This window comes from Manis pentadactyla, chromosome 14, assembly GCF_030020395.1.
Source record: "Manis pentadactyla isolate mManPen7 chromosome 14, mManPen7.hap1, whole genome shotgun sequence".
NCBI lineage: Eukaryota > Metazoa > Chordata > Mammalia > Pholidota > Manidae > Manis > Manis pentadactyla.
In genome coordinates this window covers 74,445,086-74,589,264 of record NC_080032.1, presented here as the reverse complement: position 1 = coordinate 74,589,264, position 144,179 = coordinate 74,445,086, and the positions used below count along the sequence as shown (strand labels likewise).

General features: G+C 35.7%; 1 long non-coding RNA gene across 1 annotated transcript; it reads left to right on the top strand.

Moving 5' to 3' along the window:
• Positions 1 to 25,729: 25,729 nt before the first annotated feature.
• LOC130680755 (uncharacterized) lies at positions 25,730 to 133,836 on the top strand. Its single transcript, XR_008993800.1, has 4 exons — positions 25,730 to 25,805; positions 43,794 to 43,833; positions 131,348 to 131,528; positions 133,630 to 133,836. It is a non-coding gene; the product is annotated as an uncharacterized LOC130680755 (long non-coding RNA).
• Positions 133,837 to 144,179: the final 10,343 nt, after the last annotated feature.

Below are 144,179 nucleotides of genomic sequence, written 5' to 3'. Positions count from 1 at the left end.
AAGCATGAGAAAATTCCTATGTTCATGCGATATTGTATTTAATTTTTATCATAATTTGGCATTCAGCATTCCAGATAATTCTTTGACTTTTGATAATAGCCTAAATATGCATATATTTAATTTACCTTCTATGTGCAGTTTAATATGGGAGGCCAAAGGCTTGCATTTAGCTGTTAATCATGAGCACCATACTTGAAATAAAGAAAAAAAAGTCATTGATTTACTCAAATGAAATTTGTCTTAAAATTTGGGCAACTCATAAGATCATTTTCTGATTTACAATAACTGATTTTCATTATTATTTTTTTATTTTGTTATCATTAATCTACAATTACATGAAGAACATTATGTTTACTAGGCTCTCCCCTACCCCAAGTCCCCCCACAAACCCCATTACAGTCACTGTCCATTAGCATAGTAAGATGTTGTAGAATCACTACTTGTCTTCTCTGTGTTGCACAGCCCTCCCCTTTCCCACACCCCCCACATTATACATGCTAATCATAATACCCCCTTTCTTCTTCCCCACTCTTATCCCTCCCTACCCTCGCATTCTCCCCAGTCTCCTTCCCTTTGGTAACTGTTAGTCCATTCTTGGGTTCTGTAGTTCTGCTGCTGTTTTGTTCCTTCAGTTTTTCCTTTGTTCTTATACTCCACAGATGAGTGAAATCATTTGGTATTTGTCTTTCTCTGCTTGGCTTATTTTACTGAGCATAATACCCTCTAGCTCCATCCATGTTGTTGCAAATGGTAGGATTTGTTTTCTTCTTATGGCTGAATAATATTCCATTGTGTATATGTACCACATCTTCTTTATCCATTCATCTACTGATGGACATTTAGGTTGCTTCCATTTCTTGGCTATTGTAAATATTGCTGCGATAAACATAGGAGTGCATCTGTCTTTTTCAAACTGAAGTGCTGCATTCTTAGGGTAAATTCCTAGAAGTGGATTTCCTGGGTCAAATGGTAAGTTTATTTTGAGCATTTTGAGGAACCTCCATACTGCTTTCCACAATGGTTGAACTAATTTACATTCCCACCAGCAGTGTAGGAGGGTTCCCCTTTCTCCACAACCTCACCAGCATTTGTTGTTGTTTGTCTTTTGGATGGCAGCCATCCTTACTGGTGTGAGGTGATATCTCATTGTGGTTTTAATTTGCATTTCTTTGATAACTAGCGATGTGGAGCATCTTTTCATGTGTCTGTTGGCCATCTGAATTTCTTCTTTGGAGAACTGTCTGTTCAGCTCCTCTGCCCATTTTTTAATTGGATTATTTGCTTTTTGTTTGTTGAGGTGTGTGAGCTCTTTATATATTTTGGATGTCAAGCCTTTATCAGATCTGTCATTTATGAATATATTCTCCCATACTGTAGGATACCTTTTTGTTCTATTGGTGGTGTCCTTTGCTGTGCAGAAGCTTTTCAGCTTGATATAGTCCCACTTGTTCATTTTTGCTTTTGTTTTCCTTGCCCGGGGAGATATGTTCATGAAGAAGTCGCTAATGTTTATGTCCAAGAGATTTTTGCCTATGTTTTTAATTCTCATTGTTTTTTAAGAGTTCAAATCAGTATCATCATTGTATGATGGCAATACATGGATGAATTTCATAATGTTGACTGAAAGAGGATGGAGTATGTGATTTCATTTATATAAGATTCAAAACGAAGCAAAAAAAATCTATGGTATTTCTTTTGGAATGAAGAAAGCTGGTCATGTTTGGCAAGGGCTCCAAGAGTTCCCTTGGCATCAGGAATGCTCTGTATCTTTAACTGGTAGTTGGTTATATGTCTGTGTTTTCTTTATAATGATTTATTTCACCACACACTAGTAATTTATCCACTGTTTGTGTTATACTTCAATAGCATATGCTTTACAAATTCCTAAGTAAGAAATTCATTTCTTATTCCAACGTTCCAAAAATTTCCCCCAAACACTACATCTGTATTAACTGCTTGGTCAAATGTTATGGATTCCCCTTTCTTCCCTCCATGTTTTCCTTCCTGGCTTAAACCCCTCTAATAATACTGTCAGGTATCACCCCTTATCTTTAATCACCTTTGAGGTCACACCCAGCATTCCAAGGGAAGAGATCCCTTAAGATACTGGCTCCAGGCATTAGTTTAAGGAAGCCTTTGGACTTGTTTGTGGGCCAGGTGGGAAGTAACAGTGTTCTCCTGTGATCTTTCATTTATTTGATCTTTTATTTATTTGTCATTTGATCTTTGATTGATTCAGCATCATTCTCTTCATTTTCAAGACTCAAAAAATTTTATAAAATAGATTTCATACTCATCTCCTTAATGTTTTATTTGTCGCATATCCCGGAGACAGAAAGAGATCTTATCTGTCTAGTGAATTTTAGTCTGACATGTCCTATTACTTTATAGATTGAGTATTAAAATCAGAATTCCAGTTGTTTCTTCTTCCTAGGTGTCATCTACATTTTGAGAAAAACTGCTACTTGATAAAATGGTACCTCTTCTTACGACCTTCTTGGTCTAAAATGCTGTATTTGTCATTTAGGTGAGAAATACAACTTATAAGAAAACATCCTTTTTTGCAATCAATAATGATTTCTTTATATATCTTTTAGATCTAATGATATACATAAACAATCATTAATTCAAAACAGGATTGAAAGAAATACATATATTTAGATATAATAAAACTCTTTTAAAATAGCTTTTTAGGAAGAATCTGAAAATCCTCAACTATAGTTTAAATCTACCCTAACTTTTTTTCTAAGATGATAGCAATTTAATTAAAACTTACTTGAATATAGAGAATCTTACCTTTTGGAACTGTCAATACAATCATATCAACAAGTCAGTTCTGACCATTTATTTTCTATCCATCATAATCACACTAGTTACATTATTTTACTAGTTACATTATATTACATATCTACATAATCTTTTTACATTATTAACTAGTGAATTTGCTTTTCCTGTTATTACTTATCAGAATTAATCAACAATTCCAATGAAATCCCAAGACACATCATTCCTCTTTATGAAAAACCTAATTTTGGATTCAAGTTAACTTAGTAAACACTACAACCTTTAACTGATTCTTGAATATCTACAACTCACATTGGTCCACTAAAAGTTCCAAGAACTTTTATGAAAATAACACTCGATTAATTTTAAGCATTTTAAAAATATGTCTGCCACAGAAAGCTTGTTTCATATAACATTTCTTGAAATCCTAGTTATATGCTCTACAGAATACATTTTGAGTACCTCTAATATAGATCACTGAAGAATTATCGCTTACTTCTGCTATTTCCCACACACTGTATACAGGGTGCAGGGTACGGAGTTTCATGACACTGCCTGTAACCTCATGATGCATTCTATGTTGCATCTCTTCTCTCACCTTAAGGCAAAGAAGAAAGAACCCATCTTTAAAAAGATGTGGAAAAATCTTGTATAATTCTTCACCACTCCCAGCATAATATCCAGTTTCTCTGATAACTAATATTGATGATGTTGAAATAGGAATTTTTAGTTACTAATTTTACAACATAGACAAATGTATACCTTAGATAATTTTCTAGTTTTTTTAGCAACTGTCATTGATGTTTGCATTATAATTCTGATGGGACTTCCTTCCTCCAGGGGTAAATCCAAGCTTTCCAACACATATTTAAATAAAAACATTGTAGAATTAATATATTAATTTTTTTCCTATGTTTATACTTTTACTAACATTTTTCCTAGTTGTGAATAGAAAAATGATAGAGTATGTGGGTAAGTGTTTATTTGCCAGTCAGGAAGTGCTAAAGAGAGTGGGATTAGAAGAAAAATATAAGTAGTTTAAGGCATTCTGAATAAAACAATGACCTTCATGCTGCCCAATAGAAGGGAGTTTATTCCATTATTTTTTATATTCATGTACCAATAATGCAAATGGCACTCCCTAGATTTGTGCAATCTAATGGAAATATTAACAATCTTTCAAAGAAAATATTACAAGAACTATAACAATAAATAATTCAAAGGAGATATTCATAATATTTTGGGATAGTGTCAAAGAGGAATTTCATAGAGTGAAATGGTTAAGATTATGTACCCAAATCCTGGTATTTTCTGAAAGTTACTGGCTATTAGAGGCATGTACCCTGTGCCTCATTCTTTTGACCTGAGAAATGATAATTGTAATGGTATTTAAATCATTTATTGTGGAGAAAAGAACCTCATGTGATGAATATTTTATTAATTTCAAATGCTTCCTCTGGTTTCTGGGGCTTTGAACATATCTGGAGTTGTGAGATGACCTGATAGCTATTATTCATTCATTAGCACAACAAATACATGGTGCTTATGATACGCTTTGTAAAATTCTGAGTGTTGAAAATGCTCTGTGATCCTGGTGCCAATGTCACTGCTCTCAGGTAGTTCATACTCTAGTTAGAAGTAGGTAGACAATAAATAATCTGACCATGATAATAGAATTAAGACCCAGATGGTAAGAGTGTGTCCACCATCTGAGATCTGGGAAAACAGCAACTGTAAAGAAAGACCTGATGTCAAAATGCAAAGACAGAAAGGAAGAATATGTGGGCCAGTGAAAGCACAGGGAAAAAGGATTTGGGGTGTATTTGAGAATCAGGAGGAAGTCCAGTGTAGCTGGGCACTAATGAAATGAACTTGTTAGTGAAAAAACACAGACATGGTCCTACGCTTGTAGATGTCATTGACCAACACAACATTATCAATTTATTTTGGAAGGTTCATTGATTTGAAAGAATCCCAAACTAAGTTATTGCACTGGCCTGCAGAGTATTAAAGGGTTAAAATATGGCTGGCAGGGGAATATTAGTACAGGTGTTGCTGTAACACTCAACTTCTTCAAATGTGTTTTCTCATCTTTAAGATGGGGCTAGTAATAGTTGTCCTGCTGGCTGCCTAAGGTTATTGGGAGGATCAAATCTGCTGCTATATCAACAACATTTGACAAAATAGAAACTGGTGAGCCATTGGAAATTATTGTCACACATACCTGATTTTTTTTTCTATAAGGTGGTTAACTACCACATCTAGTCTATTACTATCTCATTGAGGCCTACCCCATTATACTTTTAAAAATTAAAAAGAAACCTAGCTGTTTTCCTCCAGCTTACATGATTTTATAGTTTTTCCGTTGTGTTCACACACGTATCACCTCCCACATAAGAGTGAAAGCGAAAGTTCTTATCCATATGATTACTGCCTGGTCCTCTCTATCAAGAACATTATCTTGCATGAAGCAAGTAGTCCACAAATATTTGTTGTATGAATGAAATCAATGAAAAAAAAGGATTTAGTTTACAGACTTCTTTGTTAGAATTAACTTCATTGTAAGAATTCTGTTTTGCATTCTTAGTTCACAAATGTTGAAAGAGACAAGGAAGACAGTTGTTCTCAAGGTCAAAAGCAGATGAGGCAGAGAAGAAAGAGAAAAGGCCCAGGAGACAATCTCCTGATTCTCTTTATGTAACATCAAAGCACTTCTCTGAATTGTGGGTCTTCTCTGTCGGCTACACGTACTTATGCCTTCTTACTCTACTGATTTGTACAGGGGATAAAATTGATAAGGAGTATGAAAGCTCTTTGAAATTACCCAGCTTATACAAATACAAAGAATACTGCCATACATAAAGATAACTAAGCTAAAACAAAAAAGTATATACCTAAATAGCAAGTGTTCCACACTGAGCAGGAGCACCACATTCTTTAACAGTTCTCTGCTTAACCTAAGTTAGCCTCAGTACAATTTAACCTCATCTGTTGCTTAGGAGAAAAACAAAACACCACCACTTTCTAACTGAAACAGTGATCTTATTTTAAGAGTTGTTTAGCATATACTGTATTTCAACGCTAATGATTGGATTTTACTCCTTTAATCAAGATGGCATATTAAAAGAATGACTAGGTTTTTTTTTTATATTAAGCAAATTATATTAGTACCTCATTTGTAATTTGTGATTGTGCATGATTCTGATAGAGAAGAAATTTCATTACAAGTGGGTTGCAGAAGCAGGATGCATGTGCATTTGCTTGTCTGGATGCAAGTAAATAAATAGTAAAGCTCATTGATAACAAAGGCCATTATAATTTGAATAAGTTATATTCTCTATAGGAGAGATAAAGGGTAATGAAAGACAATGCAGAGCTAGTGTGTTATTACTTCATCAAACACCTCAGCCTCAAGCTGATAAAACTAGCTTGTATTGCTCCCCGAAGACGTTAACGACAATGTTGCTGCCAACCGTTTGCAGTGATTTCTAAAATCATTAATATCACTATTTAAATGAGTTTGTAATGCAGTATAATACAGGGTAGAGCCAGAGGTGAAACTGCTACATATACTTTTATAAAACCATAAAAATTGAGTTATAGTAAATGATAAAATGTATTGTATTCAACCTGGATAGATACAGTGAAAAGATGATTTCCCAGTGAACCTAACAGTGGACCTTAATGACATATTAATTACCTTATTTATAAAAACTCAGAACTCCATGTTAACATTATTTGCTGAAATCCTATTGACCAAATTTTAAAATAAGTCCTTTCTTTGGTAAGTACTGATTACACTGACTCCTTACAGATTTTGTTCATAGTTCTTGTCTTTATTTCTCTTTAATATATCAATTCATTGTGTATAATCTTCCTTGACCATAGATTCACAGTTATTTCTGAAACAAATAATCTCCAGGTTATTCCAAACATGGTGGAAAGGCTGATTTTGCATTTTGTTTTGTTTTAACATAGTGTCTGTTTAATAAGGAGGTATAACTTCACCAACATTTATTTACATATGACATAAACTATACAAAAAGTTTTCAGTGTGCATAAATAAGTGAAGAAATAGTGATAGGACATCCTAGTTTTAAGCAGATATTCAATATGAGACATATTATGTTGAATGTTGAAGCTGGTAGATAGTGTTTTGAAAATTGTTATTTTAACTTCCCAAACTGATATTCAGCAAAGTCCCAAACTTTGGTGTCATGATAGCTTTTCATACCCGATTTGTGTTCTGTTGATTCCTAACTGTCACTGTTGTAACTCAACAATATACATCATTTTAAAGAGACCACTTTTAGAGTAGGTATAAAATACTAATTTTTTAAAAAATATGAGGGTTGTGGATGAGAAAAATCAGTAAGACAGCTACAAGATAGAATATTCTTTCAGAAGAGAAATTTTTACTGACATTTCACTAAAGAATAATTAGGACCATACAAATAGAGCTGTTTAACTTTTTATATGTGCCTATATAAAATAAAAACTGATTACAAGAGTTAGAACATTCCAGATATCTTGAAAAGCACATAGACCTTATCAGATACTTACCAACACTTATTTTATCAACTCACTTTTTTTTTTTTTTTTGAGAGGGCATCTCTCATATTTATTGATCAAATGGTTGTTAACAGTTAACAACAATAAAATTCTGTACAGGGGACTCAATGCACAATCATTAATCCACCCCAAGCCTAATTCTCAACAGTCTCCAATCTTCTGAAGCACAACGAACAAGTTCTTACACGGTGAACAAATTGTTACATAGTGAATAAGTTCTTACATGGTGAACAGTACAAGGGCAGTCATCACAGAAACTTTCGGTTTTGATCATGCATTATGAACTACAAACAATCAGGTCAGATATGAATATTCATTTGATTTTTATACTTGATTTATATGTGAACCCCACATTTCTCCCTTATTATTATTATTATTATTATTATTAATAAAATGCTGAAGTGGTAGGTAGATGCAAGATAAAGGTAGAAAACATAGTTTAGTGCTGTAAGAAAGCAGATGATCAGGTGTGTGCCTATAGGCTAAGTATTAATCCAAGCTAGACAAGGGCAACAAAACATCCACGGATGCAGAAGATTTCTCTCAAAACAGGGGGGGTGAGGTTCTAAGCCTCACCTCTGTTGATCACCAATTTCTCACCTGATGGCCCTCCTGCGACTGTGCCTGTCTTAGGTTGTTCCTCCCTTGAGGAATCTTACCCATCTCTGGCTAACCAGTCATCTTCTGGGGCCATACAGGGAGATGTAAAGTTGGTAACTGAGAGAGAAGCCATATTGTTTGAAAAGGTTAGCTATTTACTTCTGTGCAGATTTATGCCCTGTGGGTTTTATGCCCAGCATTTGTCTTGAGGTATCGTTACCACTTGGAAGAATTATGATACTCGGTAAATTCGATATGAGGTACGAATTCTATTTAAAGGTTGTAATTAGGAAGGAAGAAGAAAAGCTATAGAAGTAGCAGATGGACGAAAACATGGAAAGATTGGTTGTTTCTTTGACATATCTTCTTGTAGAGTAACTTCAGCATGTATAGGTTTTAAACTACTAATTAAATTGTGCACACACATTAACATAATAGGAGTATAGTTACATAACCAAAGCAGACCTACAATTACCAGCCATCTCCAGTGAAACCAAGAAAACCAGTTAGGCACCCTAAGCATTTGTGAAAACTTATCTATGATATGATGCATATTGTCTAACTGAATTTGAATAGTTTGAGAAAAATCAGACAATTTAAAACAACACATTCGGAGGCGGAGCCAACATGGCGGCGTGAGTAGGACAGTGGGAATCTCCTCCCAAAAACATATATACTTTTGAAAATACAACAAACACAACTAGCCCTAAAAGAGAGACCAGAAGACGCAGGACAGTGGCCAGACTGCAGCTACACCAGCGAGAACCCAGCGACAGGTGAAAGGGGTGAGATACAAGCCCCGGCCCGGCGGGACCCGAGCGCCCCTCCCCCCAGCTCCCGGCGGGAGAACAATAGGCAGAGCGGGAGGGAGACGGAGCCCAGGGCTGCCGAACACCCAGCCCCAGCCATCCGGGCCAGAGCGCAGACACAGTATATGCCCAGGGGGCCCTGGATACTGGGAGAACAGGGGGTAAGACCTCAGAGCGGGTGCTGAAGCTGATGACCCTGTGACAAAGAAAAGCGGGGGCTTTTTGAAAGTCTTAAAGGGACAGGGACTTAACAGCTTGACGGAAACAACCCAGGTCACAGTACAGCAGCTGGAAACTACAGGGAAAACCGGGTGCACTAACCCCCTGGGCAACAGCTCTGAGACCCCTCACGGAAGCAAACAGTCAAGCAGCCCCCCCATCCATCACCCCACCGGGCGCTGCGAAAGCAGAGAAGCAGCCTGAGACAAATTCCGCCCACAGAAAGGGAAATTTCTCCCTCCCGGCCAGGCAAGACACAAAGACCCACTCTACACGCAATTACCCAACACAAGCCACTAGGGGTCGCAGTTGCCCCAGTAAAGAAAGGCCAGTAGTAAGTGAAAATTTTGGCCCTCCCAGCTGACAGTCAATAGCACCTGTCAACATGAAAAGGCAAAAAAATATGATTCAGACAAGACTAACCCAGACAGCTTCGGCATCTGCTACATCTTCCCCTGAGAAGGAATCTGGGGAGATAGATTTAGCCAGTCTACCTGAAAAAGAATTCAAAACAAAAGTCATAACCATGCTGATGGACTTGCAGAGAAATATGCAAGAACTAAGGAAGGAGAATTCAGAAATAAAACAAGCTCTGGAAGGACTTCAAAACAGAATGGACGAGATGCAAGAGACCAGTAATGGACTAGAAAACAGAGAACAGGAACGCAGAGAAGCTGATGCAGAGACAGATAAAAGGATCTCCAGGAATGAAAGAATTTTAAGAGAGCTGAGTGATCAATATAAAAGAAATAATATAAGAATTATAGGCATTCCAGAAGAAGTAGAGAGAGAAAAGGGGATAGAAAATGTCTTTGAAGAAATAATTGCTGAAAATTTCCCCAAACTAGGGGAAGAAATGGCCTCTCAGACCACAGAGGTACACAGAACTCCCATGACAAGGGATCCAAGGAGGGCAACACCAAGACACATAATAATTAAACTGGCAAAGATCAAAGACAAGGACAAAGTATTACAAGCAGCCAGAGAGAAAAAAAAGGTTACCTACAAAGGAAAACCCATCAGGCTATCATCAGACTTCTCAACAGAAACCCTACAGGCCAGAAGAGAATGGCATGATATACTTAATGCAATGAAACAGAAGGGCCTCGAACCAAGACTACTGTATCCAGCACGAATATCATTTAAATATGAAGGAGGGATTAAACAATTCCCAGACAAGCAAAAGTTGAGGGAATTTGCCTCCCACAAACCACCTCTACAGGGCATCCTACAGGGACTGCTCTAGATGAGAGCACTCCTAAAAAGAGCACACAACAAAAAACCCACTATATGAAGAAGGGAGGAGGAGGAATAAGAAGGGAGAGAAATAAAGAATCATCAGATTGTGTTTATAATAGCTCAACAAGCGAGTTAAGTTAGACAGTAAGACAGTAAAGAAGCTAACCCTAAACCTTTGGTAACCACAAACTTAAAGCCTGCAATGGCAATAAATTCATACCTTTCAATAATCACCCTAAATGTAAATGGACTGAATGCACCAATCAAAAGACACAGAGTAATAGAATGGATAAAAAAGCAAGATCCATCCATATGCTGCTTACAAGAGACTCACCTCAAACCCAAAGACGCGCACAGACTTAAAGTCAAGGGATGGAAAAAGATATTTCAAGCAAACAACAGAGAGAAGAAAGCAGGTGTTGCAATTCTGGTATCAGACAAAACAGACTTCAAAATAAAGAAAGTAACAAAAGACAAAGAAGGACATTACATAATGATAAAGGGCTCAGTCCATCAAGAGGATATAACCATTATAAATATATATGCACCCAATACAGGAGCACCAACATACCTGAAACAAATATTAACAGAACTAAAGGAGGAAATAGAATGCAATGCATTCATTCTAGGAGACTTCAACACACCACTCACTCCAAAGGACAGATCCACCAGACAGAAAATAAGTAAGGACACAGAGGCACTGAACAACACACTAGAACAGATGGACCTAATAGACATCTACAGAACTCTACATCCAAAAGCAACAGGATACACGTTCTTCTCAAGTGCACATGGAACATTCTCCAGAATAGACCACATACTAGGAAACAAAAAGAGCCTCAGTAAATTCCAAAAGATTGAAATCCTACCAACCAACTTTTCAGACCACAAAGGCATTAAACTAGAAATAAACTGTTCAAAGAAAGCAAAAAGGCTCACAAACACATGGAGGCTAAACAACACGCTCCTAAATAATCATTGGATCAATGACCAAATCAAAATGGAGATCCAGCAATATATGGAAACAAATGACAACAACAACACTAAGCCCCAACTTCTGTGGGACGCAGCAAAAGCAGTCTTAAGAGGAAAGTATATAGCACTCCAAGCATATTTAAAAAAGGAAGAGCAATCCCAAATGAACGGTCTAATGTCCCAACTATCAAAATTGGAAAAAGAAGAACAAATGAGGCCTAAGGTCAGCAGAAGGAGGGACATAATAAAGATCAGAGAAGAAATAAATAAAATTGAGAAGAATAAAACAATAGCAAAAATCAATGAAACCAAGAGCTGGTTCTTCGAGAAAATAAACAAAATAGATAAGCCTCTAGCCAGACTTATTAAGAGGAAAAGAGAGTCAACACAAATCAACAGTATCAGAAATGAGAAAGGAAAAATCACAACAGATCCCGCAGAAATACAAAGAATTATTAGAGACTACTATGAAAACCTATATGCTAACAAGCTGGGAAACCTAGGAGAAATGGACAACTTCCTAGAAAAATACAACCTTCCAAGACTGACCCAAAAAGAAACAGAAAATCTAAACAGACCAATTACCAGCAACGAAATTGAAGCGGTAATCAAAAAACTACCAAAGAACAAAACCCCCGGGCCAGATGGATTTACCTCGGAATTTTATCAGACATACAGGGAAGACATAATACCCATTCTCCTTAAAGTTTTCCAAGAAATAGAAGAGGAGGGGATACTCCCAAACTCATTCTATGAAGCTAACATCACCCTAATACCAAAACCAGGCAAAGACACCACCAACAAAGAAAACTACAGACCAATATCCCTGATGAACGTAGACGCAAAAATACTCAACAAAATTTTAGCAAACCGAATTCAAAAATACATCAAAACCATCGTACACCATGACCAAGTGGGATTCATCCCAGGGATGCAAGGATGGCACAACATTCGAAAGTCCATCAATATCATCCACCACATCAACAAAAAGAAAGACAAAAACCACATGATCATCTCCATAGATGCTGAAAAAGCATTTGACAAAGTTCAACATCCATTCATGATAAAAACTCTCCGCAAAATGGGAATAGAGGGCAAGTACCTCAACATAATAAAGGCCATCTATGAAAAACCCACAGCCAACATTATATTGAATAGCGAGAAGCTGAAAGCATTTCCGCTGAGATCGGGAACTAGACAGGGATGCCCACTCTCTCCACTGTTATTTAACATTGTACTAGAGGTCCTAGCCACGGCAATCAGACAAAACAAAAAAATACAAGGAATCCAGATTGGCAAAGAAGAAGTTAAACTGTCACTATTTGCAGATGACATGATACTGTACATAAAAAACCCTAAAGACTCCACCCCAGAACTACTAGAACTGATATCGGAATACAGCAAAGTTGCAGGATACAAAATCAACACACAGAAATCTGTGGCTTTCCTATATACCAACAATGAACCAACAGAAAGAGAAATCAGGAAAAAAACTCCATTCACAATTGCATCAAAAAAAATAAAATACCTAGGAATAAACCTAACCAAAGAAGTGAAAGACTTATATTCTGAAAACTACAAGTCACTCTTAAAAGAAATTAAAGGGGACACTAACAGATGGAAACGCATCCCATGCTCCTGGCTAGGAAGAATTAATATCGTCAAAATGGCCATCCTGCCCAAAGCAATATACAGATTTGATGCAATCCCTATGAAACTACCAGCAACATTCTTCAATGAACTGGATCAAATAATTCAAAAATTCATATGGAACCACCAAAGACCCCGAATAGCCAAAGCAATCCTGAGAAAGAAGAATAAAGTAGGGGGGATCTCACTCCCCAACTTCAAGCTCTATTATAAAGCCATAGTAATCAAGACAATTTGGTACTGGCACAAGAACAGAGCCACAGACCAATGGAACAGACTAGAGAATCCAGACATTAACTCAGACATATATGGTCAATTAATATTTGATAAAGGAGCCATGGACATACAATGGCGAAATGACAGTCTCTTCAACAGATGGTGCTGGCAAAACTGGACAGCTACATGTAGGAGAATGAAACTGGACCATCGTCTAACCCCATATACAAAAGTAAACTCAAAATGGATCAAAGACCTGAATGTAAGCCATGAAACCATTAAACTCTTGGAAGAAAACATAGGCACAAACCTCTTAGACATAAACATGAGTGACCTCTTCTTGAACATATCTCCCCGGGCAAGGAAAACAACAGCAAAAATGGACAAGTGGGACTATATTAAGCTGAAAAGCTTCTGTACAGCAAAAGACACCATCAATAGAACAAAAAGAAACCCTACAGTATGGGAGAATATCTTTGAAAATGACACATCCGATAAAGGCTTGACGTCCAGAATATATAAAGAGCTCACAAGCCTCAACAAACAAAAAACAAATAACCCAATTAAAAAATGGGCAAAGGAACTGAACAGACGGTTCTCCAAAAAAGAAATACAGATGGCCAACAGACACATGAAAAGATGCTCCACATCGCTAATTATCAGAGAAATGCAAATTAAAACTACAATGAGGTATCACCTCACACCAGTAAGGATGGCTGCCATCCAAAAGACAAACAACAACAAATGTTGGCGAGGCTGTGGAGAAAGGGGAACTCTCGTACACTGCTGGTGGGAATGTAAGTTAGTTCAACCATTGTGGAAAGCAGTATGGAGGTACATCAAAATGCTCAAAACAGACTTACCATTTGACCCAGGAATTGCACTCCTAGGAATTTACCCTAAGAATGCAGCAATCAAGTATGAGAAAGATCAGTGCACCCCTATGTTTATCGCAGCACTATTTACAATAGCCAAGAATTGGAAGCAACCTAAATGTCCATCGATAGATGAATGGATAAAGAAGATGTGGTACATATACACAATGGAATACTACTCAGCCATAAGAAAAGGGCAAATCCAACCATTTGCAGCAACATGGATGGAACTGGAGGGTATTTTGCTCAGTGAAACAAGCCAAGCAGAGAAAGAGAAATACCAAATGATTTCACTCATCTGTGGAATATAAGAACAAAAGAAAAACTGAAGGAACAAAACAGCAGCAGAATCACAGAACTCAAGAATGGACTAACAGGTACCAAAGGGAAAGGGACTGGGGAGGATGGGTGGGTAGGGAGGGATAAGGGGGGGAGAAGTAGGGGGGTATTAAGATTAAAGCAACACATTCCTGGGAACTGTTCACATCCCATATGTTCTTTTAACAGAAGATAGTCTATAGTCTCAAGATTTTGGAGCACTGCAACTTGCACTTCTCCTAATTCTTGGTTGAGTTCCAACAGTATAGATCCAGTCAAATTTGTTGTTTTACTGTATGCACAGGCCAGCTTAGATATCTCCTCCTTCATTCCAATGGCAATTCCAGGAACCAGTGGGATGAATGCAGCTACAATTGCAACAGCACCAGGATCTTTGTTGACATTTTTTGATGATCATCTTCTGGAATGACTCTTCCAGAGTATGTTGATTTTGGAACTTCTTCTTCATATCGTATCTTATTTCATTTTCTGGGTAGCCAAATTGGACTTTGATCCTCTGTATAAACACAAACAGACCCTTTGCCCACACTTTGATATACCCTTTATACCATTGTGTAGAACTCATTGGAGGTCACCACACAGGAACTGCTTTTTTTTTTAAGAGAAAGAAATATTATCAGAAAAATTTACTTCCATCGCTGATCATCTGACACCCTTTAAATGATCAAAATTAAGGATATTTAAAGCATGCATTAATCATTGATTTACAGTTAGTTTTATCCTATCAGGGAGTAATCCCCCTTTCTTTTCTTATCTTTTTGGTATTATTAATCTACAATTACATGAAGAATATTATGTTTACTTGGCACTCCCCTATATCAGGTCTACCCCACAAACCCCTTTGCAGTCACTGTCCATCAGCATAGCAAAATGCTGTAGAATCACTACTTGTCTTCTCTGTGTTGTACAGCCCTCCCCTTTCTCCCACCCCCCCTTTATGCATGCTAATCTCAATACCCCCCTTCATCTTCCCCCCTCTAACCCCTCCCTACCTACCCATCCTCCCCAGTCCCTTTCCCTTTGGTACCTGTTAGTCCCTTCTTGGGTTCTGTGATTCTGCTGCTGTTTCCTTCTTTCACTTTTTCCTTTGTTCTTATACTCCACAGATGAGTGAAATCATTTGGTATTTCTCTTTCTCCGCTTGGCTTATTTCACTGAGCATAATACCCTCTAGCTCCATCCATGTTGCTGCAAATGGTAGGATTTGTTTTCTTCTTATGGCTGAATAATATTCCATTGTGTATATGTACCACATTTTCTTTATCCATTCATCTATCGATGGACATTTAGGTTGCTTCCAATTCTTGGCTATTGTAAATAGTGCTGCGATAAACATAGGGGTGCACTGATCTTTCTCATACTTGATTGCTGCATTCTTAGGGTAAATTCCTAGGAGTGCAATTCCTGGGTCAAATGGTAAGTTTATTTTGAGCATTTTGAGGAATCTCCATACTGCTTTCCACAATGGTTGAACTAACTTACATTCCCACCAGCAGTGTAGGAGGGTTCCCCTTTCTCCACAGCCTCGCCAACATTTGTTGTTGTTTGTCTTTTGGATGGTAGCCATCCTTACTGGTGTGAGGTGATATCTCATTGTAGTTTTAATTTGCATTTCTCTGATAATTAGCGATGTGGAACATCTTTTCATGTGTCTGTTGGCCATCTGTATTTCTTTTTTGGAGAACTGTCTGTTCAGTTCCTCTGCCCAGGTTTTAAGTGGATTGTTTGTTTTCTGTTTGTTGAGGTGGGTGAGCTCTTTATATATTTTGGAAGTCAAGCCTTTATCGGATCTGTCATATTCAAATATATTCTCCCATACTGTAGGGTTCCTTTTTGTTCTTTTGATGGTGTCTTTTGCTGTACAGAAGCTTTCCAGCTTAATATAGTCCCACTTATTCATTTTTGCTGTTGTTTTCCTTGCCCAGGGAATATGTTCAAGAAGAGGTTACCCATGTTTATGTCTAAAAGGATTTGCCTATGTTTTTTTCTAAGAGTTTTATGGTTTCATGACTTACATTCAGGTCTTTGATCCATTTTGAATTTACTTTTGTGTATGGGGTTAGACAATGGTCCAGTTTCATTCTCCTACATGTAGCTGTCCAGTTTTGCCAGCACCATCTGTTGAAGAGACTGTCATTTCGCCATTGTATGTTCATGGCTCTTTTATCAAATGTTAATTGACCATATATGTTTGGGTTAATGTCTAGAGTCTCTAGTCTGGTCCACTGGTCTGTGGCTCTGTTCTTGTGCCAGTACCAAATTGTCTTGATTACTATGGCTTTGTAGTAGAGCTTGAAGTTGGGGAGTGAGATCCCCCCTACTTTATTCTTCTTTCTCAGGATTTCTTTGGCTATTCATGGTCTTTGGTGTTTCCATATGAATTTTTGAATTATTTGTTCTAGTTCATTGAAGGATGTTGCTGGTAATTTGATAGGGATTGCATCAAATCTGTATATTGCTTTGAGCAGGATGGCCATTTTGACGCTATTAATTCTTCCTAGCCACGAGCATGGGATGAGTTTCCATCTGTTAGTGTCCCCTTTAATTTCCCTTAAGAGTGACTTGTAGTTTTCAGGGTAAAGGTCTTTCACTTCTTTGTTTAGGTTTATTCCTAGGTATTTTATTCTTTTTGATGCAATTGTGAATGGAATTGTTTTCCTGATTTCTCTTTCTATTGGTTCATTGTTAGTGTATAGGAAAGCTACAGATTTCTGTGTGTTAATTTTGTATCCTGCAACCTTGCTGTATTCCGATATCAGTTCTAGTAGTTTTGGGGTGGAGTCTTTAGGGATTTTTATGTATGATATCATATCATCTGCAAATAGTGACAGTTTAACTTCTTCTTTACCAATCTGGATTCCTTGTATTTCTTTGTTTTGTCAGATTGCTGTGGCTAGGACCTCCAGTACTGTGTTAAATAGCAGTGGGGAAAGTGGACATCCCTGTCTAGTTCCTGATCTCAGAGGAAAAGCTTTCAGCTTCTCGCTGTTCAGTATAATGTTGGCTGTGGTTTTATGATATATGGCCTTTATTATCTTGATGTACTTGCCCTCTATTCCCATTTTGCTGAGAGTTTTTGTCATGAATAGATGTTGAATTTTGTCAAATGCTTTTTCAGCATCTATGGAGATGATCATGTGGTTTTTGTCTTTCTTTTTGTTGATGTGGTGGATGATGTTGATGGATTTTCGAATGTTGTACCATCCTTGCATCCCTGGGATGAATCCCACTTGGTCTGGTATATCATCCTTTTGATATACTGTTGAATTCGGTTTGCTAATATTTTATTGAGTGTTTTTGCATCTACATTCATCAGGTATATTGGTCTGTAATTTTCTCTTTTGGTGGGGTCTTTGCCTGGTTTTGGTATTAGGGTGATGTTGGCTTCATAGAATGAGTATGGGAGTATTCCGTCCTCTTCTATTTTTTGGAAAACTTTAAGGAGAATGGGTGTTATGTCTTCTCTGTGTGTCTGATAAAATTCCGAGGTAAATCCGTCCGGCCCAGGGGTTTTATTCTTGGGTAGTTTTTTGATTACTGTTTCAATTTCTTTGCTCATAATTGGTTTGTTTAACGTTTGTGTTTCTTCCTTGGTCAGTCTTGGAAGGTTGTATTTTTCTAGGAAGTTGTCCATTTCTTCTAGGTTTTCCAGCTTGTTGGCATATAGGTTTTCATAGTAGTCTTTAATAATTCTTTGTATTTCTGTGGAGTCTGTCGTGATTTTTCCGTTCTCATTTCTGATTCTGTTGATTTGTGTTGATTCTCTTTTTCTCTTAATAAGTTTGGCTAGAGGCTTATCAATTTCGTTTATTTTCTCAAAGAACCAGCTCTTGGTTTCATTGATTTTTTCTATTGTTTTATTCTTCTCAATTTTGTTTATTTATTCTCTTATCTTTATTATGTCCCTCCTTCTGCTGACTTAAGGCCTCATTTGTTCTTCTTTTTCCAGTTTCGATAATTGTGATGTTAGACTATTCATTTGGGTTTGTTATTCCTTCTTCAAGTGTGCCTGGATCGCTATATACTTTCCTCTTAAGACTGCTTTCGCTGCTTCCCACAGAAGTTGGGGGTTTGTGTTGTTGTTGTCATTTGTTTCTATATATTCCTTGAGCTCTATTTTGATTTGTTCGTTGATCCATTGATTATTGAGGAGCATGTTGTTAAGGCTCCATGTGTTTGTGAGCCTTTTTGTTTTCTTTGTAGAATTTATTTCTAGTTTTATACCTTTGTGGTCTGAAAAATTGGTTCGTAGTATTTCAGTATTTTGGAATTTACTGAGGCTCTTTTTGTGGGCTAGTATGTGGTCTATTCTGGAGAATGTTCCATGTGCACTTGAGAAGAATGTATATCCTGTTGCTTTTGGATGTAGAGTTCTATAGATGTCTATTAGCTCCATCTCTTCTACTGTGTTGTTCAGTGCCTCTGTGTCCTCACTTATTTTCTGCCCGGTGGATCTATCCTTTGGGGTGAGTGGTGTGTTGAAGTCTCCTAAAATGAATGCATTGGAGTCTATTTCCCACTTTAGTTTTTTTAGTATTGGTTTTACATATGCTGGTGCTCCTGTGTTGGGTGCATATATATTTAGAATGGTTATATCCTCTTGTTGAACTGAGCCCTTTATCATTATGTAGTGTCCTTCTTTATCTCTTGTTACTTTCTTTTTTTTCAAGTCTATTTTGTCTGATATTAGTACTGCAACCCCTGCTTTCTTCTCGCTGTTGTTTGCCTGAAATATATTTTTCCATCCTTTGACTTTTATTCTGTGCATTTCTTTGGGTTTGAGGTGAGTCTCTTGTAAGCCGCGTATAGATGGGTCTTGCTTTTTTATCCATTCTATTACTCTGTGTCTTTTGATTGGTGCATTCAGTCCATTTACATTTAGGGTGACTATTGAGAGATATGTACTTACTGCCATTGCAGGCTTTAAATTCGTGGTTACCGAAGGTTCAGGGTTAGCCTCTTTAGTATCTTACTGCCTAACTTAGCTTGCTTATTGAGCTGTTATATACACTGTCTGGAGATTCTTTTCTTCTCTCCCTTCTTATTCCTCCTCCTCCTTTCTTCATATGTTAGGTGTTTTGTTCTGTGCTCTTTTTAGGAGTGCTCCCATCTAGAGCAGTCCCTGTAAGATGCCCTGTAGAGGTGGTTTGTGGGAAGCAAATTCCCTCAACTTTTGCTTGTCTGGCAATTGTTTAATCCCACCATCATATTTAAATGATAGTCGTGCTGGATACAGTATCCTTGGTTCAAGGCCCTTCTCTTTCATTGCATTAAATATATCATGTCATTCTCTTCTGGCCTGTAGGGTTTCTGTCGAGAAGTCTGACGATAGCCTGATGGGTTTTCCTTTATAGGTGACCTTTTTCTCTCTAGCTGCCTTTAAAACTCTTTCCTTGTTCTTCATACTTGCCATTTTAATTATTATTTGTCTTGGTGTTGTCCTCCTTGGATCTTTTCTGTTGGGTGTTGTGTGTATTTCCGTGGTCTGTTCAATTATTTCCTCCCTCAGTTTGGGGAAGTTTTCAGCAATTATTTCTTCAAAGACACTTTCTATCCCTTTTCTTCTCTCTTCTTCTTCTGTTACCCCTATAGTACGGATATTGTTCCTTTTGGATTGGTCACACAGTTCTCTTAGTATTGTTTCATTCCTGTAGATCCTTTTCTCTCTCTCTATGTCAGCTTCTATGTGCTCCTGTTCTCTGGTTTCTATTCCTTCAATGGCCTCTTGCATCCTATCCATTCTGCTTATAAATCCCTCCAGGGTTTGTTTTACTTCTGTAATGTCCTTCCTGGCATCTGTGATCTCCCTCCAGACTTCATCCCATTGCTCTTGCATTTTTCTCTGCATCTCCATCAGCATGTTCATGATTTTTATTTTGAATTATTTGTCAGGAAGACTGGTTAGGTCTGTCTCCTTCTCTGGTGTTGTCTCTGTGATCTTTGTCTGCCTGTAGCGTTGCCTTTTCATAGTGATAGGAATAGTCTGCAGAGCTGGGACGAGTGACGGCTGGAAGGACTTCCTTTGTTGTTGGTTTGTGGCCCTCCTCTCCTGGGAGAACAGCGACCTCTAGTGGCTTGTGCTGCGCAGCTGCGCGCAGACAGGGTTTCTGCTTCCTGCCCGGCTGCTATGGAGTTAATCTCCGCTGTTGCTGTGGCCGTGGCCTGGCTCGGGCCGCTCCTCCAAAATGGTGGAGCCCCATTGAAGGGGGAGCGGCCTGGAGGCTATTTATCTCCGTAAGGGGCCTCCGAGCTCCCTGCTGCCCGGGGGGTTAGAGTGCCCAGAGATCCCTGGATTCCGTGCCTCTGGACTAAGTGTCCCACCCTGCCCCTTTAAGACTTCCAAAAAGCACTTGCCAAACCAAGACAACAACAGCAACAACAAAAAAAAAAAATTAAAGAAATAATTAAAAAAAAAACGCACTATTTTCTTTGTCCTCAGGCATTGCCTCAGACACCCGCTCACCAGTCTTGCTGCCCTGTTTCCATAGTATTGGGGTCCCTGTCCCTTTAAGACTTCCAAAAAGCCCTCGCCAAAAAAAAAAGAGAGAGAAAAAAAATGGCTGCTCCAGTTTCTTTGTTCTCCTGCATCGGCCTAAGGGACCCACTCACTGTTCTTGCTGCCCTGTTTCCCTAGTATCCAGGGCCCCCCTGCGCACACACTGTGTCTGCGCTCTGGTCCGGATGGCTGGGGCTGGGTGTTCAGCAGTCCTGGGCTCCCTCTCCCTCCCGCTCTGCCTGCTCTTCTCCCGCCAGTAGCTGGGGGGAGGGGCACTCGGGTCCCTCCAGGCTGCAGCTTGTTTCTTACCCTCTTTGCTAGGCGCTGGGCTCTTGCAGGTGTGGATGTGGTCTGGATGTTGTCCTGTGTCCTATGGTCTCTATTTTAGGAAGAGTTGTCTTTGTTATATTTTCATAGATATATGTGGTTTTGGGAGGAGATTTCCGCTGCTCTACTCACGCCGCCATCTTGGCTCCCTCCTCTATCACCTCATTTTTTGTTTTTGTTATTTTGTCAATTGCTTTCATTGCATGTAAAAAAATATTAAATTTCTTATCCCAGAAAAACATGTGTCCTTGTATAGGTTGCTCTTGGATGTAATTCTTTGTCCATACACAAAGTAATCTGCTAAGTAGTAGCATTTGGGTAATATGTCACCTCACTGAGTGGACACTCAGTTATTTGTCTTACCTCTGTTTGCTTCTTGACTTGCTTCTAGCCTGGCTTTGTGTTCAGGAGCAGCTTACCAACCCCTCACTTGCCAGTGCCATCCACAAACGATCTCTTCTTTTCAACTTTCCCAGCAATGGTTCCCTGACCCATAAGTAGTCTTTGATTTTGTTTTTACCTGTGTTTTAATCTAATTACCTATTGCAACCTCAGTTCATTTATCTTGTCCTCAACCTTTAGCATCACTGGTGAAGTGTTGACTGGATTCCAGCCCTCATTTGTGGGCTCTGACACTGACTGGCTGGCCAGTTCATACGTGGACATCACTGCAGAACTGGACAGCAAGCACCCCCTCCCACACGTGTCCGGTGCAAACAGGCTCCTTATTACCCTTTGCCTCTCTCTAGGCTCACCCTTCACAGCACAGACATCGAAATTGTCCGTATTTGTGTATGAGAAACTACCACAGTTTTCTTACAATAACTTCCACACACATTTCATGCTTTTTCTATTTTATGCTATTCTTTTATCAGAGAAGAAATCCTACAGTTTTCTCCATTTCTATACCTTTACTTACTCACATTTATTCTCCTGCAGAGCATTTGTGTCCGGTTGTGACCTCCTTGATTTTCTCCACCATTCTCAATCGATGGTTATTTCATCTCCTAAATACTACCTGAAATAATTTCTTTTCTACAGCCTGTTTACCACTGCCGCTGGTTAGGTCCTTATGTCTCACTGGGTTATGTCAGGGCCTCCTTACTAGTTCACCTGGCCTCAGCCTTACTCCTTTGAATGTCACCTTCCAACTAGGTGTCAGATCAGTGTTTCTAAATGCTTTATCTGATCTTATCAATATCTTCTTTAACATCTTTCGAAGGCTGTTATTTGCAGGAAAAAAAATCAGGAAATAGTCTTAAATGACAGTGATCTTACAATTTTTTTTTCCAAATTAGGACACATATGAGTGAAAGGGAATGCTATTTCTAATCAAGCAAAAACCTGGTCAAATGGAAATGCATGGATGGTTGCCCAAGTTACGAGGTATCTGACTTTTGTTCCCAGTCCCAATGTTTCTGATCCCAATCCCAACATTTTACGTTGAAGTTCTGTATTTATCTCTATGTTTCACGTCTCAAAGTCCTTTATGCTGTCTCATGGGTCTGGACTATGCCCTGTTGCCCATCCTTCACCCAGTTAATGCTTAATGATGGCTTCTTAACACTCAATTTAGGTGTCATCTCCTCTAGAAAGTTTTTCTTGACCTCTCAGGGTATGGTGTCAAATAATATCTTATATGTATGTCTTCCAGGGTACTTATTACATTACTATGCAATTATTTTTCTTTTCTACATAACTTTGAGCTTACCATCTCCCTAGGGAAGAGACTTCATTTTTCATTTCTGAAAGCTTAGAATAACAACTTAGTAGTAGTAGTAATAGTATTTATGGATGGATGTGAAAATATACATACATACATATATATATGTGTATGTATATATATATTCACACATAAATACATATGTATAGTAATTATATAGACGTGAAAAGGATACCACACTTAAAGTCAGTAAATTTATAGTTTATCAGAGAGACAGATAGATAATAATGTATGCATTAATAGAGAACACATTCTGAAGAAATCAAGGAAGGTTTAAGAAAATAAGTGGAATCTGAGGTTTACCTTGAGGTTGAGTAAGAGTTTTATAGGTGGAATACACAAAGAAAGTATCGGTCTGTGTGTCCTACACTCAAGAGAAGAAGAGGACCTCTAATTACTCAACAGAATCAACTGAATCAACCCTGGTCATCAGTGAGTTTATACCGTTTAGCTTTTATTCTAGGTCAAATTTCTGAAGATTACTGAATAAGAATGCCCTCTTCTCCCCCAAGAACAATTTGTTTTAAAAAAAGGTAATTGTCAAACATTTCAATGGGAGGAATTATTGCTTCATAAAATATTTGTTGGAACTTGTGAATTTCAGATGTACTCCATTTCCTCTTCCAAGAGATAGGGAAAAGAGAGGAGTTGTAGGGAGTGGGTACAATTTTTTCCCCATATGTCTTTCTGTATCCGTCACAGAGAAACACATACATACTCAAGTTCTTGCAGATTAAAACCAAACTTAGCTTGTCAGTATACCAGATGGAAGTCTGGTCTGTGCATAATTATTCACATGTCTGAAACAACTTAAAATTGTATGGTACAAATAGAATATTAAGCGTGTGTTCAGGTATCTGATATATGGAACATGTTTTTGTTTTTCTCTGTGTTATACATTTTTATGGATCAGTTCAAATCATACACCACTGGCACTTTAAAAAACAGATCCTAATTGTTATTTCTTTTCAAACTGTAAGAATTATATATTATAAATAAAATGAGAGCAAAAATTTTATCAATTTACAGAACTTTTTCTGTAAATTTTAGAAATGTACAGAATTACAGAATAGAAAAGACACAGACTCGGTTTTAAATGTGCTAAAAGAAAGAAATTCACCACCATCTATAAAACCCTTGACATTCATGACATGTACAACTCTTGAAATAGAACATACACACAAAAATGTCTATCCAAAAATAATGCCCTGAACTTTTGACATGAACTGGCATAAACATGACATTTTATAAACATTATGGAAAAGTCAGTAGAAATACTTCTGATGCATAAATATTTTGGTAATCTAGCTTTTGAGAATTGGTCTGCATCCAAATAAGATGCACGTATTTCTATTTATTTTTTATCATAGCAAAAAATCAGAATTTGGGGAATAGATGGTCACAAAAGATTTTTAAAAATTTATTTATCAATTACCTTTTTAATTACATGAAAATAAGCTGTTTCTTATTTTCAGAAATTATCCCAGCTCTTCTGTTAGTTGCTGGAAGAATACATATGCAAGGCTGCTGGTTATTGCATCGAAGAAGCAAATAAAATTGTAGAGATTTTGTATCTTTTTGTAAGACCAAGTTAACCAGCTAAGACAATGGCTTCAATAAAAATAAAGAGTCATCTGTTTGCTTATGCTATTACTTAACAATTGGTTGGTGTTATGATTGCAAAGTGATTGAATAGTGTAAGTATTATGTAAGCACATCATGTTTCATAGATCTGGACTCACACAATTCAGACTTCAGATATAGTATCTTCCAGATTTGCTGAGCATGGATGTTAATTAAAAAACAGTTTACTGGGCAAAAGATTTAACCAGACATTTCATCAAAGATATATGGATGGCAATAAGCACATAAAAGATGCTGAGCATCATTAGTCATTAGGAGAGAGCAAATTAAAGATATTTTATATGAGATATCACTACATACCTATTGTAATGTCTAAAAGGAAAAATAATTGCCATCTCAAGAGCTTGCAACTATGTAGAGAAACTGCAACTCTTTCACATGGTTGATAGAATATAAATTTGTACAACTGCTTTGGAAAACAGTTTGATGATTTCTTAAAGCATTAAACATACACCTGCAGTAAGATGTGGATTTTTCACTGCTAGGTATTTACTTAAAGAAATGAAAATACAGATATATACAAATACTTGTACACAAAGGCTCATAGGTGCTTTATTTGTCATAGCCATAAACCGAAAACAACTCAAATGGTCATTATAACAGGTGAGTGAATTTTTTTTAAATGTGGTACACCACATAATGGATTACTTATCCAGTAATAATTTAAACAAAGAACTATTTATATATACTGAATAGCAAAATAACTGAATAAAGTAAGCCATGAATATGAATATATATTGCATGATTCCATTAATGCAAAATTTTAGAAAATTAAAACTAGGCTGTAGTGAGGGAAAGCAGATCTGTGGGTTTTGCAGATGGAGGGGTGTAGGAAGGAATGGGAAGTAAGATGGGAGAATTACAATGGGGCAACTTTAGGCATGGTGGGCGGTTTTATTATCTTGACAGTGGTAGTAGTTGCAAGGGTGTATTCATATGTCAAAACTTATCCAAATATACACCTTAAATAGACCCAGTTTATTATTGTCACTTGCAGAGAGACATGGATCAAAGGAATTGAAATAAAACAACACTCATCAGAGACTGGGCAATCCACGCGACCTTTCTCTCTTTTATTGTCCTTTCACATTTGACTATGAACAGATGAGGGTGCTGGCATATTAATGGGGTAATAACAAATTTGGTGACATGATAGAACTCCTACTGTAAATATTAAGGGATCCAAAGACATCCTCTATTTGCAAGGGTGGAAATGTGGCTGACAGTGAGGAACCTTCAGATGATTTGACTCCTATTTTCTGCCAACACTGGATTGTCTTCAGAAGACTCAGAAGTGAAGTGTTTCAACAAAAAGAATGTCCGTAACTTTGTAACAGGTATTAATTGTATTTCTTATAAATAATCATTAGATAAACAAATATGTTTTGCAGTTGAAGATTTACAATTATTTAGGCAATCTGTACAAAAAAAATTCCTTTGCTTGATTTGCCAGAATAAAAGAATAAAATTCTGTTCTGCTTTCACAGTAGAATTCTTGCTTTATGTAGAGGTCACTTAGAAAAGTGATTTTAACCTTTATAATCTGACAGGGTGGATTGTTGAAACAAAGAGCAAAGAAAATATGTTACCCAAATGTAATTTTTAGGTCTATATATTGCTGTAGGCCATGTTAATAAGCTGCACATGATACAACATGTGAATGTGTTTTCCTTGATAGATATTTTAAGAATTTTCTCAAAGCACAATCATATTTTTTTTATACAAATTGATTGGCATATAAGGTAACACCATCTCTTCCATTCATATTTCATTATGAACTAGCTTTTCAGATTTGTGTTTAAGGCTTTTACCTATTTAATCAGTATGGGGTTAAATATCTAAATAATTTGTTTTTTGTTGTTACGGTCTTTGTTTACTGTATTCTCAATTTTTCATCGGGATGCTTTGGGTGACAAATACACAGAGCTCAAGGATAGTTAAAGCGTAAGACTGAGATTCATAAATCTAACATCTATCCTTTTCTTTGTCACAACTGACGGTGACCTTGAAGAAACCATTTAATCTCCTTGTGCCTCCTGCACTTCACTGAAAACTTGGATAATGGTACTTATCTCACTGGATAAGAGGGAGATGTTAATGTTTGTAAAACCCTGGAGATCTTTAGATAAAGTAAACTAGTACAGAATTACGAACATAATCACTATTGTTATATTCTTCTAATCATTTCAAGATATAGACAGATAGATGTAAATGGATCATTACAAATACTTTATCCATGTTATTTTATTTAAATTAGTCACTGGAAACTGTAATAGCTGTAGAAGGATGATTTTCATGTTATATATATCAATTGCTCCATTAAAATCAATAAATTTCCATTTTACCTGCCATTCCTTAACATGAGATTCTCTTATACAATAAATACACTTTTATAGACTATACCTTAGCACCTGCCTTACAGAGATCTAGAGAATCACAGGTCTGAATTGCCCTTATTGCTCAATTTCTGGCAGTTACAAATTAAACAAATATTAATTATTGGAATATATAAACGGCCAGACTCTTTGCACCATACACTTTATATTTTCTCCAGTCATCCATTAATTTTATTCAGATAACATCAGCTATTTCAAAAAGGAAGAAGGACTATTAAGAAAAGTGCTTCAGGGGGAGGGGCAGAAGATGGCGGCGTGAGTAGAGCAGCGGAAATCTCCTCCCAAAACAACATATATCTATGAAAATATAACAAAGACAACCCATCCTAGAATAAAGACCAGAGGACACAGGACAATATCCAGACCACATCCGCACCTGAGAGAACCCAGCACCTCGTGGAGGGGGTAAGATACAAGCCCCGGCCCCGCGGGAGCCGAGCGCCCCTCCCCCCAGCTCCCGGCGGGAGAAGAGCAGGCAGAGCGGGAGGGAGACGGAGCACAGGGCTGCCGAACACCCAGCCCCCACCATCCAGGCCAGAGTGCAGGGCGCTCGATACTGGGAAAACAGGGCAGCAAGAACAGTGAGCGGGCACTGGAGGCTGGGCGACAGAGGGCATAAGAAAAGCGCGCGACCATTTTTTTTTTGCTTTTTTGCTGTTTTGTTTTGGCGAGCGCTTTTTGGAAGTCTTAAATGGATAGGGACCCCAATACTAGGGAAACAGGGCAGAAAGACCGGTGAGCAGAGGCCTGAGGCTGGCACTGCAGAATAAAGAAAAACGAACGACCACCTTTTTTTTTTTTTTTTTTTTAATTAAAAACTTTTTTTTTTTTTTTAATTAAAAAAAATTTTTTTTTCTTTTTTTTTTGGTGGGCATTGTTTTGTTTTGGCGGGTGCTTTTTGGAAGTCTTAAAGGGGCAGGGCGGGTCACGTAATCCAGAGGTAGGGAATCCGGGATCTCTGGGCACCCTAACCCCTGGGCTGCAGGGAGCAGGGAGGCACCTTACGGAGATAAATAGCCTCCCAGCAGCTCCTGCTCCAACGCGACTCCACCATTTTGGAGTAGCTGCCCGAGCCAGGCCACGCCCACAGCAACAGCGGAGATTAACTCCATAGCAGCCGGGCAGGAAGCAGAAACCCTGTCTGCGCGCAGCTGCGCAGCACAAGCCACTAGAGGCCGCTGTTCTCCCAGGAGAGGAGGGCCACAAACCAACAAGAAATGAAGTCCTTCCAGCCGTCACTCGTCCCAGTTCTGCAGACTATTCCTATCACCATGAAAAGGCAAAGCTACAGGCAGACAAAGATCACAGAGACAACACCAGAGAAGGAGACAGACCTAACCAGTCTTCCTGACAAAGAATTCAAAATAAGAATCATAAACATGCTGACAGAGATGCAGAGAAATACGCAAGAGAAATGGGATGAAGTCCGGAAGGAGATCACAGATGCCAGAAAGGAGATCGCAGAAATGAAACAAACTCTGGAAGGGTTTATAAGCAGAATGGATAGAATGCAAGAGGCCATTGATGGAATTGAAATCAGAGAACAGGAACGCATAGAAGCTGACATAGAGAGAGACAAAAGGATCTCTAGGAATGAAACAATATTAAGAGAACTGTGTGACCAATCCAAAAGGAACAATATCCGTATTATAGGGGTCCCAGAAGAAGAAGAGAGAGGAAAAGAGATGGAAAGTATCTTAGAAGAAATAATTGCTGAAAACTTCCCCACACTGGGGGAGGAAGTAATCGAACAGACCACGGAAATACACAGAACCCCCAACAGAAAGGATCCAAGAAGGGCAACACCAAGACACATAATAATTAAAATGGCAAAGATCAAGGACAAGGAAAGAGTGTTAAAGGCAGCTAGAGAGAAAAAGGTCACCTATAAAGGGAAACCCATCAGGCTAACGTCAGATTTCTCAACAGAAACCCTACACGCCAGAAGAGAATGGCATGATATATTTAATACAATGAAACAGAAGGGCCTTGAACCAAGGATACTGTATCCAGCACGACTATCATTCAAATATGACGGTGGGATTAAACAATTCCCAGACAAACAAAAGCTGAGGGAATTTGCTTCCCACAAACCACCTCTACAGAACATCTTACAGGGACTGCTCTAGATGGGAGCACTCCTAGAAAGAGCACAGCACAAAACACCCAACATATGAAGAATTGAGGAGGAGGAACAAGAAGGGAGAGAAGAAAAGAATCTCCAGATAGTGTATATAACAGCTCAATAAGCGAGCTAAGTTAGGCAGTAAGATACTAAAGAGGCTAACCTTGAACCTTTGGTAACCACGAATTTAAAGCCTGCAATGGCAATAAGTACATATCTTTCAATAGTCACCCTAAATGTTAATGGGTTGAATGCACCAATCAAAAGACACAGAGAAACAGAATGGATAAAAAAGCAAGACCCATCTATATGCTGCTTACAAGAAACTCACCTCAAACCCAAAGACATATACAGACTAAAAGTCAAGGGATGGAAAAACATATTTCAAGCAAACAACAGTGAGAAGAAAGCAGGGGTTGCAGTACTAATATCAGACAAAATAGACTTCAAAACAAAGAAAGTAACAAGAGATAAAGAAGGACACTACATAATGATAAAGGGCTCAGTCAAACAAGAGGATATAACCATTCTAAATATATATGCACCCAACACAGGAGCACCAGCATATGTGAAACAAATACTAACAGAACTAAAGGGGGAAATAGACTGCAATGCATTCATTCTAAGAGACTTCAACACACCACTCACCCCAAAGGATAGATCCACTGGGCAGAAAATAAGTGAGGACACAGTGGCACTGAACAACACAGTAGAGCAGATGGACCTAATAGACATCTACAGAACTCTACATCCAAAGGAAGCGGGATATACATTCTTCTCAAGTGCACATGGAACATTCTCCAGAATAGACCACATACTAGGCCACAAAAAGAGCCTCAGAAAATTCCAAAAGATTGAAATCCTACAAACCAACTTTTCAGACCACAAACGCATAAAACTAGAAATAAACTGTACAAAGAAAGCAAAGAGGCTCACAAACACATGGAGCCTTAACAACACGCTCCTAAATAATCAATGGATCAATGACCAAATCAAAATGGAGATCCAGCAATATATGGAAACAAATGACAACAACAACACTAAGCCCCAACTTCTGTGGGACACAGCAAAAGCAGTCTTAAGAGGAAAGTATATAGCAATCCAAGCATATTTAAAAAAGGAAGAGCAATCCCAAATGAATGGTCTAATGTCACAACTATCGAAATTGGAAAAAGAAGAACAGATGAGGCCTAAGGTCAGCAGAAGGAGAGACATAATAAAGATCAGAGAAGAAATAAATAAAATTGAGAAGAATAAAACAATAGCAAAAATCAATGAAACCAAGAGCTGGTTCTTCGAGAAAATAAACAAAATAGATAAGCCTCTAGCCAGACTTATTAAGAAGAAAAGAGAGTCAACACAAATCAACAGTATCAGAAACGAGAAAGGAAAAATCACGACGGACCCCACGGAAATGCAAAGAATTAATGGAGAATACTATGAAAACCTATATGCTAACAAGCTGGGAAACCTAGGAGAAATGGACAACTTCCTAGAAAAATACAACCTTCCAAGATTGACCCAGGAAGAAACAGAAAATCTAAACAGACCAATTACCAGCAACGAAATTGAAGCGGTAATCAAAAAACTACCAAAGAACAAAACCCCCGGGCCAGATGGATTTACCTCGGAATTTTATCAGACATACAGTGAAGACATAATACCCATTCTCCTTAAAGTTTTCCAAAAAATAGAGGAGGAGGGGATACTTCCAAACTCATTCTATGAAGCTAACATCACCCTAATACCAAAACCAGGCAAAGACACCACCAAAAAAGAAAACTACAGACCAATATCCCTGATGAACGTAGATGCAAAAATACTCAACAAAATATTAGCAAATCGAATTCAAAAATACATCAAAAGGATCATACACCATGACCAAGTGGGATTCATCCCAGGGATGCAAGGATGGTACAACATTCGAAATTCCATCAACATCATCCACCACATAAACAAAAAGAAAGACAAAAACCACATGATCATCTCCATAGATGCTGAAAAAGCATTTGACAAAGTTCAACATCCATTCATGTTAAAAACTCTCAGCAAAATGGGAACAGAGGGCAAGTACCTCAACATAATAAAGGCCATCTATGATAAACCCACAGCCAACATTATATTGAATAGCGAGAAGCTGAAAGCATTTCCTCTGAGATCGGGAACTAGACAGGGATGCCCACTCTCTCCACTGTTATTTAACATAGTACTGGAGGTCCTAGCCATGGCAATCAGACAAAATAAAGAAATACAAGGAATCCAGATTGGTAAAGAAGAAGTTAAACTGTCACTATTTGCAGATGACATAATACTGTACATAAAAAACCCTAAAGACTCCACACCAAAACTACTAGAACTGATATCGGAATACAGCAAAGTTGCAGGATACAAAATCAACACACAGAAATCTGTGGCTTTCCTATACACTAACAATGAACCAACAGAAAGAGAAATCAGGAAAACAACTCCATTCACAATTGCATCAAAAAAAATAAAATACCTAGGAATAAACCTAACCAAAGAAGTGAAAGACTTATACTCTGAAAACTACAAGTCACTCTTAAGAGAAATTAAAGGGGACACTAACAGATGGAAACTCATCCCATGCTTGTGGCTAGGAAGAATTAATATCGTCAAAATGGCCATCCTGCCCAAAGCAATATACAGATTTGATGCAATCCCTATGACACTACCAGCAACATTCTTCAATGAACTGGAACAAATAATTCAAAAATTCATATGGAAACACCAAAGACCCTGAATAGCCAAAGCAATCCTGAGAAAGAAGAATAAAGTAGGGGGGATCTCACTCCCCAACTTCAAGCTCTACTATAAAGCCATAGTAATCAAGACAATTTGGTACTGGCACAAGAGCAGAGCCACAGACCAATGGAACAGACTAGAGAATCCAGACATTAATCCAGACATATATGGTCAATTAATACTTGATAAAGGAGCCATGGACATACAATGGCGAAATGACAGTCTCTTCAACAGGTGGTGCTGGCAAAACTGGACAGCTACATGTAGGAGAATGAAACTGGACCATTGTCTAACCCCATATACAAAAGTAAACTCAAAATGGATCAAAGACCTGAATGTAAGCCATGAAACCATTAAACTCTTGGAAGAAAACATAGGCGAAAACCTCTTAGACATAAACATGAGTGACCTCTTCTTGAACATATCTCCCCGGGCAAGGAAAACAACAGCAAAAATGAACAAGTGGGACTATATTAAGCTGACAAGCTTCTGTACAGCAAAAGACACCATCAATAGAACAAGAAGGATCCCTACAGTATGGGAGAATATATTTGAAAATGACACATCCGATAAAGGCTTGACGTCCAGAATATATAAGGAACTGACACGCCTCAACAAACAAAAAACAAATAACCCAATTAAAAAATGGGCAGAGGAACTGAACAGACAGTTCTCCAAAAAAGAAATACAGATGGCCAACAGACACATGAAAAGATGCTCCACATCGCTAATTATCAGAGAAATGCAAATTAAAACTACAATGAGGTATCACCTCACACCAGTAAGGATGGCTGCCATCCAAAAGACAAACAACAACAAATGTTGGCGAGGCTGTGGAGAAAGGGGAACCCTCCTACACTGCTGGTGGGAATGTAAACTAGTTCAACCATTGTGGAAAGCAGTATGGAGGTATATCAAAATGCTCAAAACAGACTACCATTTGACCCAGGCATTTCACTCCTAGGAATTTACCCTAAGAACGCAGCAATCAAGTTTGAGAAAGACAGATGCACCCCTATGTTTATTGCAGCACTATTTACAATAGCCAAGAATTGGAAGCAACCTAAATGTCCATCAATAGATGAATGGATAAAGAAGTGGTACATATACACAATGGAATACTACTCAGCCATAAGAAAAGGGCAAATCCAATCATTTGCAGCAACATGGATGGAGCTGGAGGGTATTATGCTCAGTGAAACAAGCCAAGCGGAGAAAGAGAAATACCAAATGATTTCACTTATCTGTGGAATATAAGAACAAAGGAAAAACTGAAGGAACAAAACAGCAGCAGAATCACAGAACTCAAGAATGGACTAACAGGTACCAAAGGGAAAGGGACTGGGGAGGATGGGTGGGTAGGGAGGAATAAGGGGGGGAGAAGTAGGGGGGTATTAAGATTAACATACATGGGGGGGTAGGAGAAAAGGGAGGGCTGTACAACACAGAGAAGGCAAGTAGTGATTCTACAACATTTTGCTATGCTGATGGACAGTGACTGTAAAGGGGTTTATAGGGGAGACCTGGTATAGGGGAGAGCCTAGTAAACATAATATTCATCATGTAAGTGTAGATTAGTGATACCAAAAACAAAGCAAAAAAAAAAAAAAAAAAAGGGCAGTTCCTGTGTGGTAACCTCCAACGAGTTCTACACAAGGGTATAAAGGGCATTTAAAAGTGTAGGCAAAGGGTCTGTTTGTGTTTATACAGAGGATCAAAGCCTAATTGGGCTACCCCGAAAATGAACTAAGATACGATATGAAAAAGAACTTCCAACATCTGCACTCTCTGGAAGACTCATGCCAGAAGATGATCATCAAAAAACCCCAACAAAGATCCACGCACTGCTACAGCAGTAGATGCACTCATCCCACCAGTTCCTGGACTTGCCATGGGAATGAGGAAGGAGATATCTAAGCTGGCCTGTGCATACAGTAAAACAACAAATTTGACTGAATCTATACTGTTGGAACTCAACCAAGAATTTGGAGAAGTGCAAATTGTAGCGCTCCAAAGTCTTACAACTACAGACTATTTACTGTTAAAAGAACATATGGCATGTGAACAGTCCCCAGGAATGGGTTGTTTTAATTTGTCTGATTTCTCTCAGACTGTTCAAGTTCAGTTGGACAATATCCACCATATCATAGATAAGTTTTCACAAATGCCTAAGGTGCCTTAATGGTTTTCTTGGTTTCACTGGAGATGGCTGGTAATTACAGATATGCTTTGGTTATGTAACTATACTCCTATTATGTTAATGTGTGTGCGCAATTTAAGTAGTAGCTTAAAACCTATATATGCTGAAGCTACTCTACAAGAAGATATGTCAAAGAAATAATCAATCTTCCCATGTCTTCCGTCTGCTACTTCTATAGCTTTTCTTCTTCCTTCGTAATTACAACCCTTAAATAGAATTCGTGCCTCATATCAAATTTACCAAGTATCATAACTCCTCCAAGTGGTAAAGATACCTCAAGACAAATGCTGGGCATAGAAGCCACAGGGCATAAATAGGCAAAGAAGTAAAAAGCTAACCTTTTCAAACAATAAGGCTTCCCTCTCACTTACCAAATTCACATTTCCCTGTATGGCCCCGGAAGATGACTGGTTAGCCAGAGACGGGTAAGATTCCTCAAGGGAGGAACAACCTAAGACAGGCACAGTCGCAGGGGGGCCATCAGGTGAGAAATTGGGGATCAACAGAGGTGAGGCTTAGAACCTCACCCCCCCTGTTCTGAGAGAAATCTTCTGCATACGTGGATGTTTTGTTGCCCTGGTCTGGCTTGGATTAACACATAGTCTACAGGCACACACCTGATCATCTACATTTGCTCTCTTACAACACTAAACTATGTTTTCTACCTTTATCTTGTATCTGCCTACCACTTCAGCATTTTATTAAAAATAATAATAATAAAGAGAGAAATGTGGTATCCACATATAAATCAAGTATAAAAACCAAATGAGTATTCATATTTGAACTGACTGTTTATAGTTCATAATGCATGAGCAAAACCGAAAGTTTCTGTGATGACTGCCCTTGTACTGTTCACTATGTAACTTATTCATTATGTAAGAATTTGTTCTACATGTAAGAACTTGTTTGTTATGCCTCAGAAGATTGGAGACTGACGAAAATTGGGCTTGGGGTGGATTAATGATTGTGCATTGAGCATTGACTCCCCTATACAGAATTTTGTTGTCGTTAGCAACCATTTGATCAATAAATATGAGAGATGCCCTCACAAAAAAAAAAAAAAAAAAAAAGAAAGGACAGACTTCCAATGGTAAAATAAATAAGTAACCGGGATGTAATGTATAGCATAAGGAATATAGTCAAGATATTGTAACAGCTTGGTAGGGTGATAGCTGGAACCTAGAATTATGTATATAAATGTTCTACCACTGTGTTGTACACTTGAAACTAATGTAATGTAATACTGTGCGTCAACTACCCTTCAATAAAAAATAATTACTTAAAAAAAAAAAAAAAAAGAAAAGTGCTTCAGCAGACTGATGATAAACTGGACAGTTTCTTACTCAAGGATCCTGTACTACAATGAAATACACAATTGCCTCTAATATAGACCCTGAGAAGATGTGATGATCAAACTAAAAATGAAAAAAGCATAAGAGTGTCTAATTCTGACTGGGGAATCTGAGAAATCTTCATGACAAAGAAGTAAATTTAATATAGGTCTAGAAGGATAGGTGCTTAGGATGGCTTTTTGGAAAGTAGGGCTTCAAAAGTGGTCTTTCCAGGCAGATATAGCAATTTGAACGGTAGTGTCAATGGGGATGGTTGTATTCAATTACTATAAGTTTACAAAATAGTCATGTGAAAAGATACTAAATATCATTTTTCATTGTGGAAATACTTATATTCTTAAACAGCATTGAGACATCCTACATCTGTTGGAAAACAAAAAAATCAGAAAATAAGCACTGCAAATTAATGGTGAGGATGCAGAGCGAGAGGAACTCATAATCATTGCTGGTGGGAACACAGAAAAGTTCAGAAACTTGAGAAGAAATTTTGGCATATGGTCCAGCAATTGCACTCTTAGGTGTTTGCCCAGTTTAGCTGAAAACTGGTATCTCCATAAAACAGCATGCCAATTGTGATACTGTGGTCCACAGTAAGAAATATATATTTGGTGTTTGGCCCCTTTTCTGGCAGAGTGTTCCTAAAACTCTTGGAATTTCTCAAGCTACGAGAATGATAAAGGTTTGTTGTGTGAATGAGGTGACTTTTGAAAAGCACTTAGGAAATCTAAGGATGGGTGATTTTTGCCAGAACTAAAAATGTAATTAAAGAGTTGGAACTCACCTTTGGGGAGGGGAGAGATGTTGGAGGTTGAATCAATCACCAGTGGCCAAATGATTTAACCAATAGTGCCTATGTAAGGAAACCTTTGTAAAACCCCAAATGGATGGAGTCTGTAGAGCTGGGTTGGTGAACCTCTGGAGATTTGGGAAAAGTGAAGTGTTAGATGAGGTCATGGAAGCCCCACTCTTTACTCATACCTTGTCCTGTTATGTTTTCCCATTTGATTGTGTGTACAGAAAAAAGAGCTTTATACTAAAATTCAGAAACTTTTTTGGTCATAGTAGAATCCTGCCAAGTAGAAACATTTCTGCTAAGTTTGTCATTAGGTTTACAAATTCACAGCAAATTAAGGTCATGAGTGAGGCCGAGTTTTTTCCCTTGATAGTTAAATTTAGTATTGAGTTTATTATGAGACCAGAACGTTGAAAGCAATAAGGACAGGAATACAGGCAAATCCGAAAGTATTATCAACAGAATGAAATGGTTCGATAACCTTCATCCTTTAAGGAGAAAGATAACTAATTTACACATCTCAGAATCTGTATATATTTGGGTTTTAAACCTAAAAGAATGGCAAAGTGCCAGCCTAATCATTACAGATGTTTCAATATTTCAAACAGGTCCAAGAAAAAAAATACAAACCATTAAATTTAAGACCAAACTCCAGTTATTTCTATAATGTATATATGTAAAATATAATTGTTTTATTCATTTAAGTGATGTTATTCCCCAGTCCTAAGGCTTCTTCAATGAGGTTATGTCCTTGTTTTGCTTCATGGGTAAAGCTGTTTGTCTGTCATGAAGTCTGTATACTAATTTATGAAACTAAGCTTTAAAAAAATTAAAGTCACCATTTCCCATCTCTGAGATTAACCACACTAAATAAAAAAAGAGGACATTACCAAAAGTTAATTGATATTCCATGAATCTTCAATACCAGAATACAAAGGTTTCTTTTTTTTCAAAATATAATCAGAAGATTTTAGTCCACTTGCAAATCTGACACTGAGCTAAATTGAAAGTGTTACTTCTTTCCCACTGGATTCTAAAGTCAACAATGCCTTGATTTCATTTGCAAAAGTTCAGTATGCTTATTAAAACAGAGTTGTCGATAGTAAAAAATTTGTTTTCAGCTTCCAAAATATTTTTCTTACTACATACACTGCATTTTTTGAGAGATGGACTATAATAAATAGGCTGAAAGTAAGCCAAACAAAGAAATATGTGGCCGACGTAAATATACATTCTACATAAATAGCAGCCAATTTACTTAACCAGGAAATAGCAATAAAAATGAATTCTCATTGAAATCCTATACTGGAATGTTATTTATTACTTACTACTAAAAAGCATGTAAATCAGCAGTGTTTACATTTGTACAGCAGAATAGAAAGATAAAGATACTGAAATTTCAGAAATTAGAAGCAAAGTTTATTTCCCATACTATAGTGAAAATAGCTAAATCTATACATACAACATATTTCATTTTTAGAGTGGTAGAGAGTGGCATACTTCATAATAATCTCTTCTGTCTCTAAAGGAAAGGGTGACAGTATTTGTGAATTCAGAATAACATCTTTTAGAGTACCTTCCCTTGAGAAGAGGTTTTAAGATTTTTTTTCTAGTTGAATGCTAATCCTCTTAAAATCATAGCAGACACAATCAGTTTTTCAATTGCCCTTTATAACTGTCAAACTAGATAAGATTACATATTTGTTGGTTCTCCAAAGTGTGATGTCATAAAATCCCATTTGCTTCAGCAAGAATCATTATTTATCTTTTTTGACAGTGTTTCACATGATCAGTAAGAGAATCATGGGATTAGTTAAAAGGACATTTAGAAATAATATCCTTCAGTTTTAGTAGGAAATCTTGAAAATACAAGAACCAGGCTAAAAATATACATTTTTAAAGATAATATGATTAGAGTTTATTTTAACCATAAAGATTTTTAAAGTACAATCAGAAATACTAACTTTTTATATTCATGTATAAGACATGGACATTTTTCATCATGGTTATTATACATAGTTCCATTTAATTTATCTCAAAGTTTTTGAGTTAAATATTACATTTTGTTTAAAGCCTGTACATGTTACATGTATCCCATTGTAAGAGTGTATCACAGTATATTAATTAATTAATTCTGTTTGTCAACTTTGGCCCATTTTGGTCTTTTACAAACAATGCTGTTATAGACGTTCTTGTATATTCATTCTGATGCATACCTGAGAAATTTTATCCAGTATATACCACTAGTAGTGGGAATGCTGGGTCACAGGATAGGTGTGTTTTAATATCAACTGATAATGTCACTTTACAAAGTTGTAGTATTACTAAATACCTAATCATATTAAGTTTAACACTATTAGAATATAAACAATTTCCAGTTCCTCCACATTATTGCTAACACTTAGTATTGTTAAACTTTATCAAATTCTCAATTTTGTCAGTTTATAACAGCAACATGTATTCATCATACTAATTTGCATTTTCCTGAATACTAATGAGAGTTAATGTTAAGGAACTTTTCATATATTACTCGGCCATTTGGTTAGCCTCATTTGTGAGGTTTTTGTGAAATTATTTCACCCATATTTCTATTGGGTTTCTTATGAGTTGATTTATAAGTGTTTTTTATATATTTGAGAAAAAAATCTTTATTATACCAATTATTTGTGTTGGAAATATTTTTTCATTCTATACAATCCTTTTCACTGTCTTAATTCAGTCTTTTTCTTTCTTCTTTTTTATTGAGGTAAAATTCATGTTTAACATTGTGTGAGTTTCAGGTCTACCGCATTGTAATTCAGCATCTGTATACCCTACAAAGTGATCACCACCGAAAGTCCAGTTACCAGCTATTGCCATACAATTAACCCCCTCCACCCATTTTACCCACCCTCTTAATTCAGTACTTTAAAAAACAATTTTATCTTAAATGAATTTATAGATCTATTATTGTATTTTTAGTTTATGCCACATTTAAGAAGTTCTTTGCTCCATTGCTGTGACTTCATCTGTCTCAAGAACCTATGCCCACAGGAGTGCACACTGACAGCCAGGCCCCCCAGCTGCCTGGCAGATTAAGTCTGGCCCCAAACCCTGCCACCAGCCTGTACTGCTGGGTTCACCTGCAGCTGTACCCTTCAGCTGTGCCCCAGCAGGCCCCTGGTTTAATTCCACTGTTATGCACCTGTGGCAAGACTATGCATACACATTCACACACAATGGAATATTACTCAGCTATGAAGAAGGAGATCCTGTGATTTGAGACAACATGGATGAACCTTGAGGGCATTATGATTAATGAACTATGTCCCAAAAAGCAACACAAATACTGTGTGATACCAATTATATGTGGAATCTAAAAATGTCAAGCTTATAGAAATGAGTAGAGTAATAGCTACCAAAAGCCAGGCAGTGGGGGAAATGGAAGGGTGTTTATCACAAGGTATAGACTTTCAGCTGTAAGAATAAGAAGTTCCAGAGATCTATTGCACATCATGGTTACTGCAGTTAACCATACTGTATTATATATTTGAAAGTTGCTATGGAATCTTAGATGTTCTCACCATAACAACAACAATAATTTGGGAATTATGTGAGAGGAGGACTATGTAAACTAATTCAATTGTGGTTAACATTTCACAATGTATATGTGTATCAAACCATCACATTGTACCTTAAACTTACAGAGTGTTAAGTGTCACTTATATGTCAATACAGCTGGATTAATTAAATAAGTAAGTAGGTGAATATATAAATAAGTAAATAAAGAGTTCTTCCCTAATCTGGGTGCATAAACTTATTGAATCATCTGAAATAGTTTTTGTATTTGCTTGGTAATAGTGGCTCCAAATTTATTTTATTTTTCCAGTGCAAATTTAACTGGTCAGGCTGCTCATTGAAATATTTTATCCTTCTCCACTGATAAACTATTTTGCTCTGTGGTATATTAAATGTCTGTATATTCCTGGGTTATTTCAGAAGGAATGCTATAAGCAGGTCATCCATGCTTCCCTCCAACAATAGACTGATTGTAGAATGCCGGTATCTGAGGACTCCAAAGTCCACATGCATTGATTAGGTGGAAGAAAAGCAGAGGAAATTTAATATAATGATTAGGAACATTGGCTCTGAAGTCAGTTTGATTGGCCTCAAATTCTGCCTCTATCGACAGCTACTTATGAGCTCTTGGACAAAAGCTACTTAAGCTTCTTACATTTCAATTTCTCCTCATTGGAATAAGGATAGTAAGAGTAATATATTCGCTAACATTTATTGACATCTCTTTATATGTCACATATGATGTTTGAAATAATATGTTGTAAGTCTTCTAATTATTACAACACAGAAAACTGAGCTAGAGGCAGGTGATGTGACCTTCTGGTGGATATTCATTCAATAAGTGTAGTCGCTGGGATTCCTGATCAGACAGTCTGACTCCGGAATCTACATGTCTAACCATGAAGGAAAAACTAAAGTTTGTCCTTATGGAAGCTACTAAAATGGGGAATCGTTTGTTACTGTATCATCATCTACCAAAATCTGATTCACACTTCAGTCTTCTGCTAATATTTTCTATCTCAGTGAATAACATTATCATATTTTTAATTGCATAATCTAGTATTCTAGAAATCATCTTTTTCTACCTCCTTCTTTCCCTTCCTCCATATCTATTCCATCACCCCATCCTATTCCTATTAATGTTGATTAAGTTAGAACCATCTTCTCTGCTACTCTACTGACACTCCTCCAGACAAAATCACCATCACGCTGTATACTACTGAGAGCTGTTCTTAACAGTTCATCCTGTGTGTACTATGTTTGACTTTTGTAATCTCTGACCTCACCCCCAAAATCAGAGTGATCTTTAAGAAGTGCAAATATCATCATGGCAGATGTTATCTGACAATAGCATTCTGGTCTATATTTAGGTTGGAGAATCATGTATATATTGTAGAACACTGCGAATGCAATTGTTAATGTTGGTAGAAAAAAGGTGAAATTCTAAAGGTAACCTTGGTTGTGAGAAGAGTATTGACATTAAAACTGAGTTTAACTTCCTCTTTGGCCACCAACTAGCTATGTGACCCTGGAAAAATCACTAACTCCCTCCAGTTTGCTTATTATTAAGTGTGTACTTAAATGAGTTAATTTCTAAAATACAATATTACCTTGAAATTTTCTGATTATATTTTAAAATAACTTCAAGAGAATAGCATAACTTTGTTCTTATAAGGAAACACAGGTTTGTAACTGTGTTTTACACAAGTGAACTGATCATTCGATTTATGGAGTTAAGAATACCATATGTGCTTAATGAATATAAGCATATTGTCTGAATGGCAATTTCAAAAAGATGTTGAGAAGCCAAATGAATGTTCTCAAAACCAGAATCTCAAGAACATCTTTCAACTGAAGTAAGACTAGAAATTCGAAGTTGCTCAGTATTTTTTAACAAATCACTCACTGAACATTCACCACTCTCCTTTTATCCATTCTTTTGTTCCTTCCTGACATTGACAGGGTAATTTTTTTCCCCCTCTCTCTCCTTCAAATAAATGGTGGTGACAACAAAAATGTGGATATTTTTAGATCTGATTTAGAGGACAGCAGTCTGTTGGATATTTGCTTTTGACCCTATCTCCAATAAAATTAAATTGATGTCATTGACAAGTAGTAGTATTTGACAGATGCATTTATCAAGATGGTGAGAAATTATTGTGGTTGGCTCATGGGAATGTAAGTAGATGTGATGGGATGAAACCAAGCCACTGACAATCACAGCCTGGATATCAGGACAAACACCATAACAGTGCTCCGACCTCTTTGGGGAAATTGCAGAAGATTTTTTTCGGTACATTCAAAACTTTTATCTGGCAACTGAAGTGGAGTGGTGAAATCAGACTTGTGAATTCTCCTTCATATTGGCTGCTTCTCAACTGAAAGAGACTTATAAATAAGAAACTAATTTTCTACAAAGAAAACTTGGTATTGTCTTTGATGACTTTTAAGCTTATTTTACTCTGCCAACAATTTTGCTTATTATCTTTATATAACTTTATCTAACTTTCCATCATTATGATAGGTATAGAAACTATGAAAACAAATAAGGTATGGTCCTTGTTAAAAAGCTCACATTCGAGCAAAGGATTAATCATACAGCAATATAGTCAATATATATATATAAGAGCAGATGTTATTAGAACTCAGAAAAAATAATTGATTAAGGGGTGAAGAGATGCAAGTGGTATAAAAGAAACCTTCAAAGAAGGGACAAATGAACTGTGATGTAAAGGATGACAGAAAACGAGTTAAATCTAAGTAGAATAGTGTGAGCAAAAGCAGGAGATGTGTACAGTTGGACATAATATGGTAAAATCACATTTGTGCTTGGCTCCTTTGTGTTAGATTCGATTGGCTTATTAGAATGTACACTAGTATGAGAAATGTTTTATTCACTACCACATCTCCAGCACCTAGAACAGTGCTATTCCCTTGCTGGCATTTGATAACCCTATTTTCTAAAAGTAATGCCTTTCTTCTTTAGTGGGTTTTGAAATTTTTATTTAAATATAGAAGTATTTTACATGTAATTTAACAGATTTAAAAAATACATTTAGATTTGCATTCCTCAGTACCTTGGAGGACTCTGAAGAGTTCAGCATGCCAAACTCTGCTAATGTATGGCACATAGGAAATAGAATGTGAATAATGTGAAAGCTTATATACAAGTAAATGTGATATTGCATGACATGTCATAGACTCTACTGTCATATCTCAGTATATGTCAACTTTGTTTCAATTCTTCTAAACACTGATTTCATCTTTAAGTAACATCTATTCTTAAAAGTACAAATAATACTAAATTTAGTTTTTTTCTAAGTCTGAGGTAACTATTACATAGTTTAGTATACTTGGAATCTTTTGAAGCACCTGGTTTCAGATGATCAAAAAGTGAAACTACACTATGTTACCACTCTGATTTTCTTATAATTAGAACAAATGCTCAGCAATATAAATTAATGAACTCTACTTTTTATTTCACTGATTAGAGTATTTTAAACCTTTTAATTGATACTTTTAAAAACATTCTTTCATTTTAGGTTTTTGTAAAAATGGGTGTTTGTCTAAATTTTATCCATTTGGACTATTTAAAATGTTTTTAAAGCTCATTTCTTCACTTAAATAAAAGAAAAAAGCATCACTTCAAGTTCAAAAGAATTTATTTCTTATAGCTCATAAGACTTTCCAGCTTTTATTCACATCTGGACACTAATATTGGAGACAGAAAGCAAATCATCCAAAAGACAATTATTTCCATTTCAGTTGGAGAGCAAAAAAGCCCAAGATATGTGATCTGAGAAAATCAGAAATACTCTGCTCCCAAACACTAGATTCTGTGTAAGGGGCACATGGACCTTCTTGGCTAAGGTGGTTTTCTTTGAAGTTACAAGCTCGAAGTGTAGCTGGAGTTACTAGGTATTTTGAATACATTGAGTTGATGTCATAATATATTTTGGTGTTAGATTAATAAACTTTATGAAGAATAAGGAGAAAACTTTTCCTCTTACTCTTTTAATCAGAGGGCAGATAATTACTTACTTCTGAATAGGTTATTTTTTAAAAATAGAAAAAAAAAGAAATATGAAGATGTTTGTGTTCTTCACAAAAATAGAGATATCTCTTCTCTTTTCTACAGAAGCAGAAGGACTGAACACGGGATGGAGGATGGTTATAAGGTAAATTTAATCTTTTTTTTCAGTAACATCAATAGTGCCTATAGCTGAGACTGAGGAATATGGTTGGTCTGAATAATAAGTAATCTAGTCCTTTTTGCCAAAAGCCTTAGATTTGAGGAACAATTACCTAACTGCTTAAAAACAAACAAACAAACAAACCAAAGGAGTCCTCTAAACTACCAACTAATATAAAGAGCAAACTTATAAAGGATATTTGGAAGGCTGTCTTATTTTATTGTATGTCAACTTTGTTTCAATTCTTCTAAACACTGATTTCATCTTTAAGTAACATCTATTCTTAAAAGTACAAATAATACTAAATTCAGTTTTTTTCTAAGTCTGTGGTAACTATTACATAGTTTAGTATACTTGAAATCTTTTGAAGCACCTGGTTTCAGATGATCAAAGAGTGAAACTACACTATGCTACCACTCCGATTTTCTAATAACTAGAATATGCCAATTTGAATCAGGCATTTTAAAAGTTATTTAAACATATTCAGAATTGCATTTAAATCTATGCTACAGGACCCTGACTAGAGTGACTTAAATAAGTAACCAATCAATGGTAACAAGAAGTTCCTGACATCAGCCAATACTGTGCTTCCTGTACTGAAAGATCTAGAGGTATTTCACCTTTCTGGTCTGCTAAAATAAAATAATAAAAAAAAATCTTTTAAAGCTAAATCTTTCCAGTTTTATTGAGAAATAATTGACTTGTATCACTGTGTAAGTTTAAGGTGTGTGGCATGATGATTTGATATACATATATTGTGAAATGTTTACCATGAAAGGTTCAATGAAAATCCACTTCTTATATATATTACAGTAAAAAAGAAAAAGAAAAAAATATTCTTATGAAAAGAACTCAGGATTTACTCTCTTAATTTTCATATGGATCCTATGGCAGTATTCTCTATAGTTGTATTGTATGTGATATCCTTAGTGCTTATTTATCTTATAAATCATTTATCTTATTCTTGTAGCTTATGAAGGAAGTTCACACCCATTGGCCACCTTCCTCCAGTTCCCCTCCCCTCACCTGGCCTGCTGACTTTAATATGGGGCTATCTTTTTTATGTTCATAGCAAGATGTCGACTGAAGTTCTGGGCTACACTCATGTTTTATATAAAAATAAAATGAGGGCCTGAGCAAAGGGTAAGTACATGTCAGTTGAATCTCTCACTTTTGATCAGGACAGAAAGCGGTGGATTTTCATAGTTGGAAGGGTATCTGGGAAGGCAAGTGTCTACAGTCATAAGTACTGTTATCCCCCCCCAGCACTGGAATTCTGCTAGTTAGGAAGAAAGAGAAGGTAGGTATTAGATGAGCAATTGGCACCGTCTCCTAATTTGTCTTTAAAAATTTTGGTTGTCTAATGTTGCTAATCAAGTTATTGTAATGAATAATGTATTTAGCAAAAATAAACAGTGGGGCCTGAATAAACAGCACGATTAAATCTCTGGGGGAAAAGACTTTACCTCATTGTTCAGACCATGGTATTATCCAAAAAATATAATAAAGTTCTGGTGTCTGTAAATCAATCTTATAGTTTTACTTTTTAAGACAGTTAAAACTGGATTATAGAAGAACTCCCCTAATGATTATAATTGTTTACCGTTCTGGCCAATCAAACACACAAAAGATAAATAAGAGCTATGGCTACTGGGCAAAGTTTCTATTAGCATGTTTGTGATTGCTTTTCTAGAATACTTAAGATAGTCAACTGAAATATGCTTATAGAATAATATGGCTAGATTAAGGTACAAAATTTTGATGTTTTTTCCGTATACTAAAATAATCAGAGAGAAAGTATAATGGAGAAAGCCCTTTGTAATAAAAATGTAAAATAAGTAGAAAATGAGAAATAATCTTAACAAAAATTAATGGGAACTTAACAAATGCATACACTTAAGTTTATAGATATATGAGAAGTCTTGGAAAATGGAGCAAGATATTTTGTTGTTCCTAAACTGAAAGACTAAAGACTGGATTTTTACAAAATGTTGATGCTTCCAGAATTATATCAGATATTTAATGTAACTTTAACATACTCCAATTTGAAAACTTACTTGTTAAGTATTTATCTGAAAGTGTATCTATTAAGTATGAGCATAAGAACAGCTATGATAATTTTGAAAAGAGTTAGAGAAATGACTGTAGCCACCTAGGGCTTAATACTCTTTTATAATGTACTATATAAAAGTGTAGGTAGGTAAAATCTATAACTATCATAAGTTGCTGTTAAATTGGACCTAATATTATCAACTTAATATGTGATAAGTAAAGCATCATGAATCAAAGGGCAAATGCCAGCCATTCAATATTATTGAATTTAAAAAATAGCTTTAACAAATACTGCAAGAGATACTCACTGAGAGATAATCCTTTAGTTAATAAAGGAGCATATAGTTAATACAGAGCATAAAACTGTGGGAAGTGGGCCAAAGAAAAACATGTTAATGTGTCTGAGATTTGAGCTCCCATTTGTTATGTAGATGACTATGTACATATGTATGTTATGTAGAAGGACTATGTGCCCTTCTACTGGCGCTCCTTTTAATTTTTTTTCACAAAACATAAACTATTTAATTCTGATTTTTAAAAAGGAAAATAATTTACTGTATTGAAACAGCCCATTCATCATACAAAGTGTTTGATTCTGTCACTTCAAGTGCTTGTTAAATCCCTTCCAGCTGCTACAATCAAGGACCAGGTACTTCTAAGGTCTGGCACTTTTTGAGCTCCATTACACCTTTAAGTATGATTCTTCAATCCAATTCTAGCCTTCATAATAATCAAGTGCCCACTCCAGTTAACTTCAAGGCAACTGGGAACTTAGAATTCTCCATATGTGTCTGTATCTGATTTTCAATCAGACCTCTTCATCCACAACCTGAAAGGTACTGAATATCTATGAAGTAGTATAGTAACAATCTCACTTAAAGCAGTGTCAAGAGTAGCATCACTGAAATAAAACTTTGGCAAGGAAACTAATCTATAAAAGGGAGACTTCTCCAAACCAACAAGGAAGTAAGTTAGTGATAGAACTGAAGAGTAATGTATTCTATCATCGCACCTACATGAATCCATTGATTAAATAATTTAGCATCAAAGTGGAGTTCAATGTCATTTAAATTACAGCAAAAAGAAGGAATTCTATGTTTAATAATCTACATTGAAGAAAGTTTACACACAGACCTTATCTATATATAATGGTGGATTTGTTCAACAAGTATTTATTAAACATCTATTGGGAGCATTGGTGACATGTGTATGTATACAATAAAATGTAATTCAAAAAAATTATAAAGTAGCAAAAGAGAACTCAGCGACCTTTAAATGCCTAGCTCAATCATTCACTTCTTTTCTTTTTTTCTTTTAAAAATTTTATAATAGCTTTATTGAGATGTATTCACATGCCAAAATATTCACCCTATTCAGTTGAACAATTCAGTGGTTTTCAGCATATTAACAGAGTTGTGCACCCATCAGGCCTATTTAATTTCAGCACATTTTCATCATTCCATTTGTTATTAAAGTTGTTTCCTGTTTCTTCCCAATCCTCCCAGCTATGGAAAACCACTAATTTACCTTCTGTCTTTCTGTCACATAAATGGAACTATATCATGCAAGCCTTTCAAGTGCTTCTTTTACTTAGTATAATTTTTTGAAGGTTTATCTTTTACTCTTTTTGATGAATAGCATTCCATTGTATCAGTAAACCGTATTTTGTTTATCCTTTGGTTAGTTAATAGCCATTTTGGTTGTTTCCACTTTTTGGCTACCATGAATTATCTGCTGTGAACATTCACATACAAGTTTTTGTGTTGGACATATGTTGTCGTTTATCTTGGATTTGCTGTCTTATTTAGCATGTCCACTAACATTATATTTTACTGGCAGCCAACATTCTTCCACGGCTAGCTGAGTGTTTTTAGTGCTGTTACTAGTCTGATAAATTAATTCATTGTCCAATTCTGATGGCTGCTTTCTGGGTAAAATTAATATTTGCTGTATTTCTTCCCCTACCCAGGCTTTAGTGAGATATAATTAATATATAGAATTGTGTAAGTTTAAGGTGCACAATGTATTGATACGTTTATACATTGCAAAATGATTACCGACTTAACATTAGCTAAAACCTATGTGTGATGGAGGTTTTACATCACGTAGTTCACATTAGTTTTTTGTGAAAGAGCATTGAAGATTTACTCTGTTAAAAACTTTTAAGCATATAATATATTATTGTTAACTATGATCACACTGCTGTGTATTAGAACCCCAGAACTTACTTATATTCTAACTGGAAGCTTGTATCTGTGCCTTTTCCCTAATGCTTCACCATCTTCCCCACCATCTTCCAGTCCCTGGCAACTACCATTCAACTTTCTCTTTCTTTGATTTTGGCGTATTTTAGATTTTACATATTAAGTGATATCATGCAGTATTTGTCTTTATCTGTCTGACTTCTGTCACTTAGGCATTATGCCCCACAAGCTCCATTCATGTTGTCACAAGAGACAGGATTTCTTTTTCTTTTATGGCTGAATAATATTCCGTTGTATACCTGTGGACCACTTCTTCATCCACTCATCATTGAAGGTTACTTAGGTTGTTTCCACATCATGGTTGTTTAATTGATACAATTTGGAAGTAGAATCCACAGGATTCCCTATGGATGAACATAGGATATGAAAGAGATAATTGAAGATGTTGCAGACTTATTAAACAAAGAAAATCTACAGAAGAAATAGCAAAGGAAAAGGGAAATGAGTCCTTTTTTGTGAGTGTTAAATTTGAAATGTGTCGTGACACCTGGTAAAATCATTGAGGGAGTGCATCTTCATAAGCATGAAGTCCGAAGACAGAGCCTAAGTCATTTCAAAACAAGTCGAAATGAGGGGAGCAATCAGCAAAGGAGACTAAGAAAGAACAATCAGTAGGGTAGGATGAAAATTAGATGAGAATGCAGTCCCAAAAACTGGGTAAAGAAAATCTTTCAGGAAACATAGTTATAACTAGTGCCAAATGCTGATAATCTGCCAATTCTGAATTATGAGATTTAACCATTGTTTTGAAATAAGACTCATCAATGTCCATAGAGATACTTTTATCAGAGAGAGAGTGTGAAAACTTGATTGGAGTGGATTTAGGAAAGAAAAGAATAAAATAATGGGAAACAGTAAGCCTAGACTGCTCTTGAAGAATTTTGCCAATAAAAAGGTGTGTATAAGAGGAGGAAGTGGAGCTAAAGAACACTTTTTAAAACTACACTTTTTAATTTAGAATAGCATTAGATTTATAATACAGACGGTACCTCTGTATCCCACACCAAGTTTCTCATATTATTAATACTTCACATTAATGTGATACATTTGTCACAATCAATGAACTAACATTATTACTAATTAACATCTATATGCTAGTTAGATCCCTTAATTTTTACCTAAGTTCCTTTTTCAGTTCCAGAATCCTAGCTAAGAGGGAATATTATATTTAGTTACCTTATATCCTTGGGCTACTCTTGGCTGTAACTGTTTCTCAGACTTTTTTATTTAGGATAAACTTGGTCTACAGTTTTCCTATTTTATAATGTATTTATCTGGTTTCTTTTTTTTTTAAATTTTATTTTGGTATCATTAATCTACAATTACATGAAGGACATTATATTTACTAGGCTCCCCCCTTCACCAAGTCCCCCCCACATCCCCGTTCACAGTCACTGTCCATCAACATAGTAAGATGCTGTAAAATCACTACTTGTCACCAAGATCACAGTCACTGTCCTTCAACATGGTAAGATGCTGTAGAATCACTACTTATCTTCTCTGTGTTGTGCAGCCCTCCCCGTGCCCCCCCCACTATATATGCTAATCGTAATGCCCCCTTTTTTTCCTGCCCTTATTCCTCCCTTCCCACCCATCCTCCCCAGTCCCTTTCCCTTTGGTAACTATTAGTCCATTCTTGGGTTCTGTGCTTCTGCTGCTGTTTTGTTCATTCAGTTTTCTTTTGTTCTTATACTCCACAGATGAGTGAAATCATTTGGTACTTGTCTTTCTCCGCCTGGCTTATTTCACAGAGCATAATACCCTCTAGCTCCATCCATGTTGTTGTGAATGGTAGGATTTGTTTTTTTCTTATGGCTGAGTAATATTCCATTGTGTATATGTACCACCTCTTCTTTATCCATTCATCTACTGATGGACACTTAGGTTGCTCCCGTATCTTGGCTATTGTAAATAGTGCAGCGATAAACATAGGGGTGCATCTGTCTTTTTCAAACTGGGCTGCTGCATTCTTAGGGTAAATTCCTAGAAGTGGAATTCCTGAGTCAAATAGTATTTCTATTTTGAGCATTTTGAGGAACCTCCATACTGCTTTCCACAATGGTTGAACTAGTTTACATTCCCACCAGCAGTGTAGGAGGGTTCCCCTTTCTCCACAACCTCACCAAAATTTGTTGTTTGTCTTTTGGATGGTAGCCATCCTTACTGGTGTGAGATGATATCTCATTGTGGTTTTAATTTGCATTTCTGTGATGACAAGCAACGTGGAGCATCTTTTCATGTGTCTGTTGGCCATCTGAATTTCTTCTTTAGAGAACTGTCTATTCAGCTCCTCTGCCCATTTTTTAATTGGATTATTTGCTTTTTTTTTGTTGAGGTGTGTGAGCTCTTTATATATTTTGGATGTCAAGCCTTTATCGGATCTGTCATTTACGAATATATTCTCCCATACTGTAGGATACCTTTTTGTTCTATTGATGGTGTCCTTTGCTGTACAGAAGCTTTTCAGCTTGATATAGTCCCACTTTCATTTTTGCATTTGTTTCCCTTGCCCGGGGAGATATGTTCAAGAAGAGGTCACTCATGTTTATGTCTAAGAGATTTTTGCCTATGTTTTCTTCTAAGAGTTTTATGGTTTCATGACTTACATTCAAGTCTTTGATCCATTTTGAATTTACTTTTGTGTATGGGGTTAGACAGTGATCCAGTTTCATTCTCTTACATGTAGCTGTCCAGTTTTGCCAGCACCATCTGTTGAAGAGACTGTCACTTCCCCATTGTATGTCCATGGCCCCTTTATCAAATACTAGTTGACCATATATGTTTGGGTTAATGTTTGGAGTCTCTATTCTGTTCCATTGGTCTGTGGCTCTGTTCTTGTGCCAGTACCAAATTGTCTTGATTACTGTGGCTTTGTAGTAGAGCTTGAAGTTGGGGAGTGAGATCCCCCCCCACTTTATTCTTCCTTCTCAGAATTGCTTTAGCTATTTGGGGTCTTTGGTGTTTCCATATGAATTTTTGAACTATTTGTTCCAGTTCATTGAAGAATGCTGTTGGTAGTTTGATAGGGATTGCATCAAATCTGTATATTGCTTTGGGCAGGATGTCCATTTTGAAGATATTAATTCTTCCTAGCCAGGAGCATGGGATGAGTTTCCATTTGTTAGTGACCTCTTTAATTTCTCTTAAGAGTGTCTTGTAGTTTTCAGGGTATAGTTCTTTCACTACCTTGGTTTGGTTTATTCCTAGGTATTTTACTCTTTTTGATGCTATTGTGAATGGAATTGTCTTCCTGATTTCTCTTTCTATTAGTTTATTGTTAGTGTATAGGAAAGCCACAGATTTCTGTGTGTTAATTTTGTGTCCTGCAACTTTGCTGAATTCCAATATTAGCTCTAGTAGTTTTGGAGTGGAGTCTTTAGGGTTTTTTATGTACAATATCATGTCATCTGCAAATAGTGACAGTTTAACTTCTTCTGTACCAATCTGTATTCCTTGTATTTCTTTGTTTTGTCTAATTGCCGTGTCTAGGATCTCCAGTACTATGTTGAATAACAGTGGGGATAGTGGGCATCCCTGTCTTGTTCCCGATCGCAGAGGAAAAGCTTTCAGCTTCTCTCTGTACAGTATGACGTTGGCTGTGGGTTTCTCATATGTGGCCTTTATTATGTTGAGGTACTTGCCCTCTATACCCATTTTTTTGAGAGTTTTTATCATGAATGGATGTTGAATTTTATTGAATGCTTTTTCAGCGTCTATGGAGATGATCATGTGGTTTTTGTCTTTCTTTCTGTTGATGTGGTGGATGATGTTGATGGATTTTCGAATGTTTTACCATCCTTGCATCCCTGGGATGAATCCCCCTTGGTCATGGTGTATGGTGCTTTTGATGTATTTTTGAATTCGGTTTGCTAATATTTTGTTGAATATTTTTGCATCTACATTCATCGGGGATACTGGTCTGTAGTTTTCTTTTTTGGTGGGTCTTTGCCTGGTTTTGGTATTAGGGTGATGTTGGCTTCATAGAATGAGTATGGGAGTATTCCCTCCTCTTCTATTTTTTGGAAAACTTTAAGGAGAATGGGTATTATGTCTTCTCTGTATGTCTGATAAAATTCTGAGGTAAATCTGTCTGGCCTGGGGTTTTTTTCCTTGGGTAGTTTTTTGATTACTGCTTCAATTTCTTTGCTGGTAGTTGGTTTGTTTATATTTTGTGTTTCTTCCTTGATCAGTCTTGGAAGGTTGTATTTTTCTAGGAAGTTGTCCATTTCTTCTAGGTTTTCCAGCTTGTTAGCATATAGGTTTTCATAGTAGTCTTTAATAATTCTTTGTATTTCTGTGAAGTCTGTCGTGATTTTTCCGTTCTCATTTCTGATTCTGTTGATTTGTGTTGATTCTCTTTTCCTCTTAATAAGTTTGGCTAGAGGCTTATCTATTTTGTTTATTTTCTCAAAGAACCAGGTCTTGATTTCATTGATTTTTTTCTACTGTTTTATTCCTCTCAATTTTATTTATTTCTCCTCTGATCTTTATTATATCCCTCCTTCTGCTGATCTTAGTCCTCATTTGTTCTTCTTTTTCCAATTTCTATATGTAATCCACTCTTGATAGTAGACCTCTGTTGGTATGGTGGCAATGTGTGGGGAAGGATTATTATCCTACAGTTCTCCTGTCAGGTCTCTCTTTGCGTGGATCTGTGGATCTGGGCTCTAACTTTCGTCACTGTTTCTGCAATGGTAAAGATTGTTTACCCCTTGTCCTCTATACCCTTATCTGGCTGCAGAGTTTCCAGTCTATTTCTGTGACACCCTCGTTCATTCTGACTATGTTTTGTTTTTGTTTTTTCCTTGCAGTTGAGGCAGGCATGCCAAAGGGACCTGGAGTGGGATGAAGGAGCTTCTCCCCAAATGGGGTAAAGTTCTAGCAAACTTGTCCCCTAGAGAATAGGCCTCTTTTATGAAGAAACTTGTAGGCAAATTTAACAATGACTAATCTTCTCTCCCTGCAAATCCATGAGGAAAAATTATCACAATCTTCACCATAAGAGACTGGTGAGTTTCCTAAACATGAAGTTCATGAATGTCTTGGGGCCCCCTAAGATTAAAATCCCCAATTATTTCTCATTCTTACGTTTGTCTATGCTTAGTGTAACTCCAGGGGTGGGGGGGAAATCCCAGGGCAAAATACCTCTAAAACCAAAATCAGTCAAAGGGAGAAATAAAGTTAAGAAACCTGTTTATTTACAAGCAGTCGTCCCATCTCTCTCTTGACCAGGCTGCAGCAGCAGAAGGAAGCTCCACCCAAGCTCTCCGGTCCACATAAACCCTCCCACACCCTTGTAATAACCTACTTATATGTAGATGGACCACTCTCTCTATCCCTTGAGGCACCTATTGATATGCAGATACACTAAAGCCAGGCGAGATATTCTGGAAATAGTGCAATTTTACCCAGGCTAAGTCTCAAGCAATTTATCAAAATTGCCATTTAAGTGTTCCATTAAGTGTTAAGTCATTGATTTTTAGTTTGTCCACCAACAAATACAAACGATTGTCAGCAAAGCTTCAGAAGTCAGGAGACAGGCATGGAAGAGGTTCTCCATCTCAGCTCTCTGAAGGAACCATACTAAGCAAAAAGACATCTTTATCTCAGAACTTTAGCCTCCAGAACTTTGAGAGAATACATTTCTGTTGTTTAAGACACATAGTTTGTGCTATTTTGTTAGAGCAGCCCTAAGAAACTAATATATACATGAAATAGGAGAGAAAGTAGCATACATGGGCCAGAGTTTGTGAGAGGATCAGACGGAGGAAGCTTGTGGAAGTTGTCTTCTAATAATTTTTAAAAAAATAATTAGGAATCAAGGTCACAAGTTTGGAGATATTGAAGCAAGTAAAGGGTACAGAATAGACATCTGTGAGAGTGAGGGTAGGAAGAGACATGGGAAATGTGGTTGACAGCCAACTTGGTGTTAGGAGTTTGAGATTATAGTGAGGTTTTAATAACACATAGGAAAATGTGACTCAATATAGGGAGATTACAGTGGTGATAGCAGTGATAGGGTAGATTTCAGAGACACATAAAGGCATAATTAATATTATCCGGTGATTAGAAGTAGTGTATGAATGAGAATATGGAATCAAGAATGCTAACTGGATGGCTAACATGATCAAGTTACTAACTGAGAAGCAAACACAGAAGAAAAAAAGACTTTTGGTTTTAATCATATTTTTTCATTTTAAAATTTTACTACCCACCACTAATAGAATCAACAGTATTTCACTGTTTAATTCCCCCCTCCCCCACCAATTATGGTTTAAGTAAGTAATTTGTGGAGATAAATATGAAGAGATTTTTATACATGAGATTTTTTGGTTTATTCTTCAGACCCTCACAAACTTCTTTGAGGGACTACCTTTTGGAATTAAAATTCTTATAATTAACTTCAACACAAAGTTTTAAGCCAAGCATTTGTCACTTAATAAAGTGAAATGTACATTTTTTTCCAGAAATATCCATGTTTGTTTAATTAAAAAAAAACTTTGGAAAATTATAATAAAGCAAAGTAGCATAAGAGTTAAGCCATAAAATCTTTAATTGCTAAAACTCTAATGCCCAATTGTTTATCAAGTGCTTCCCATTACTTCAAAAATAGCTATTTAAAAGTTTAGAGGTCTTAATTACTTCAACATGCTATTGAAAATTGGGTGTGCCATTGGATTTCTACTAAATTCCTAGATGATATTATTTTATGTGTAAATAATCATCAGTTCTGTCTAATAGTACTTCTGTGGTGATAGAAATATTCTTTATCTTCAGTGTCCAAGCCTCTTGCCTCCTGAAGCTATTGAGCAGTTAAAATGAAGTCACTATACTTATGAAATGAATTTTAAGTTTTAATCTTAATTTAAACAGTCACATATGGTTAATGGCTATTATATTAACCAGTGCTTATGTATATCTAAATCTAGATAACTTGGAAAATTCCCTTGTTGCATGTTTTTATTTCTTAATATTATCCAACTCAGTGGTTTAAATGATTCACTGAGCTTGGAGGGAGAAAGAATTATGAATAAGTATTTTAAGCTTATACATAAGATTTATTTTAATGAGAAAGACTCTTTGTTAAAAAGTATATTTTTTTTAGGAATGTGGAAATAAGAATTTTCTTAAAGCTTTACCCATGTAGGTACAGGAAAATTATAAAAAAGTAAAAGATTATAGTGGGAAAACATAATCATAAAAAATTTTAAATGTCACAATATTTTATTTGGTGGAATTGAAGGAATCACAGTGAAAAACTTAACAATATAAAAAATACATCAGGCACATCTATGTGATTTAGAAAGGCAGTTTTTTTAGATCAGTATTAGAATATATTTCTAATATGTACATATAGTAGATATTGAAGCATCTCTCCTATAAATAGTCTTTTTTAGGATCAGAATAAAAGTTACATTTCCTAATGCTGGATTCTGTTTATTTCATATATTCAATCTCTATAACTAAATTAGTAATGACAAAATAAAATGATATTCTGAGACATAGAATGTGTTTTATTATTTACAGTGACTTCAAATTTAGTTTTCATGCAATTTGCACAGTCTTGCAAATTTTCTTCAGGAAACACTTGATAATAGGGTGTGGAAAGACAGGAATATTTGATAGTATATGTTAAAATCATGAGTATTTGGAAAGAAATGTATTATTACTACTCTAAAGAGAGGTAGAAGAAAGAATACCTTGGGGCCTGGATTCCAATAAATAAGTAAATGCAGAAAGTCTTTTCGTAAGTCAGAAGTATCAAATATTTTGAAATTTTCACTATTAAAGAATTCTACAAAAGTAACATATACTCTGCTTACTTTAATTATAATGCAAAGGTGATGCATATAGTGAACATACCAGGAAGACAGACTTCAGAATTGACAGGTTTGGATCATGTTCCTTAGATGGCCAAAGGATGGTGCTGCTATGTAGCTGACTCTCTGTTCTTCAGTGATCAATTGTCTTTCACAGTTCAATTCAGTTAATATTTCTATCCTAAAAATTAAGTAACTTTATAATCTCAGAGTAAATGTCAAAATTATTTTTACTTCAGAGCAATTAAACTTTTGTTATCATTATCATTAAACTGTAATGCTATTCATTGTGACCATTATACAGAGGTAGACTTTTCTCATTTTAATTTTCTAATTTTAATTTTGTAGTTTATCATATCTATACATGCACATACTTTTAAAAAGTCAAATATTTCCATAAGCTTTACATAGGAAAACATTTTTAAAACTCCCTTACAATCAACAGCCCCAAAACTCTGCTCCTCAGAGGAACTCTTCACACAAGATTTATTCCTGTATTTTGTTAGTATCTTATACTCCAAATAACATAAATATTCTATTACTTCTTGATTTTTCCATTGTTAGCTCTATCTATTGAGCTCCTACTTCAGGTTTTCTATTTATCCCCCTTCATGCACATGTCTTTCTCTACTTTTCCAGCACAGTTGTATCCATAGGTTTTGTTAAATAGATAATATTGTTTATTTTATGATTATGCAAACATTATTCACAATTGAGCTGTGTAGTATACTATGATTACATTTAATGTCTGTACAACTTTATGTTTTCTAGAATATAGTCTATTATGGTTTGTTACTACTGAGTACCTATCACTGTAGATATTTTTAGTTTATCCCCAAACCCTACTGGTATGTTATTTTCCTTTATTCCCAAACCCTACTAGCATCAATTTCTTCTCAGCATACTATCTGTAAACAATACAATATTAACATAGTTACTATGCCAGACATTAGATCTCCAGAACTTATGCATCCTACATAATTGAAACGTTTCACCCTCTTATTGAGGGAGGTTATCTAGAGAATGTGACCACCAGTGACCTGGGAGCCACCAGGCAATGGAAGTCTCCTTATGTATTCCCCTGTGGCATTCTGCTTGCCTTCCACCCACTAGGAGCTTCCCCAAAGACAAAAGCTTGAAATAGCAATGAGGCCTCTGTGGATGGTGTATGAGACTGAACCCAGTTAAGACCTCTGTATAAACTGTTAAGATTCTGGCAGGTGGTCTGGACATCCACTAGTCTTGTGGCTGCCCCAGGCAAGCCCGTATATAAGTTCCCTTGCTGATTAAACTTGCCACCACCAATCTAGAGTGGCCTGCCTCCTTCTTTGGTCCTCCCTTGCCCTTTCTGTAGGGGGACCAGTATGGGAACCAACGACTGATGAGGCAGCCGGAAGACTGAACACATTTGCCTTGGGGAAAAGGCATCCGCAGGGGGAATCCCAAAGTGGCCGGTGATCTCTGAGGAGGGGTGGCCCATTTGCAGATGCTGGTGAACCACCACATGATTAGGAGCTTCTCCCATGAATGCCAGCTGCTTTAACTTATTTCTTGAGGAACTTCTCATGGAGGGACGCCTGTGGCTGCTGTGGTGGGCTGGCCTCCTCTGTGAGCAGTTCCACTGGCCACTGCCCAGTTAGAGGCCACAGCTTAAGTTAGACAGTTGTAAGAAGAGATGAAGTTATAGAAAGCTGTGTGGTTGGTGTCCACTCTTCTGCTAGTTTCAGGGCTGGCAGGTGGGGTGAGAGAACAGGACCACTAGTTGGAGACCTTAGTGTGTCACTTTGCAAAAGGAGGGTGCAAACTGCTACTAATTAAGTTCTGAGCATTTGTGACAAAACCTTTTTGTAATGTTAAGAGGTAGAATCCCTGGCAAAGTGAAGAGGGTCCGAGAAGGCTGTTATGATGGACAGTAAGATGTACTAAGTGCCCTGTTCCACCTGCCCCAGTACAATCTATACTTGACCCTGGAAATCTATAGAGGAGGTATAATAAATCCTTAGGGAGTTTGGTAAGAAACAGGGCCCTGTCATTGAAGGCCCTAATCGGCCACATTTACAGCAAGAATGAAAGATTTTCCTCTATGCTCCCAGGACCTGGTATGGAACACTGACATCCATGCTGAGCCCAGTTGTGGGACAATATATTTATGATGTTGGGTGATTCATTGCTGATCCTGGGGAGACTGAAAAATCCTGGGAATGGGTACCAGCAACGAGAAAGACCTGAGAGAGAGAGAGAGAGAGCTGGAAAAGCCAAAAGGTGATCACAACAGGACTATGGCTATCAGAGTCCAGTGAAAGTAAACTGAAAGTAAATGGTTTGACTTCATTGCTGCTTGGACACATAGGCCAACAACCCAATGCTCTCCTGGTTGGCTTGTGGAAAACCTTAAAACCTGAACAATTTTTCAGACCTGCGCCATCTGCCCTTCGCATTCCTCCTGCACACCTTGCTCCAGCAGAGCCTTATGGATAACACTGCCTCTTATGCCTCAGGTACAGGATGCAGGCCAAGACTGTCTCCACGTGAGGTCCATTAGAGGCGATTGGCGGTCTCATGCTGAGCTTACTATATTCTGGTCCCCCAGAAATAAACAAAAGGTGAAGGCTCTGGTTGGCACTGGAGCTGAATGAGCTCTATAACATGGTAACCCTCAGAAGTTTTTGACCCCCTCAACACCATCCATAGTTGCAGAGGATAAATGGTTTTGGTTACAGATTGTCCCTTTGATGTTGCAAATTGGGTGTTCTCCCCTGGAGAACATGAGGATTTTCTCTCTTTCATACCAGATTACATACTGGGCATTGATACCTAATAAGGCCAAACTCTGTTAACTACTCTTCATGAGTTTTGCCTCCAGTCTAGAGTAATCAACCCAGTGCTGAGGAGAAATGCCAATTGGGAACCGTAAGTCCGCTGCCCTCATGAAGAGTGATACTATGAAACAATATAAATTGCCTGAGAGTCATAAAGAGACAACAGAAACTATGCAAGAACTGCACTGAGTGGGTATCATACGCCCTGCCCACAGTGCTTACAATAGCCTAGCACCGCCAGCACAAAAGCCAGATGGCTCAGGAAGATGACGGTGGAGTCCTGAGAGTTGAACGAGGTAGTGCCCCCATCCAGCAGCTGCTCCCAGCATGGCCACCATCTCAGATCCCTTGGCCAAGGCCCTAGGAGGGCACCGTGCTAGACTGGATGTAGCAAATGCCTTGCTTGGTATACCCCTGGGTATTGAGTCACAACATCACTTTGCCTTCACATGGAAGGGAGAGCAGTGGACCTTCCAAGGCCTTTCCCAGGGCCACCTCTACACCCCACCCTATGTCATGGGATGGCAGCCCAGGACCTGTCCTTGTTCTCCTTGCCACCTCAGTGAAAAGGGCCCATTATCTTGACAGTGAATTGTTAATATATGAAGACTTGTGCTGGACACCCTCAACCTTTGCTGGAACATTTGTGAGTGACAGGATGGATGGTGAACCCACAGCAAATTCAAAGCTCAGGCACTGCCATAAGGTTTTGGGCTGTTTGGTTGGTTAAGGCAGGTGTCCCAGAAGCTGTGATTGATAAGGTGCAAGCTTATCCTAAGGTAAATATGTGTAAGAGGTGCAAGCCTTTGTAGGGATTTGGGGGTTTGAAAGACTTTTATTCCCCACCTGGCACAGTGCCTCCATCCTTTATACTGCCTAGTAAAGAAGGAGCACATGTAGGACTGGGGATCAGAGCAGCAAGCTGCTTTAGACAAGGTAAAAATTTTAGTGAAGCATATTAAAGCTCCAGGCATCTCTCAAACAGGGCTATAGTTGGAGTTAGAGGCGTCTGTGACTCCAGAAGGCTTGGGCACTATGACAGATACAACAGAAGGGAAGAGTGCCCTTAGGATTTTTGTCCCAGGTCTGAAAGGAGACAGAAACCCAACATACCTCCACAGAGTAATAGCTCCTAGCAGTATACATAGCACACCTCCAGCCTCTACACAAATAAGACCTTCCCTTCCTTTCAATGTTGAGATATTCCATTGACCCCTCTCTGCCATGCTCAAGCTCCCACTTTGACTAAGTGGCATGCCTGTTTGCAGCAGAGAAGCACCCTGACCACCAGTTCACTACCTCACTGTCTCTAGAAATGTGGGTCCCACCACCAGGCCCTATAGAATATCTAGATCCTCCAAATGCCCCCACCTCTGTGCCTGTCGTGATCCCTGTGGCCTATAGAGAGGAAGTGGGGGAAGTTCCCTCTGATTGCTGGTATGCAGGTAGATCTAGTCATGGCAATTCATCTACGGGGAGTGCAGTTGCTATTCAGCCCAACACTGATACCATCTGGATGGAAACAGAAAGGAACCGCAGTGGCCAGTGGGCTGAACTCAGAGTGGTTTGGTTGATGATCACTCGCTCATTATAAAATGGCACTATTTAACTCCAGTAATATTTTGTTCTCTCAGATACACCGGTCTGTGCTCTTTCCACCCATCCTCTGATTAGGGCTAGCATATATGTCTTTTCTCTTTCTTTATTTTTAATTTACTTATATTTTAATATTTAAAATATATTTCTTATGAGGAATATATAGTCCAGTCTTGCTTTTTAAAATTTTTAATCCAATCAGATAGTCTTTGATTTTTAATTCCTGCATTCATTCTATTTACACTTACTGCTATTACATATATAGTTGCATATGTTATCTACCCTTTGGCCATTAGTTTTTAATTTATCTCATCTCTTATTTGATTCTCTTTTCTCCTTTTCTATCTTTTGTATTAATGGAACATTTTTTAGGAATCCATTTTATTTCCTTTGTTCACTTATTTCCCATGATTTTTGTTGTATTATTGATTGCTTTGGGTGGGGGGTAGTATACATCTTTAACATATCACAATCTGTCTTCAATAATACCATACCACTTCTGGTAAAGTGCAAGGACTTTATATAAGTATTCTTCCAATTCTCCTCTGAGTGCCTTTTTTTCAATTGAACTGCTGCTGACCTTATGTGATCACATTTCTGGTGTTCAATTCAGAGATCAAATTGGTTCTTGGCCTCCTTTGACTGCTAAGTCAATTGCTTTGGACTACTTTGGAATTTATTTGTCTAAGATTTTGTCACTCATACTTCCTATACCGTTCATTTTGTTCTTTAGTTATTTTGTCCCTTTCCATATTTATGACCAGTATTGTAATGGGGCTTTGGGAAGGGAAATGGTACATGTATCTGTTTAACCAACAAAAGCCCCCATTTCGTTGTAATGATATATTATGTTTTTGTTCAGACATACTGCCTTGTAGAACAATTTTATGCCCCATATATTGGTTTGATATGATGCTTACACTTAAGTATTCTTCCTTACTCTCAGTGCATTTCCATTGCCAGACTCTGTACAAACTCTACTGTTTTTTAGACTGAGAACCAAAATTCATTACCAAATCTTTGGTATTTATCTTATATTTTCTTTATTTCACAGAAACCTGTCTTTCCCTTGACCTTGTTCACTTCCCAAGCAAGCATGCATAGTGAATGTGGCTCTTTCTTCATATATTCATATACTGTCATAGGTAATCAAATGCTGGCTCACAGTTTTCGTCTGTACTCATTTATCATTGGTAGTGAGGAAAATGCACATTGATATTAGGGTTAATTTCTGGCTATGATATTTACCTAAAAGGTCTTGTGATAGATTGTTTACATTAACTTCAATTAATGGCCTTTATTCAAATATTCTTTGCTATGTGACTTTGATGCTCCTTCCATAAAGAGTGAAGTCTACTTTTCTCTTATATTTATAGTGCATTTGTGACTTGCTTTGGCCAACATGCTGTGGGGGATATGAGAGTGTGTCAATTTCTAACCTGGTCTCAAGAGACCTTTTCTCAGAACTACTCTGCCATTAAAATAAATGCAGCAAACGACATAGACCCCAAGGACCAGAGATGAATTATCTCAGGATGGGACCAGCCAATCCCCAGGTTACTAGCCAGCTGGTTATACATAGGTGAACCTAGGCTACAAATACACAGAGTAGGGGAGGATGACATATAACCAGTATAGACTACTTCTCTTGCAGTAACATTCATTCTTGCCATTCACTCAAATGAAGAAATTCTCATTTATAATGCAGAGGAGCCCTAAACTTCCATCAGACTCATTATTATGGGATGATGTCAGATAATTTTATTCTTATTCAGAACCTAAATGTTAATACCTATCATCATCATTTTTCATACTAGTTGGCATGCAAAAGGAGGCGAACAAATAATTTAAAAGGATAAGTATAATTTCTATAGTCCCTGAGTCTCTCTGGCCAAGAGGTCAATATTAAAAACCATAATTTTCTTTTACCATCATCTACTTCATATTCTCCTTATCCCCGACCATCTGGGTCATTGACTACTCCAACAGAATGTGAGTCTTAAGCTATTCTGTCTTTATTAGGTTGTCCTGCTTTTCATTTTCTGTTATTGATGAACTTGAGAGTTCTAAGAGGTACCCCAGGGAATTCCCTAGGTTTCAGATACAGCATTCTTCCCACTGTGTAACCAGCACCCCACTGTTCTCTAGTAATGGAGACACTATTCCAGTCAGTACACTAACCTTCTTCATGCCTGCTGATTCCAGAAGATGTAAAACCCAAAATGCCCATAAGCGATCTCACATTCCATGAATGTGCTTCCTGGTAAAAGCATTTCTCCCTTCTAACTAGATCCTCAAAACCTGTTGTATTATTCTGCTATTGCTCCGATAACCATGCATAATGGAGAACCCCTGACTCTCTTTAGATTAAAACAAACATGCTTTTTTTTTTTACACTGATGATTCTTTATCCTGTATATTATATTTAGGTCTGTTTCATATGTCTTCCCTGTAAATAGCAGCTAACCACAGCATGCACTTCTCACAGTGTTTGGCGTAAGACACATAAACGCAGTAGAGGCACATTTTGTACCAGGCCCAGTTAAAACAGACTTATTGATTACTAAATAAGTAGATCAGAATAACAGATTTCAAACCTAAATGGTTATGCCTCATTCTTCATGGTGAATAGTGCAAGATGCTACAAATTGTCACTCACTTCAGAGAAACATCTCGATATTCCAAAATCACTGGATACCTAAAACTTCACCAGTGAAGCAGACCTCAAATGTATGTGAATTTTTTTTTCTTACCTTCTAAATGAATATGTGTCACATGATTATGGCATCTAGGATACTTAGGGCTTCTGGCTCATAAAATAATATAGTGTCATCAATGTAATGTTTAAGAATGGTGTTACATGGGGCAACAGCAGGTATTGCAGGTTGTATTATGATAGAATTCAGTAGATTTGACCCAACCTTAAGAAATAAAGGTATACGGCTGTCCCTGCTAGGTAAAGAGAAACTACTTCTGATTCTTGTATCTATTTAGATTAAAAAGGAAAGAATTTGCAGAGGCAACATGTGTATATTAAATGTCAGGGCTGTGTCAACTTGACGTGTGTTTGGGTTATTAGTGTAGTGGTGGGAAGGAGTTAACTTTCAAGGGATTACTCTTCATTTGTTTTGATTCTTCCTATTCCTACAAATTTAGCTTTCTAACATAGGTTAGAGAACAAATGGAAGGTTTCTGCTAGTTGCCAAATATTTTTACTTTAGCTATACTCTTAGGTACTAGAGAAATAGCCATCAGATCCACTGTGAATTAGACTTGCAGTATAATTTCATCTGTCACCTAACTTCCTAAGCAGAAATACTGATGATTAAATCATGGTGATGTTTGCATTGCAAAAGAATTAATGTTATTTCAGATTGAGCACTTAACCTCACAAAGTTCTAGGTATTTCCATTTCAGCAGTGTACAAACACCCTTGGGTACACATTCTCTGGTAATGATGTGGACCTCTGTGGCAGGTCGTTTACTCAAAGTGAACTAGCTGTTCCTTACAAATAAAAGGCTCGAGGTGCATGAACTGGCTTAAGTCTGGAATGCAGTGAGAATCTGCAGTTTTCAGACACAGGATATATTTTTTAAATATGTAAATCAATCAACACCAGAATGACCACCAATCTCTTTCATGTATGGGTATTTCATGATCAATTAACTACGGCTACAGGTCCTATGGTTAACATACTTCCGATGCCACTTTTGCCCTTCAGCCTATTGTAATCATATCCATCTTGTCTCTGATCATTGGTAACATCACTCGCCCCTCAAGCTTCTATAACTTTGTTATCCCATTATTTGCATTGCATTTGGGAAACCAAATAAATATAATCTATCTTGGCCATATCCAGGTTACACTGGGAAGCTACCAAAGAGCTTTATAAAAAATGCTGGTACTCTACCATAAAAGTTTTCTTTAATGCCTTTGTAAATGAAATATATTCAGGCCCCTTCAGGTGTGTACACTTAAGAGATGGCAGAGAAAACTGCATACAATAGATCCACTCCAGTATTCTCATATCCTTCACAGGGTGAAAGACAGTTTTTATAATCTTAACTGCACTGACATGAGGCCACTCTTGAATCTAGGCATCAAGGAATCTACCAAACTCTTAGACCATTATAAGTATGTAGGCTATCACATCAAGTTCCAAATTCCAAGTATATATACCAACAGTGAAACATTGATTACCATATAATATCAGATTTTGTTTTCTTTGATCTAATAACTATAGAGTCAATTTTAACCCATACTTCTTTTGGTAAGATCTTGCATATATGTTGGTATGTATTCTGTTTCCCCTTAGAAAACATATTGCAATTTTCCCTTTGTGACATGCTGGATTTAACTCTGGAGGAGATGAGGAGTGATGAGGTTGCATCGTTTGGAAAAGAGACATTATCTTGGCAGATACCTGCTTCGGTGGAAGTCATTGAAAGGCATTTAAGCTAAGTAAGATACTTTTGTGGGTTCAGGTTACCAGTGTATGCCCAAATGTCCCCAGCTCAATTCTCAGGTACTTGCTTTTTCCCAATTACTTCCCTTACTGTAGCATAAGAAGAGACTTGAAGTGTTTATGCATTTAAATTGGCATAACTGTGCCAATTACAATCCAAACAATCGGTTTCTGGTCTGATATTTAGTGCTGTGAGCCTTATAACTATAATAGAAAAGATAATTTTTTAAAAAAACATTCAGGTTCTCTTCTCTAGTGTTAAGTTGGCTGTAGAAGTTTCAAAGATTATTTTTCACACTTTCTAGCACTTTCTGGTGCTGGTAGCCTGTCCTATATTTTTTAATGGCATCACGGTTGCCAAAGCAATGATTATAAGAGCCACAAGGTCACCCAAGGACTTGCACTACATTGGTAATCTGTCCTAAACTGCTACCAGTGATAACCCAGATAATCGTGATGAAGTGCATGCTATAGATTGTGAGGGGCTCATTTTCCCCTGACTAGGAGGTCACAGTTTCATCAAATATGGGCAGTCCAGATCCATAACTCCATGTTGGGGGCTTTCTAGGATCACTCCTGGTATCAACTGCAATATCTGTAGGTATTGCTAATGTACAGAATCCACTCAGATAAAGAGACCTTAATGAATGTATTCCACATACTGTGTGCATATTTAACTAAACAAGCATAGGTGTTTGAGATTCTCAGGCACTAGCAACTTGAAGGAATGGTTATCTTTCCAGAAGTTAAAAGGCAAGGGGAAGGGTATAGTCTTATTGGAGCCATACAATTGGGTCATCTGATAGAGATTGTTACAGAAAGATTCAACTATTATCAGAGCATGGTGTCAAAGAAAGGGAGTGGAAAGAATTACCTTGATGTCTTTGCTTCTGTCCATTGATCAGTGTGTGGTTTCCATTGGATAGGTACAACTAGAAGCCAGATTACAAAAGATTCCAGTGATCCAGTAATAAGGTCAGTCTCCTGGCATAGTGAAAAGCAGAAATTGTTACAGATGGATTGTAGGGAGATATGGAAACAATAGAGAATAATCCACTTAAGAGTTAAACCAAATGCTTACAATGCAAGAACAAGAATGTGACATCCAGAAAATTGTTGATGAAAAAATGTTCCATGGATGAAAAGTATCATGTCTAAAAGCTGGGCATTAAGACATTGCACACTTGTGAAACTGAAAGAAAATTGGTATGGCTGAGGTGTGAAGTAGGAGGTGGTGAGAGACAGAACAAGGATAGCAGCATCTTAGGTGATGTACCATCTTCTAAACCAACTTCAAAAATTTAGACTTTTTATCCAGGAACAATAGAAAGATACTCCATGGTTTTAAGCATGGGTCTGACAAGGTCACTTTCTTTTAATAAAGGATATTTTACCTACACTGGAGAAAATAGATTGGAAAAATAAATGTAAGATGAATAACAGAATAATTATAGTGTATTAGGTGATAAAAAATGTAGCTATTGGAATGGAGTTGAGACACGGAGAGATATTTAGAAAGTGTAAACAGTAGGACTTGGAAATAGATACACAGAAGAGAGAAGGAAGAGAGAGAATTATGCCACTGTAGCTGATTTCCAGCCTATACCCCCAATTAAAATATTTTTAAAAATCTTGAAATGTACCCACACATTAGCAGTTGCAAGAACTTTCTACCTAGATATCACCCTGATTTCTGAAACTCAGCATGTTCTAATCGAGCTCATTCTTTCTGCTTCCACCTGTTTTCCACATTTCCTGTATTATTTTAATGGTACCAGCGTGCTCCAGATTTCTCATCCTTGAAATCTTGGACTCATCTTTTATTTCCTCCTTTTTCTTCATTCATCATTATACGCAATCAAATGCAAGACAAATCTTGACCAATCTAACTTTTTTAAACTGTTGCATCTGTCCCTTCTTTTCTCTACGCATCTTGACTGTCTTTAATATAATTTAGACCATCATTTCTTCTCAAACAGACAGTTGCAGTGTCCTCCTAACTGGTCTGATTAGATTTTCATTCCAATACATTATGTAAAATCAATGTCCCAATACATAATATGGGCTATGTCATTCCCCTGATACAAAATTATCAAAATCACTATTTATTAACTGGTTTAAATCCAGATTTGCTATCTTTCTATGCATTACATTTTCATTCTCTTCTTTTTCATTCATATTTGTTAAAAATTCTCTTTAAAATCATGACATTTGTTTTTTAACTGATGTAAAAACATTTTTGTTATAATTCACTTGCTAACTATGTCCAGTCTTTTATTTTAAAACTGTCTAATCAGTTGTGAGTATGAAACAATGACCTCTAGTCAGAAATACTGACTTTCTAAATAATATGCTTTGACACCAACATTTCTCTGTCGTAAGAGCATGGATATTAAGCCATCTGGACCTTACAGTTAGTTAAATTGGTAAAAAACTACTTTAAAAGATTGATTCTGTATTGCATCTCCAGACAGAATTTTTCTCAGTGCTTCCTAACAGTAATAGCTTCTTTAAGATAACATTATTATAAACATGAAGGAATTAACCATAATTGTTTAGTGAGAAAACATCTGACTTCCTGGAAATGAGATTTTTATATCTGTAAATGGGGATAATAGCACTTGCCCTACATACTTGACAGAATTGTTTTGAGGTCCAAAGAGATTTAAGAATGTAGATGATTTAAAAATACAAATACATTATACAGCGATCCCATATCTGTAACTTCAAAAACCTCAGACACATATAAACACAAGAAAACTGCATGTTTTAATGGAAATACTACTATTAATAGGAATCTTTTCTGGAATTACTAACTAGGATGTTGGTCATGTTTAAATAATACTTAAACTCATGGAGTCATCCCCAGCTCTGACTCTGGGTTCCTGAGACTCTTGTAAATTCCTAAGTAACAAGAACAGTAGGAACATCTTCTGTTGTAATGATACGATTCTGGATGGGCTTACAGAAGGTTCCAGGATGGCTCCTGGATGAGGGCTGGCCACTGGTAAGACCAAGCCATGATTAGATGCTTGGAATTTTCAGGTCCTTCTCCCCTTTTTCTTGAGAAGGGAGAAGGGCTAAAAATAGAGTTAATGACAGATCATGCCTATGTGATGGAGCCAGTATTAAAGTCTAAATAGTAGGGGTTTGGAGAACTTCCGGGTCAGCAAACATGTGCAGGTACTGGGAGGGTGGCACACTATAACTGTACATGGATATCACAGAACCCTCCCAAGATCTCACCCTATGTGTCTCATTATCTGACTGGTCACCTGTTTCTTTTATATCCTTTAATTAACTGGTTAATGTAAGTGTTTCTCTGAGCTCTGTGAGCCACTCTAGCAAACGCAATCAAACCTGAAGAAGGGATCATGGGAACCTCAGATTTATAGGATCATTCAGAAGCACAAGTGACAACCCGTACGTAAGACTGTCATCAGAGTGGGGTGGGAGAAGTCTCATGGGACTGAGCAGTTAAACTGTGGGATGTGATGCTACCTCCTGGCAGACGGTGTCAGAACTCAGTTCAGTTGTAGGACACCCAGCTGGTGTAGCAGAGAATTTCTTGGTGTGGGAAAAAATAACATATATATCTGGTGTCTGAAGTGTTGTGAGTGTGTTAATAGTGTGAGAGTAAAGAAGAAACACATAGAAACATAGAAGGAGAAAGATTTAGGGTTTTCCAACATAATCCTATAAAGAAAGGTTACATAAAGGAGCATCATAAAAATCTAAAGGAGAACCTAACCCTTTCTGGGAAAGGCTAGAAAAGCTTCACAGAAGAGATGATGCTTGAGTAAAGTTCTAAAGAATCAAGGATATAAGTTTGAATAGGAAATTCTGGGCAGAAAGAGAGCAAATACAAAATTTGAGAACATGAAAACATTCAGCCTATTCAAGTGACCCACAAAGAAACTGGAATTTAGTGAAGAGAGAATGATCCCAAAGAGGACTGCTAAACAAATACATTAATATTAGGCTCATGAATGCTTACAGTAGAATATACAACAGTTGAAAAGCAAAATTCAACTCAGTAAATTCTGAAGATACCATTAGTTTTACTCAGTGATCCCTGAATCGGGCTGCTTCCCATCGAGCAGATACAAAGGAGTTCCAAAGAGATGTACAAGATGAAGGGCTTATAAGAAGAAAGGAACAGGAATAAGGAAGTTACACTACCAACAAGTGGCCTGGTTGTGGGAAGGTCACTGTCCTTTAGATGACGGCAGGGGTCTGTCAGGCAGATGACCTCACATGTACCGACCAGATGATGTGTGATCAACTGGTTTAAGATTTCATTTCTGGGACTCACAGAAAATCACTCTTTGGTGATGTGGGATTTAGCCTAAGTAACTCCATTTTGAGCCTGTTACCTTGTTTTTAACACTACCCATCTATCACCTTTCACTACTAATATAAAGATAAGGAAATCATGTCTATGAAGTTACAAATAAAGCTGGGTAGAATGGCTAATTTTTGAATGATAGCATGAACTCAAGATTTTTAAAATATGTATTGTGTTTATAAGAAGAACAATGTGTCTAATATATGCTTATATAATACTGTTAAGTCTAAGTGAAATTTATTCTAAATTCCTAAGCTGATTGAAATAAAGCTTTCGAATAATACATCTTAGAAAAAAAATGTGTGTTTAATTGGAAGGTTGTGTTTTTTTCATTTGGAAAGGACTTATTATTAATGTTTTTGTTTTTATTTTTTGCTTGATATGGAAACATTTTTTTTCAAATATTCGTATGTCAACATGTCTACAAATATCTCTGTGTTTAAAAGGTTTATTTGTTGTTCATGTGTTTTGTTATGTTCATTTTGCATTGCTTTTCATTAGAATGTTTCGGGGTGATGCGGCTGTAGTCAAGGTCTTTATTCATTTTGTTCTATTCAGGATAACCTCTTACTTTAGCAGTGATAATTCTGCGGACCTTACTCATTTCTCCAGCACTCTTTCAGGGAAGTATGAATGTTTATTGTTTTCCACTGCTGTTACTCCTCTGATGTGAAGGCCACCTGTCACTGAAAAGAGTTACCACGCTCCAGTGAGGCAGATAGGATGTTTTTAAATATATTCTAAGATTTATTTAATAGGTTTGACCTTTCCAGAAATTGTCCTTATCCATCATTATAGTATATGATCAATCATTTCATACTTCATCATCTATAAAACAAGAATTAGCAATAGGGAAAAGAGTTTATATTCTATTTTTCTCTAGAGATATATATCAAAACAGTCTGGACAGCTCTGCTAATTAATGATGGGAAGCTCAAAAATGTAGACCAATATGACCATCCTTAATGATCAGGGTCTTGACTGAACTTTCTCTGAATCTACATTTTACTTTAGATTTCAGGGACAGAAAGAGTAGGTCCAGTCAGTTACTTTTCTTCAGCTTATTCCTGTGTGATTGGCCTATTTTAATATATCTGTCTTGAATTCTGAGTTCCTTACTTGTTTTTCCCAAAATTGTGGTTAGTTTAAAATTCAGGTAGTATTTGTTGACTCACTTCTATGCATGACCAGATGTTATCTAAAGCTTTAGTTTCAAGGTTGACATGATTATTGTGGCTGTCACTACAGTCACACTCCAAACAATGGGCAGACTTTGGAGGTGGTCTGCTTAGTAATGCTGCCTTTGTTAGTAAGATGAACAATTTGAATATGTTATTTCCAACTTGAGAAATCTACCCAAATTGGCCTTTTGTAAATTACTAAAAAAAAAAAAAGAAAACAAACAAAAAATTCCCATATTCTCAAACCTGTAAGGATACTTCTTGAGTAAGATCTGGTTTCACATTTCCAATATAATGTTAACAAGGTCAATTGAGATAAACAGTGTTGTTTTTTCTTTCAGGCAGTGTACGGGCTCACTAAACACTAGTTCGATTAATAAATGTCAAAAGGAAGTCTAAGATACTTTATTATAGTTCACTTTTATTCTGAATTTAAACTATTGGAGGAGCAGGAGATGGAGAAACAAAAATGACAGCTTTGTCTTTGAAATTTAAAAAAAACACTCAAAGCTAAAAGCAAACCATCTTCTTTACTATTCTCTATTATAAAATCAAATTTAGCAAGGGTGGCTACAGAGCTAGAGACAGCTTGGATCTATTCTATCTGGGTTATTGAAGAAATATGCAAAGGTGGGATTTCTAATATTATTTTTAAAAAATAACATACACATTTTTAGCCATGTAGGTCACTCAAATTCAAATTCAAGGACAGAAACAATCTTCCACTCAATGATAGGCATAGCCTACATATGATCATAAAATTATATCTTAAAAGCAGAATAGACCCCATTGTCCTAAGCCTCTGGTAATAAAATTTTACAGTATTTTTATAACTGCCATGTTTTATATAATAAAAATTTCATATGATAATAGCAGTAATTATGATGCTCTTATCCATCTACTTACTTAAGCTAAACATTCATTTTGCATCTTCATTTGTATAACTCAATAGGCTAAAGATTTTTAATATCCAGTAAAGATCACAATAACTTTCATGTTCTATGGCTACTTTGATTGATATTGAGATTATCTCTATAATATGATGAAGATGAAATATTTGGAGGAAAACTAGAAGCAACAATAGCAAGAACTAGAATAAAAACGTACTCATCCAGATGTTTTCCCTACATGATAACAAATATTTGAAAACATCTGGATAACTATGTCTTTCACTTTACATATCAATGTGAAACCAAAGCTATAATTAAACATGTTAATCTGTCTATAATTGAATTAATTCTGGAATACACACTAGATAGTGAAACATCCTAAGTGATCTTGAAAGTCATTATTTATTTTTACAGAAAGTTATTATCTTTGATCCAAAGTGATTTGTTTGGTAAGCTTTTGAAATTTCCTCCACTTTAAAAATAATCAATTGGAAAATTATTTCCCTATGTCTCCATATCTATCTCCCCACAAAGTAAATGTGAGAATTCAGTTTATTGCAAGAAACCTACACCAAACTCAGAGAAATAATAAAGAACAAAGACAAAGAATGAGATTGATGCTAAGTAGATGAAACAGCTGTGAAATGTAAGAAATCCCATAGAGATACATCTGAATTCATATCAATCATAGCTTTTCCTTCTACATTTTGGCTATGGGAAAACAAAATTCCTTACTTCAGTAGTTTTTCCATTAGCATCCCATTAAACTTAAATACTGTTAATTAAGAACATTAGTTCTTGAGATGCTGCATGTTTTAGTTTGAGAAGATATTATGTATTGAGGCAGGGAATACTTTTCTATTTTTAGACAAGTTAACTAGAACACAAAGAAGGTCAAATAATTAATCTGAAATCTAGTACCTAACAGGTCACTTTCCTAAATTTTGAACCCAGTTTTTCTTTTTCCCAGGTCTTTACTCTTTGCACTACATTAAGTTGCCATACAGAATAGCTGAATATTAGACCATTTAAAAGAGAATATTTGGGCAGGGGGGCGGAAGATGGCGGCGTGAGTAGAGCAGCGGAAATCTCCTCCCAAAACAACATATATCTATGAAAATATAACAAAGACAACCCTTCCTAGAATAAAGACCAGAGGACACAGGACAATATCCAGACCACATCCGGACCTGAGAGAACCCAGCGCCTCGCGAAGGGGGTAAGATACAAGCCCCGGCCCCGCGGGAGCCGAGCGCCCCTCCCCCCAGCTCCCGGCGGGAGAAGAGCAGGCAGAGCGGGAGGGAGACGGAGCACAGGACTCCCGAACACCCAGCCCCCGCCATCCGGGCCAGAGTGCAGGGCCCTCGATACTGGGAAAACAGGGCAGCAAGAACAGTGAGCAGGCACTGGAGGCTGGGCGACAGAGGACATAAGAAAAGCGCGCGATCATTTTTTTTTTTTTTTTTTTTGCTTTTTTGCTGCTTTGTTTTGGCGAGCGCTTTTTGGAAGTCTTAAAGGGACAGGGACCCCAATATTAGGGAAACAGGGCAGAAAGACCAGTGAGCAGAGGCCTGAGGCTGGCACCGGAGAATAAAGAAAAACGAACGACCACCTTTTTTTTTTTAATTAAAATTTTTTTTTTTTTTTTTTTATTAAAAAAATTTTTTTTTCTTGTTTTTTTTTGTGGTCGTTGTTTTGTTTTGGCGGGTGCTTTTTGGAAGTCTTAAAGGGGCAGGGCGGGCCACTTAATCCAGAGGTAGAGAATCCGGGATCTCTGGGCACCCTAACCCCTGGGCTGCAGGGAGCAGGGAGGCCCCTTACGGAGATAAATAGCCTCCCAGCAGCTCCTGCTCCAACGCGACTCCACCATTTTGGAGTAGCTGCCCGAGCCAGGCCACGACCACAGCAACAGCGGAGATTAACTCCATAGCAGCCGGGCAGGAAGCAGAAACCCTGTCTGCGCGCAGCTGCGCAGCACAAGCCACTAGAGGCCGCTGTTCTCCCAGGAGAGGAGGGCCACAAACCAACAAGAAAGGAAGTCCTTCCAGCCGTCACTCGTCCCAGTTCTGCAGACTATTCCTATCACCATGAAAAGGCAAAGCTACAGGCAGACAAAGATCACAGAGACAACACCAGAGAAGGAGACAGACCTAACCAGTCTTCCTGACAAAGAATTCAAAATAAGAATCATAAACATGCTGACAGAGATGCAGAGAAATACGCAAGAGAAATGGGATGAAGTCCGGAAGGAGATCACAGATGCCAGAAAGGAGATCGCAGAAATGAAACAAACTCTGGAAGGGTTTATAAGCAGAATGGATAGAATGCAAGAGGCCATTGATGGAATTGAAATCAGAGAACAGGAACGCATAGAAGCTGACATAGAGAGAGACAAAAGGATCTCCAGGAATGAAACAATATTAAGAGAACTGTGTGACCAATCTAAAAGGAGCAATATCCGTATTATAGGGGTCCCAGAAGAAGAAGAGAGAGGCAAAGAGATGGAAAGTATCTTAGAAGAAATAATTGCTGAAAACTTCCCCACACTGGGGGAGGAAGTAATCAAACAGACCACGGAAATACACAGAACCCCCAACAGAAAGGATCCAAGAAGGGCAACACCAAGACACATAATAATTAAAATGGCAAAGATCAAGGACAAGGAAAGAGTGTTAAAGGCAGCTAGAGAGAAAAAGGTCACCTATAAAGGGAAACCCATCAGGCTAACGTCAGATTTCTCAACAGAAACCCTACAGGCCAGAAGAGAATGGCATGATATATTTAATACAATGAAACAGAAGGGCCTTGAACCAAGGATACTGTATCCAGCACGACTATCATTCAAATATGACGGTGGGATTAAACAATTCCCAGACAAACAAAAGCTGAGGGAATTTGCTTTCCACAAACCACCTCTACAGAACATCTTACAGGGACTGCTCTAGATGGGAGCACTCCTAGAAAGAGCACAGCACAAAACACCCAACATATGAAGAATCGAGGAGGAGGAACAAGAAGGGAGAGAAGAAAAGAATCTCCAGACAGTGTATATAACAGCTCAATAAGCGAGCTAAGTTAGGCAGTAAGATACTAAAGAGGCTAACCTTGAACCTTTGGTAACCACGAATTTAAAGCCTGCAATGGCAATAAGTACATATCTTTCAATAGTCACCCTAAATGTTAATGGGTTGAATGCACCAATCAAAAGACACAGAGTAACAGAATGGATAAAAAAGCAAGACCCATCTATATGCTGCTTACAAGAAACTCACCTCAAACCCAAAGACATGTACAGACTGAAAGTCAAGGGATGGAAAAACATATTTCAAGCAAACAACAGTGAGAAGAAAGCAGGGGTTGCAGTACTAATATCAGACAAAATAGACTTCAAAACAAAGAAAGTAACAAGAGATAAAGAAGGACACTACATAATGATAAAGGGCTCAGTCAAACAAGAGGATATAACCATTCTAAATATATATGCACCCAACACAGGAGCACCAGCATATGTGAAACAAATACTAACAGAACTAAAGGGGGATATAGACTGCAATGCATTCATTCTAGGAGACTTCAACACACCACTCACCCCAAAGGATAGATCCACTGGGCAGAACATAAGTAAGGACACGGAAGCACTGAACAACACAGTAGAGCAGATGGACCTAATAGACATCTATAGAACTCTACATCCAAAAGCAGCGGGATATACATTCTTCTCAAGTGCACATGGAACATTCTCCAGAATAGACCACATACTAGGCCACAAAAAGAGCCTCAGAAAATTCCAAAAGATTGAAATCCTACCAACCAACTTTTCAGACCACAAAGGCATAAAACTAGAAATAAACTGTACAAAGAAAGCAAAGAGGCTCACGAACACATGGAGGCTTAACAACACGCTCCTAAATAATCAATGGATCAATGACCAAATCAAAATGGAGATCCAGCAATATATGGAAACAAATGACAACAACAACACTAAGCCCCAACTTCTGTGGGACACAGCAAAAGCAGTCTTAAGAGGAAAGTATATAGCAATCCAAGCATATTTAAAAAAGGAAGAGCAATCCCAAATGAATGGTCTAATGTCACAATTATCGAAATTGGGAAAAGAAGAACAGAAGAGGCCTAAGGTCAGCAGAAGGAGGGACATAATAAAGATCAGAGAAGAAATAAATAAAATTGAGAAGAATAAAACAATAGCAAAAATCAATGAAACCAAGAGCTGGTTCTTCGAGAAAATAAACAAAATAGATAAGCCTCTAGCCAGACTTATTAAGAAGAAAAGAGAGTCAACACAAATCAACAGTATCAGAAACGAGAAAGGAAAAATCACGACGGACCCCACGGAAATGCAAAGAATTATTGGAGAATACTATGAAAACCTATATGCTAACAAGCTGGGAAACCTAGGAGAAATGGACAACTTCCTAGAAAAATATAACCTTCCAAGATTGACCCAGGAAGAAACAGAAAATCTAAACAGACCAATTACCAGCAACGAAATTGAAGAGGTAATCAAAAAACTACCAAAGAACAAAACCCCCGGGCCAGATGGATTTACCTCGGAATTTTATCAGACATACAGGGAAGACATAATACCCATTCTCCTTAAAGTTTTCCAAAAAATAGAGGAGGAGGGGATACTCCCAAACTCATTCTATGAAGCTAACATCACCCTAATACCAAAACCAGGCAAAGACCCCACCAAAAAAGAAAACTACAGACCAATATCCCTGATGAACGTAGATGCAAAAATACTCAACAAAATATTAGCAAACCGAATTCAAAAATACATCAAAAGGATCATACACCATGACCAAGTGGGATTCATTCCAGGGATGCAAGGATGGTACAACATTCGAAAGTCCATCAACATCATCCACCACATCAACAAAAAGAAAGACAAAAACCACATGATCATCTCCATAGATGCTGAAAAAGCATTTGACAAAGTTCAACATCCATTCATGTTAAAAACTCTCAGCAAAATGGGAATAGAGGGCAAGTACCTCAACATAATAAAGGCCATCTATGATAAACCCACAGCCAACATTATATTGAACAGCGAGAAGCTGAAAGCATTTCCTCTGAGATCGGGAACTAGACAGGGATGCCCACTCTCTCCACTGTTATTTAACATAGTACTGGAGGTCCTAGCCATGGCAATCAGACAAAATAAAGAAATACAAGGAATCCAGATTGGTAAAGAAGAAGTTAAACTGTCACTATTTGCAGATGACATGATACTGTACATAAAAAACCCTAAAGACTCCACCCCAAAACTACTAGAACTGATATCGGAATACAGCAAAGTTGCAGGATACAAAATCAACACACAGAAATCTGTGGCTTTCCTATATACTAACAATGAACCAACAGAGAGAGAAATCAGGAAAACAACTCCATTCACAATTGCATCAAAAAAAATAAAATACCTAGGAATAAACCTAACCAAAGAAGTGAAAGACTTATACTCTGAAAACTACAAGTCACTCTTAAGAGAAATTAAAGGGGACACTAACAGATGGAAACTCATCCCATGCTCGTGGCTAGGAAGAATTAATATCGTTAAAATGGCCATCCTGCCCAAAGCAATATACAGATTTGATGCAATCCCTATGAAACTACCAGCAACATTCTTCAATGAACTGGAACAAATAATTCAAAAATTCATATGGAAACACCAAAGACCCCGAATAGCCAAAGCAATCCTGAGAAAGAAGAATAAAGTAGGGGGGATCTCACTCCCCAACTTCAAGCTCTACTATAAAGCCATAGTAATCAAGACAATTTGGTACTGGCACAAGAGCAGAGCCACAGACCAATGGAACAGACTAGAGAATCCAGACATTAACCCAGACATATATGGTCAATTAATATTTGATAAAGGAGCCATGGACATACAATGGCGAAATGACAGTCTCTTCAACAGGTGGTGCTGGCAAAACTGGACAGCTACATGTAGGAGAATGAAACTGGACCATTGTCTAACCCCATATACAAAAGTAAACTCAAAATGGATCAAAGACCTGAATGTAAGCCATGAAACCATTAAACTCTTGGAAGAAAACATAGGCGAAAACCTCTTAGACATAAACATGAGTGACCTCTTCTTGAACATATCTCCCCGGGCAAGGAAAACAACAGCAAAAATGAGTAAGTGGGACTATATTAAGCTGAAAAGCTTCTGTACAGCAAAAGACACCATCAATAGAACAAGAAGGATCCCTACAGTATGGGAGAATATATTTGAAAATGACACATCCGATAAAGGCTTGACGTCCAGAATATATAAGGAGCTCTCACGCCTCAACAAACAAAAAACAAATAACCCAATTAAAAAATGGGCAGAGGAACTGAACAGACAGTTCTCCAAAAAAGAAATACAGATGGCCAACAGACACATGAAAAGATGCTCCACATCGCTAATTATCAGAGAAATGCAAATTAAAACTACAATGAGGTATCACCTCACACCAGTAAGGATGGCTGCCATCCGAAAGACAAACAACAACAAATGTTGGCGAGGCTGTGGAGAAAGGGGAACCCTCCTACACTGCTGGTGGGAATGTAAGTTAGTTCAACCATTGTGGAAAGCAGTATGGAGGTACATCAAAATGCTCAAAACAGACTTACCATTTGACCCAGGAATTCCACTCCTAGGAATTTACCCTAAGAATGCAGCAATCAAGTTTGAGAAAGACAGATGCACCCCTATGTTTATTGCAGCACTATTTACAATAGCCAAGAATTGGAAGCAACCTAAATGTCCATCAATAGATGAATGGATAAAGAAGATGTGGTACATATACACAATGGAATACTACTCAGCTATAAGAAAAGGGCAAATCCAATCATTTGCAGCAACATGGATGGAGCTGGAGGGTATTATGCTCAGTGAAACAAGCCAAGCGGAGAAAGAGAAATACCAAATGATTTCACTTATCTGTGGAATATAAGAACAAAGGAAAAACTGAAGGAACAAAACAGCAGCAGAATCACAGAACTCAAGAATGGACTAACAGGTACCAAAGGGAAAGGGACTGGGGAGGATGGGTGGGTAGGGAGGGATAAGGGGGGGAGAAGTAGGGGGGTATTAAGATTAACATGCATGGGGGGGTAGGAGAAAAGGGAGGGCTGTACAACACAGAGAAGGCAAGTAGTGATTCTACAACATTTTGCTATGCTGATGGACAGTGACTGTAAAGGGGTTTATAGGGGAGACCTGGTATAGGGGAGAGCCTAGTAAACATAATATTCGTCATGTAAGGGTAGATTAGTGATAGCAAAAAAAAAAAAAAAAAAAAAAAGGGCAGTTCCTGTGTGGTAACCTCCAACGAGTTCTACACAAGGGTATAAAGGGCATATAAAAGTGTAGGCAAAGGGTCTGTTTGTGTTTATACAGAGGATCAAAGCCTAATTGGGCTACCCCGAAAATGAACTAAGATACGATATGAAAAAGAACTTCCAACATCTGCACCCTCTGGAAGACTCATGCCAGAAGATGATCATCAAAAAACCCCAACAAAGATCCACGCACTGCTACAGCTGTAGATGCACTCATCCCACCAGTTCCTGGACCTGCCATGGGAATGAGGAAGGAGATATCTAAGCTGGCCTGTGCATACAGTAAAACAACAAAATTGGACTGGATCTATACTGTTGGAACTCAACCAAGAATTTGGAGAAGTGCAAATTGTAGCGCTCCAAAGTCTTACAACTACAAACTATTTATTGTTAAAAGAACATATGGCATGTGAACAGTCCCCAGGAATGGGTTGTTTTAATTTGTCTGATTTCTCTCAGACTGTTCAAGTTCATTTGGACAATATCCACCATATCATAGATAAGTTTTCACAAATGCCTAAGGTGCCTAACTGGTTTTCTTGGTTACACTGCAGATGGCTGGTAATTACAGATATGCTTTGGTTATGTAACTATACTCCTATTATGTTAATGTGTGTGTGCAATTTAAGTAGTAGCTTAAAACCTATACATGCTGAAGTTACTCTACAAGAAGATATATCAAAGAAATAATCAATCTTCCCATGTTTTCTTCCGCCTGCTACTTCTATAGCTTTTCTTCTTCCTTCCTAATTACAACCCTTAAATAGAATTCGTGCCTCATATCAAATTTACCGAGTATCATAATTCTTCCAAGTGGTAAAGATACCTCAAGACAAATGCTGGGCATAGAAGCCACAGGGCATAAATATGCAAAGAAGTAAAAAGCTAACCTTTTCAAACAATAAGGCTTCTCTCTCACTTACCAACTTCACATTTCCCTGTATGGCCCCGGAAGATGACTGGTTAGCCAGAGACGGGTAAGATTCCTCAAGGGAGGAACAACCTAAGACAGGCACAGTCGCAGGAGGGTCATCAGGTGAGAAATTGGGGATCAACAGAGGTGAGGCTTAGAACCTCACCCCCCCGTTCTGAGAGAAATCTTCTGCATACGTGGATGTTTTATTGCCCTTGTCTAGCTTGGATTAACACATAGTCTACAGGCACACACCTGATCATCTACATGTGCTCTCTTACAACACTAAACTATGTTTTCTACCTTTATCTTGTATCTACCTACCACTTCAGCATTTTATTAAAAATAATAATAATAAAGAGAGAAATGTGGTATCCACATATAAATCAAGTATAAAAACCAAATGAGTATTCATATTTGAACTGACTGTTTATAGTTCATAATGCATGAGCAAAACCGAAAGTTTCTGTGATGACTGCCCTTGTACTGTTCACTATGTAACTGACTCATTATGTAAGAATTTGTTCTACATGTAAAAACTTGTTTGTTATGCCTCAGAAGATTGGAGACTGACAAAAATTAGGCTTGGGGTGGAATAATGATTGTGCATTGAGCAGTGACTCCCCTATACAGAATTTTATTGTCGTTAACAACCATTTGATCAATAAATATGAGAGATGCCCTCACAAAAAAAAAAAAAAAAAAAAAAAAAAAAAAAAAAAAAAAAAAAAAAGGACAGACTTCCAATGGTAAAATAAATTAGTAACCGGGATGTAATGTATAGCATAAGGAATATAGTCAAGATATTGTAACAGCCTGGTAGGGTGATAGCTGGAACCTAGAATTATGTATATAAATGTTCTACCACTGTGTTGTACACTTGAAACTCATGTAATGTAATACTGTGTGTCAACTACCCTTCAATAAAAAATAATTATTAAAAAAAAAAATAAAAAAAAAAAAAAGAGAATATTAATATTACAAAGGAATATCAGATTCTGTTACTTAAAATAATACAATTCAGAATGGAAAGCATGTCTCCAATGAACAAAGATAATATTTTTTATTATTATTAGATGTGAATAGAAAAAAATGATAGAGAAAATGGGCGCCATCCCAACTGTCTCCCTAATTGTAGACAATTGTCCTCTTGTAAAACCAAGGACTAAAGTGTAAATGCCACATAAGTATGATAATGGTAAATTACTGATCTTTGGGCAAAGTTTATGTCATGAAGAAAAGGTAGAAACAGTCTCCCTAGTTTACTGAACTTAAGACCTCTTTGAACATTATTTTTATTTAATTAGTTTAAAAGACCCAAGTGAAGATTTCACAGAAGAATCTATACATTTTTTGAAACTGTTAATCCTGAACTTAAATAAATCAAAATATTTTTTACTTATTTTAAGGATTCAGATTGGTACTCTCTAGTGGCAACTATATGACTTCAGATATGAGTGATGGCCTGTATGCTTGCCAACCAGAGACGTGCTGCAGCTTAATTCAACTAGTTGGTAGAGGACTGAATTCTGGAGGAGCTTCCAGAAGTTAAGCATGCTGAGTTGTATTTTACAAGCCTCACCGCTGCCCAGACTAGTACAAACCAGAATGTCCCAGAGGTATAAAAGGCTGGAGGACAAGGACTTATGTAGGTTGGAAAGAATAAATCGAGATTTACATCAAATTAGGGGTCAGCGAATCTGGTAGTAAAAGATAAAGCATTAGCAACCTAAACTATCCAAGTGAACCAGGGATAAGAGCAATATCTAGTGAAGAGCAATTTTAATAAATATGAAATAAATTTTAATAGGTGACAGAAAAATTTAAATATTACTGCTTCCTTTATGTCAACCTTAAAAATGGGTTTTTATTTTAGTATTGGTTTGTAGATGGTATTTGAATGTCAAGCAATCATATGCATCAGTGAATATGACATGCTGATTTGAGCTGTTTTTAACTGAGCCTACCAAAATGACCACTTTTTTAAAATATATATATATTTTTGAGAAGGCATCTCTCATATTTATTGATCAAATGGTTGTTAACAACAATAAAATTCTGTATAGGGGACTCAATGCACAGTCATTAATCAACCCCCAGCCTATATCTCAACAGTCTCCAATCTTCTGAAGCATAACAAACAAGTTCTTACATGGTGAACCCTTACTTACACAGGCTAATGATATCGTGATTGGTTGAATCTTCTGTTGTTGGGTAAGGACAGTCTTTGTCAATAAGATTCTTCATCTCCTCAGAATTTTAGTAGAGAAATTCTGTAATTTAAACTCACTTTTTAGTTTTTAATGACAAGCCTGATTTCTGTCATCAATGTCTCTAATTTATTTTAATTTTTAATAAAAAATTATTAAAGAATCACACAAGAGCGATTTCCTGAGTCATAGTGAAAGTGCTCCAGCACAGGTAGGTCTCTTCCCAGATGGCACAATGACCTCTGGGGACAGTTCAAAAAAACAAATGACAGACAAATTTCAACTCAAAAAGAATCAAAGACATATTCGAGAAACATTATTGGAACATTCTTTCAAATGTGAAATAGAAGGAGGCTGGTAATTTTGAATATATAAAAAATACAAACCTTCTGTTTGAGATCCTTGGTGGTTCCACAGGCAGAGTAAAAGCTAGAGGGTCATGGAGACCTTGGATCCAATCCCAGTCCGGTTGTCTACAGTGAATTACCTAATCTATCTGATTCTCAGGTATCCCATTTTGATAATTTCTCTGGGTAGAATTTAGTCCTTGCAGGACTACTGGACAGATCAAATCAGATCATTTGCTCAAACATTTACACAATGCTTAGGATAAAACTCTTAGCATACAGTAGCTATTGTGCCAAGTAGCAAAAAATATAGGTATGTTTGTGGCTGAATTCAAAGAAACACTATTCCTGAGAGAGATTACAGACTCCAATCTCTAAAAATTGCATTTTTAGTTCAGATATTTATACCAACTCAATTTAAAATATATAAAAGCATTCCTTAAGATAGATTTTATTTTTGTATATGATACAAAATTTAAATTAAAGTCCTGAGGGATAATATTCCAGTTCTAAATGTAGCAATTCCTTTAATTGTTCCAAAAACTCAAATATTTCATTAAAATACATTTGAAAATAGTGTATAAGCACTTTTACTGTACTTATACTTTTTATATTTTAAATTAGAATTTTCAAAACTGTTTTTGCACATATAGCTCAGTTACACCCACAAATCACTGAATCTATTTAGCATCTTTTGAAGAGGTGTAATTTTTTGAAAAATGTGACATTTGTTTTGGTGCCAATGCATTTGTCAACATTAGTGTAATTAGCTCAAGTTTCATCAACTAGCTGGTGCAATCTGTTCAGAAAGCAACTTTGAATTTTGAATAGTCTTATAGACTCCAGTTTAGAGTTTAAGCCTATGGGATTTGATTTCAGTTTTTATTTGTGAAAAAAAGGAAAGAATATCTTTTAAAAAAGCCAGCATGATTTTTAAAAAATTCAGATTATATAGTACGGGAAGGAGTATCAGAATTTCAGTAATAACAATAGAAATTTTAAGAAAGCATTAAAAATAATATGCCTGAAATTCCCATTTATGCAGAAAAAGTAATTATTTTGTGCATAGCAAATAACCACACAACACGTTATCAATGCATTTATTTTAAATGTAAGAATAACTTGGCTTAAGTCAGAAGAAAGGAATAAAAATGCTGACAATTATATTCCTTATTGATAGGAATTTGTCTCCACCACGAGGCAGCAGAAGGGAAGCTTAGAAAAACAAAGTAATTATTCTATCAGATACATTTTTTTTTTTGCAACAGTTGAAAGAATGCTTTTACTGATTCATGTTCTTGGCACAGATGTTCTCATATTAGTAAGAGTAATTTTATTAAGTGTGAAAGACTTATTTTCTTTTTTGCTGTTGTTATAGAATATGCTTAGAGCAAAAATCATATTTAAGAAACAAAGAATAAAAACAGTATCTTTGAAGAATAATGTATGCTGTCACAATATTCAATCTTTTGAAGTCTTCAAATATTTCATTTGAGTCTTTTACATTCAAGGGTTAAATCTAAATAGAACAACAGGGGTAGAAGGTTGAATAACCCAAATTAAAGAGAGAGAATTTTAAGGAAATCATACAAATATCCAACCTGTTTGCTGTCAACTTTCCTGTAAAGATACACACACACACACATACACACACACACATATCACATACATGGTCTCTGTTTGCTCAAGTTGGGGAGCAAGATATATGGAGGGAGAAGAAAAACCTTATTTTATTGACAAATGAAGTCCAAGTAATATTACACAAAATGTAGTATCATCAAGAAGAGATGCCTCTTGAAGGATGGGTCAATGATTTTAATTGGTTGGAATGCATTTTTGGATAAGAATTCCAAGTGAAAGGTCATAAAAAGTATACAGTGAGAAACACAAGAGGTCAAATTCTGTAAGTGAAATGTCCTTTTGGGGGTGAGTTAGAGAAAGGTCTGACAAGTATTCACTTACAGATCATTAAATAAGCATTGAAGACCTGCTCATTTTAGTCCCTAGGTTGACAGCAGGCAGTAAAGATGATTGGCCCAGCCTTAACCTTTGAAACACTCAAATAGTTAAGACATAGGGAATGTAACTGTTCATCACCATATTTATGAGAAAAGTTGATTTTAAGAAAGAAGAATAATACAAAAACAAATGCAGCATGTTCCTCAAGGTGGTGGAAGCACCTTTGACCTAGATTATGATGGGACTAACACGAGACGACCTAGATGGACAGGTAAAATTTACATACAGAGGGCCAGGTGGCGACATGTGAGTCCCACATTTCTCACTGACCTGAGAGTCCCAATCACTATTGTTAATTCCTCAGTCCTCAATACAAGAGTTAAGGGCACTTACTTAATATTGAAAAATGTGGTAAGAACAGATATACTTGCCTTGTTCCAGATATTAGAGAGAAGACATTCAGTCTTTCACCATTTAATATGTTATTATCTATTGGTTTATATACATTTTATTAGGTTGAGAGAGTGCCCTTCTATTGCTACTTTGCTGAGAATTTTTATCAAGAACCATTAAGCTATTCCATGGTATTGCTGCCTTGGCCTTAAACTGCCACCAACAGCCTCATAAAGCACAACCCCACAGAGTCACAAGCAAATGTAAATTCTTGATACAACTTCCCAAATACTCATGTGCCTAGCAGTGTTGCTGCCTACCAGGACCTTCCCTTATACTCCCCTTAGTAAGGGTGACCGTGGAGAATCCAGTCTCCTCACCTGCACTGTGCTCTTGCCAATCCGTGTAATGTGTGCTTCCTCCAGGACTTGTGAGTGAGTAATAATCTATTTCAGTTTCTCTTTAGGTCATTTTTTGAATGTTGGCTTATCACCTGGCACGCTATGCTCTATTTAATGTGTGACTTTAACAAAGGCATAAGAACTGAAATTGTATTTCATCAAATGCTTTTCTGCATCTGTTCAGAAAATCATGTGTTTCTTTCTCTAGAAATGATTGGACTTTTATATAGAATTGTATGGATTTGCATTCCTGGGGTAAACACCACTTGGTCATGCTGTAATAGTCTTCTTCTATATTAGTGGATTTAAATTGATAAGGTTTCATTGAGGATTTTTGCTTTTCTGTTTATGAGGGAAATTGGCCTATAGTGTTTTTCTTTCCTTTTGTCAGGTTTTTTTTACTGCCTTTTTATGGTTTAGGTATCAGGGTAATCCTAACCTTATAAAATGAATGGGAAATGTTTCATCTTCTTCATCTCTTTCTGGAAGAGATTCTGTAAGAGTTGGTGTTATTTATTCTTTAAATATTTAGTAAAATTCATTGGTAAAACCATGTTTGCATGGATATTTATCAGAAGATTTTTCACTACAAATTCAGTTTATTTAAAAGTTATAAGGATATTCAGATAATATGTTTCATTTGGGTGAGTTTTAGTAGTTTGTGATTGTCAAGGAATTAATTAGTCCATTTATATAATTAGTCAAATTTATGTTCAGAGTTATTTATATCTCTTATCTTTTCAATTTTTGTGAAGTCTGTAGTAATATTCTTGTATATTTTTAGTAATTTCATGTTAGTATCTATGGTGTTATTCTTTCATTCTTGATACTAATAGTTTACTACCTCTTTTTTCTTTTTTAATATTGCTAGAGGGTTATCAGTTTTATGCTCTTTTCAAAGAAATTGACTTAAATTTTATTGATTTTCTTTTGTTTTCTGTTTTTAATTTTATTGATTCTTGCTCTTTATTATGTCTTTTCTTCTTGATTGATTTGAAATTATCCTTCATTTTCTGGTTTCTCAAGATGTAATCTTAGATCATTAATTTGAAATTACTTTTATAGTATAAGCATTTAATTCTATAACTTTTTTCTGATTACTGCTCTAGTTGCATCACACAAATTTTGATATAGTGAATTTTCATTTTCATTCAGTTAAAAATATTTTCTAATTTTCTTGGAGACTTCCTCTTTTACCCATGGATATTTTGGACTGTGTTATTGAATTTCCAAGTGATTGGAGATTTTCTTATCTTTTTCTTACTGATTTCCACTTTAATATGCTCAGAGAACATATTTTGTATGATTTCAAGTTTTTAACTGTGTTAAGGTTTGTGTTATGACTGAGAATATAATCTATCAGATAGAATTTTCTGTGTGCATTTGAAAAGAATGTACAATCTGGGGCTGTTGAGAGCTGGATCAACAGAAGATCCCATTAGTTGGTAGGTTGTTCAGTTCTTCTGTAAACTTGTTGAATCTTCTTTCTACCCATTCTATATATTACTGAGAGAAGAGTTTTGAATTATCCAATATAATTTTAGATTTATCTATTTCTTCTTTCAGCTTTGTCAGTTTTGGGTTCATGTATTTTGAAACTCTGTTGTTAGTTGCATACATGTTTAATATTGTTCTGACTTTTCAGCAAAGTGACATTCATTTGCTATACAATCTCCCTATTTCTTTCTCTCTGGTAAAATTATGTGCTCTGAAGTTGGCTTTGTTTGATAATGATATAAATGATATAGCGTTTTCAGCTTTCCTTTGCTTAGTGTTCACTTGGAATATCCTTTTCCATTATTTTCCTTTCAACCTACTAATATCTTTACACATGGAGTGATATGCTTGTGGACAACATATATTTAGGCCATTCCATTTTCTTCTCAATCCAATTTTTTAAATCTGTTTTTTAATAGTTGTGTTCACAGCATGCATATATTTAATATTACTGATACGTTTTGAATTAGGTCCATCATTTTATTATTTGTTTTCCTTTTATTTTCCATCTTCTCTCCATTTTCTGCTCCTTTCGGGTTACTGATTATTCTAATATTTCATTGTTAATTTATCACTTTGGTTTTAACAAACTCTTGATATATGATTTAATGGTTACTCAAGAGATTGTAAAATATATAGTTTCCTTATGAAAAGTATTTAGAAACAATATTTCCCTACTTCAATTTGAATGTAGAAATATTACTACCATATAGCCCCTTTATTCTCCTGTTAATGCTGTTTGTCATACAGTACACCTACATGCACTGAGAAGTCCATGTGACAATGTAGTTTTTGTTTTCAGTCATCACATAAAATTTAAAGAACTCAACATGAGAAGAAAAGTCTGTTACACTTATCTACACATTTATCATTTCTGTTACTCCTTTACTTCTGATGTTTCATGTTTTCTCTGGTATTATTTCCCTTCTTTTTGAAGAGCTTCCTTTAGCATTTTTTTGTTTTTTCATTTAAAGCAAGTATCCTGGCTATGCATTCTCTTAGTTTTCTTTTCTCTGAGTATATCTTGAGTTCCCTTTCATTCCTGAAGGGTATTTCCACTGGATACAGAATTCTGGATTGGTAATTCCTTAAAAATGGGCTTCCTTTTTGGGCTCCACTGTTTTGATGAAAAATCTAGTTATCTTAATTGCTGATACTTTCTACTTTTAATGTCTCAAAAATGCTTGCAATTATTCTTTCAAGGAATTTTATAATAGGCACTGTTACATCTTTGTCACATAACTCCAATATCTATGTCATTTTGTCACTGGCCTCATTTGACTGTTTGTCACATGCTTGATACTTTCACAGTAACTTTGAACTAACTTCAAATTGTATACTGGACATTTTCCATATTGCGTTATGAGAAGCTGAGACTTGTTTAGATCCTGCAGATAATACTGAAATTTTTATTGTAGCAAGGAGTTGACCTTAATAGATTTTGGCTAAAAATTCCGCCCCACATTCTTTGAGATGATACTGTAAGGTCAGTCCAGCTTTCCAAGTTTTGAAGTGCTATTTGTAGCTGCTCATTTGTGGATCAACCCAGGACCTGGGTGGAGATAGATTTATGCTTATTAGTTCAGTTCTCAAAGCTGTCGATATGCTAATTTCTTTCAGAGTCATAGGTTCCTAAATTGGTAGTGAGCCTAAGAATTCATAATTAACTTCATGGAGTTGCTTTTCCAAGCTCCTCTTTCTCTACTATTTACAAGTTTTTTTTTTTCTTTCTAAAGGTTTCCCTTTTTGGTGTATCACAAGACACTGCCCACTTCTTTGAAACAGAGCAAGAGAGGTAGAGAGAGAGAAAAGGAAAGCAAAAGTGTTTTATCCTGTAATTAAAAACACTAGTTTCAGTGGCTGGAAAGAAAGTTTCCATCCTTTTTTAACTGGTTTCTATAAACTCCTGTTGCCAGTGTGGGATTTCTGGGGAGCCAGGATACAGATGAAAGGGCAGAAAGGATCAAGCAATAATGACATTTTTTTCCTCCTAGGATCCTTCTGTATCTCTTTGCTCCATATTACTTACTTTTGGGTTTTTAGCTTGATTGACTTCAGGTCGCGAGATGCAAGGGGAAGAAAAATAATGGTAAATTCAGCACACATTTGGTGGTATCTCAGGTTCTGGTGTACTTCTCCAAATAGCCTGTTGCTGTTTTGTTTGCAGAGTCCTCAAACAGCTGAGCCAAGCATCCTGTACAAGTTTTATAGTTGTTTTCATTGAGGAAGAAAGGAAAGCATCTGTTTATTCCATCTTTTCTGAAACTTGAACCACCAAATGATAGTATTAAAATTTGGTTTGAAAAAGTTTCTAGGATTCAAATTCCAGACTTGATACTAAATGTTTATATAACTGTAAGTAAAATCCTTTCCCATGATATCTAATGATGATGTGGCTATTTGCTCATTCTTCTGTCACTCATATTCTGGCTGTGGGTAGCCCTATATTTGCTTTGTTTTTGGCTTATTATACAGGAGCTTTCTTCATTACCATCCCATTATTTCACCCAAGATGAGATTTTTTCCAAGGTGACATGGGAACAGGGCTTGTGTGAAAACTTTACAGTCATAAACTTTCATCCATATCATGGCTAGTTGGGGCATTTTTAGTTAAGCCTTTCTATAGACGGCAAGTCTGGAGCATGGTTGAAAAGAACCTATTTATCTCCCATGTGCACGCAATTTATTGGTGGCAACATACTGGACATATTTGAGATCAGGACTTAACTGCATGGAGTTTGGAGTTAAAATTTTCATGAGAATGTCCAGCCTACCAATTTAAGAATAAAGACTGCTTATTTGAGGCACAGGAAACCCATAAATTGATATGTGAATGAACAGAAGCAAGTAGCTCAGTTTGCCTTGTGAGGAAACTGAATGGAAAGACAAGTGGGTCAGAGCTTTATGAAATACCTTGAATTTCAGAGTCTATATCTTGGTTGAGACTATTGTGAGCCTTTAAAGTTGCTATAAGTGTCAGATAAATGTTTAAATATGATATCTGAGTAACTAAGGACTATTTATGATAAAAACAAGAGACAGTAGCAATTCACATGACTGAAGGATGTAATGAAACATTAAGCAAATTCATGAGATGTTGGTAGAGTATAAAGGTGATGATCTAAATCTCACTTACATGTTCAGTTCAGTTCAGCAATCAATTAGTTTTAAATTTTTCTTGGAGAATATCTTTTTCATATTTTTCTGATAAACACTAAGACATTGGTTACCTGAGGAAAAATACTTGACTAACACTTAGCTTATTTATCAGAGGTCAAGAATACTTGACATATATGAATGTACTGATTCTCATAGCAAACTTAAAAAGTGGGTACAATTACCCCACATCACGGAGGAGACTGAAGCACAGGGTTATGAAAATGATTGCCTAACTACTACAAAAAGAACACAGTTCTTAAAATTTGCGTTTGGCACCATGTGTTGTTTACATACTCCCAAAACATAAAAGCATTCTAAGAAATCATGGAACAGTAAAATATAAGTATCCCCCCTACCAATTGTACTAAAACCTCTAAAAATGGTTCAGGAGTATATGAAGATGAAGTCTCTTTATATGTGGGTTAAGCCAATACAGACAGACAGACAGACAGAGATAAATGCTAATCCTAAAAAAAAGTGAAAAACATTTATTAAAGTGAGGAAATTGCTGGCATTTCCAAGACAAAATTGATAATCATTTGAATAGAAGTTCAAAGACAAATACAAAATTAAAATATAGGACAGTTTGTATACCTTCTTAGATTCCCCAAGAAAATACAACTACTTTTCAAGTAATATTATGATATCCTGTGAGAAACTATAAAAATGTTTACAAATACTAACCAAGTTACTTAATTAATAAAAAACATTTTGTTGTGTGTTCCCAAATGTGTACCTGTGTGACCCTTCTGGAGATAACACTGTCATAATTTTTCGAATGAATAGAATAATTTAGACTATGTAGGCATGGAGACTATTGTAATCTTCAATTTAAAAAGCTATAAGAGAAAAGATTTCTGAACAAATGTCAACACCATATTCAAGTATTTTCGACATCTTTGATTTCCACTACTATAATAACATTTTCTAAGTTTTTCATTCCAAAGTGTCATTTATAGACATTTCTGTCAGGCATACAGATCCTTACACAGAAAAAGAAACATTCAACTTCTGCACTGTCGATAGTAAATGTGCTCTCCATGAATTTAATTATTTGTCATTTGTTGCTGACAATAGCTGTAAGTTTTGCTTTTGTAATATTCTTCAATATTTCTTAAGTTGAAGGTGATCTGAATGTTTAATGTGGATTGTATTATAATACTAACTAAAAGTTTACAATGAATGTGAATTTTTACCTACTTTTGACAATTAAACTGTTCAGATATTTTTCTCACTTCTGAGTTAAATATATAATCAATTTAGTTAAAGTGTTCAAATGGATTTGAATTTACATTTTATAAATTGTTTTAATTTCCCTTCTTGTTATTTCATTCCCAAATTTGTCTTTTTGTGATTTAACTTCTCTCTTTATTGAGTTGTTTAATAGTAGTAATTTTTTTTGACTTGAGAATCAGTTCTTGGATTTATTTACCCATATTTTAGTCTTTGCTGATTCATTGATAGCTTTTGTGTGTTTGTCTTTATTGTTTTAGTTTTGTTTTGGTTAATTTATGGATTTGCTGCTACCATTTTTATGTTAATATGATTTCTTAAGGAGTTTTAGTAATGAAATTATCCCATTTATATTTAATATTTACTGTCTTAGTATTGTCTCTTTCCTACCCCGTCAACATTGAAGTTTATTGAGCCCATTTCTGAAATATTTCCTGAATTCACAAATTTCTGTCATATTAATTCAAGTCACTTTCGTCTCAGCTAAGCTACCGTGTAACCTCCTAATGCATTTTTGTGCTTTCTACTTTTTACCCTCTTATATAAAAGCCTGAATAATATTTTTCAAAAACACCAGTTATTAGGTCATGTCACTTACTTGTGTTAAGCCTTTCAGGGTTTCTTGTACTTAGAATGAACTTCAAATTCGTTACCAGACTTCAAGGTATAAATATCAATAGCCCCATCTGTCTTTCTGTTCTTATCATTTACAGCTTTGCCTTTACTTGCCAAAATCAGGGACACTCATCTCCATTCATTTAACAAAATATTATACATTTAGTGCATACCAAGTAGTTCTCTAGTCTTGTGATTATATCTGTTGTAAACAAACAAATAAATAGATAAATAAATTTGTCTTTGTAGAATTTATTTTCTGCGTACTTTAAAATAGTCAATGGTTAATTTCTTATATGAATTTTACCTCAGTACAAAAGGAAAATGAAAACACATGCAGTAAGTAGAAAACATTGACAAATATGATATATATCAATCCAGATATATCAATAATCACATTAAATATGCCTGGCTTAAATACATCAACTAAAAGATGGAGACTGTCGAGTAGATTAAAAAACGAGATCTAATTACAGAGATATTGGCAGTCATGAAAGAACTCAGAAAATTGAACTCCTACCCATCTTTTCTTAGCAAATAATTTGTGAAATAAGAGGGTAAACTAATAATGAGGGACACACTGTTGATCAAACCTAGTATAGGAGCAAAAATAAGCCTGGGATGAGAGCATTAAGTAGATCTAGAGAAAAATCAGTTTAGTTTGAGGCAAGAGAACATTGAATTTTTAAAGGGAAAATCTTGGAGTGCAAAAATAGAATAAATAGTTTAGACCTTTCCAAAAGGTTGATGATGAATAATTGGGCAATTAATACAGGAAAGACAGAAAGACAATGATGGTTTCAAGGAGAAACATGAAGTTGCACCATAAAGAAATGTAAGTCTATTATGCCTTTTGGCTCCTCTGGGGACAAAATTTACACAATCACAATCAAGTCATCACTGGTTAGTGATTTAACTAAAAGCAGTATATCAGTGTTTATGAAGAATGAGGAGGGAAAGAAGGGGTGGTAGGAAGGAATAAAATTACTGGAAGTCAGAAGATAAGATTCAAAACTGACAGATGAATATTAATCATTCAGAGAGCATATATTTTTAAAACGTGATAGTTGACTCATAGATATATAGGCTTACAGGAGCTGGGCAGAGTGGTCAGGAACAATTCAGTGAAGGTTTCATCTCTCATCTTACTGTTTTCAGCACTACCTCCTAAATTGTTTTCAACTCAATACTAATTCTGTGTTATTCCTCTTGTCCTGAAAAATGTAGTGGGTACAGGGGAAGAACTCAAGAGAAGGGTAGATAGGAAAATTCCAAGGCTAACCTGCTAAGCAAAATGGAAGTTTCAACCTGGAAAAAAATGTTAATGTAGCCAATTTGAACTTGAATTCAGCTGCATATTTGCATCCAGGCTTTTGGCATTCTAGTATATTGTCATGCATACTCTGGCAATTACAGCACAGCAGAGTCTGTCATTTTCCATCAAGTCAAAAGAGAAAGCATATGTCTTCTCTATTATCCCCGAAATGAAATTATTTTGCAACTGATCGTTTCAAAAATAAAAAATATGATTTTGTATATTTGTGGATTTTTTTTTAATGTTTTCCTTTTGTTTGAGAAAAAAATTTTTTTTGAGCAAAGATGTAGGAAGCAATTACGGCAGACTTAGCCACATATTTTATTTTCCCTTTAGCTATATCTCAGGTCAGCTTAAATCCACACATCCACATTACTTTCACAATGGTCTCTATTGACTTCAACGAATCACTCTCCACGGATGCCCCCTGTGAGATAGAAAAGAAAGACGCTTGTTCATAGATTCCCTGTAGCACATCACCACCATTGATCCATGGTTTTAAGGGCTTTAGCCGCTAATTTCCTCCCACCAATGGAGAGACCCATTGCTCAGTGTGTTTAGACTCATGGCTGCCCACTGTGACTTCAGTTCTTAATCAGCCTGAAAGTGTCAAAAGTCACGCTGCTGTTTGGAGAGCTATTTTTTTAAAAACCTGCTACTGGAAGTGACACTTTTCTTAGTACTAAGATACCAATGATAATGGAGAGAGCTCTGAAATATGTGTGTACTGTTCACTCTTGACTAAATAATCACTATGGTTCATCTACCTTTATCAGAGAATATTTTAACAGTGCATTTTTCACTCAAGAAACTCCCCTATAGGTAGTAGGCTTAGAAAACATGCATGATCGTTTTCTGTCACCAATGTTTAAACATAGGTCCAAAATTTTAGTACAGTTAACAAAAGAATTAAGTTTGGCATTTTTTAACATCCAAGCCTTAAAGCTCTAGGTAACTATTGATTTGTTATTATTCACACAAATTGAGACATGAGTAATTTATCTCATTAACGATGTATTTGATTTTATACAAATAATCTTATACAAGTGTATTAAACAGCATAACATATATAAAGATGTTTAACCTCACTACAATCAAATAAACATAAATTAGAACATCAATGAGTTATTATTTTTACTTTCTAAATTAGAAATATTGAAAAAATAATACTACTTAATGGTGAAAATAGCTCTGGTCAGAAAATAAGTCAGTTTATCCATTTTGGAAAGCAATTTGTCAGTAGGAACTCAAAATCATTAAAATGTTTATCCGCGTTTAACACATTAATCCCAGCTTTGGGAATCTATCTTACTGTACTAATCTAAAATACAGAAATTAAAATATAAACAAATGTCTATTTCAGCATCATTTCTAATTGGTAACAATTGTCCCACAATATGTAAAGGATTAATTAAACTGTGATGTAACCTGTTTATGTAATATTATACAGTCATTATTTTAATAAGAAAAGAAATACTTATATGTTTACACCAACAATTCAGTCCTGAACATGCCTGGTGTCAATTAAACTTAGAAACTAAGAATGATTGGGCATAGTTGGTACTTGGATCAAAAGCAGAATGTTATTTGTGTATGTGGTATGTTTATTGGGCAAAGCTCATTTGGATACAAGTGGAGATTCAAATCAACTAGGTGATGCTAGATCTGTAAACTTTAGAACTGTTCACAGAACTAAAGAAAACACACACAAAAAAAACCAACCAAATCTCTAAGAAGGGCAGATCCAAGGCAGCATGAGGGAACTCAAAGATTATAACCAAGAACCCCAGAGCGTCCAATTTTTTCCATCTTTTACCTTGCCTTCTCTTTGAATATTGGCTTCACTCTGTCATTCTATGGATCCAATTCTACACACAGAGGGGATTCATTGAAAACTATGTCCGTATCCACAGAGGAAAGGGCGCTTCCAGGGAAAGTACCTAAATTATCTCAGCTTCTGTCATGGACCTATGAGTGCAGCAATGCTAACACCTGTCTTCCTCAAAGTAAAAGGGAGAAGATACATATCCATTGAGGTAATCATAGTATCACAGGTGCCACTTCTGTATGTACCTCCTGGAATACAGTTAACATAATGTAAAGAACATAAATAAGAAAAAAAAGGAAAAAAACATACCAACGTTTTTATGGTGGTAGAATTGTGGCTTTTAAAATATACATACAAATCAAACAAACAAACAAACAAATCCTCTTACAGGCTGTTTTCCATATTTTCTACAATGAAAATACATTTGTTATTATTCTTTTTGAATTTTTCCATAAGTGTTCCACAGAATATTGGCAGGGGGCACTTACAATTAATATGTAATAATAAAAAACACCAGTGCATCTAGAAATGGCAAAATAGGTTGAGGACTAAAATATGAATTGTTTAGTGGTAGATGGGCATTTCTAGGCATAGCAATACATAAACAACTAAATAGCAATACAGGCTTTTTGACCAATTAATTTAATGATGCAGCCAGATGTGAAGGTAGGCAGATATGTACAACATACATTTAACAGAATACAAAATATATTGGTCTATTCTTGCAGAAAGAATGTATTGCTTGCTAAGCAATATGGTATAAATTCTTTTCTGGGGGAGAAATATAATTAAAATAAAATAGGATGACACATAAATAAACATTACTCTTCAAGTGACCTAAGGTAGCAGCTTTGAGCATTACCCTGTTTCCAAAAAAGTGGTTATAGGAATTCATCTTTGAACCTGAATAACCAAATGCAGGATATTATACTTCAAAGAGTAGGGAGTTCAGCAGAGTTTATGACAACTTTATTTTCCAGATCTGGGAATGTATCAGAGTGGCCTTGAAACATGGCTATTCAGTGTATTTAAGGTTAAGATTTTTATAAGTTGGATTTTCTGGTGGTTTCTTAAAATTTGTGGCTATAAATCTGTATTAGAGATTACTTACCTCCTCATATTAAAATATTAAGACCTTTTTCCTAAACGTCAAGAAGAATCAATGAAAATGATAAGTTGGCACATTTTTCTCAGTGAGTGCTAAAACCTCAGTTAAGCTCTCTATATAATATAAAAGTAATTTTTTATTAATTTGTTTAGGTTTGGCATCACAAATTAAATTCTAATGAAATGCAAAACATGATTTTTCTTGACACTTCTGAATCAATGCCTATGCTGTTTACTTGATAAGGGGAATAGTTTGTAGTGACATATTCATTACCATTTTTCACTTTGCCTGTCCCAGGGTTGATGGCAGGTCTCATGGTGTCCCTCCTACTGAAAATTGGGAAAATCACTGTCCAATGAGACATTCGGGGTTGCATGAGATGAAGAGAGGTGTATTACTTTACATTAACAATTACTCCCCAAACTTATGTATTAGAATAACCTTGTCTTACTAGGTGGTAAACCACAGAAAGATTTAGGAGAAAATCTGGTTATTAGTAGGACACAGAGAACATAGCCACCATGGATTCACTGTGATGCAAAAATAGAAAAGAAATGGAGCTAGAAGCTAACACTGAGAATATGCCTAAAAGCCTGGGAACCTGAAAATGATCATTTTGCTAATGATCATTTTGTTAATGATCATTAACAAAATCTTCCATCCTGATTCTGCAATTCTCTTCATGAAAACGGTATATGCAGAGGAAGAAAAAGCAGTATCTGAATAATCATGCGCAGGTAACCCCTCTCCCCTTGCAGGGTATGTATCCTGCTTCCAGACCCTTAAGGAGCCAGAATCAGTATCAGAGTCACACAGCAGGCCCACTGTGTAACCATGTAAGGTGTCTGTGGAACAACTCTTTGGACTGAGGCTTGACGCTACTCTCTCAGCCTCTCATTACGTTTCTTCTGCAATGATGTAAATTGAACGTGAAGTTATTCCAAAGTTAGGAGTCTCCCATGATTCAGTCCTTGGACTTCAGAGCTGCCAAGTGGTCAGGAGAAGCCTCTGTCACCCAGGTCAGGCGTCAGAGTCCTGTGCTGGGGTGGGCAGCAGCCAGCAAAGCGGCATGCCCCTGGAAAAGATGTTTCTTGTACATTGGGACTGCCTACAGCTCGGGTCACTTTTCAAGCATTTAGATTAGCTTTACTCAACACTAGATGAAACATGTCCAAGGAGGAGATGGGGAAGAATTTCTTAGATGATTGAATTACTGAGATTCATAACCGGTTCTTATATAACAAACTCTATACTCCCTCATGATGCATTGAGTCTCTTCATGTAATTTATTTACACTGTGAGAGCCTCCCTTCATAAACACTTGAAACCATAGTGCTTGTCCAACTACAACATGACTGTGCATTTGCATTTGGCAGAATAACATAATCAATTTATTTGTGGGTATGCAGAAGGTGTTACTAGTATTTTTGTTGTTGTTGTTGACATGCATAGGTTTATTTTAATCCTTCTGACATAGTAGTCAAATGTGTATCCTGTTACTTATTAATTATAAAAATACAAGGTAATACCTAGAATACATGCAAAGCTTCTGTAAAAAAAAAAGGGACCCAGACACAGAGACAGAGCACAGGGCAGCCTCTCTCCCCACGGGACAGTGCAGAGGTGAGCTGACCACACAGCAGGGAGCTGGGCACCTCTCTGGTCAGCCAGAGCCCAGGCCCCGCCCATCTTCAATCTACACCCTCTCCACCCTTGTCCGCATCTGTGTGTTTGTCTCTAGTGGAGCAACCTAGTGTCTGGCCCTGCTCTGCTGATCACATCAAGCTGGCCAACATTTCTCCAGGTACCTAAAGCCCTCGCCTCTGCCCTGAAAAGCCAGCAGTATGAAATCAGGGGTTTCCTTTACTGGAGCTCCAGTGCTGGAACAGGGCCTGGAACACAACAGGCACTCAGAGGAAGAATTTGTCTACAGAAGAATTTTTTCTGTTAGTCTATTCTTGGGTTCTGTGATTCCGCTGCTGTTTTGTTCCTTCAGTTTTTCCTTTGTTCTTATACTCTACAGATGAGTGAAATCATTTGGTATTTCTCTTTCTCCGCTTGGCTTGTTTCACTGAGCATAATACCCTCCAGCTCCATCCATGTTGCTGCAAATGGTAGGATTTGCCCTTTTCTTATGGCTGAGTAGTATTCCATTGTGTATATGTACCACATCTTCTTTATCCATTCATCTATTGATGGACATTTAGGTTGCTTCCAATTCTTGGTGATTTTAAATAGTGCTGCGATAAACATAGGGGTGCATTGGTCTTTCTCTAACTAGATTGCTGCATTCTTAGGGTAAATTCCTAGGAGTGGAAATTCTGGGTCAAATGGTAAGTCTGTTTTGAGCATTTTGATGAACCTCCATACTGCTTTCCACAATGGTTGAACTAGTTTACATTCCGACCAGCAGTGTAGGAGGGTTCCCCTTTCTCCACAGCCTCGCCAACATTTGTTGTTGTTTGTCTTTTGGATGGCAGCCATCCTTACTGGTGTGAGGTGATACCTCATTGTAGTTTTAATTTGCATTTCTCTGATAATTAGTGATGTGGAGCATCTTTTCATGTGTCTGTTGGCCATCTGTATTTCTTGTTTGGAGAACTGTCTGTTCAGTTCCTCTGCCCATTTTTTAATTGGATTATTTGATTTTTGTTTGTTGAGGCGTGTGAGCTCTTTATATATTTTGGAAGTCAAGCCTTTATCAGATCTGTCATTTACAAATATATTCTCCCATACTGTAGGGTTACTTTTTGTTCTATTGATGGTGTCTTTTGCTGTACAGAAGCTTTTCAGCTTAATATAGTCCCACTTGTTCATTTTTGCTGTTGTTTTCCTTGCCCGGCGAGATATGTTCAAGAAGAGGTCGCTCATGTTTATGTCTAAGAGGTTTTTGCCTATGTTTTTTTCCACGAGTTTAATGGTTTCATGACTTACATTCAGGTCTTTGATCCATTTTGAATTTACTTTTGTATATGGGGTTAGACAATGGTCCAGTTTCATTTTCCTACATGTAGCTGTCCAGTTTTGCCAGCACCATCTGTTGAAGAGACTGTCATTTTGCCATTGTATGTCCATGGCTCCTTTATCAAATATTAATTGACCATATATGTTTGGGTTAATGTCTGGAGTCTCTAGTTTGTTCCACTGGTCTGTGGCTCTGTTCTTGTGCCAGTACCAAATTGTCTTGATTACTATGGCTTTATAGTAGAGCTTGAAATTGGGGAGTGAGATCCCCCCTACTTTATTCTTCTTTCTTAGGATTGCTTTAGGAATTCGGGGTCTTTGGTGTTTCCATATGAATTTTTGAATATTTGTTCCAGTTCATTGAAGAATGTTGCTGGTAATTTGATAGGGATTGCATCAAATCTATATATTGCTTTGGGCAGGATGGCCATTTTGATGATATTAATTCTTCCTAGCCACGAGCATGGGATGAGTTTCCATCTGTTAGTGTCCCCTTTAATTTCTCTTAAGAGTGACTTGTAGTTTTCAGAGTATAGGTCATTCACTTCTTTGGTTAGATTTATTCCTAGGTATTTTATTCTTTTTGATGCAATTGTGAAGGGAGTTGTTTTCCTGATTTCTCTTTCTATTGGTTCATTGTTAGTGTATAGGAAAGCTACAGATTTCTGTGTGTTAATTTTGTATCCTGCAACCTTGCTGTATTCCGATATAAGTTCTAGTAGTTTTGGGGTGGAGTCTTTAGGGTTTTTTATGTACAGTATCATGTCATCTGCAAATAGTGACAGTTTAACTTCTTCTTTTCCAATCTGGATTCCTTGTATTTTTTTGTTTTGTGTGATTGCCATAGATAGGACCTCCAGTACTATGTTAAATAACAGTGGGGAGAGTGGGCATCCCTGTCTAGTTCCCGATCTCAGAGGAAAAGCTTTCAGCTTCTCACTGTTCAGGATAATGTTGGCTGTGGGTTTATGATATATGGCCTTTATTATGTTGAGGTACTTGCCCTCTATTCCCATTTTACTGAGAGTTTTTATCATGAATGGATGTTGAATTTTGTCAAATGCTTTTTCAGCATCTATGGAGATGATCATGTGGTTTTTGTCTTTCTTTTTGTTGATGTGGTGGATGATGTTGATGGATTTTCGAATGCTGTACCATCCTTGCATCCCTGGGATGAATCCCACGTGGTCGTGGTGTATGATCCTTTTGATATACTTTTGTATTCGGTGTGCTAGTATTTTGTTAAGTATTTTTGCATCTACATTCATCAGGGATATTGGTCTGTAATTTTCTTTTTTGGCAGGTTCTTTGCCTGGTTTTGGTATTAGGGTGATGTTGGCTTCATAGAATGAGTTTGGGAGTATTACCTCCTCTTCTATTTTTTGGAAAACTTTAAGGAGAATGGGTAGTATGTCTTCTCTGTGTGTCTGATAAAATTCCGAGGTAAATCCGTCTGGGTTGGGTGTTTTGTTCTTGGGTAGTTTTTTGATTACCGTTTCAATTTCTTTTCTAGTAATTGGTTTGTTTAACTTTTGTATTTCTTCCTTGGTCAATCTTGGAAGGTCGTATTTTTCTACGAAGTTGTCCATTTCTTCTAGGTTTTCCAGCTTGTTGGCATATAGGTTTTCATAGTAGTCTTTAGTAATTATTTGTATTTCTGTGGAGTCTGTCATGATTTTTCCGTTCTCATTTGTGATTCTGTTGATTTGTGTTGATTCTCTTTTTCTCTTAATAAGTTTGGCTAGAGGCTTATCTATTTTGTTTATTTTCTCAAAGAACCAGCTCTTGGTTTCATTGATTTTTGCTGTTCTTTTATTCTTTTCAATTTTGTTTATTTCTTCTCTGATCTTTATTATGTCCCTCCTTCTGCTGACTTAAGGCCTCATTTGTTCTTCTTTTTCCAATTTCGATAATTGAGATGTTAGACTATTCATTTGGGATTGTTCTTGCTTCTTCAAGTGTGCCTGAATCGCTATATACTTTCCTCTTAAGACTGCTTTCGCTGCATCCCACAGAAGTTGGGGCTCTGTGTTGTTGTCATTTGTTTCTATATATTCCTTGATCTCTATTTTAATTTGTTCATTGATCCATTGATTATTTAGGAGCATGTTGTTAAGCCTCCATGTGTTTTTGAGCCTTTTTGTTTTCTTTGTAGAATTTATTTCTAGTTTTATACCTTTGTGGTCTGAAAAGTTGGTTGGTAGAATTTCAGTATTTTGGATTTTGCTGAGGCTCTTTTTGTGGGCTAGTATGTGGTCTATTCTGGAGAATGTTACATGTGCACTTGAGAAGAATGTATATCCTGTTGCTTTTGGATGTAGAGTTCTATAGATGTCTATTATGTCCATCTGCTCTACTGTGCTGTTCAGAGCTTCCATGTCCTTACTTATTTTCTGCCCGGTGGATCTATCCTTTGGGGTGAGTGGTGTGTTGAAGTCTCTTAGAATGAATGCATTGCAGTCTATTTCCCCCTTTAGTTCTGTTAGTATTTGTTTCACATATGCTGGTGCTCCTGTGTTGGGTGCATATATATTTAGAATGGTTATATCCTCTTGTTGGACTGAGCCCTTTATCATTATGTAGTGTCCTTCTTTATCTCTTGTTACTTTCTTTGTTTTGAAGTCTATTTCATCTGATATTAGTACTGCAATCCCTGCTTTCTTCTCGCTGTTGTTTGCCTGAAATATATTTTTCCATCCCTTTACTTTAAGTCTGTGCATGTCTTTGGGTTTCAGGTGTGTCTCTTGTAAGCAGCATATGGATGGATCTTGCTTTTTTATCCATTCTATTACCCTGTGTCTTTTGATTGATGCATTCAGTCCATTTACATTTAGGTTGACTATTGAAAGATATGGATTTATTTCCATTGCAGCCTTTAAATTCGTGGTTACCAAAGGTTCACGGTTAGCCTCTTTAGTATCTTACTGCCTAACTTAGCTCGCTTATTGAGCTGTTATATACGCTGTCTGGAGATTCTTTTCTTTTCTCCCTTCTTATTCCTCCTCCTCCATTCTTCATATGTTGTGTGTTTTGTTCTGTGCTCTTTCTAGGAGTGCTCCCATCTAGAGCAGTCCTGTAAGATGTCCTGTAGAAGTGGTTTGTGGGAAGCAAATTCCCTCAGCTTTTATTTGTCTGGGAATTGTTTAATTCTGCCATCATATTTAAATGATAGTCATGCTGGATATAGTATCCTTGGTTCAAGGCCCTTCTGTTTCATTGCATTAAATATATCATGCCATTCTCTTCTGGCCTGTAGGGTTTCTGTCGAGAAGTCTGATGTTAGCCTGATGGGTTTTCCTTTATAGGTGACTTTTTTCTCTCTAGCTGCCTTTGAAACTCTTTCCTTGTCCTTGATCTTTGCCATTTTAATTATTATGTGTCTTGGTGTTGTCCTTCTTGGATCCTTTCTGTTGGAGGTTCTGTGTATTTCCATGGTTTGTTCGATTATTTCCTCCCCCAGTTTGGGGAAGTTTTCAGCAATTATTTCTTCCAAGATACTTTCCATCCCTTTGCCTCTCTCTTCTTCTTCTGGTACCCCTGTAATACGGTTATTGTTCCTTTTGGATTGGTCACACAGTTCTCTTAATATTGTTTCATTCCTGGAGATCCTTTTATCTCTCTCTATGTCAGCTTCTATGCGTTCCTGTTCTCTGATTTCAATTCCATCAATGGCCTCTTGCATCCTATCCATTCTGCTTATAAACCCTTCCAGAGTTTGTTTCATTTCTGCGATCTCCTTTCTGGCATCTGTGATCTCCCTCCGGACTTCATCCCATATCTCTTGCGTATTTCTCTGCATCTCTGTCAGCATGTTTATGATTCTTATTTTGAATTCTTTGTCAGGAAGACTGGTTAGGTCTGTCTCCTTCTCTGGTGTTGTCTCTGTGATCTTTGTCTGCCTGTAGCTTTGCCTTTTCTTGGTGATAGGAATAGTTTGCAGAGCTGGGACGAGTGACGGCTGGAAGGACTTCCTTTCTTGTTGGTTTGTGGCCCTCCTCTCCTGGGAGAACAGCGACCTCTAGTGGCTTGTGCTGCGTAGCTGCGCGCAGACAGGGTTTCTGCTTCCTGCCGGGCTGCTATGGAGTTAATCTCCGCTGTTGCTGTGGGCGTGGCCTGGCTCGGGCAGCTACTCCAAAATGGTGGAGTCGCGTTGGAGCAGGAGCGGCTGGGAGGCTATTTATCTGTGTAAGGGGCCTCCCTGCTCCCTGCAGCCCAGGGGATTAGGGTGCCCAGAGATCCCCGGATTCCCTACCTCTGGATTAAGTGTCCCGCCCTGTCCCTTTAAGACTTCCAAAAAGCACCCGCCAAAACAAAACAACGACCACAAAAGAAAAAAAAAAAATTTAAATAAATAAATAAATAAATAAATAAAAAGTGGCCGCTCATTTGTCTTTATTCTCCGGCGCCAGCCTCAGGCATCTGCTCACCGGTGTTGCTGCCCTGTTTCCCTAGTATTGGGGTCTCTGTCCCTTTAAGACTTCCAAAAACCACTCACCTCAACAAAACAACAACAACAACAACAACAAAAAATGGCTGTTCACTTTTCTTATGTCCTCTGGCGCCCGGCCTCCGGTACCGCTCACTGTTCTTGCTGCCCTGTTTCCCCAGTATCCAGGGCCCCGCGCACGCACTGTGTCTGCGCTCTGGCCCGGATGGCTGGGGCTGGGTGTTCGGCAGCCCTGGGCTCCGTCTCCCTCCCGCTCTGCCTGCTCTTCTCCCGCCGGGAGCTGGGGGGAGGGGCGCTCGGCTCCCGCGGGGCCGGGGCTTGTATCTTACCCCCTTCGCGAGGCACTGGGTTCTCTCAGGTGCGGATGTGGTCTGGATATTGTCCTGTGTCCTCTGGTCTTTATTCTAGGAAGGGTTGTCTTTGTTATATTTTCATAGATATATGTGGTTTTGGGAGGAGATTTCCGCTGCTCTACTCATGCTGCCATCTTGGCTCTGCCTCTAGTATTGTTTTGGTTTTTCTTTGGCAACATTCTCATTAATTCAGATAACATTTACTTTGGAACTATACATCATGCCATGTCCAGTTGTCCCATACTTTTCTGTTTATTCTTTTTAACTAAACATGATGAGCCTTCTGATAAACTTTGACATCTTTATCTCTTATTTTGATGATATGACTGATTTGTATCAATTCAGAAGCGATTGACTTCATCCTCTATTTATCTCCTTGGCACCCCAATCAAAAATCAGTGTTGAGTGAGGGGAGGCTATAAAATGGATCAAGGACTATTTAATTTCAAATCCTAACCTTTATAAACATTGTATTATTTAAATGTGACACTCAGAAATAACACAGATAATGTGTTCTTATGACTGTTTACTAATACCTTCAAATTAATATTTCTAGCCCAAACCTTTCTCTGAAACTCCAGACTCGCCTACAGCTGTCCACTGGACGTCTCCTCTTGGACGTCTAATGAGCATCTCTAATTTAACATCCAAGATGGAACTACAAATCCTCTTTTTACAAAACCTGGTCCTCTCCCTATATCCTCCATCTTGATTTAAAACACCAGAGTCATCCTTGAGTCCTACATTATGTGCAATCCTCAATCAAATTCAATTGACTCTACCTTCAGAATATGTCCAAAACACTTACCAACACCATCACTGTTACCACTTTGGTGAAACTACCATGATTTCTCTCCTGAATTTGCTTAGTAATTTTCTCCCTGTTTTGACTTTGACCCAGTAGAGCCCATTCTTCACACAAACACTGAAAAAAGAAAAAAAAAACAACTTTAAAAACCAATCATCCAAAACCCTCCTGTGGAATCCCTTCCCTTTCCGAGTAAAAGCAAAGGTGTTACAGTGACTCTGAGACTTATTCTATACAGCCTCCCCTAGCCCTGTCACTGTCCTCCTCCCCCTTTATTTCATGTCTGACTATTCTCTCTTACTCCTACTCTACCTCAGAGTCCATGGCCACTACATTATTTCAAAAACATGCAAGAAATGTCCTCATATTTTTTGCTGTATCCTCTGCTCACCATATTCTTCCTTCAGATATTGTCAGTTTCCCTCACAAACTTTGGATCTTATTGATCTGACATATAATAGATAGATCTTAGGATGAATTTTTCAATTGCAGACACTAAGACAAGGATTTGATTGCAAGTAGTAGTTTAAGAGGTAAGTGATCCCAGACAGCACCAGAAAAGAAATTGAGAAGCAAAACAGGGAAGGGGAGTCAATGCAGGATGCACTAAGGGCAGGTCACTAGTGCAGTTAACCTAAGGCTCAATGGCCACGAGCACATCTGGGCAGCTATGAGAAAATTCCTGAATTGTTTCACATTAGCTGTGAGAAGACTGGAAGTTTGTCAACTCATTTATGGCAGCTCCTTCTCTCTGCAGGCATATGCAGAATATGTTCAGGCAGCCACAGATCACCTTCAGGCAATTTGTTGAAGGTTTTGCTATAAGAAACCGTTAAATCTGAGCACACAGGAAAAACGCACTTGCTGTTGATATTGTCTGCTACATTCAGATGTGCTCATGGCCCACATTAACTGCATTCCCTCCTAACGCTGGCTCTTTAGGGGAATGATTAGTCATAATTTCTAAATAAAGAAATAAAATACTAAATTGGAGTGTTACTGGAAAATGTTAAAGATCTCTTCTATTGCAGTTAGTTCCCCAGCTGTAATTTTGTTGCAGGATAAGAGGGTTTAGTTAGGCCTTCTTTCCTGAAGGCACTGAGCTCCTGGTACCACGTTCTGGGCTGGATTTAGTTGTTTCCATTGCTCTTTCAAGGCCGTCACCAAGGCAGGAGCTCCAAGAGGCATCCCAGGCAATTCCCTGAGTTCAAGACAACCTGCTCCCTGAACCTGAGGCAGCAACAATCTGATAGTCTCATGATAATAAAGATCAGTTACCTCTGCCCATATACCTGCCTCCTTTCCTTCCCCATTAGCCTCTGGGGAGAACCCCAAACAGCAGCCCAACTTCATAACCTTCTAGTGTCATAGAAGTGTCCTTATTCCCCAAGAGCCAAAACATTTTAATCACATAGATCTTGAATATGTATGGAATGGGAAGCACATATTCTCTACATGAAACACAAGGAAGGATTGTGAAGGTGGTCATTCCTCCCTCCGACGCTTGGCTTCTGGACCTAGATAGCCTGCTTATCAGGGACACAGGACCATATAACAGGCACTTAAAAGTATGTATATGTATATATACTGTATCTTGAAGTACAGCATCATGTCACATTCAAGCTGAAACAGCCCTTTTCAGGATTCTGTTAGATTGCCAATTTGTGCCTTTGTATAGTTAACTACCTAAATGCTTTCTGAGTTACTTTATGTGTAAATTATCTTGGTTTAGTAATATTAACATTGGAGTCTTGCCTTCAATAAACTAAATCACTTTTTCTATCTAAGCTTTATTTTCCTCCCATATGACAAAAGAAGATTGACTTGGGTGATTTATAAGAATTTTACCAGTACTCATTTAATTCTCTTCCTTACCCAGATGTGCAGCAAGCTATTTCTGCATTATTTTGATATTTTTTTCTATGGAGAACATGCATATTCATTGATCTTGACCTTATGATGTCCACTGTGTGCTAATGGTATGTGCCTAGATGGTATTTTCTCATCCTGAAATATCTCCTTAATTTATGTATACTTGAAATGTCTTGGTATGCATTTTAAAACAAATGTTTAAAATTATAGGGACATTGGGATCCCAGACACAAATTGTAAAAACTAATGAAATTCAACAAACTAACAATGGTAAAGAACTTAATTCTGTAAATAAGTCAACATACCAACAACTGGTGATAGCCATATTTGGTTATTATTCTACATATTTTCTCTAAGATAATGACAGGTGAAAAGAAAAACTTAAGATACATAATTCACACACTGTATAAATGTTGAATAAGATAATTTTCTGAACCTCTATGAAAACTAAAAACAACTTAATGTGATTTTTTAATTTCAGTCTTTATTGGAGAGCTGGAAAATCTATTTTCTAGATGAGTTTTACCTTACTATTCCAAGTTATCTGATTGTGTTTTTGAGGTAGTAAAAAACATCAAATATAAGCATATCCTCCTACTTGTAGACAGATGTAACACCCCCACTGATGAGTACAGGAACCCAATATGTATATTTTATTATCAGAATTAGTGGCAGATCTAACTTTTCCCAACAGGTGGGTCAAGCATTTTTCTGCTAATTAGTGGCAATGAACTTGTAGGTATGATAATCTTATCAACCTAAAAATAAAAAGATTGTTAACAAAACATTAAAGAGATGTTATTGCATACAGTGGGATTAAGTTAGTTTACAGAGAGTGGACTGGGAAGCAGAAATCAAATGGCTTGGAATTAAGCATGAAAGTCTGAGGTCATTGTTTATTACTAAGATTTTTGCAGCTGTTGTTCCATATTCTTTTGTCACTCAATAAAGTGAGTGTTATTTATTGAGTTGTGGTTGTGGAAAGTGCCAAGCATTCTTCTAGATATTGGGAATATCATAGTAATAAAACAATAATTCCTGCCATGGATCTTATAGTCTGAAGGTATCTTACAGGGAGAAACAGACAGCTTTTTAAAAAGTATACAGTTAGCCAAGTATACAGTATGGAAGATGATGTGATAATGATTATGAAAAATGAACATAAAATAGGAATAAGTACAGTAATAGTATGGCATGTGCAATTTTTTAAAAGGATGGTCAATAAAGGGCGCATTGAAGTGATGAACAAGGGTCTGAAGGGGGGCAGCAATCAGCTGTGAGGCCCTGCGGACGTGCGGAGAAGAGCCAGACCGCAGGACGAGGATATGAAAAGGGTCTGTGTGGAAGCATGCTTGGCAGGTTCAGCAACATCAAAGAAGATGTGCGGTGGAGGTGAGCGAGCAAGGAGTGGAATCATAGGAGCCGAGGTCAGAGAGCTAACAGGAGAGAACATTATCTGAAACCTTCATCTACTCAGAGTCAAGTGGGAAAGCTCCTGGAGGACCTTGAGCAAAAAGTGTCATGCTCTGATTCAAGCATCAGGACCGTAACTGAGATTGTTGTGCTTGGAGCAGATAGAAGGCGGCTGGAGTGGGAGCAGAGGAGCCAGTTAGGAAGCTGTAGGGAAAAGTCTAGGAAGGAAAGAATGACCCAGGTCTATGTTGCAAGGAAGGTGGTGAGAAGAGACTTTATTCTTTGGGGATTCTGAAAATAGAGGGAAGTGGATGTGTGTGTGTGTGTGTGTGTGTGTGTGTGTGTGTGTGTGTAACGATGAAGTTCTTATAGGAAGAGCATGTTTTAGAGGTAATATAGAGAGTTTTACTGTGATATTCAAAGTCTGAGGTGCCTACCTGTCAATCAGGTAGAAATACTGAACAGACAGTTGGCTACATGGATCTAGAGTCCATTAGAGTGATAAGCTTAGACATAGAATTTAAAGCATTTGAATAGTGAAATAACCCAAGGAATGAAGAAAGAAAGAGCTGCAATAACATAAAAGTTTTTAAATTATCATGAAATAGCCCTTTTCTTTTAAATTACAGATTTTACATTAAAAATATCACTTGATCTCACAGTCAATGGCTAAGCCAATAAAATAGCCATTCATCTCTTAGTTATTAGTTAATAATTTAGTCATGTTCAGCTATCACAATAATTCAACTATAATTTAATAATTCAGTGAAATTTCAAGATGGGTTTTTTAATGCTTCCAGTTCACCCTTAGGGTAAATAATCTATACAACATGCATAGCATAATCAGGAAGAAGCAAACAACTTTTGAATCTCTGATGAAAGCCACCAAGGATATACGTTCCAAACAGCATCACATCCCTGGGCTCAGGAATCATTACATGCAATGTTAATGTGCAACAGTATGTAAATCCATGGCTTCTACGATATGCTTTTCCTAAATCTAACTCACAGGTATAATGAATAGAAAAACAATATTTAGTACTTTTCTGGGTATCACAGTGACAAGTATTAAATTTTACAGGTTTTTAAAATTTATTATGATCATATAGGGAAAAAGTCATGTTTCCAGAGGGAAGCAGATGACATACTCGAAGTGAGTGATTTGTGGAACAGTTATATGAAGGGACAAAAGGGACAGCAAGATTCAAAGGGGTAACTTTGTAAATGTCATTAAACTAGTAAGTTGTATAATTTTTATTAAAACTTAACTCTTTCCAACCATCAGGTTCACATATTTAATATAACATCACACTTTTAAAGTCTACCTTCATAGTTTAGAATGGAAACTATATATATAGTAAACTATATATAGTAAAGAAAAATAAAAACATTCTTGAAATATTTCAAGACTGGCTGTTTATATACAGAAAGCTTTGGAGGTTAGTGTTTTTTAGAGTAGAAAATGCAATATTCTATTAAAAGATAACAATAAAGGTCAAGGTCTGCATAGAACTTAATGCAATTACAATTGCTGATAAGAAAATTTTTTGAAATGCTTCAAATTTTTCCTTTTATGGGTAAAAGAAACTTTTTTACCAAATGTTATATAAGCACTTAATGAGGGGGACCAATCATTAATTATGAATACTGGGATATTTTGAGAACACAATGGGGTGTTTTAAATACTGGTGCCAGTTGTATGTATGTATACTTACGGTCACTGTGTTTAGTTTATTTCCTCAGTGTTTCATGCCTTTGTCACTTGTTTTCTCTTTCCACTGTCATGAGGTCAGCCTTATTTCTAAGTCCAATTCATGCCATCTCTCAGAGTTGGGTCAAAAACAGATCAGACTTCTACCTTCGCTATCCTCTGCATCTAGAGATTAAGGAACTCCTACACACAAGAAACTTCTGGGGTGAATTATCTTTCTAATCTTACGACCAGTTAAAAACCCATCGTACGTCACCATCCAGTATAAAAGATCATTCCCTCATCTATCATTACCTAGGCTGTTATTTGCATAATTCTTTGAAATTCCTTTCCCTGACCCAACTTAAACTTCTTTCCACCACTCAAGGCATAATAGAGAAAACTTTGAATCTACACGGGTAACTCACCACCAGTGTTTTGTAGTAGAACTACTTTAAAATAATCAGCAATACTCTGCTTGTTAGACCCGATTTATATAGGTTTGAATTTTAAGTGTGTTGGATTGGCTGTGACATACCTCGTGTTGAATAGTTGAAATAGCAGTGACATTCAGTGAGCATCAGGGAGTAGAAACATTACACTTCCTCTTGGGCAGTCAGGTGAGGCAGAAGCATGCTCTCTGCTCATGTTGTCATTGCTGAGACCATATTGCAGAAGCCCCGTCTTTCCACTCACCAGGCGTCTTAGGGAACCCCAAGTATGTACACCCTTTCTTGAATGCTTAACACTGATGAGCAGATTACATTGTGAGGATCCTCTCTACCTAAATTACACCAGCTTTCCTGGTCTTAGTGGTAAAAGCAGGACAGTTGTTGTGAATCACAGGGCTGTATTTCCATGAATGTGCACTTTTGTGTCTGTTTCTTGGACTTAGACGTAATGGAAAGGCAAAGAACTTGATACAGATTTGTAAACATATCTCAAACAGAAGTAATGGCCTTTGGACAGCTCCAAACCACAATTTTTCCAACTGTACCCTCAGAATTACTCATACCAAAGAGGCTTTACCATAACACCAGCTTTTCTTTAAATGTCCTATGTACATGCTTAACACAGTTGCAAACTAGTTCTCCCCCTAAGATAGCATCCCGTTGAGACCCCGTGAAGTGAAACTCAGTCTCTCATTCACAGTATCTTATGACACATCTGTGACTTGAAGCTAACTAAAGATCTACCTTTTTAAAAGTCACCAGTGCACAGCATTTATTTTAGTTATATTTCACCTTTAAATAAAAGTTCATCGTTATCCTTAACCATTATGTTACACCATAGAAAAAAATGAAAAGTTCCCCATTTAATGTTGAAACTAACAATCACAAGATCTGTCAACATTTACTACTTGAGACATAAAATAATGAATGTCAAAGGGAAATAAGATAAAATTCAGCACCCGTTCCTAATAAAAATCCCAAAGGCAGAGATGAGGAGTAATTGAACATGAAAAGCCATACAGATGAAAACAAAGCAAATTTTGTTTAAATGGTAAACATTTTAAAGCCCTATCTATTAATATCTAGTACAAGATAAGGTTACTCACTATCACTACTATTATGTAACATTATTTTGGAAACTCAAGCAAGTAAATAAAAAAAAAACATTTAAAAACTACAAGTACTAGAATAGAAAAATCTTTTTCTATTAAATAATAATTCATCAAAAAGAACAAAGCTCTAGCTTTATATGACATTAGAATGTAATTAATAGTGGAATTGTTTAATCTTGTTGAATACAAGAAAATATTTAAAGCCAGTAACTTTTTCAGTATTAACAAAAATATTGAAGTGTAAAAAAATTCTATCCACAAAGGTTTTAACACAAAGCTGAACTACTCAGAAATAAATGGAACAGTGAAAGCAAGACCCATTAAAAAAATAAAACATCGTATTGAAGAAAGTACCCAAAAGATGAAAAATGGAAAAACATACATTTCCTCATGGAAAAGCATACATTCCGTAGGACAGGTATATTTATCATAAAATGCCAATTTTATTAAAATCCATATATAAATATAAAATTTAATTTCACATAGAATTCCAAAATGTATTTGACAGTCGTATTTTTAAAAGTCCATCAGTTTTACATGAAAGATAATAGAGAAGATCCAAAACAACAGAAAATGACAAAAATAACAGGAGAATAAAACCTGAAATAGTGGAAAAGAGGATACATTTGCCTTACTAATAAGAGAAGATGCATCCACTGTAACCTTGTACAGTATTAATATAGTTAAAACAAATAGACAATTAGGATCAAATAATCAGTACAGGTCCCATATGCCTAGGGAAAATTTTTTTAATTGCCACATATATAATGACATACACACATATGTACATATACACACATGCATATTCCAAACACTTTATATTTGTGTATATACATTATATTAAGTATAGACAAATTTTATTTAATATAGAGCATAATGTTACAGAACGTATGTGTCTAGGTACACCTATAAAGTATGTGTGTGTGTACAATTGCTACAGACACAAAAATAAGTAAAATCCAAATATATGAAGATCAGCCAGCAGCTGTGTTAGGCAAACATTTTTTCTTTATTTGTCTTATAATCACAGAGACATGCAAAAAATCTTGAATGTATATGCATGCCCACATAAGCACACACATACATTTTTAAATTAACATATTTATAAATACTCTTATGCACTTGACATTTCATAACTTTATGTATTTTAATAGACTGTTTTAGAGCATTTTTCAGCGTCATAGAAAAAACTGAACAAAAAGTACAGAAGTTCCTATATACTCTCTACATCCCTCCTCAGACATTTTTTTTCCTAAAATTAACGTTTTGCATTAATGTGGCATATTTGTTATGATGAATAAGCTGATATCAATACATTTTAACTAAAATCTATATTAATGTTCATTCTTTGTATTGTACAGTTCTATGAGTTTTGTAGAATGCATGTCAAGTATGTACCATTACAGTATCACATAGAATAATTTCACCATCCTAAGTAAACATCTGTGCTCCACCTATTCATCTCTCTCTCCCTCTCTGCAAACCACTGGCAACCACTTATCTTTTATCTCTGTCTTTACTTTTGCATGGTCTAGAATGTTATGTAATTGGAGTCTGTAGTGTGCAGTCTTTTCAGACTAGCTTCTTTGATTTAGCAATATGCATTTAAGTTTCTCCATGTTTTTAAATGACTTGTTGTTCATTTCTTTTTGTTTCTGAATAATATTCCATTGCATGGATGTTTCACAGTTTGTTTATCCATTCACCTATTGAAGGTCATCTTGATTGCTTCCAGTTTGGCGCAATTGTGCATAAAGCTGTTTCAAACATTCGTGTGCAGGTTTTTGTGCCGACAAACATTTTCAATCATTTGGGTAAATACCAAGGAGCAGGATTGCTGAGTCATATGATTAGCCAATGTTTAGCTTTTTAAGAAACTGCCAAACTGTCTTTCATAAAGGCTGTACAGTTTTGCATTCCTGCTAGCAAAGCATGAGTTCTTGTAGCTCCAGTTCTTTGCCAGCATTTGATATCCTCAGTGTTTTGGATTTTAGGCATTCTAATAGGTATGTAGAGGGATCACCTTGTTTTAATTTTCGATTTGTTAATGACAGATGTTAAACATCTTTTCATATGCTTATTTGCTATCTGTTTATCTCCTTTGATGAGGAGTCTGTTCAGATATTTTGCCCATTTTTTAATTGGGTGGTTTGCTTTGTGTTTTTGGTATGCTTTAGATTTACCACATATGTATTTTGCTAATACTGTCTTCCAATCTATGTCTTGTCTTTCCAGCCTCTTTACAGTAACTTTTCCAGAGTAGCAGGTTTTTAAAATTGTCATGAGTCCAACTTATTCATTTTTTCTTTCATGCATTGTACTTTTTAAAGTGTATCCTAAAAACCCTATCACTAAACCCAAGTTCAGCTAAATAGTATGTTATCTTCCAGAAGTTTTATAGTTTATGTTCTATGTTTAGATCTACGATCAATTTTGAGGATTTTTTATAGAAAGTGTCTAATATCTAAATTCATTTTTTTTGCACATTGATGCCCAACTGTCCGAACACTGTTTGCTGAAAATTGAATTATCAAAGATTGGTTGACTATGTTGTGTGGGTCTGCTTCTAGGTTCTCTATTCTGTTTCACTGATCAACCTGTCTCTTCTTTTTCCAACACCACACTGTCTTAATTACTGTAGATTTACAGTAAATGCTGGATTCAGGTGGAAACCATCTAATTTCTTATCATTAAGTGTATATTCACTTGCTTTTGCAGATGTTCTTTGTTAATTTGTGAAAGTTCCAACTTTATTCCAAGTTTTCTGAGAGGTTCTACTGTGAAATGGTATTAGCTTTGGTCAAATGTTTTTTTGCATCTTTTGATATAATCATATGATTTTTTTTCTTGTTAGCCAGTTAATGGGATAGATTACATTAATTGATTTTTAAATACTCGACCAACTTTACATGCCTTGAATGTATCCAACTTACTTGTTGCATATAATTGCTTTCATACATTGGTGGATTCGATTCAGTAATATTCTCTTAAGTGTTTTTGCATCTATATTCATAAGTGAAATTAATCTATCCTTGTCCTCTCTTATAGTGATTTTATTTGGTTCTGGTAATACTGGCCACATAAAATGAATTAGGAGGTGTTCTCTCTGCTTCTTTTATCCAGAAGAGATTTTAGATAATTCATTGTTTGTCAAATGTTTGGTAGAATTAACCAGTGAAATAATCTGTGACTCATGCATTTTTTTAATGAAAGGTTATTAGTTACTGGTTTAATTTCTTTAATAGATATAGGCCTATTCAGATAACTGTTTCTCCTTGTCTGAACTTTAGTCAATTGTATTTTCAAGGAATTGGTCTATTTCATGTAAATTACCAAATCTGTGAGCATAAGGTTTCTCATAATATGTCTTTATTATCCTTTTCTTGTTAATGGGATCAGTAGTTAGAGTCCTCTTTTATTTACAATAGCAATTTGTATTCTACCTTATTTTACAGGGAGAGTAGTTAGAGCTTCACCAATTTTACTGATTTTTGTCCAAGAACCACCTTTTGATTTTGCTTGTTTTTGCTAATGATTTCCTGTTATCAATTTTATTAGCCTCTGCTCTAATTATTAAAATTTATTTTCTTTTGCTTACATTGAAATTAATTTGCTTTTCTTTTTCTAGTTTATAGAGTAAGGACTTAGATTACAGAGTTGATATCTTACTGATATCAAATTTCTTATTTTTCTGATATATACAATGCTATAAATGTCTCTCCAAGTGTAGCTTTTGTTGCATCATACAAATTTGATAAATTACATTTTCATTTTCAGTTAGTCTAAAATATTTCTGAACTTCCTTTGAAATTTCTTCTTTGATCCATGTGTTACTTAGAAATATGTTGTTTAATCTCAAGAATTTTGAGATTTACCAGCTAGTTAGCTACCTGTTACTTATTTCTAGTTTAATTCTGTTGTATTCTGAGATCATATACTGCATGATTTCTATTTCTTAAAATTTATTATGGTGTATTTTATAGTCCTGAATGTGGTCATTCTTGGTGAATGTTCGATGTGAACTTGAGAAGAATAGACATTTGCTCGGATTAAGTATTCTATAAATGTCAGTTGGATCCAGTTGATTGATATGCTATTCAGTTTGCCCATATCCTTGCTCATTTCTTCCTGGTAGAGTTGTCCATTTCCAATAGAGAAGTGTTGAGGTCTCCAACTGTAATACTAGGTTTATCTGTTTCTCATTGCGGTCTACCAGTTTTTGTCAGATATGTTTTTGTCAGACACCCTTTTGTTAGATGCATATAAATTAAGGATTGCTATGTCGTCTTCAGGAATTGACTCATTAATCAATAAGCAATGATCCCTCTCCATCCTCTATCATTTTCCTTGACCTGAATTCAGCTTTCTATGAAATTAATATAGCTACTCTAATATTCTTTTGATTAGTGTTAGGATGGTATATCTTTCTTCATCTCTTTACTTTTAATCTCTGTCTTTATAATTAAGGTGGGTTTCTATCTCATACAGTTGATTGGTAGTTTGACTAGGCATGGGATTGTGTGTTGATGTCTATGTGGAGGGGTTCAAAGTAAGTCAATTAACTTCGTCAACTTAATTTAGAACTGTGGAGGGCTTTTTGGTCTAAGCATTGTCTTTTATTTGGCTTAGCTTAATGCTCCAGTATATGTCATAAACTTTAACTTTTCCAAAAAATCATGTTATTTTGTATCCTTGTGCCTTTTGCTCCACTTACCTCCTACTTATTCTTCAAGATGTAGCTTACAAGGTACCTACCTCCCAGGAAATCTTTGATTCTCAGTATGTATTAAATAATCTTCCTCTGTGATCCAGTTGCATACTGTTTGTATTTTGTTGAACTTTGTATGAATTAATCAGTTTTTACCAGCTATATTAAAATCCCTATCTTGTCTGTGTCTTCCTAGCATTTAACACAGCCTTTAATCAGAAGTAGAAGTAGAGGTAGTATGTACTCTAAGATATTTATCAAATGGATAAATGAATAAAATAATTTTGTGCCTTTTATAATATAGTTGGCAAAAATGTTTGCATTCTGAAATTGAGTTAAAGAAAATAGATATATTTTAAAAAGTTAAGATAGGTATAGGTCTACTCACATCTTAAAAAGTGTACATATTTCTGGAAGTAGTATATTTTAATAGCTATATTAAGAAACATAATTATCGTATAATAGGAAATGACAAAGCATGATATATAGGGGTCTGAAAACCATGTTTAGGAAAGAGCACTTGAGGGAAATAGGATTTTTTCATTTGATATATTTCATTTGATATATGCTGTAGGACATGTTAGATATTCCCAGATATGTTAAGACTTGTGATTACAGGATTACATTTTTATTCTAAACCCACTCCAAAATCTAGATGCATAGGTAGTATGAGTAAGAACTCCCCAACCAGAATACATTCCTTATGGGGAAAAGGCTTTCTTTCTTCATGAGAGGTTCCACATGATTGACCTTATCTCTGGGATTTTTTTAAGGAGTTCTTCTGTATAATGTCAGAAGTTGGACTCTAGGACCTCTGAGGAGACCTCCATATGAAGTGTTTGGACTTATACATTTGAATAAAAGAACTTAACCCAATTGAGATGTCATTCAAATAGTAGAATTAGTGAATCATAACTTGGAGGCTATCTACATGGATAGTACATGGTACTTACTGTCCATGTACATATATGGTAGAACAATAATATTCAGAAAAACTCAGCAGTCAAAATTAAAACTATAAGAAGCTTTTCCAGCTATTACTTCATTTCAGGTTATCCATATGTATTTTTTTTTACTTATAATTGTTATCATTTAATTAATATATTACTTCCAAAAATAGGTATTTTCAATTTTTTGGTCAGGTGATTTTAAAGAATTTTAAAGACTGAAGGAACTAAATAAATTAATGGCAAATTAAATAACTTTCATAAGCCTTCCCAGCTAATGAATTAATTATAACACTTAGGCTTTATATGCTTGCTTGAAAATCTGGCATTCATATGACTGACATAATGTATAATAGTTCAAATTATTACATTCTAATCTGGAGGAGAAAAGGCATGCTAAAAGGATAATGATTCCGAGTAATTTCCATTAACAGCCTTATAAGTCTAAGGAAGACAAGTATTAACTATGTATTTATATAGTTATAGAGGAGAATATAGTATCTTTGCATTCATTATTGGATCTTAATGTTTAAGAATGCTCTCCTGCTTGTTTGTTTGAGAAAAGAGAGTCAAGTTAACACCTCTCCTCAGTTACTAACAAAATTGAACCACCCTTTTTTCAACTGTCGCTCTAAAATTTTCAAAAATATGCTATGATCTGTTACTTCAAAATACAAAGACAGAAATTTCTAAATTCAATTTAAATAACTCAGTTAGTTCATACTTGGTGTTTAAGTTTTTTATTTTTGGAGTTGCATGTAATATGACTAATCTATGTGATTTGACACTTGAATATTCTTTCGATGACCCACATACTGAGTTCTGCGTCTATAGAACATTTAACAGAGAAAGCTTCTCTCTGAATTTTGATGTTTATAGATAAGAGTCTGCACAAATCCCCCAAGGTTACTATGCAGAGGCAGATGTTTGCTATAAACTACCGTTCAATCCTATTCTCTGCCACTGTCTACTTTCTCTTCCATATATCATCACCAAAAAATAACAAGAAAATAGAAAACAAGTTTTGATTTCAGAATGATTTTGGTTGATGATGATGAATGAAGCAGAATAGACAGCTTGATTTTCATAAGTTAAATTGAACTTGCAGTGCCAAATGCAGCAACAACGGCAAAAAGATTAACAGACATGACAAGGGAAAAGAGAAGAATTTATGTGCAAACACATAATGTCATTTCAAAAAAAGGCGTTATGAGAATGTACAAATGCATAGTTACTAAAGTGTTGGCAGAAAAAAAAAAAAACAACTAAAGTACATTATCCAATGTTGGAAGCAATTGTTAAGGGCAATCAGGGCCAAGTAAACAAAGCAGTGTAGTTTCAGGAAATAACTTCATTTTGTTTGGGCTGTACAAGAAATCATACCCAGATTCTTTTGGCATATAATACAAGTAATTAAAAGGGACTCAATCTACTCAGTACTCAAAGGAGAAAAATAGCATAGGTGGCATTGGTGACTACTTTAAAATATGTAATAAATATTCCCCATCATTTATTTTCTATACTTTATGAATCAAAAGGATGGGCAGTCTTGAAGTTACACTATGAAGAGTAAAATAATATGTTTCTCCATTAGTAGATCCAAGTAAGTGAAATTAATTTGTTCCTTCAGTTTGAGTCCTCTTAAGGTGCAAACTGAAAAATTAATCAAAGTGATTTTTAAAATACAGATTTTAATCTAAAGATCCTATACATTTTGCTCTACTAATATTATTGTAGATTTTTTAATTAAATACTTTGGGTTAAAATAAATTCATGGAATTGCCTTTATCACTATATTAAATTGAAAGTTTTCATCTTAATCAAAAAAACCAAACAAAAACAAAAACAAGTCACACGAAATACTTAGATTAATCTCACATTATAATATACAATGCATTTCTGAAAATGCTGCCAAAAAAGAAAAGTTAAAAAAAAAAATCAGTGGATTTAATTGTTATAAGTGAAGGGGGGAGAATGTAGAGAGGTGAAATGTGAAAAAAAAAAAAACAACAACCTTAAGTTTAGGGAAGACATTTTTTTGAAAAATACTTTTTATCAAATATATTACTATTACAAAAATAATAAAACATCAGAGTTGCCTTCTGTTCTTAAGAGAGTAATTGCTAGTATAATCTTCCTTCCATTGTAAACAGCTATGAAACTGCACAAAATACCGGCTATATTGTTTCAGATTGCCGGAATATCCACAAGCATTTGCCTATAAAGATCAACAAAAATTGTCTGACTATTGTTATTATTTAACAAAAGTGTATATGAGTCATGTATCTGGCTGATCATGAACATTGTGTTATGAGATGTTCTCAGAGAAGTTACTGGTATGCTTTTGTAAACTAGTTATTATTACTTTTCAGAATAAATTATAGCCAATCAGTCATAGGAGAAACAATCTAGAAGAATGCTGGAATTTCTGAAAGTTTATGAGAAAGAAATGATGTTTAGCTTATATTCTTCTTTATTCGAGATTAAAAGAAGTGACCTTGATCTATTTGCATGGCAAACTATGTTTACAAGCAAAGATACACAAACACATACATATATACCCCTACATGTGCACATGAGCATGTGTTCAAATGTGTGAATATAGAGTATATTATTTCATTTTTAATAGAACATTGTTGTATATAGTATCTACTTTGCATAGAAATGTCATGTATCTGTGAATACCAGGATATGTAAGTAAAGGGTAAAAACTCATTGCTGCTGATTTTCGTTTTTGCAGGAAACTTTAAAATATAATTAAATTCTTTGATCTCACTATTGTCATCAAAGAATACCTTTCCTGAGGAAAGGTCATTATACAAATTATTCTGGCTCCATTGCCACTTTATATTCTATTTGTAACAACTGAAGGATTCTCATACTGTGTGGAACAACTAAAAATTAGTTGAAAAATCATTGTAATTCTGTTTTCTTCTGAGGATATACTAATTCTCTATTTTCTGCATTTATAAGACCCAACTATAACAATGCACAGACTACACTGTGAAGAATTGATCTGAACATATGCATCATCAAAACAATAAATCAGATACTTTTAATTCTTTTTTATATTTAGCAGAATATTACTGGTATTTTACACATTGCCAGTGATTAATACTTGATATTATAGTAATTCTTTCCAGTTATCATCACTTGCTGGCTAAAATGTTTCAAGATCTTAATAACTAAATTTTATGGAGAAACCCACACATAAATCAAAGTAGAATCGTTTCATATAGACCCATGCACTCACTACTCAGCTTCCATAATTCTTAGCATGTGGCCCATCAAGTCTCATCTATACTGCAGCCTTTCTTTCTGTGACTTTAATTAGAAACCCAAGTTTCAAATAATTTCACTTTAAATCCTTTCAAACATATCTCTAAATGATGAAGACCCTTTTCTTTAATATACTAAACATTATCCTAACAAACTTTTGAATCTTTAAGTATGTTATCAGTTATCCAATTTTTATCAGTAATGCAGTCTATGCTTGTATTTCTCACCTCCGTTTTTTTCTTTACATTTGATTTGCTGGAACTTAAATTCTGTTAAGGTCCAGATTGCATTTTGTGTATATATCTCTCAAACTCTTTTAATATGGAAGACCCTTATTCCACCGTGTATATAATTTCATCCATCTTTTTAAAAAATCAAACCATTTGTCCCAGATTCTCCATCTTCCTGGTGTCTTCTAATGTGTTTCTCTGGCCTATAGTTCTCTTAACCTGGAAGTTGAATCTAGATTCCTGATTAAATTCAGGTTCTATATTTTGGTACAAATTTTTGAAAAATGGTATTCTGTACTTTCAAATTGTAATACATCAGGAAGCACAATATCTTTTTCACTTTTGTAATAATAAAATCAAGCACTGGTTTAAATTTTTTGCATAGATAGCTATTAGCTAGATCGGTTATTTTTGGGATTGCAAAATGATTATTTAATTTTAATTTAGTAGCTGAATTTTTTCTATAAACAGTTTTTTCCATCAACTTTTTGTTCTTGAGACACAGTCTATATGCAAAGGAAAAGTTATATGCTAAATTAATTTCCTTTACTGATCGATGAAGTAGTGATTCTCTTTAACATCTAGTTCAAGTCTATGCAATATAAGGACAGACATGTTTTTGTACTATGTATAGATAAAGATTGTAAAATTAGAAGTTAAAAGGTTTCGTTTTCCTATCCACTATAATATTCTAAGACTTATTTTAATAATTTAAATATGAATTTCTGAGATAAGCACATGGGATCAGTATAAGATACTATTTATATTTATACACTGAGCGAATTCTAATAAAGATTGAACAATTTCTTTATAGTCACGGATTTAAGAATGTATATTTTCCATTCAATTGAAACCTTTTTTCCTGTTCCAAATTTTTAATAAAGTTAGTATTGTCACAGTATCTAGTTTTCTGCTTTAGTTGGTCTTATTTTGTTCTCCAGTTTTAGCCTTTTACCATCACTTACCCAAGAGGAAAACAGATGTACCTTATACTTTCTCTGGGTTTTTGCTACATAATTACTTATCTGTATTCTAATAAAATGAGTCTATAGTATATTTTGATTCTATTTTCACATGAGAAAATTTTAATATCAATAAAATTAATTTGGTTGATTTTTTTAAAGCTCACCTAGTATCCATAATTTTTGGACCAATTTTATGATTGTTTGTCATTTAGCATGGCTCCACTTAATGGCTCTTCCTTCAGGGTGGTGTGTGTGTGTGTAGAGGATCTTTCTTTTCTTGGGCACGCAGTCTCAGCCTGAGAATTACTGTCTGCTGCTTGTATCTGCTATTCTTGTATTCTTTAGAGTCCCCTTTGTTTCTTCCTAGCCATTGTTTTGCTCCAATTCCTGTTATTATCATTATTAGTAAGTTAATTATTATTTTTATTAATGTCCACTGTTCACATACTGCATAATTTCTCTTTCCTGTTTGGACTGAAATGGATACATCTACAATGCAGTTCATTCAACTTTACTACTGTAGTGTTTCATAAAATAATCTCCCTATCATTTTTTTATCCATTCTCCTGTTAAGGGATATTAGGCTGCAATTTTTTTTTTTCTGTAGCAAATAATCTTCCTGTGGCTATTTCTTGCACACAAATATAAACACTTTCTTAGAGTATGGAAGACTTTCTAGGATATGTGTATATATATATATATATATATATATATACTTAGCTTGTACTGGAAAAAAACCTAATTGTTTACCAACATGAGTTACAAATTCAGACTTCAGTCAGCAGCAGGTGAAAGTTTAGAAGCTTCATAATTTCACCAACATGATGTTATTAAACATTTAAATAAAAATATTTGTCAATCCAACTGATGCAAATGATATATCATTGAGACTTTAATTTTAATAATGGCTATTAGTTGTGTCGTATCTATCATAAAGAAACTATTCCTGTGGTTTATTCTGTATTTCTATTAGGTTGTTTGCCTTTTATTATTAATTTGAGGGAGTTCTTATATATTCCGGATATTAATTCCTTTTAAGTTACAAATCACATTAATAACCTTTTAGTCTGTGATTTTTATTTTACTTTCTTTACAGTATATTTCAATTAATAGAAAGCTTAATTTCAAACCAGTGAAATTTGAAATTTTTAAAATTTACCTGAAAATTTAATGATAGTCAGAAATAACATTATTTTATATTGTCTTCTAAAGGGTTTTAGATTTAAGCCACATTTTTTTTTTAACTTATGTGGATTGTTTTTAGTATTTGGTATAAATTGAAAACAAAATCCATGGTGTCAATAATTGTTTCAGCACCAGATATTGGTATTACTCATTATCCCACACTGAAATGTTAGGAAAGCTCTGCCATAAATCAAACTTTATATGTTTATGGATCTGCTTTGTGTCTCTTTTCCGTTATCTGATTTGTTTTGTTACAACCCTTATAATGTGCTGTCTTAATTAAGCTTTGATTGAAAGACCAATGCTCATCCACTTTATTTCTTTTCAGGAATGTTTCAGTTTCTTTTGATTGTTTGCTCTTCGGTATAAAAATATGAGTCTTCTTGTCATTTTACATAAACAGCTATTCGAATTTTGACTCAAATTGTAATGCATCTACACAGATCAATTTTTGTTTTCTGTAGGGAACTAGATATTTTTGAGTACTTTTCATAGCTACGTAGGTGTCTGTACTTGGAGATTGAAAGTTATTAAAACTTTGTTGGTATCCTAGTTTTCCTGCTTTCCTTTAAGGATTATTTATCTTGAAGTGTGTCTCCTCATCATAGTGACTTTACTGTTAACGTAGGCATGCTCTTTTGTCTCATCAAGATTTGTTCTTAAAATGTAGCTTAAAACCAAAATAATACCACATCTAGTTTTTCCATGCTTGTCCTTCAAGATGTTAACGACATCCTCCCAATGCACTAAGCAAAAACAAAAAAAACAAAACAAAACAGAACAAAAAAAACTTACTGAACTGTATTTGCTTCGAATGACACTCCACTACGACTGGCAGAAGTGTAGCAGAAGAGCTCTTGAGGAAATTTGGAAAGTTGAAAAGTAGACATTGACAAGTTCTGTGAGGATTTATTCTAAAATTATTTTTGCCAAAATCTGCCTGGTTTCCAAACTCCTCCTTGCAGTCTCAGTGGGATAATGATTCCCTGTACAGCTCTTCACTGACAGAGCTAATATGGCCCTTCATATACCATGTGACAGTTGAATCCTTTATTTCAAGAAAATTCATAATTGCAGAATATTCAATAGGCAATAAAATGTTAGATGCTGGAAATATTAGAAAAATAAGATGACTTTTTTCAATCGAAACCATGTGTAAGTTTTTTTTGGAAGAAATATAAAACTAACAGAATATAAATACAGTAAAATAGACAGTAAACCACTAAACATAAACAAATAGCAAAAGAAACATTTTTGCTCCAGAAAAGTAATACCAAGAATTGCATACCCATACTGAATCTATTCATAAGGTCATTGTTATTCACTTTTCTTTATTTATTGCTATTCAAGCAAATTCAATAGAAATTGTTAAAATAGCAGAGTAAGTTTAGCAATATATTGCAATACCCTATGAACAAATCCATAGTTTTTTCCCTAAAGATATGAAGAATTTGAATTAGCCATTGAAAGGTGAATGTAATATTGAGTAGACTATTCTTTTTTTGTTTAATATTAAGTGGCTGGAAGTGATTCAACATTCAACAACTGACAACCTCATGTAGTTGAAATAATCATGAAACATACTCATTTCCAGGCAAGACACCAAAGATTTAAATGACACTGTAAAACCTATTTTAATGATAAAGATTACTCTTTTGTGTTACTCTATTACATGAAATATTTCATTAATGAAAAATGGAGCATTTACTTGTTAATGGAATCAAAATTGTTGCTCAGTCTGTTCCATTTTGGTGGTCAGCCCCAACACTTTATAGGATTTTGTGTTCTTTATTTTATTATTTTTCGTGAAAATGAAATCTTCATTTAAAACTTGGTCTAGAGATAAATGATCTTAGTATGTTTTCTGTGAATTATTTTAAATCAAGTTGACTTATCTTTCAAGTGTAAATTTTTCAGGACCTGAATGTTTTATGTTACGTTATGGTAAATAGAAAAAAGTGAAAGCAGTTGAAATACAAAAGTAGGGAAAAAGCACTGTGAGTAAAAAGCTCATTTGATTGATTTAATTGTATAATAGCTACAAGACATTAAAAAGTATAATTCCTAGGTGAAGGAAATTAAAAGGCACAAACTTCTAGTTATAAAATAAGTCACGGGTATGAAAAGTACAGTATAGAGAAAATAGCCAATAACATTGTAATAACTTCATATGGTGACAGATGGTAACTACTCTTAATGTGGTGAGTATTTCATAAGGTATATAATCACCAAATACTGGATTACATACTGAATTATAATATTGCATGTTAAGTGTACAAATCAATAAAAAAAATAATAAAAAATATAATTCCATTCAGTAAAGTAGAATCAGAGAAATCAAACCAGAGTTACACGTCAGGCTGGGAATTTAAGAATTTATTACACTATGTTTCTTTTGTGAAGACATATATTAAACTAGGTAAATGGGAATTAAGCCAGTAATTTTCTTAGAATATTTCTTCAGCAGTTTATAATTTTATGCTTAATCTATAAGCCCCAAAACACAGTGGAGGAATAGTCAATTAATTTGACTTATGGTTCTTGTGAAGAAAAATTCATTTTTTATGATATTGATTACCACATTTTTTAAACTGAAATGTAGTTAAACAATAGTATATTGGCCTCAAGTATACAACACAGTGGTTCAACAGTTATACACATTATTAAATCCTCACCCGGACTAATGCAGTTACTGTCTGTCAACATAGAAAGATGTTACAGAACCATTGGCTATATTCTCCATGCTGTACTACCATTCCTGTGACCGACTTACATTATGATTGATATTCTTGTGACCCTTTATTCCCCTTCCCCTCCCCACTAACCCATTCAGCCCTTCCCCCATGGTAACTTCCAGTCATTTCTCATTGTGAGTCTACTGCTTTTTGGGGAGGATTTCTTTATTTTTTTATGATTGAATAATATTCCACTGTGTATATGTATCACTTCTTCTTTATCCTTTCATCTATTAATGGACATATTGGTTGCTTCCATATTTTGGTTATTGTAAATAATGCAGCAATAAAATAAGGGTAGATGTATCTTTTCAAGTCATGGATTTTTTTTCTTTAGATAAATTACTATAAGTGGAATTACTGTATTATATTGTATTTCTGTTTTTAGTTTTGAGGGAACCTCCATACCACTTTCCATAGTGGCTGCACCAATTTACATTCCCACCAACAGTATAGGAGGCTTCCCTTTTCTCCACATTGTAGCCAACACTTGTTATTTCTTGTCTTTTGGAGAATGGCCATTCTAACTGTTGTGAGGTGATATCTCATTGTGGTTTTGATTTGTGTTTCTCTGATGATTAGCATTGTGTAGTAAGTACCTTTTCACATGCCTTTTGGCCATCTGTATTTCTTCTTCAGAAAAATGTTTATTCAGGTTCTCTTCCCTGAGGGGAAAAAAAAAAGCAAGTACTCAGTTACTTGCGTTTTGGTGTTAATTCATATAAGTTCTTTATATATTTTGGATTTTAACCCCTTATCAGGTAAATCACTTATGAATATATCCTCCCATACTGTAGGCTGCCTTTTTGTTCTGGCGATGATGTCCTTTGCAGTCCAGAAGCTTTTAGTTTGATGTAGTTCTTGTTCATTTTTTATTTTTTTTCTCTTGCCAGGGCAGATGTGTCCAGAAAATAATTGCTCATCCTTATGTTCAAGAGATTTTTGCCTGTGTTTTCTTCTAGGAGTTTTATGACTTCATGTCCTATATGTAGGTCCTTAATCCATTTCAAGTTTAATTTTGTGTATGAGGTTAGACATTAATCCAGTTTCATTCTCTATATGTAGCTCTCCGGTTTTCCCAACACCATTTATTGAAGAGACTTTCTTTTCCCCATTGTATATTCATGACTGCTTTACTATTGACCTAGGTTTATATCTAGGTTCTCTATTCTGTTCGATTGTTCTATGTGACTGTTCTTGTTCCAGGACCATACTGTTTTGATCACTGTAGCTTTGTAGTATAGCTTTAGGTCAGGGAGCATCCCTCCAGCTTTGTTCCTTCTCAGGATTGCTTTGGCTATTCAGGGTCTTTTGTGGTCCCATATGAATTTTAGGATTATTTGTTCCAGTTCATTTAAAAATGTCATTTGTAGGTTAGGTAACTATATTCCTATTATGTTAATGTGTGTGCACAATTTAATTAGTCGTTTAAAACCTATCCATGCTGAAGTTACTCTACAAGAAGATATGTCAAAGAAATAATCAATCTTCCCAGGTTTTCTTCTGCCTGCTACTTCTATAGATTTTCTTCTTCCTACCTAATCACAACCTTTAAATAGAACTCGTGCCACATGTCGAATTTACCGAGTATCATAATTCTTCCAAGTGGTAAAGATACCTCAAGACAAATGCTGGGCATAGAAGCCACAGGGCATAAATACGCAAAGAAGTAAAAAGCTAACCTTTTCAAACAATAAAGCTTCTCTTTCACTTACTAACTTAACATTTCCCTGTATGGCCCCGGAAGATGACTGGTTAGCCAGAGACGGGTAAGATTCCTCAAGGGAGGAACAACCTAAGACAGGTACAGTCGCAGGGGGCCATCTGGTGAGAAAATGGGGAGCAGCAGAGGTGAGGCTTAGAACCTCCCTCCTCATGTTCTGAGAGAAATCTTATGCATACGTGGATGTTTTATTGCCCTGGTCTAGCTTGGATTAACACATAGTCTACAGGCACACACCTGATCATCTACATTTGCTCTCTTACAACACTAAACTCTGTTTTCTACCTTTATCTTGTATCTACCTATCACTTCAGCATTTTATTAAAAATAATAATAATAGAGAAATGTGGTATCCACATATAAATCAAGTTTAAAAATCAAATGAATATTCATATTTGAACTGACTGTGTATAGTTCATAATGCATGAACAAAACCGAAAGCTTCTGTGATGACTGCCCTTGTACTGTTCACCATGTAACTTATTCACTATGTAAGAATTTGTTCTCCATGTAAGAATTTGTTCGTTATGCATCAGAAGATTGGAGACTGACGAAAATTAGGCTTGGGGTGGATTAATGATTGTGCATTGAGTATTGACCCCCCTATACAGAAATTTATTGTGGTTAACAACTATTTGATCAATAAATACGAGAGATGCCCTCACAAAATATGTATATATATATATATATATATATATATATATATATATATATATATATATATATAAACACACTTCCAATTGTAAAATAAATAAGTAACCGGGATGTAATGTATAGCATAAGGAATATAGTCAAAATATTGTAACAACTTGGTATGGTGATACCTGGTACCTAGAATTATCATGTATATAAATGTTGAATCACTGTGTTGTACACCTGAAACTAATGTAATGCAATGCTGTTGTCAACTACCCTTCAATAAAAAAAAAAAAAAAATGTCATTTGTATTTTTTAATGGGATTGCATTGAATTTGTAAATTTCTTTGAGCAGGATGGCCAATTTGACAATATTAGTTCTCCCAATCCATGGAACAGATTTCCATTTATTTTTGTCTTCTTTAATTTCTCTTATCAGTGTCTGATAGCTTTTATAGTATAGGTCTTTCACCTCCTTAGTTAGGTTTATTCTTAGGTGTTTTATTATTTTTGAGATAATTGTAAAGGAAATTTTGCTGCAACTTTGCTGAATTCAGTTATTAGTTCTAATAGTGCAGCTGTGATAGTGACAGTAAAAATTAATGTTTTATGTAAGCTAATATGTAACTCAACTTAGTGCAATTAGTAGTAGTAGGAGAAGGAAAGTAATTTTACTTAGTGTTACAAACCACTGTCTTAATTTTCTTTAACATTAAGTTTCTTGGGAAAAAGGTAAGTATCCTTTTATTTCTGTGGACTTTTACACAAAGGAAAATTAAAATTTCACTAATTCCTATGTGGATTTCATAGGCAACATATTTTATAACTAGGTATAACTCTAAATACTGAGACAGGGTCAATGAGTCTGATGTATATTTTTTTAAGATGTTATTTTTTCAAGAGCAGTTTTAGATTTGCAAAATTGAGAGGAAGGTACAGAGATTTCCCATTTATCCCCTGTCCCTACACATCCATAGCTTTCCCCATTCTCATCATCACCCACCAGAATGGTACATTTCTTTTTACCAAGGATGAACCTATACTGACACATCATAATCACCCAAGGTTCATAGTCCTTAGGGCTCAACTTAGTGTTGTCCATTCTATGGGTTGGACAAATGAATAGCATTGTAAAATCCACCATTTTTTTATCATACAAAGAATTTTCACTTCCCTAAATATCCTCTGTGATCTGCTTAGTCATATCCTCATGCCATCCTTGGCAATCACTGGCATTTTTATTGTCTCTATAGTTTTACCTTTTTGGAATTTCATATACCTGGAATCATATACTATGTAGCATTTTCAGATTGAATTTTTTTCACTTGATATGTATTTAAGTTTCCTTCATGCTGCTTCATAGCTTGATAGTTCATTTATTTTTGATGCTGAGTAATATTTTATTGTTTAAATGTAACAGTTTATTTATTTATTCACTTACTGAAGGACATCTTGGTGGCTTGCAAATTTTGACAATTATGAATAAATCTGCTATAAACATTTGTATGCAGGTTTTTGTGTGTACAACAGTTTTCAACTCCTTTGGGTAAATACCAAGGGATACAATTGTTGGATCATATGATAAGAGTATATTTAGTTTTGTAAGAAACTGCCAAGCTGGCTTCCAAAGTATCTGTAATGTTTTTCATTCCCACTACAATGAATGAGAGTTCCTTTTGCTCCACATCCTGTAAGCAGTTAGTGTTGTCTGTGTTCTGAGTTCTCGTCATTGTAATGAGTATGTAGTAATATCTCATTGTTTTAATTTGAATTTTCCTGATGACATATGATGTGAAACATCTTTTCATATGGTTATTTGCCATCTTTAAATCTTCTTCAGTAAAGTGTTAAGATTTTGGGCCCATTTTTAAATCAGGTTGTTTGTGTTTTATTGTTGTTTTAAAATTTCTTTGCATAGTTTGCATAATATTCCTTTATCAGATGTGTCCTTTGCAAATATCTTCTCCAGTCTGCATTTTGACTTCTCATTCCTTTGACATTGTATTTGGCAGGACAGAGTTTTTTAATCTTAATGAAATACAGCTTATCAATTGGTTCCTTCATAGATCATGCCTTTGGTGTTATATCTAACAGTCATCACCACAAACAAGGCTATCTAGGTTTTTTCCTGTGTTTTTAGTTAGGAGTTTATAGCTTTGCATTTACATTTTGAGTTACTATTTATGAAGGGTTTAAGGTCTCTGTCTAGATTATTATTAATATTTTTTGCACTTGGATGTCCAGTTGTAGCATCATTTGTTGAAAAGAGCATTTTTGCTGCATTGTATTGCCTTTATTCTTTTGTCAAAGATCAACTGATTGTATATACTTATGTGGATCTATTTCTGGGCTCTCTGTTTTGTTCCATTGATCAATTTGACTATTCTTTTGCAATGCTGTCTTGATTACTGTAGTTTTACAATAAGTGTTAAAGCCGGGTGATGTCAGTCCTACAACTTTGGTCTTCTTCATTATTATATTATCAATTCTGAATCGTTTGTCTTTCCACATACATTATGAGGCCTGTTTGTCAATTTTCACAAAATAACTTGCTGGTATTCTGATTGGAACTGCATTGAAATCTATAGCTCATGTTTGGAACAATTGACATCTTGACAATATTGAATCTTCCTATCCCTGAATATATGGAATATCTCTCCACTTACCTAGTTCTTCGATTTTATTAATCAGAGCTTTATAGTTTCCTCATATAGTCCTTGAACACATTTTATTTTTAATAGATTTATACCGAAGTATTTCATTTTGGGGAGGTGCTAACATAAATAAATGGTATTGTGCTTTTAATTTAAAACTTTTCATATTTGCTATTTAGAAAAGAAATTGACTTTCATACATTACTCTTGTGTCCTGCAAATATTGCTGTAATTGCTTATTAGTTTCAGGAGTTTAATATTTTTTATATGTATGTATATATTTATGTGTGTATATGTATATATTTTGAACATGTTTATGAAAATGTTGGCATTGAAATGTTAACAATTAAATTAACAATTGAATTTTTATTTTTTAATCGCTAGCAATTCAGCTCTCTCAACTTTCTCTACATAAGTGCTTGAAAACTGAATAAAGTTAATTGTATAGAGAAAAGTGTTCATAATCTGTACATACATTCCAGGAAGCTGTGATATCTATATAACTTTTAGAAATGTTTACTGTGTTGTCTAGTTTACTTTTGCCATAATAACAATGATTTAGTTCTGTCGTTTGAAAAGAATTTGTGTCATAAAAAATACAACTATGAAAATGTTCTGTATAAAATGGATGTGTAATAAACTTACTATACAGAACATGTCTATATAAACATGGAAATAACAGTGGTTCTTATTTCTAACAGGAAACTGAAATTACCTCTTGAACTTACTTCCACAGATTAACTCTATTTCCTTTTTATTTTAATTTATATTTAATCCTATAAAGGTCTTTATACATTATTCCATTCAACACACCCATCAGTCTTGTCATAAGTCAATTAAGTACCATACAGAGATTTGATTAACTTTCTGGAGAAAATCTGATTGAAATTCCTTGGTTTGAGTGAAAAAAAATACAGCTGAAAAATTTTAGCACAATTTATGTTTCAGTCGAAGAAACTACTTTCATTTATTGCAAATGTTACAGTGACCTTCAGTTGAATTTTATGAGTGTTTACTAAGTCAGGGCTATATACTTTCTTGTGGAAATACAAACACAATTAAACCATAGTCCTTGATTTGATGTAGGCCTAAAGTGAAAAGAAAGCAACAGAGTCAAAAGGAGATGATGTCAACCGAATATGTTAAGGGTTAAGTGTTGCCAGGGGCTGAAATAAGGGGTGGCTTATTGTTTTCTTTTTAAATAAAGGGAAAAAAATAGCCTTAATATGAGTATATGGGCACTGAGATTAAACCTACATAACAGATTCTCTTGGTTCCAACAAGGATTCCTGTAGATGACATTGACCGAAACTTGAATAAGAAATAGTTAATACAGTCAAATGGAATATGATTGTTGGTCATATCTAAAACTGTCATATGTTGTTTGGAATTATTCCTTCCAGAACACCTCTAGGTTTTGCCACTGTATGTGGATTTTTAGCTTTAGAAATATTTTAAAAGTAGATTTGGTTTGTGTAACAGAAAACTACTCAAAAAAAAGAAAGATCAGAAGCTTAACAAAATAAATGTTCTCACTCTTCACTATATGTCCATTTCAGGTTAACAAGGAGGTTTGTGCTCATTGTAGACACTAGACTTCCAGACTGACAGCTGCTCCATCTGGAAACATGCTTCTATCATCACAGCAGGGGGAAGAGCATGGGGAGAATCATTCCTGTATTTTCAGGCTTTTGTTTAAAAGTGACACATGTCACTTCCACTCACATTTTGTAGACCAAAGTAAGTCATTTGGACACGACTGACTTCTAAAGGAAGAATTCTACCTTATGCCTAAAAGTCAAAGTGAGAAGGTACACTCTCTGATTAGCACTTATGACTACACTATTCATGATTACAGTTTATTTTGCCAGTGAAAGTGATATCCTAGTATTTAATTTTTTTCTCTCACAAATAGTCTGCTATAATTGCTTAGTGACATGAGTAAACGAATAGATGTATGTTCATGTGTATGTGTAAAAATTACTTGTGTTACATTCTTTGTGTCTGAAAAGCATATTCTCACACTTCTATTTCCTGGAAGGGGCATTCATATTGCTGCCCTGCTTGGAGATACAATATCAGGTTAAGAGAGAGGCAGGCAAAAAGAGGAAGAAAAGATTGATAGAAGGGAAAAAATAAAGAAGCAGGAGAGAAAAAAAGGAGAAGAGGAAGAAACAACATGAGAATGAAGCAAGAAAATAATAAAAGGCAGGAAAGAATAGAGGGAGAGAAATAGAAATATTTTAGCGCAGTGTTAAATTTAATGAATTTGGTGTAAAGATTACTGAGCTCAACTTTGGAAAATAGTTTCTCAAAGCAAGGTATTTTTTCCATCTTGTGATGCATAATTATGTTTACTTATAACCCGTGAGCACATGTAAATTTGTACCTAAGCGTTGTTTACATATAACCTTTGACCTCCTTATTCTTTTCTGTTCGCAGTTTTAGCCAATCATTCATACTATGGGCACCAACTTTTGTTTCTTTGCTCTGTACTAATTTGTGGACCTGGAGAAGATGGAAAATACGTTCTCATATGGAATACTAATTGGAAAACGTGGGGGTTTTAATGGCTACATCTTTTCCAGTTGGTGGTTTCTTTGAGTAAATTGTCCCATTAGAAAGGGCAATACTGCCACTGGCTATAATACTGAAGATTCATATGCTTCATGGAGAAAAGGAGGACTTAGTCCAAGAACCATTCCGACTGATGAGAATGAAAAGCCAAAAAGGTTAGATTATCATAACTTTTATAGAAAACAACTTCTGAAGTTTTGCCTGGCAACCTTAGAAATTGGGGGAAAAAACTTTGATTTTAATAAATAGTTGTTTTTAAGTTGGCATTGTTTTTTCCATACTCTTGCATCCACATTTATCATTTGAATTATAATCAATTGTTTTCAATCTGAATTAAAACCTATAGAAAATATTTTAGAAAAACTAAATAAATGGATCATCATAGGCTGCATTTAAATAAGAATAAAATCATGTCCTCTATCTCTGCCCCAGATTAAAACATAAAAGTATAGTTATGTATTAGTTTATTGTATTCTATTTTTCTTGTATCACTGTTAAAAAACCTGGAAAACTTCTTGAAATAGAACTACATAAAGGTTTTAAAAATAATTAGATGAGCAAAATCCCTATATTAGGCAAGAGGGAAATTTTTCTTTTTTTATCCATTTGGTTAGGAAACTTCTAACTTTGCCTAGAGTAACTCACATTGCCTCTATACTTTTTCAGATATAGTGCTGATAAATTCATGATGATTTTTCATCCATCACTTTTCTTTCTAGCATTGAAGCTTATTAGTTTTTATTTAAGAAAATGACATTTTTTTGGATTCAGGAGTTTTAAGATTGGTTTATCTTTCTAATGAACAAAAGTTTTAACTTAGTAACATGGAAATGTTAAATGGAATGCAGAATTCTTAATATACAAACCAGATTCATATAGGCATAAAATTGGATAATAATATAAAACCTAATAGATACTTTTTGCAGATTAAGTGAGGTAATATATTTAAGGGTCTAACCCATGTAGAGCAGGGACATGGGGCAAGCATCATAATTTACTTTCCTGCTTATGATGAAAAATGCCAAAATATAAACAGTATAGTAAGAACAGGAGGGACCCCATCTTAAGGCTAAGTTTCCATTTAAAAAACCAGTGAGTTAAGAGGTAAGATTCCCAACATATTCATTAGTAATCAGACAATTACCCACCCTATCTTAAGGCAGGGCAAGCAGTCTTCAGTAATATGTTACCAGTGCTTGAAGGTAACCACTATCTTGGAGAGGAACAGGATCAGTAAATTTCTTGTGTTAAGTTTTTCCTACAGAATTACCAGGAAGACTGACTGTGGATGAGGACATAGTGCCCTTCACTAGAGACAGACATCATGAGACCACATGTCAAGCCTACATCCTCACTCCCCACCACCTCACTGCCCTTTGCCCCACTCTTGAAAACCTTAAAAGACAGAATCCCCAGCCTTTCAGGGCACCTCCTCTCCGAGACTGCCCACACTGCCCTTTAAGTGCATTCTTTTAAATAAAGCTTTCTCACTGCTCAAATTATTGTATTTTGTCTCTTTGCTATTTCATTCTATCTCCAAGTCTTCACTCTGTCTCCGCTTTACTCCTGATAAGTAGGGAGGTGCTGCTGAGAGCTCTGATTTGGGCCTGCAAGTTTCGGTCACCTGAGTGACCCAGATGGGACTGCAGCTGCACAATCTTGTCTCAGTAGACTGCCTGAAAATCTCCTTTCTTTGGGAAGTACTCAAGAACATAATCTCACTCCATCCCATGTTCCTCAGCTCCCCCATATCCTGCGGTGGTAAGGGCTAGTCCCCACTCCATGCAGATCCAAGCAGACACAGGACGCCAGGTGACCCTGGCTTCAGGAGTTTGCAGGGGAATCTGCCCTAGGCTGAGCAGGGGTTCAATGAACTTTCCTTCTTTCCTTCTGCACTTTCCTTATTCTCAGTCACCTACAAGGCAGCTACTATTCCCTGCTACTCTTGTTTTAATAAATTCCTCCCTTATCTACACTCTTCTGACCTGCTCAAGAATTCTTTCTCCTCCAGAGTCAAGAAGCCTCCCCCATCCAGGCTGAGATTTCACCTAATGCGCAGGGACAGACCTCCCCAGACACAGCTTCTGGGCAATATTACTACAATATCTGGCATATGATAAGTGTTATATGTTCACTATTATAATTTCTAAATTGTCTGTAGTACATAATTTTTAAAATTAGAAAAATTTTTAAACAGATGCAATTGAATCAGAAGACTCTGTAAGTTATACCAGCTGTTAGGCAGGGCATTGTTTATATTGCTTTAATCTTCAATTAAAATACCCTGGACACTTCCTAAAACACCATAAAGCCAAGAGTCAGAAGTACAACATTTGTAAGTGCACAACTACTCGCAAGCTCTTACACGGCACTGAGTTTTTCACCCTTTGCCTCTGTCTGTACTGTTAATGAGACTTTAAGACTTGTCATCCCACAATACTTTTCATCCAGGCTGCACAGGTGCATATGGGAGTTGTAGTCTCTGGACACATGTGATACCTGATGAGATGAGAGCGAAAAGACACTGCAAAACTTTGATCATGTGTGAAACTTGTTGATAACAGTTAATTAGGTATAACATCTCTAATTGGAGTTGATCATAGAATTACTATAAACACAGAGTAGGTGAACTCTTTTCAGTATTATCACAATTTAGAAAATATATTTAAAGCATATTTATGTATGTATTTACCATGTGGACATACATTTATACATATGCATAGTAATGATAGCAAGATATAAGCCCTTTAAAAATTAGTGTTGAGATAACAGTGATGTTTTGTATTCTTTTCAGATATGTGAGTATCTTACTTTTTGGCCCCTAACCAATAATGAAATACAAGTCAATCCTCAATCTTTAGTTAAAATTTCAGCCTGAAATATAAAGCTCCTCAAGTCTCAAGTATCATGACTTTAGTTGAAACTTGAATGTGTTATCAATCATATTTACTAACAATACTTTTTAGAATGATTAATCCTAATCTCTTATAGTTTATCTCATGGGAAATGAAAATAAATTCAAAGCGACAAATAGGGAGAAAAGATTAAATTTAATGAATCCCCTTCTTTTTATTACCTTTTATACCAGAAACATTGAACTAATTTTTTAACCTAATCAATAATTACCAGGTGAGCTCAGTCTAGTCAAACCAAATTTGTTAAAAACCTCATGTTAACAATGATTAATATAACGGGGATGATTTAAGATGAAAAATAAAAGAAGTAAAGAAGTAAAACAGCATTTATCCTTCCTAGCAAACTGTTGAATGAGATAGACCTTTTTGTCAGTATTTCTTGTAGGAGATGTGTGTTGGCAATAATTCAAGTCTGTGATGTGCAAGGATAAAGAAAGAAATAAACTGAATTCAGGGGCAAATATCAAAACTTGTATTTTATTGTCTGTTAACACCTCTATTTTTATGACCTATTCAATATCTTTCTTCTTTGTTATGCCGCTGTTATTTTCTACATTCCTTAGAACATAGATCTCCCCTACAGGAAAGGTTTTCTTATGTCATTGTTAATAAGTTTGTAACATGATGAGGGCTGTGATTACCTGCCTTTTGAGAGACTCTTTTGCTTGGGAAGAATGGTAAGATCAGGACTTAGGGACTTCCTTTGCTGTCAGTATTTCCTTGAGTAAGCTGTGAACTTGGACCAAGGGCAGCCAGGGATTGGTGTTCTTCCAACGTCTAGAGTTTAGGAGTTTTGCTCTGCTCCAAGAAATAAACTCAAGTCAATTTTCAGTATGTAATTTTTATACCCTTTCTAGAGCATTTTCTCCTAGTTTCCAGAAAAATGTGAATGTAAAGTTATCCTTAACATCTTATGTTTTAACTTCAGTGATTATATTTTGGGCAATTTTAAAGTATTCTCTTTCTTCACATTTTATTTATACTTTTTTCAGATCTTGTTATTCTTTTTTACTTTATCATATAATCATATCCCTAGTAAATGCTCTTTTATCTAACAGATCCTTGTTTAGTCATACATAAAGTTTGCTGCATACAGGACTACAAAATCTAGAAGGACATGAAAGGATTTTTAATGGAAATTATAGGTCTCTGCTTATCCTTTATCATCTTCATTACTGCTACTCCAAAGTAAAAACATTTGTTTTTGGTTTTTAGTCCTTTGGTATTTTCAATTTATCTATATCCATATTTAGAATTTAAATAATATTCTTATACTATTTTTATGCCAGGCTTTTATTTCCTATTATGATAATGAGGGTTAAAATCAAATCACCCTCCCATTCTCTTGTGCCCCACATGTAGAAATATACAACCATTTTAAATGCCTCCTCTTGTTACACCTGTACCTTTAAGTAGAACTTCCCAATGGGTGTGCATGAGGAGTTGTAGTTTTGCTGAGATATTGACCCTATCAGCTCTTGGGCTTCCAGGTCAGGCCTGGGATAGCCAGAAAATCCACAAAAAAGCCCCAGCCATGGGTGACCTCATTCATTAAGCCCAGGTTAATGGTATAACTACTTTTTTTGGGTGTATGATGTTTCAAAATACTGCTCTAAATATTATTCCTTATTTTAAAAATTGCCTTTTGAATTTCCACTTCATCTTCTCACCTCCTGTCCCCTCTAGTTTTTCATTAATGTTGTCAAGGTTTCAAGGTTGATAATACTTACCTCTGTTCTGTAAGCAAAATTAAATATGCACTTTCCCTAGATAGATTCTGTAAGTCTGAAATCATTAAACAGTGTTTACACCATTCAGAGTAGCAGATTTGTTTTTGCAAAGGGAAGAAGTATTCTAACTTTATCGTTTGTCAGGAATATCCCTTTCTCTCTCACCTTGCTTTTTCTATTGCCTTTCATATTGCTTTGATTGACTTTATTATATATTTAATTTCTTCCAACATATTGTGTCTATTTACAATTTCTGGGCACAACTTTGTTTCTGTATCCATCACACTTGAAGATTAATGTCCCTCTGGAATATTAAAAATAATCACTACAAGGAAGACAGAAATGGAGAGAAATAGAATAATATGAGATAGACTAATAGTAAACTACAATAAGATCATATTTAAACACAAATATATCAGGAGTTGTATTATGTGGAACTTGAATAAATTCCCTACTTAAAAGATAATGCTTTCAAAACAATAAACAACAAAATTGTACTATATGCTGTTTACATAGACATAGGTAAATGTAAGAATTTAGAACGCTGAAGTAAAAGAACAAAGAACTGTATGGTGCAAAACACCACTGCATTAACTCTGTTAAAGTGAAAGAAAATATCCAAACCCAGAGACTTTGCAACACCAGCAGTGAACCTTAAAGTAGTTTTGGACTTTTAGTGATTTTGATGTATAGGTTCATCAATTGTAATAAATGTACCACTCTGGTGGGGAATGTTGGTAATGGGGAAGAGTACGGATGTGTGCAGACAGGGAGTATATGGAAAAACCCTGCACCTGCTCCTAAATTTTTCTATGAACCTATAACTGCTCTTAAAATATAGTCCTAATAAAAAAAAAAATCAAGAAAGTGAAAGGGAAATTTAAGTTAAAGGATTTATTAGCACTGAACAAAGATATTTTATAACAATAATAATAACAATAATAATGCAGTTTTAATTTAATTGAACAAATCCAGAATTATAGTGAAAAAGTTTACTTTATCAGTAATTGATCAACCTATATAGAAAAGTCAGCAAACATATGGAAGATTTGAATAACATGACTAGCAAACCTGGCATAATTGTCAAGTTTAGAATACTGGAAGCCAAAATATAGAGTATATAATTATAGAGTGTACAGATCATTTTCAAAAAAGATAATTTCTTAACCATAGCAGAAATCTCAACAAATTTTAAAGAAATGATACCATGCAAAGTATCATTTCTGATCAGTTAAAATAAAAATGCAACCAGAAATCAGTTTTTGAAAAACTTACAAATGTTATAAATCATAGCCAGATATGAAAAACTTTTCCATATAAGCCATTGATTTAAAAATACAATAAATAATGAAAAGCAATTTGAACTGAATGGTAAGAAAACTCATGGGATGTAGCTAAAGTGAGCTTAGAGGGAAATATACAGCCTTAAATACAGAAATTAGGAAAGAATAGCTGAAAACCTAGTGGTAATTTTTTAGATAAAATGCATCACATTATTGAAAAGATGTAGGAAAAATTAACATAAAAGCAAATATACAGTAGTGAAGAGCAAGTATGCTTCCTTGGGAGGGAATTTACTACCAATCACAGGTGTTTTTCCTTTAGGCTATTAAAGCAAGGCTCTGTTTATAGATGATGCACAATGAGTTTTCTCAGTGCATGAGACTAGTTGTCTTTTGATATCTATTTTCATTTATGTATAATGCTTAATAGTTAAATATGCTGCCATACTAGTTATTTTCAATTGTTCTGGACATTGGGCAAATAGCCATTTCTATTTTTTGGTTTTCTCACTTGTGTAAAGAGACTAATAGTACCTACTTCACAGAGTTCTCATGAGGCTATGGGATATGCTTAGCCCAGCACCTGGGCTACATTAAGCTCCTACAATGTGTTATTTTTATTGTCTCACTGTAACTCTGGGGGAAAATCCTGGGGCAAAATACCTTTGAAATAGAAATCAGTCAAAGGGAGAAATACAGAGGAAGAAACCCGTTTATTTCTTACAAGCTGTCCACTTCTGCTCTCCTGTGTCTCTCGCAATCTGGCTGCAGAAGAAGAGACCCCCACCCAACCTCTCCAGTCCAGAGAAGCCCTTGCTGGCCCTAGTGACTACCTATTGATACGGAGATGGAATACTTCTCTTCACCCCTTGGAAACACCTATTGTATGGACATGCACCAAAGCCAGATTCTGGAAATATTGCAGTTTTACCCACAATCATTATATAATTCCAAATCCTCTCTTCCATGACATTTGAGAATTGTGTTACCTGAGTATGTCTGCTTTGGGGATACTCTATTGCACTACATGCTGTCTTCCAAATACAAAGTTGTTTTAAATCTACAAGGTTTTGCTGGGGCTGTTCTTTTTTCCTGACTGTTTTTAATACCATTCACTGTTTGGCATCTGCTGCTAGCTATTCAAATGAAGCCTCAAAAATTACCTTTTCTATGGAATATTCCTAATAATTTCCCCCAATTATATAAGTAGGTTCTCAATATTTATTTAAGGAATGTAGAGTCAGTGAAATACCTAACAATAAACACAATTGCTAAAACATTACTATTGGTTGTTCTCTTTATATAATTTTATTTTCTTATGTTTCGTATACTTTATACTCTTCATAATTCACATAAACATCTTGTTTAACTACTGTTGAATATTAAGTTGACATCTCTATTCAACAGTTCACAATGTCATCTGGATCTCTTTCCTCAGAAATTAAACAAATTTACAAACCATCAATGTCTGGCAGAAGTTTAATTTGTTTCTCTGGCATTCATTAGCTCAATCTTTTCTAGGTTGAATTATATCTTCTGTAGAAATTCCCATTAGGAAACAACTGAATTCACAATCAAATTCAGAATATGTAACTGTTTTCTTGCTTTAATTCATTCTCATTTCTCACACATCCATATCGTGATATTGTGGGCCATGCCTAATAATCACCCTATTATGAATGTACTGTCGCAGAAGACATTTATAGTACAGTGTGCAAAAGATAATACAGATTATTGAAGGAACTAAGAAAAAGCATTTAAAAAAGTTAAGTGGTGTTTTCATCTCATCAAAATAAAATGTCATAAAAATAATATATTGTGACTACCAATAACAAAGAAAATAATAAAGGCATTTCATAAATGAACATGTTCAAATACCATTACTTACACCAAAATAAGAATATTTTAATGAAGTGATAAGGATTTTTATATTTTAGGCCTTTTACACTGAATTTAAAATTAGAATTTTTATTGACTTTACTTTCCAGTGCTAAGTAGAAGATTAAATGATCAAACACTTTGAAGGGAGAGAGAGATGGGTCGGCTAGGCTTCTTATAATATTGGCTACTTGACGGAGTTTCTTTTTCCTCTTCTCTAATTGGGAAGATTTTCACAGATGAAATTTTCCCCTTAAATATTTAAATTACAATTGCCTTTTGAAGGAAAATGACTGAGGTAAAGCAAATTAAAGATAGTTTATTGCTACAAGTGAACCTCTGTGCATAAATAAGTTCTTCTGCCTATGTTAGCTTGATCTTTAAGATGTTTTCTTAAACAAATTGTAGACCTTTTGAGGATTGGGAATAAACTATAACATCTTTTCTAAAAAACATGAAAGATGATCTTTCAGAGCTATTCTAGGATTACAGAAAAATTGAGCAATTACTGCAATGAGTTCCCACTCCCTATAGTTTCCCTTATCATTAATATCTTGCATTAGAGTGAAACATTGTTACAAGTAGTGAGCTAACGTTGATACATTATTATTAACTAAAGTCAATGGTTTATATTAAGGTTCATTTTTTGTGTTATACAGTTCTTCAGATTTGGCAAATGCATAATGCTATGTATCCATCATCATAGTATCTCACAGAATAATTTCAGCTCTGTAAGTTTCCTGCGTTTTACCTACTCTTTTCCTGCACCCTTCATTTTCTTGAATCTCAGCCACCCTTTATTATGTGTGCTACTCATAATACCCCTTAATCCCCTTATCCCTCCCTTCCCACCCACCCTCACCACCCTTTTTCCTTTTGGTAACCGCTAGTCCATTCTTGAGTTCTGTGAGTCTGCTACTGTTTTGTTCCTTCAGTTTTAGCTTTGTTCTTATACAGATGAGTGAAATCATTTGGTGCTTGTCTTTTTTCCACGTGGCTTAATGTATGTAATAAAGTTTTCTAAAAATTTATGGGAAAGAGTTTTGTGGGTGTAAGTTTTCAAATCTTTTGCATAAATATCCAGGAAAAGATTGTGGGATGATAGAATAAACTGTGTTTAGTTTTGTAAGAACTGAAACATTGTTTTCCAAAGAGGCTGTGATATTTTGCATTAGCATCAGTAATGAATTAAAGTCCGGGTTGTTCCACTTCCTCATCAGCATTTGGTCTTGTCAGTGTTTTCGAGTTCCACCATCCTAATAAAGGTGTGATGTTATCTCATTGTATTAGCTTGAAATTCCCTATAATGTATGTTAAGCATCTTTTTCCATGTTTTTTGCAATTATGCATCTTCTTTGATGAGGGGGTCTATTTAGATCTTTTTTCCATTTTTCAATTGGGTTGCTTGTTTTCTGATTGTTGAGTTTAAGAGTTCTTTGTGTATTTTAGATACAAGTCCTTTATCATATAGGCCTTGCTAATACTGTCTTCCAGTCTATGGCTTATTTTTTCATTCTCTTAACAGTGACTTTCACAGAGCTGAAGTGCTTTTTGTTTGTTTTTGTTATTTATTGAATCCATAGTATCAATTTGTCTCAGATGTATCAAGCTCCTGTCTAAACCCAAGGTGACCTAGATTTTCTCCTATGTTATCTTCTCATATGTTCTACTTTTTGGACTATGATCCATTTAATTTTTGTGAGAAGTATTAAGTCTCTGACTAGATACATTCTTATTTGTATTTAGGTGTCCAGTTCTTCCAGCGTAATTTGTTGAAAGACTAGTTTTTCTGTATTCAATTCCAGTTGCTTCTTTTTCAAAGATCAGGGGCCTGTATTTGTGTAGGTCTATTGCAGGGTTTTCTCTTTTGTTCTGTTAATGTACTTTTCTATTCTTTTGCCATCCAGTGTTATCTTGATTACCTTTCTAGTAATTCTTGGTATCAGAAAGCATCATTTCTTTGAAATTATTTTTCTTCTTTGGGATTATGTTGGCTATTCTGGGTCTTTTATTTTTCCAGGCAAACCTTGAAATCAGTTTGTGGATATGCATAAAATGATGTGCTGGAATTTTGATTATAATTTTACTGAGTATATAGATAAAGATAGATTTGAGAAGTGACATTTTGACAATATTGAGTCTTGTAATACAAGAACAGGGAATATCTCTCTATTTATTTAGATAGGCTGTGATTTCTTTCATCAGAATTTTGTAGTTTTCATTATATAGGTTTGTACATATTTTGATAGGTTTAAACCTAAGTATTTAATTTTTTGATGCTACTGTTTTCTGTTTGTTGTTCTTTTTCTATGTTTCTTCTCATGCTCTGCTGTTTCTGATTTAATTGAGCATCTTATATGATCTCATTTCCTCTCTTAGCATATCTTAAACACTGTGCCCTTGTTTCTTCATGAGTGCAATGGAGATTTGTACTAATGTTGTGAGGATTAAATGAAGTAATAAATATCATGATTTTATGCAGTGACCATCATCTTTAATACTCAATAAATATATTTTATGAGGTAAGATAGAGAGGCACACAGGAAGTAGGAAGCCTGTATCTAGCATCATGTAGTGATAATAAGTTGTCTGAATTCTGGGCTATATGACTTTCCAATAATTACAAATACGTCTTAATATATTACTCACATACATCTACCTGAACTTGTTGTTTATCATTTTCTTCTTCGATAAGATGGTGATTTATTAGTTTTTGCCTTTGTTTTTTAATGTAGTAATTTTTGTGCTTATATTCCTTGCCTGGTGTGTAACAGGTTCCAAGTGTTAAAACAGACACTTCAGAAGTTGTTTGTGTCTAATTTTAACTTTCTATGATTTCGATATTTTTTCAGAAGTTCAAAGAACATTAATCTTAAATTATTTCTGAGTATCTGCTGAGATAAAAATTCAGAGCATGTATATATTTAGTGGAAAGCTTACTGTATCAGCACAAGAATGAAAGCAAATTCAAACAAACTTTTTAAGAAAATACAATTTATTTAATGACTAAATTTGAAAACTTGTCCTAAACAAAGCTAAGATTACATTTCTAATTTTTCTGAACAGGAAGGGAAAATAAATACAAGTTAGAACATTTAAGTCAACACAAATTTTGGTTAGCAAATGCAACGTAGTAAACAGAACTGTTGGTAAAAGATAGTATTGCTTATAAGTATCCACTGTTTTTATTTGAATTCATATGCAATATATGGTATCAGATATGTACGCAGTACAAGAACTCATTAACTAAAAGGTTATGGCTCCCCCTGTTGGGTCACATGTATACAAATTTTTTAAGTTCGTATGGAAAGACTTTTCCAAAACATTCCTTTAAGACTTTTCCCCTTCCATTTCTAAATAGTATACATGAGCATGTATGTATAAATCATAGGCAAGTATCTTAGCAGTTCATATTGTTTCTAATATTTAGTTCAATATTAATTGGTAAAGTTTCCTCAGAGACACAAAAATCACTGACATAATATCTTTAAAATTTTCTTTTTTTTTTTCTCTTTTAGGCATCAAAAGCACCAAGTACCCTTATAGTATGATGACTATTGGCCAAAGTAAGTAAGTTAGATATTTAATAGAAAAAAAAATATTCTCTGAAAATTCTAATATGAAACCCATGTAGGAAATGAGGGGATATGGAAGGTGGGATTATAAGCTGTTCCCCAAGACTCCCCCTCAGTGCTATACATGTCCTGTTTCATCTCCTCTTGGGTATAAGTAATACCTGTGAATGTGATGAGCAAGTCTTTACTTTGATTAGGTTAAATTACATGGTAAATGTGATGGGACCGTGGCTCCCTTAGTTGTTACATTAATAAGAATCCATCTGAGCAAAGTGTGAGGCATTCTCCTGCTAGCCTTGAAGAAGCAGGCTTGTTGTGAAGTGCCTGTGGAGGGGGCCTTGTGGCGAGGACTTAGAGCATCTCGATGCTTGAACGATCCCCTACAGTTAGATAGCAATTATACTTTAATAAAGCTGAAAAAGAGAAGAAATCT